Source organism: Bombus pascuorum, chromosome 7 (genome assembly GCF_905332965.1).
Source record: "Bombus pascuorum chromosome 7, iyBomPasc1.1, whole genome shotgun sequence".
NCBI classification, from domain to species: Eukaryota; Metazoa; Arthropoda; class Insecta; order Hymenoptera; family Apidae; genus Bombus; species Bombus pascuorum.
Genome location: NC_083494.1, coordinates 16,610,715 through 16,712,126, shown reverse-complemented (window position 1 = coordinate 16,712,126; position 101,412 = coordinate 16,610,715). Strand labels below are relative to the sequence as shown.

The following is a 101,412-nucleotide window of genomic DNA, read 5'->3' as shown; positions in this document are numbered from 1 at the left end:
ATATGCGCGTCTTTAGTATCTCACCCTATATGCTTCCTAACCTTGGCTGCCATCTGTTATCATTCTTGGGAATTGCTAAGTATCTCGAATCTCTTTGCTTTTATTGGATTTTTTATTTCTGAAAAACAAATTTCCGAGGATATTTCCAATGGAAAAAGAACGATGCCGGTAAAATGATGGAGCGTGTCGAACCTACGTAAGCTATAAATAAAACGCATTTGAACGTAGCCATCGTCGTATCATTTGTTCTATCCTCGTTTATTCGTCGAATACAGATACTCGTGCAGATTTTACAACTTCTTATTTACGTAATACATATTGAACGTATAAGACCATTCATAACTACAAAATTGTACATTCTTGGTACATTGGCAATCGCTTGGAACGGGTTCAATCGAAGAAATAAGAATTCAAGAGCGATCCTACGAGTCTTTTATATCGCAATTAATCGAACTCACGTTACATTCCGTCGACCACACCTTCGATTACTTCGAAGCACGCGGACGAACCTGCCCACGGTGTACAATGTAATATTTACATTTCGATTAGCCTAACGTCGCGCGTCGTCTTGGAAACGAGTAATCGTGATCAGTATTATCGAATCTTAAGAAAATCGAAAGTGCTTGCTCCCTCCACGGTCAAGGGCAAGAACGAGTGGTTTTCCGGGAGCAACTTGCCAAAATTTGTCCGCCTCCACGATTCCTGGCTGATCGACGATCACAGCTATACGTAAATTGTTCCTGAAATACACGACACATTGGGTGAGATTAGACGATCGTGGCCAATGGCGTTATTCAATCGTCTTGGACGTATTTGAATAAAATATTTGCAAAATGAGTATTCGATTAAACGTTATTTTGAGAAAATTATATGCCAGTTTATTTAAATAGAAGGATTTTTTCAAGTTATTTCATTATTTAACTATTAAATTATATTTCACTTTAATTGATATTTCGTATTTTTATTTCTCATTCTATTATACCATAATTGTCATTTATATTGCAAAGGCAGATGTGAAATAAAATCATTTTATCGTAACACAAAATAATATTACTTTCCCTTTGGTTACTAAAAAATTGAAGTTAAAACGAAAAGAATTAAAGCAGTTGAAATAATTCTGCCTCGTTTCTCGTTTTTATTTCAAATAAAATTTGCACATGCCTATTACTCGATGATCGTTACCTTTCTGTCTGCTTGTACGATTCATCGGCCCATCCTGTTGGCAGCGAGAAGGAAACGATAAAGGAAACAATAATCCATAAATTATCGAGATTGAACGAGGTTCGTGTTGTCGATGCAACGTTAGAATCAGCACGAAGGAATAAAAGAATCGCGAATATAATGAGCATCGTCCATGGCTCGCATCCAACAAACGGGACAGTTTAAACTCTAAACGATGCACTGTTATGTGTTGCATCGTTTGATACCAAGTTCGATAGGTACGACGCGACGATCGAATAGCTTGAATTTATGTAACTTCTTGGTTCTCAATCACTATATATGGTATATAAATTCGTAGTTTTTGATTCGTCCTTTTATTTACGGCCTCTTTAGTCCTCTTTGGATCACCTTAATACTGTTCGTGATATTTATCATGGATAGAGTGTGTTTCTTTATGGCGAGTCGTTCGGTGGAAATATTCTCAAAAACAGGGCATCAGCTTATATTTATATCGTAATTCTATGCGTTCAATATTTACGTACTCGTTCTCGGCATTGTGTAAAATAGATATAGATATTACATCTTGGAATATGATAAAACAATTTATTTCGAGTTATAGCAAGATCTAATCTATATTTCCCAATAGGCATGTTCAAAAAGTATTTCGTTCGTTGTTTCATCTTCCGTTCCGAGGAATATCAAATTCGTTTGATTCTTTGTATCGTGCTATGTTCCAGAAATCATTACGTTTCGAACAAAACTACCTCCACAGCCAAACGAACGTGTCTTGAATTAGAACAAGATCTACCCTATATTTCTCAGCAACCTCTTTTCAAATAATATTTCATTCGTCTCTATGGTATATATATTTCGTCTTTCTCTCAAAGTAACCAAATTCATTTGATTTTTCTGCAACATTTATCGCTCGTACACGATCTCTCCATCCTCGGATCAGTTTATTTTCATTTAAAGCAAGATCTACTCTATGTCTTTCAGTGGCTATCTTCAAAGAAATATCTCGTTTCATCCTCTTCTCAAAGTCCTGGAATTCATTTCAAAACATATTCTACCACCGTCGGTGTACGACCACTGATTGCAAATCGAGTATCACAACAAGAACACAACTTTCTCTGCTTCGAATCTCCGGCTGCGTAACCAGATACACGACGCATAAACCGTTGCCAAACCAGGACACGATGTACGGTATCACATCCCATCCGCAATCCCATCGATTCGACAGCCTCCACCCACCTCCGTGTCACGCGAAAGCGAAATCAAACATCGATCCTCAATTACTAGCGGATCTGTTGCCGCTCTCCATGGAACCTCGTCGTGTGTTGTCCGTCCTCAGGATCACTCCCTGGGCGATTCCATATTGTTCAAATGGATCCTTCCTATAGATCATCGTTTCCTCCTTGTGAATCTTATTTTTCGGAGGTGTAGACGTTCTCGCGGGAGTGGTAGTTGGACTATTTTTCGGTGTCAGGGTCTTACTCGGCGTGGAAGACGGACTGTTTTTCGGCGAGTTTCGCAAATTCGACGTGGAACCTGTCACGGTATTATTGTTGTCCCCCGCGGCGACTGCGTTGATCCCTTGTAACGCGTTGAAACTCTGCATGACCAAATGAGATGCAACAGACATAGTGAGAGGGTTGGCGGATTGCGACACAAGGGGAACCGGCCCAGATTTCTCGTTTCTGGCCGCTGTCAGATTACTCGATTGATTCTCCACTCGAGCCGCTGCCATAGGCAGCATTACCACCGGTGCATTCTCTACTCGAGACATTGATTGCGTCGGGGATCGATGCACCGCTCTCGGGGTCGAGCTCTCGCCCCGAGCCATCGACGATTGGCCGTTCGCTACCGGTACACTTGACCTCTCCACCGGTCGACCGATCGCCATGTTGGATCTGTCTGGCTGCGTCGAACCAGCCAATACAGTGGCCGATTGCGTTCTTCTCGCAGACTCTGCTTCGTTTCCGTTCGACACCGGCGAGGCCGGAAACGGGGCGGTTTGCGAACGATGCCTCCTAGCAGGGATCTGCGGGCTCCTCGGCAAACTTCCATCACCGAGGAGGTCTACCCGCGAGGTTCGATCCTGGAAATCTTGCGCGGACTTTACCAGTTCGGCAGTTCCCTCGGGTAAATTAGATTTGAACCCGTTGCCGCTCCTCGTTGCAACAGTCTCGTCTTGAGAAGCGTTCAAACTGCTCACTGGTGAATTATTAATTTGATCGTTCGCCAGTGGCTTCTGATCCTCCGTGTTGGGTTCGGTTTTCAGAGGTAACGCGAGAGGAAGCATCGCGTTGCCGTTTATTCCATTGGCATGGACCGCGAGGTTAGGATCGCCGTTGGGAAAACTGGCGAATCGGGCGACGGTTTCTCGTTCCTCGGCTACTTGAGGTGCAAACGGAATCTTCCTTTCGGTTGGCTGTCTTTTGATTGGCTGTCTCTTTCTGGCTGACGAAGCATGCGTTCTGTTTCTATGTTTCTTGGGTTCGTTCCTCACCACTGGACGAGTCTCCGGAAAGTGTCTGCCTTTCATCGAGCTCGGTTCTTCGTCTTCATCCTCGTAGATACGAATGTCCTCGTTTAGATCCGACTCATCTTCCTCGTACTCTTCGACTATAGCGCTCGCTTGAATCCATTCTCTGATTCGGTCCTTCTTCTTAGCTCTGTCCACCGTGGTCTCGATCCCGTACGTGGTCAGAGTGTGAAGCAGTTGATTCTTTTCCTCGAGAGAGCTGTGGAAGCTGTACATGGACGGGCAGAGCTCGTCCCTCTCGTCGGCGCCACCTGTACAAACGTCGAGTCAACGAGGTGAATAGGAAGAAAACGAGAGGAAGGGAAGGTCTTTAATTCGGATCGATCGTTACCGTTCATAGCCTTCTCCGCGCCGAGTTTCGCTAACCACCTGTCCTCCAGGTATTTGTTTATCTCCAACACGCTAACGGGACGCTTCTCGGCTTTAGGGTCCAGTAATCGCTTGAACATCCTTCGTAACAGTGAGAAGAATCGATGAAAAGAAATTAGGAGGTTGATAGGTGAGTAAAACGTTTGTACAAGTTTTAGAATAAAGTGACGAAGGTAGATCGGTGGACAAAAGAAAATTCGAAACTGGCACTTGTATTGTATATTATGAGCATTCTCGAGTATCGTGCAAGGACGAAAAGCAAGAGTCTAACTTCTGTGAGAATCGTTTTAATAGAATACATAACGAGTTCTGTAAATTCTATGGATCGTAATTTGGTCTACGAATAAGATTCCGTCATATTGCTACGTTTAATGATTCCGTTCACTCAGAGACAATAAACCATTTAACTCGGGGGTTGCTGGCTTGCTTTCAGTCGTACTCGTGCTTGTTTCGAAAACAAACCAAAGCTAAAATGGAAACATTTCTCGGTATTACTCTTTGCGCGACCTCAGAATATAATCTGTTGTACAGTGAATCCTTTTGCTTGTTTTAACGCGCTGAATCGATCCTGAAAACGCCACCCTTTTTATGAACTCTCCTCCCCACGTGTTTAACGAACGATTTCGGTATGCATCAATTTATACTTTTCTTTCTATACTCCCTGTAGTCGGGTTACCATATGCCGGATTGAACTTCCTGTTCGTTAAAATTGAAATTCTACCATGTAGATGTAAGTAGAATTTCTCCACGTACGAATCAGTCCTTATCGAACTAAAAAACTCGAAATTTCGATACTTTGAAGATTATTTCATGAAAATATAAATTTCAAAATTTCCCTTAATGTAAATAATTTCTTACGAAAGTAAAAGTTTATCAGTTCCATTATGTTATTACAATTGTTCGATTATTCGATTATTTAATTTAAATTATTTATTTACTTAATTTAACGTCTTGCGTTAATTTTTGACAGATATTAACAATTGTTATTACAATTGTTCGATTATTCGATTATTTAATTTAAATTATTTATTTACTTAATTAAGCGTCTTGCGTTGATTTTTGACAGATATTAACAATTGTTATTACAATTGTTCGATTATTCGATTATTTAATTTAAATTATTTATTTACTTAATTAAACGTCTTGCGTTGATTTTTGACAGATATTAAACGCTTGAAAGCGATCAAATTGTTAGATAAAAATCTGCAAATATGATTGAACGTATGCCGGCGCCTGGTTCTCTCGAAGAAACTGACCTTTGCGCTCGTGAGCTGATCAGCTGAAATAATTTCGGTTTCTTGGCTATGTTGAGCGTCGCGTTGTGCCAGTTTTGATATCTGGTGTAGCGCGGGTCGTCCAACGCCGCTTTCTGCCACGGTAAGCATCCGGTCAGACAGACAAATAGGACAATGCCGAACTGCCAGACATCGTGCGACGTGAGAGCTCTGAAAACGTCAAACGTAAATAAGCTGCACGCGTACGCGTGCATATTTTCTCATTCATGATCACGATTTTAACGAGCTCCAAACGATCAAACCTTTCCTTACTAAAATTCAATGCGAAACTATCCGATAGAACGTTTATAAATTTCTAATAAACCACATAAATCTCGCGAAAGATTAATGGCTGTAAATATTGGAAATTGTTATAAAATATTATACAAATATATTTTTGAATTAGGTTCGAAAGAGCTATAAATTTTGCCTTGTCAACGATGTAAAATGAATGAAACCTTGTCACTGATATCATAAAATATAACATACCTACGCGGTATAACGATTCATTCGTCATCTTCGCAAACAGTGAAAAGATATTGCAAAAAGGATAAAAGTTACATATAAAATACACTTTCTGCATTGTCGATCGATCAAACGTTTAAACGGAACAGAACAGATTACGTCAACAACGAGATCATGTTCTCCCGTATAAATGTTAACCCAAATATTTCTTCTGGCCACGATTCTCGAGTCAATTTCAATACGCTACTTCCCAAAAAGTGTTTATCGTTTGAGCACGTTGTTAAATCGAGAGTTTAACGTCGACTAGATTTAATATCTATTCGATCTTGTTTCTATCATAAATTCAATCCTTAATTGAATCCTGATTTAATTTGTCAATAGAAATTACGCTTATACTATCATGGGTATAATTTTATAACGGTATTCGGTTTCTATTCCATACGTGTTTCTGTTGTAAAAGTAAAACAATTATCGTTTGCATGGAAAATTTATGGTAATCCCAAAAATTAAAAATAACTGCGATAATTGCTAATAATGGTCAATCGTATAATTACTTGTACGTCTCGTCAGTGTCGATCTGCAATACCTCGGGTGGCGAGTATGGCAGCCACTCGTTGTGCCGACGCACCACCGTGTTCACCCTTCTGGTCTCGCCGAAGTCGCACAGTTTGATCCGCGAGAAATCGCTCCTGAACACGAGAATATTGTCGAGCTTGATGTCACGGTGCACCAACTCGCGACTGTGAATATGATGCACCGCTGCAGCCAATTGTCTGACTACCCTTTTTGCGTGAAGCTCGCCGAGCCCGGTCTCCGTTACGTTGGACGTTAAATCTCCTGAAATGATGGGTCGTATACGATGTAATATTGTAACTTTTATGAGAAATGTAGAAATATCAAGCTTTTTATCGTACAAAAATAGATGTTTCTTATTCGAGTATTTTAAATTTGTATGACTCGAAATATCTGAAAAACTTGAGGAAGGAGACTTATTTCGAAAATGAAGTCAAAGGAGAACGAAAACAAGAATCCTAAAAAAACAAAATATTGCTTGCAGAAAAACAATTTCCACAGCCACGTCTTTCTCCTGTGATTGGGGTTAGGTTGGGGTTAGATTGATTAGGGTTAGGTTGGGTTGGTTAAGTTTTATTGTAAAAAATTTATTAGGTTTTATTGTACAAAAGTAGATGTTCCTTATTCGAGTATTTTAAATTTGTATCATTCGAAATATCTGAAAAACTTGAGGAAGGAGGCTTATTTCGAAAATGAAGTCAAAGGAGAACGAAAACAAGAATCCTGAAAAAACAAAATACTGCTTGCAGCAAAACAATTTCCACGGCCACGTCTTTCTCCTATGATTGAGGTTAGGTTGTGTTGGTTAGGTTTTATTGTACAAAATTTATTAGGTTTTATTGTACAAAAGTTATTAGGTTTTATTGTACAAAAGTAGATGTTTCTTATTCGAGTATTTTAAATTTGTATCATTCGAAATATCTGAAAAACTTGAGGAAGGAGGCTTATTTCGAAAATGGAGTCAAAGGAGAACGAAAATAAGAATCCTGAAAAAACAAAATACTGCTTGCAGCAAAAACATTTCCACAACCACGTCTTTCTTCTATGATTGGGGTTAGGTTGGGGTTATATTGATTGGGGTTAGGTTTGGTTGATTAGGTTTTATTGTAGAAAATTTATTAGGTTTTATTGTACAAAAGTAGATGTTTCTTATTCGAGTATTTTAAATTTGTATCATTCGAAATATCTGAAAAACTTGAGGAAGGAGGCTTATTTCGAAAATGGAGTCAAAGGAGAACGAAAACAAGAATCCTGAAGAAACAAAATACTGCTTGCAGCAAAACAATTTCCACAGCCATGTCTTTCTCCTATGATTGGGGTTAGGTTGGGGTTAGATTGGTTAGGGTTAGGTTGGGTTGGTTAGGTTGGGTTGGTTAGGTTGATTGGCAGATAATTACAAATTTCTACAGAATATGGTAAACAATTTGCAGCCAGTATTAACGATAGAATTTCCATACTCTGTGCGGAATATAGTAGTATGCATCACCAGCGATTACTCAGCAAACAGCAAATTAAAATTTCAAAGAGCACCAATTTATCATCTCGACGTTTCTGCTGGCCTTTATTCCCTTTTTCCTGCATCTATCGAGATTCCTCCGCATCAAATATTCCATTATCCCACACATCTGAGCTCCCACAGCCCCCGAGAACAACATTTTTAAAGCGTTAATCATACATGCACGGCGCAATGGCCGTCCCACACCGTTATAAATCCACATTCGTAAAGTCGTCAAAAACTATTAGGTAGAAGCTATACGCGGTTATACATTTGATGCCATCCCTCGTTTAAGAGTTTTAATGGAAGAGTGACCCAAATTTATTTGTTCTACTCCAATTATACTTTGCATAAATGAATGTTGTTCTTGAAGGGTGGATCATTGTTATTACGAACATCGAATATTTTATTTTATGGCAGGAAATGGAGCAAAGAGCCGAGTGGAAAGGTGAACAAATTTTATTTCTCGTTGGATAATTAAATTTGCATAAGAAACGCATGGATGACACGTAGATTTTAATATATATATATATGAATCAGAATTGACCTAGCCTTCTTCGTCCAAGGATTTATAAGCGAATATTAAAAATATTTGCTCAGTGGAAAGAATTCATATCTGGAAGCATAAAAATTTTTCTCGTAAAATTTCTCACAATATTCTTCAAATTACACATTTCTTTTTTTTTTTTATTTTTTGCTGCTTTATTATTTTTATCATTTTTCCTCGAAATTCCTTAAGCGAAGAAAAATCTTGGAAAGCACGATGCAAGACGATCGATAAACGACATTCACGTGCATGGCATAAAAGGGACACTCACCAAGAGGAGCGTACTCCTGGCTGAAAACGTAGAAGCCAGCGGTCTCGAAGGCTACATCGTAGGTGGTGATGATGTTCCTGTGCGCGGCCAGGTGCAGTCCATAATGGAACTCGCGAAAGAAGTCCGAGATGCCGGTGTATGCCTTTGGCAGCGCTTTCAGTACCATTTCGGTCTGGGTGCTTCGGTGCTCGGTTAGCAGGATCTTGCCGAACCATCCTTCTCCAACAATTTGTAGAATATCAAATTCGTCGATCAAATTCACCTGTTCGGCAAAAATTTATCAAATTCAGGTGTTGTTGCTTCGAACGAGAGATAGGTGAATGATGAATTTTATGAAGACGCGAAACAGCTGTGCCGTTTGTGGTATAGGTGCTGCTAACGAAAATATTATCGATCAATGTTAAAATGCTATCCATAGCTCGATATGTCGAGTACATTGTTCAGATATCGTAACCTTGCCGTGATCCTTGAATTTCTATTTCAAGTTAGCTCTCGTCTTGGCAAATCTTTAACCAGATGTTTGATATAAGGTATAATTGATTTGATAATTAACTGGTAATTAATTGATTCATTGAAACACGAGATATTTGCAAGCAAAGAATTATCTTGTACAATAGGACATTTATTAATAATGGTTAGCAGCGTCTTTTCTATCTTTGCGTCGATTTTCTTCGAGTCGGTCGGAATTAAAGAGGAACGCGAGAGAAGTCTATTTCTATTTCGGAACGAGACTTGATTCTGCTATAAGATCGATGGATATCGTTTTCGAACGTCGGAAGATACCTCTTGGAAGTAGAGGATTCCTTTTACACTGACCAGAAACAGTTCGTGAATCCATGAAGTTGCATAATTTAGCGCGATGTGTTGTAAACGTCGAACTACGGGAAATCGTAATGCGGTCGTAAATTACTAAAACTAAAGTCACTGATAAGGATTGGATTGGATGAATGATTTCCTTTTCTTTATTTATTGCCAGTAATATTCCTGTAGGAAAAATTTCAACACCGATGTAGAATTTAGATCGTAGATTATGAAATCTATATTTCTTTTTTTTTTTTTTACTAAAACGATTGTTACATTTACAATTTCATTAAATAATTTTTCTTCGTACGTGTATTTTAGCGATTACTCGACATTTTTCAGTTTCGGAGGGAAAATAATAATATTTGAAGATTTTTATTCAGGCGTGTACCTGTCTGCATATACGTGTTATACACGCGTACATCCATGAAACATTTTCATTCGAAAGCCAGTCTTTGTTTGAAAATTATTTCTTTAAAACGAATACATCATCTGTCGTCGCCTACTATTTCCACGTTACAAAACCCGAGAAGCTACAAGAAACTGAGCTAACGTCGTAATTCTCGTGAACTCAAACTCCGTATAACTTACACGAAACGTGTTCCAAAAACCTAAAAAAGAAGTTGTCTCATTCACGGCGACACATATTCAGCCGGTAACTTTAGAGGCAAGCGCCAACAGAGTCATAGACTTCACCACGATGCAGTGTCGTCGATGTTTGGTGGATACTCCGATTTTCCAAAGTTAGAGAAAGACCCTGGCGGAAACACGATTTGCCGCAAACCTCGGTAACAATGAAAACGGTGTCGGTTTATTACTCTCGAGCAGCCGCAGACAGGCTGTTCGCAAGACTCGTCGAGGTGTTAAAGGTTACAATCGCGTCGCGCCCTGTCATAAAGTGGGCATTGAGCGAGAAAGTTGGTTTACTGCCAGAAAACGGATGAGTCCGCGTTTGCTTCGTTTCGAGGTTCACTACCTTGCATAAATATTTCGACAATAAATATTTCACGATTGAAGTTATCGCAGATGTTCAAACACAGTAATTGAACACCTAGTATGAATATATTATGAAACAGTTTACATAACGAAATTATTTATGAATATATTGCGTGTGTGTGTACGTGTGAGGTGTGTATGAAATATTTTGAAATTTCATTAAGACCTAAATTTCAATGAGTATAAATAAAAGAGCAAGAACGTCGAAGGTGAATGGACATTGGTTCTGCGGAGACATCTAACTCGAGTGACTTTAATTGTATCTGATCGATCTGTCTATCTTAGAAATGTGTCCTTCCAACTACATTCGAAAAGTTTCATAACGCGTAAATATCGAACTGTTGAGCGATGTGGCCATATATATTTTTTCTTATAGTTTAAATTTAACGGAACGTCTGGTCGCAGACGAGACAAGGAAAAAAGAATTCGCGGCAAAGAGACGTTCTTCCATCTTGGAAAATATATTAAAAGTTGCGCCAGGTGTCCAAATACTTTTACACGGTTGTATAAATGTTGCGCATGCAACTATTTCTGGATCTCGACAAACAATGAATGACTGGGAACGCGTGAGTTATGATTGTTAATGCCACTTAATCTCGACGATCTTTTTGACCGATCGAACGATTTGTTGGCGTTATTTGAGGTTATGATCGCAGCTGTTGTTTTGGAGCCTGTTCGTTCCATTCGTGACTCATCGGCAGGCGAAGATCGTGGCTAAGAATGTTCGCTTTTGTTTGATGTTCGGTTAAGGAAAAACGTCAAAGAACGTTCTTGCCTTGGTCCATAAGTAGAGCCGAATGCCAACTTCTTTATTTAGGTGTTTTATAGGAGAAATAAAAGTCAGACGAACGAAAGCTTTGTTGATGGATTGTATCGAGCTTTTTCTGCCTCTTATTTCCAGCCGCTATTGGGATATATCGAGTCGATGTGTTATAAAGAGCATTTGCGAATGTATGAAGTTTATTGATATTACGGAACATGTAGGAAGTATGCAGAATATATACGATCCATAACGTTTTTATCTTATTGAAAGTGCAACATTGAACTTGCCAAAAGCATCTGCGCGTTTTCGATAATTCTATAATAGTTCTAGCGTTTGAATACATCAGTCAGTTTCTTAATTAGATGTGAATTTTTAGTAGATATTCGAGAACTGAAGAATTTATCTCGAACATTGCGCGCAGAATTTCGAAGTGAGCAAAAGCACCTGCATCGAGTTGTAACGTACAATTTCATCGTATAAGTTGCCTCAAAATTCCCTCAGTTTGCATTCCTGAAAAATGTATTACCCTTGTAGGTTATTTTAAAACAGAGAGTTTTCCTTTTATATGTGATTTAAATTTTTTAACTTCAACGAATATGATTCGATTTCAATTTGAATGGAATATGCCGTATATTACAATCCAATAATAAAAGTAATTTCCGTAATCCCCGCGATAAATATTATAAAATCAGAGACAAGAGATTAATAATTAAATTCGATTGCAATATACGGGCAATCGGAGAAAAGTCGGTAAAAGCTCGAGTAATCTGTTCATCCATGGCACTCTAAATTTACGTTCGTCGTGTCCATCCTTCCCTTTCGATTAGACCAACAGCTTCGTTCAATCTGGTCGATCGAAAAATCATATTACCTGAAAAGAGTATCAAAAGGGCTCGTGGACCGATCGAAACGAACGCGCAAACGAAGGAAAGAGGGGAAAAGGGGGTAAAAAAAGGGGTTGCTCGTATCACGAGAAAGATTTGATTCGCCAATCGAGTTACCTTCTCCAGCTCGAACTCTCGTATCCTGTGAATGGAGCCGCCAATGGCCTTCTTCATTAAGCTCATTCTGACGGACGGTCGTCGATCGTGCGCCACGAACTCGAATTCGAGCCAAAAGTTGCGTTTAACTGTCCGCTGTGGTCGACGCAGATATCGCGAGGTTTACATTCTCTCGTCTCACGCTCGACGCTCCTTTTTGTCACATGTTGGTCTTGGCCTTTACGTCGATCAATCTTCGATCCTGTCGCGAAGTCGATGAATCTTACGACTGAAACGATTGAAATTGAAGGTTGTGTTGTTTATTTTGTAATGGATGGTTCTTTCGTTGTCGACGACTAGATTGATGGAAATTGTGGAATTCGAATGGTAGATATCGCGCTAATATTCAGATATACCTCTGACTTCAACGATAATTATTCTATTTAAATTTGTACAGGAATAATTAAATTATGAGTATAATTTATGCGCGTCAGGATGGCTCGGATTAATCTTACGCATCGTTCAATAGGAAAACGAGGAGGATCGCGTGGATACGAAGCATCGCTACTTCAACAACGCGATAAAAATCACGATGAATGGTTTTTACGAGCGTTGTGTTTTAAAACACTTGATGCAGTGGTTTGTTGCATACTTCACATTCGCTTTTTATTTTTTCCATCTTTTTAGCCGCAAGCTCTCAATCATGTCCAGTGATGGATGGGCGAGACGTGTATTGGTTACTTGAATTGTACCAGGGAGGATTGCGTTTTCACCTCGTATTGTGAACGTGTCTAGGCTGATTATGTATTGGAAAAGGGTCATCACAGCCGTAAATTCAAGCAAAAGTATAGATCTAACGGGAAGGGTGTATAACGTGAGAATAGAAAATTATGATATAGGGGATTCGTCGAAAGTGACTTAACATTTCGTTTACAAATTTTGTAGGAAAATTTTGTACGAGGTTTTGTTCAAATTATATCTTTACCAATATGCAGATACAAAGATATGCGTGTATATGTATATATACATATATTACGAGATTGTGATTATTACCTCTTCGTTATTTACTTGAAATTCCGTAAACCGCATATTATTCAAAGTATCTATAATACGAGTTTACACATTGCAATATGATTATTCCGCCGCATCGCCAATTGGCGTGGCCGCTCGTTAAAGCGTTAATTTAGAATTGTAAATGACGTCACATGATACTGTAACTATTCACATCGTTCGCAAATTTCTAAAAGAAAGTTGCAAATAGCCGAGACATCTATCACGTTGCCTTCGTCCTACAGCAAAGAAAATCGAGCAAACGAGATTACGATTCTCGTTTGCCATGATTGTTTAAAAAAGTTGCAATAATTTGTCCGATTAGCTCCCATTCTGCTTCGCGAACGTTACGCAAACGGCTTCGAATTAGAAGCTCCATACAGTCTAGCGGCATTTTGTAACAACAAGATCTTGTTGAGAATTAAAGCGTTGGCCAAAGTGCTGGCGAAGTGGTAGGGGAAAGTTTGCCAAAAGCCACTTAAACCGCGATCACGTGCTTCCGCGTAGCCGCAAAGCGAAAGCGCAAGTTTTAGATAATGCGCCCTTTGTGCGGCCGTGCAGGGTAACGACGCGTTTTCACGGAGTTACAAAGCTCGTAAGTGGCACGGCCTCCTCATGAATGAGAAGAGAAAGAGAAACGGCGATGCAGAAACAGAGAGGGAAAGAAAAATGCGGAGGGAGTAAAAAAAAGTTTGGTGAATGACGCCTTGCGTTGGGGAAGGTTCGCCTGCCACTTCGTCTCGAAGGAAAAAGATATGTACTTACTCTGAACGCGGGCGTATCGCGTTCAGAAATCGTGAAAAGAATCAAGCTCGCGTCGTTTGATGTTCAGCTACTTCCGATGGAGAACGCGTTTTCGCGATACAGGAGCGGCGTATTCAGACCATGAAACATTCATGCCGACGCGGAGATGAGAAAAAAAAAAAGGTATCGATGCGGCAGAGAAAAATAACGCGGGTCGAAGCAGAGCATCGAAGGACGTGAAAACGCGACTCGAAGGTAGACGATACCGCGCGAAGAGATATTAGAAACATCGAACTTGATTCCGGCTACCTTTCGCTGGGTCTAGCGACTTTTAGTGAAATTGGAAACATCGGGTAGCGTAGCGAAATTTGAAAAAGTTCGTAGGCGATGTGTTTTGAATCTTTCTGTCCACCAATTTCGGATTTTCTTCGTTGTTCGTCCGAATTTAACTAATCGTCTTTCAGTTTCGAAAGGAATACAAACTTTCTAATCAATTTAATATTTGGAAAAAATTGAACGACGATCAGCATAGTTTAGATGAGATCTTCACGTTGAAAGAAAAATTAGGGAAGGGAATAACAGCGGTGTTCGGAAAAGATCGTTGTTGGAGCAAAGTACACGTGCCTAGGACAGAAATAGCGTCTCAGATTCCAGGCTATAATTCATAGCTGTATATTATTCGCTCAAATAGGTTGTTCCTGTTTATAATTTCACGCAGGTAGGGGATATTTCTTCTCTTACGGAGGATTTAAAATCTCGTATTTCCGAGTCGTGATAATTGTTGCGCAAGTTGAAACACAACGAAACGCCGCAATCCTCCGATACACACGGGATCTCTCGTCTTCGGCCAAATTACATTAACTATATCGGCCGTATATTCATCGGATATAAAACTCTTTCATCTAGCATCTGCGTCGATTCTATTTCTTATTAAGTGTAAACAATCGTCAGTTAAAAATGACAATTGTATACGTATGTGGGGAGGAGATAAGTTTATGAGATTGGTTATCTTAATAAATGTCGGGACAAAGGAATTAGAGCAAGGAAGGAAACCATATTATTATCGTCTAAAATAACATTTACGAACAGCGAATAGTTGGCTTGTCAATGTAATTTATAACGAATTACAATTTTTATCTCAGATACGAAAGAGATTGATAATTCAATAATTTTCCTTAATTTTCTGATAATTTACTAATTTCTTATCTTTTAGTACGAACATAATCGTTTTTCATTAATATTAGAAATAGATTCAAATACTTAACCCCATACCTAAGAAATGCCAAGAGTTCCGGGTAGAGGAAAAACAGCAAAAAGTCCAGGTAGAAGAAAATACAAAAATGTTCAGGTAGAAGAAAATACCAAGAAGTAAGTCCAGATAGAAGAAAATATCAAAGGACGAGTAATCTTCGACAAAAGATCCAACTGGCGCCTAAGCAATCACTTCTCTGCCTCTTATCGCACTTTCCCTGAGCATAGTTCGGTTATCACTTTTCCCGACCGAATAATATGCTTCACCAAATGCTTCTTTCTCAACTTTCGACCACACTCTCGCCCTTATTCGCACTCATTCGTGCTCGTTCGCACTCATTCGCATTCATTCGCACTTTTGGCACTTCGTTCCAAGAATTCGCTCAGCCAACCCGGGCTACAATTAATCCGTGAAAATGTCACCAGCACCACTACCACGCACTTATTTCTTCACGATCAACTTCATAATGTGCTGAAATCTCATCGAAACAGCCCGGAAACTTTTGTCTCTTTCGAAACACGAAACTCGAGTTCGGTTCTTTCTGCTGCTCTAACCGTAAACGTGCCTGCCGGGATTCGTGATTTTACAGCGACTCCCGTGTACGCTGCACTCTTCGACTGTCTGCAGTATTTATAAAACACCGACCGGAAAGCACGACTGGCGAGCTGATTTTGGCGCCGAGCCGGCTTGGCCGTGCGCTAACGCCTCGACGCGGACGTCGTCTTCGTGGATCGCGATCTTCGTCGTCGAACGGCCGAAGAATCCTCAATTTTCAGCGAAATTTACTCGTGCACGCGATTTATTTCCAAATCGATCTACGACCGTTCACCGACAGCCGTTAATTTTCCCATCTTTGCGTGTAACCACGTGCTAGAGGTAGCTGAACGCATAATCGCAGTCCCGGGAAAATTGATGCGTCTGCGTCGCGGCACGTCGAGCTTTCTGCGAGCTTTATGGGAACGCTGACTAATTGGGCAGTTATTTCCACGTGTGGAAACACCTCCCTCGGGGAAAAGTGGAACAACGGTAGAGATGCTTCGCGAGGAATGTGCCAAACGTTGTTTCGAGTGAGATGAACGCGTTTGTTTCAATCGCATCGTTGCTTTTGCTAGAAAATTTCATTTCCATTGGGGGAGATTCGTTTTAGTCGAACGCTTAGCAGATCGCGTAGCATTCGCGGAATTTTATTAGACAGCTTTCAGAGAAAATGCACAGTCAGACGATTTGTCATTGAATAAGAATAATTTTCGGGTATATAAGAAACGCTAGCACATTGTATTCTGTAGTTTTGATTAAGTCGGAACGTTTGACACGCGGTCGAACAATGACTTCTGGAGACTGGAATAAAAAGTTCATCTTTATTATCAGGTAACTTTTTATCTAGCAGTTATGTAATTAATGTAATTAATAGCATAGATGCGATTAAAATTGTTTCGTAAATAATCGCGATATATGCCGTGGACACCTATCGGGATTTCGTCCAATTTTTCGCTTCTTCCGTGGAATACCTTTAGCTTGACTCGGTCGGTAAATGCCACTTTTCTACAGTATCAAATAATGATTATTTTAAATAAATTATGCGTTTATGTATGTATTCGTATTAATTAGCACAACTACTCAACTGTATATACCTCATTCGCAAAAATTATTTATTGCGTAATCATCGCATAAATATATTAATGATACTATCAATATACATATATTTCATGTACATACGCACATGTATATTTAATATACATATACGTTTTTTCAGTTAATTTAATCGCTGTCATATATTACGTTTGTTTAATTTTTTTATTACGGAATCATCAAAATTTGGAAGCATTTTCAATATACAAATGGAAGTCTTTTCTATTACTACGAAGGAAATATGGACACGAACATTTGAGGATTTCTTATAATTAATCATGGTATAATGCGTATAAATGAAGATTAGATATCTAACATACATACATACATACATATTTCTGCACATTTGTACGCTTTCAAACTTTCCACAAACGCGCAAACATTTACAAGTTAATCACATGCATGAACCATCGCGGCAAAGTTTGCCCGTTTCAAACATTGGCGCGGTTCAGTAGCGCGAGTAGTGTGCCACGTGCTCCAGCAGGTGGCGCCTGCATGAGCATGCGGACGCGAGAGAATCGTTGGTAGGCCGAATTCGGTGAGTACGTTTTCTCAGCTTTCCCGTGTCACGGTGTCGAGCGAGCGCGTCTGTCGTCGACGCTCGCCGAGTCCGTCGGTTTTTATCTAATCAGTGGAGGAAAATTCAGTTTCGCGAGAGTGTGAGTACCGGTGGTCGCGAGTGTTCAGTCGTGGCGTGCGTGGCGTGCACGAGATCGAAAGAGTCGCTCGAGGAACGAAGAGAAAGAAGAAGACGACGATTCGACGAGTCAGTCGACGGTGTGAGACGAGCCACGGGAACAGACAAAGAAAGAGAAACAGCGGGCTGAGGGGAAGGTAGGAGACACGACCGATAGAGGGAGAAAGATAGAGTACACGAAACGAAATGGTGGAAGTGGGAAGAAGCTAGAAGTGTGTCGGCCACACTATCTCGAGGAAGGAACAGGGAAATCTTGCTTTTCCTCTTCGTACGGTTGGATCGAAGGGGCAGAGGGTGGCTGGGTGGCGAAAAGAGAGAAACAGAGACGAGTCAGCTCGAGAAAGGAAGAGGTAAGCCAACCACGAAGGGTGTACGAGAGCCGTGTGTCTCTCGGCGAGGAAAGAGGTATTGTGTCGACAAACGAGAGTGCGAGAAAGAGACAGTGCAGTGTGCCGTGTGTAAACATACATCCTATTGCCGTGAGTGCGTGCGCGAGTGGCAATCAACGACGGCTTAACCATCGTCGTCGTCGTCGTCGTCGTCGTCGTCGTCGTCGTCGTCTTGGTCGTCTTCGTCGTCTTCGTTGTTGAACGTCGTCGTAATCGTCTAGATCGTGCAGAACTACGTGGTCGACGAGTCTCCTTGTAACAACAAGAAAAGAGGAGACGTTTAAACTCGTCGAGGCAAACGTACGAGAAATCGGGCAACAAACGGCCCCTAGGTACCGTGCGTGTATCAATCGTCGCGGTATTTGACACGCGTATGAAACTTCATCACAAATGACAGTCAATCGGATGAGAAGGGAAGTCGAGTGCTGGCTGGATTCGTCTGTCTAGCGGGCAAAGCGGTACGTGTAATTTTATTCAACGGTACATTTAGTGGACTCTTCTGTAAAAATGGCTCCTGACGCTTCTTCCTTCCGTATATACATCGTACACTCCCACTTTTCTCTTTTTCAACCGTGTTGAAACGTTCCGTGGAATTCGCGTGAAATTCTTATTACTTTATGATCAAAAACATCTACCAAATTGAATCTATTTTATCTTTGAACTCTATCGATTAAATTTTTTGATATTATAAAGCGAAGTTTAATCGTAACGGAGATAATTCCCAAGTTGGAGAATATTTTCCACGTTACGTGACGTTACATTCGGTATGCCAAAATTTCGATGCCGTGCAGCGAACAGGACTCGAGTATAAAGTCGATACGTGATTCGTTTATAAACATTCACGACCTATCCTGGACGATTTAGCGCGCAGCCTGCATGCGATAAACGTAATTAACAGCAGATAGTATCGTTACCGCTCGAACACCCGTTATGCTTTTTAAAAACCAGCTTTTTACATTACTTGTAAATGACATTCCGCCATATTTAGTTCTCGCGGGTACATAACCTGATACGACCTTGAAACGCTACTTATCGGACGAATAAAAAACGTCTAGTAAGTTGCGAATATTTTGTGCAAAATGCGTGTCACGTGTTTTATCCTATCTACCAAATACGAATTATCAATCATCGAACGCGTTACACAGTCGAACGTACTTACATTCGTATACTCTCGATGACATAGATTATGGAGGTTTCGTTATTTTCACTGTAACAGTATCTCTAGAAAAAAAAAAAAAAAAAAGAAGAAGAAAAAGCTGATATATCTCGAACACCTGCTTAGAATATTTGTGAAAGTATTTGCTGTATACTTGTGAGTAGGAAACTAGTGCAACGTTATCGTACGGAAACGCGGCAGAGCCACGTATATCCTATTTTCTAAATTCCGATTTAACAATGCAACGCGAACAATACGATGATTGATAGACGTTTCTTGATCGAATCTGAACTGGCTGGCTTGAAAAAAAGTGACCCAAAACGGGAATAAAGAGAAACGGGTGGTCCTCGATATTATCGGCAGGTTAACGAACCGGGAGCTCTGTGAAATGTTAATGTCTTATTACGTCACGTTCGTTTACCGTGGTCAGAGAAAGGGGTCAAAGAGACGAAAGGAAAGGGAGGAGGAAAAGAGTGTGAGACGACTAAAAATGGCGTGGCACGGTATACCATCGTCTCACGGATACAGATTACAGAGTCTCTACCGTAGTGCCACGTTAACCGGCCGGGATTTTGCTTTGTTAACTGACCATCGTTATCCCTTCTAATTCTCAAAACTAACACCGTGGAATGCGTTTCTAACGATAACTCGGGCATATCTAAGGTTAGTCGCAAAGAAATATAACGAAATATCTATACAATGAAATAAATGGCATGTAACATTTATTGGACATTTAAATGTATAAAGATGTACGTTACGCGCGTACATGTACAAAACATGTCTATCCAGATCCTGTTTCTTTAGTTAGATTCGAGTCGCTCGGAAGCAACGCCGATCGACTCTACGAATCGGAATTCGTAAAAGAATTATAGACGATTATAAACGTTAGTTTTTAAAATTTTCCTTGGAATTTGCGATTATTCGTGCTATTCCGTTATAAGAAATGAACGTACGAAGATTTCTTTTCTAACACGTTGAATACCGAATAAGTAGGCAGGTAATGGTGAAATTAATAACTTGATAAAAAAGTGGAGTGGATCGATTTGTCTCGCGAGATTTTGATTTATAAAAATTAGAATTTTCATAATCGTCCACCGTCTACTTTTAACTGAAATAAAGGAATATCCGTACTCTCGCTTGTATTCGATAGAGAAATACACCTCGCTCGATAACTGACCAGATAAAGTCCGGCAATTCGTGGTCAGTCAACAAAGCACCATTATTCCGCGATGGTTTATCTTCTTTCCGCTCAGTACCCATCTCGCTCTTTCCAACGTATAGCGTGGAACGCATGCACTTGGTCGCGTTGCAGCCGTGAAATTGTCTCGTTCTATAGCACTATAGTCGCGACAAGAGAAACGCTCTAAACGTTGCTAATTGTTCTCGGTTGGAGGACGGACGGCCAGACAATGGAAAAAGATATTGGTAACCGTTTTATAAGGCGAGAGATATTAGACGTTTCCGCTGGAGGCACAGCCGGCATCTTCCGCGTGTCAAAGACTCGAGGAATCTTGGTAACGGGACGCGAGCACTACCTGTTACGCAGCCGTGGTAGTGCGTTTACATCGCATATTACCATAGGTTATCGCCTCTTAAATCGTGAATTTTCGTGTAGGGACTCGTACGCGTGCAACGATCGCTGTTCTTCTCCTACTTTTTGCCTCGCCGTTGTGAAACATGGTTTTCACGAAAGATGGTTGCGCAATTGGCATTTTTGTCTCGCCTCTTTCCTTTCTTTCTTTCTTTCTTTCTTTCTTTCTTTCACTCACTTTTCTTTTCTTCGAAGCTATTCGACGTTGGAAAGCATGGTCACGTAGCGTTCGACGTACGACGATGGTGAAACGGTTCAAGGATCGCGAAAATCGTCAAGTCATGATAATGAAAAACATGGTCAGGAATAACTGTTCTTTGTTTACGTGAAATGCAAAATGTCTACGTAGCCAATTTATTTATATCTGGATAATAACGATCGCTATCGCTGATAACCTCTGATGTTAGAATGCACGTTATCTGAGATATGATGCAATCGAGAATCCGCGCGATAACGATGGAAATAAGGTAAAAGGAAATCGCGTTATTCGCATCTTTCACAAGTGTGTAAATTATATGTACAGTGTATATAGGCTTTTACGAGAAACCGAATCAGCGATTAATTCATTTCTATCGCATTAAAGCAGAAGTAGGCAGAGCTGTTGCTCGTTTTGCTTATTAACGGCACGTCGTGCGAATCGTTGGCATTTCACTCGTCCCAGAGACATCGATAGAGATGAAATTCATGGGAGAATCTCGCGAACGATGACGATGACCTTAGGCTCGACGATGGTCCCTCGTTGTCCCTCGTTGTCCCTCGTTGTCCCTCGTACGTGCATCATCGCGTTGATCTCTCCTGGCAGTGTTAACGAGCTTCATCGACGAAACTCGTTTCCCCTTCGAGAAATTGCAGGCTAATGAAATTTTTTACCTGACTTTCCAACGAATCGCCGTCATACCGTTTACTTGATTTCTAACTAACCGAGAAACCGAGAAATTAGATTAATCCGATCTTCTCTTGTTTAAATTGCAACGTTACGGCGAAACGTAGCATCGTTTTTAACCGATATCGTGACTGACGCAAGGTGATTCAGTGATCGTGGTATATTGGGAAAGAGGCAGGTGACTTTTCACGAATAAAATCAATTATTTAAAATATAATTTTATTATTCCGATTTTAAATAAACGCCGAGGTAAATTATCGAACAGGCCTACGTAAGGTAAACTGTATGGGTCGTTCGTTCGATAAAGCGATCCATCTATCGAATATGTAATTTATGAAATTAATTTACTAAATTATATAACAATGTATCAAATAATCAATTCAACGAGAAAGTAAATTATCAATCATTTTGCATATGTAAATGTGGATCGTATACGTAAAACTTTATAATTCATCTATTGAATATGTAATTTATCAAATTAAATTAACTAACAAATGTATCAAATTAAATAACGAAGTAAATTAGCGGACAATCTTATGTAGGATAATTGTGGCTAATACAAAGTTGAACGATTGAGCTACGGAACGTGTAACTGCAGGCTTTAAATTTACATATGAAAAAACACGGTGAGATAGTAGAACAACTGCGGTATTATTTTACAGATTTGTACAAGGGGGGCGTAAATAGCGCGTCCTTGCGGTGAAATTGACTACGAATTCTAATCGAATTACTTTGGATAATCCTGCGTGTGATTCTGCTGGCATGACCGGATTAAGCATCTCCGTTGCCACGTTTCCGAATCCAATTTACTCGTGTTTATGATTATCTGTTTTCGGTACGTGTCAGTATGTTGTAACAGTGGTTATCAACTTACTAAATCCACCGTCCAACTTATTTCCATTCAAAGAATCGTAACGACCAGATCGCAATTCGGATCGTTATTCACGAGCCAACATGGACTTTACTATGTTCCCACTACCTACGATGTCTAGTTTGAAACGTAATTTTCACGCCAAGCAGTAGCGAAATATTTTGCAGTTGTAGTTGCGTATGCTTGTCGAAGCATTCAGTAACTTGGAATATTTGAATAGAAAGCTAAAAGTAATAAATGAACTAGGAAATATAGAAATATACTTTTCAAACTTCATACGCTTTATCAGCAAGTATCTTGTTACTGTGCAAGAGAATTTGTAAATACTAGCGTGTCTCGTAACTTGTAAAATTCCAATAGTAATATCAATTCAATCGCGCCAGAAGAGATATTTTGCACTTTGTGTATGAAAGAACTGGATCTTGCAATGTTTGAGGCTACAAACAGCACGATCTGCCTTGTATCAAATCGTATAGCTCGTGACAATGTTGCGTTACGAGACAAAGGTCTTGTAATTATCGAGAAACGAATAAAACTCACGATTATTCTTTTCCATAATTTGCTCGAACGTGGAATACTCGGCGACTTTTTCTCCTCCGTGGTCGAATCATCGATACTCGGTTGTCCTCGAGATAAACTGGTCGCGTCGGTGATTCGCGGAAGAATGCAGCGACCCATGGTACACGAGTTTACACTTCCTCCAATGTTATGCAACGTTGGTGCGTCGATAACATAGTTTCCAAGTTGGGAGGGCTGATGTTGTTCCTCCATGGTGGATTCGAAGGGGGGGGGGATACGCCGTGAAAGTTTTATCTTCGTTTGATACGCGGCTCCGCGGCTCGTAATGCGCCGGTAGAACGGAACCAGGTCAACGGGCGACCGAGAGATACGCGTCGTGCGCAGGTGGATGATACCGGGGCGAACGTAAGGTTGTTATTGGGAAAATGTCAAGTCCAATCAGTCGTGGCTAGATATTTGGACGAATCGACGTATTGTACGTTTTTCACGCCTACTTTGGCGAAACGTTTCGTGCCTGGCTGCACACAGCATCGGTATGTATACGCACATGCACGTAGCACCGGTATATACCGTCTCGTCGGTTGGTTCGTCGTCGTTTGCCGTGTAACAAAGGTGGCACGAGTTGCTGAATATCGGCCGTTCGATAGATACAGGTAACCACTGATGAACGCGATAAAATTAATTAGGTACACGGTAATAGCGAGTTCCATAAGATACCCTCGAGTATTTCAAAGAGGAGAGGAGCGGAGATAGGCTTTTAAAGGGAGCACACGCTCCGACTGATCTTGTTTCGCTATTAGTGCACATTGCAGATATGATGTAATGACTCGTACAAGTTCTTCGAGTGTGAGACCTTTTTCACACTCTAATTGATATACGCTGTGTTCAATTATGTCTACGTTATTGTTATCCGTAATTGTTAAATCTAGAGAAAAAGGGACGACCTAATTTTATGCAGGAAATACGCTGGTACACTTGAATCTTTGGACTCGAATTTATACGTGGTCTGTTAATTACTTGGTAATCGCGTATCGATAAGCCAGGATAGTAGGTCAATTGGAACTATTTCCATTTTAATACGCAGATAAAGCGATCTAGTCTCCGCATCGATGTTAAATTTTTTACGTTCTTTAATTCTTTGGTCGATAAAAGGAGAAAAAGGTGTCGCGATTGATTTATTTCTACGGGAATCGGAAAAATCCGCTTGTTCGAAACGTAAAAATACCGAGGACGGAGGTTTTATTTCCTCTCTTATATCCGGCCATCGATAATGACGCACATCGCAGTACTAAACGATGCATCGAATCAATTAGGAGGCAGGGTCGATAGCAATCGTAAAACTACTTTCCGCATACCGTGCATTTTAATCGGGGCGAAACGTCTGCCTGGCCTGTTGTGTCGAGCAGGGTGGTAGAAATACGCGTCGTGACAACCCGACCAAAAATAATGGTCGACTAACTCTGTAACCTAGACTGGCCTCGAGAGTGGAGACCTAACTCAACACTTCATACTTCGCTTTTCTTAGAACCGGCACTTTTGTCTGTCTCTGCCTCTGCCTCTCAGAATGCCTGATCGGACAATACGAAGAAGTTTTCTGGCACACGTGTGCATGCACCAATATCCGGTCGTTCCAAGGAAAAATCGAAGGGATTGCGCTTACAAGGACTCGAGCTTGGCTTTCTGGAAATTTTACCAAGTCGAAAAGAAATCATTTTAAACAGCCGATCTTCCTTGCATCCTGCTATAAATCCGTATAATAGCATCGGTGGTAATAATCAATGAACATTAAATTTTTGTTTATTATTATTCAATTTTTACTTTACAATTCGTCCAGCTGGACATTTGGTAAATTTTTCTAATTTAATTGCTAAACAACACGTGGATGGCTACCCCCAGCGGGATACCATCTTCGAGTTTGACCATTTTATTTCTTTAGCGAGGTCAGGTATTTTCCTTTTAGCCTTCTTTCTATGAGAGTTTTGTTCTCTTCGCTAGCTGTCTTCCCTTGTATGTTCCGCGTACTTGCCGATTACTCTTTCGACCGTTGGTATTCTTAAGTTTGCGTATATCCTCGTTTCCGACATACCAAAGGACGTTGACTATTCTTTTTCTCAGTATCTTCGGTTCTAGCGACTTTAGTTTATTTGCGAGGCTCATTGCTGCTATTCTGTACGTCCAAACTGGTTTTATTACCGTTTTCTAAATTTTCAATTTATCTTCTAGGCTGAGTTTACAGTTTCGACTAGCGTTAAATTTGTATCTTTTCTTTCACTCTTTCACTTTCACTTTTGGAAAATATAATCGAAATGTTGGAAAGAACGAATAAATTCGTTATTAACACGATCGGTGGAAAATGTGAATCATATTCTTAGAAATCATAAAAGATATAACTTAGAAAAAAAACGAAGCTGGCACCCCGTTGGGGGTAGCCGCCCACGTGCTATATTATTTTTTTATTTATATTTTTTTTTTCTTCACCAACAAGATATAACACTTTACCAAATGTCCGCAAGGACAAATTGTAAAATAACCAAAATAAAATAAAAAAAAAGAATATTCTTAGAAATAATGGACGATCCTCAGATTCGATTTCTGTATTGTAATGTCGTCGGAATCACCTAGTGCCAAGTTATCTGGTTTCAGTCCATTGCAAAACCACATGCCACTTTATGTGGTTTTATAACGGATTATAACGTATATGATATCGTAATAACTTTACGATTTCTCGTCGTAGTTTGTTCCTTTCTCGCACCAAGCGAAACGTTACAATTTTCCCTACGAGTTGTACAAAATGGAGTTGTCTCTTCATTATCGCAATCCCTTTAATTCCTTCTTGATTCATCGCACATCATTGGTCGATAATATAAGCTCCGCGTGTCAAATCACCGCCCTCTCGTATTTCACAATATTATTAATCGTCAATTACGTAAACTCACCATCGTGTATCGCGTCTGGTACGTTTCTCGACCAACGGACAATTCTCTTTTACGTCATTTATTCAGCGAACGAGTAAACAAGCCTGTTAAATCTCGAATCGATGAAACGAATCGCTATGTTCGCAAGGAAGAATAAATTTACTTGTTACGCGTTATACGACTCGCTTACGTAAGATGGTGAACACGTTAAGGATTATGGAAACGTATCGTCGCGTTACGAAAGGCACCAGGGGTTCGTAATTGTTGTCGAATATTTTTGAGATCGGAAGAGACGACGCGGGGAGTGTCTTTGATCGTTGCTGCTGCTCGCGTAAATTCTCAACGTTGCGCGTTTAATTTTAAACCGGCGTACGAGAACGTGGGTGCCTACCCTGTACGCGTGTCTTTGTTCGTTCCTTTCATACTTCCGTGCACTTCAAAGAAAATGTATTTTTGCATCTATTTCGTTCATGAATCGACTCTATACAGTTGTTGTATACTGTGAAAGAGAGTCGTAGAACGTAGCTCCTCCTAGAGATATGTATCGTCTTCTGTTGACGTCGCGTATGCGAACGTAGTCCTGACGCAAATGTGTTTCGTAGCGTGATGCCACGAAAAGAAACCGGAACTGGCTTGACGCGAGCCTGACGGTCCAACGAATAATCGTGACTATCTGTACGCGATATCTTCCTTCTGACACTCTCCATCTTTTTCTGTTGCACGTTCTATTGCCAGTAACAGAGAATATTTATTGTTATCGGGTCAACTCTCTCTGAGATATGCTTGCAAGGAATTTATTTTATTAAGCGTATCTTTTTCATTCCACTCGTTCGTTCATCGAACATCCGCTTTTTCTACACACTCGATCTTTACCCTCCAACTCTGTATCTTTAGCTTCCTGTGATCGTAATTTTGTTAGCTCACGAAAGAGAAAGGTTGCGATTGATTATAGATTTTTTATTTTAGCTTATAATCGATATGCCGGTGATTTTGACGTAAAACGTTAAAGAGAAAATGGTACTATAAATTGCATTTCATCTAAAAGGTTGAATTAAGACTTTGCAAAGTTTCTTCATGGTAATTTTAAAACTGAAATTTTAAAAATATACGCTGAAACTTCATTGACATCTGTTTGATTCTATACACGTAAATGGTAGTTTTCTTAATCTTGTACATATTTTCGTCCCTACGGTAACGAGCAGAGAAACGTTATGTATTTCGAAGTTTGGTTTGAAATCTCTGGACCAAAAATTGCTAAATGGAAATTATGCAAAATATCTGACAATATTTTACACGTGAAACTATATCGCGGTGAATAGCTAGTACCGCTTTGTTATTATTAATTTGCAATTTGCGATCATTAGCTATCATAATCAATTAACTAATATTTGGCCAAGTGTATCATGGAAATGCACGGAATAAGTAATCAACCGTTCCGCACATAATTTTCAAAGGCTGAAATAATTAACACGTTTCGTGTAAAATTCCATGCATAGTAAACTACCTGATATTAAATTATAATGCAGCGGATAATAATTTTAAATAGACGCAAAGAGATTTTAATTTAGTAAAGTATATAATAAAACGACTTTTTATATCGACTTTTACAGATTATTTACGTATCACGTTTCATGTAAATTAGAATTCTATCAGAAAATTATGTACGTACGGAAGTCAATATGCCTGAAACCTCAGGATTAAGACCATCAAATAGTAAGATACAAAATATCAAATAATAGTAACTCCGCACTATAATAATAGTGATCTGACTGCAACAATAGTAAGTCAAAATAACTGCATCAAGAGTTCTAATCTTAAACAGTTTAGACGTACACGGGATGATAGCGTGATTCGTTAGAAGCAGATCATTTTAATATTATTCTCCTTATTTTTATTAGGGAACGTAGAATTTTTTGACGAATTTATATTTTTCTGGTACCGTTTGATCGAAAGAAGGGGACGGCGACTCATACGTCGTCCGAGTATGATTTTTAACGTTTGATTTATAAATGATTCTAGATTTATATATTACCACTGCGTTGGTATTTTTGATGTTACCTATTTTATTTATTCTGTGCAGACAGAGTGCACCCTCTATGCATTGCAGTGTGCATTATTCGCGGCTGATACTCATCGAGCTATTTTCCGTAGCAGCTGTGCATTATAGTAGTTTCGGGCTTAAGCGTTGCAACAGAATCATTATATAAATCTAGATTATTGTAATACTTAGTTATTTAACTCGCGCGCTCTCGATATCTGATCAGCGTTGCACACGCTCAAAAAATATATGGTTTCGCATTAAAAAAAAAAAGAAAAAAAAAAAAAGGAAACATCGTAGCACTAAATAAAGGTGGCAAATATATATCATAAAAATTTCATCCAAGGTCGTTCCGTCGATATTTCATCGTCGATCCCCTATCTATTTCGCACGCGCAGCAAGATAACATAACGATACGTCCTTTAGTTATCCGTGATACTATTTCATTCACTCGTGCATGAAACTTTGCGTTACCGATTTTTACGACAACGCGACGTCCGATTTATCAACGATTCAATTTCTTCGTAAACGTGGCCATTACGATTCGAGATCGGGACCGGTGCATTCAGATCGGCCCATAAATTATTCAAGACTCCTTTCGTCGACCGGGAACGACTGGTTCTCTCGACGTGCGTATATAGAGTAACGAACGATAAGAAAGCAATTTCACGTGCAGCTGAAACAATCGGGATCGCAAATTGCAATCGGAACGTGACCACTTTCAATGAAAGCTTTCGTCGATCTTGCGGAAATCTTTTCTTTTTCTTTTCTTTTTTTTTTCACCGATCGATCTGTTCCTCGTCGATCGAGGCTCGCTTAATTATTACTTCTTCCAACCTCTTCTAAAAATAATCACCGACCCTCTTTTCCCGATCCGCCAATCCCGTTGCAGTGGAAAACGGTCAACGAGAGAGTGGATCGATCGATTTTGCAACGAGCAAAGTCAAATGCCGTTTTCGGTGTTTCGGAAGGGACGCCGGAAACGAGACCCGTTTACCCTTACGTACGCGAACCAGAGCACCGCCGCCACTCCCATAGAGAAGAAGCAGCGCAAAAGTGAGAGTAACTATACACACGATTACCTTGAGCCTGATCCTCCGCGTTCAGTAGGCGTTGAAATTTATTTTCCATATAAAGCGGACAATCGAATCGTTTGTGTTGCTTACGGATGCGATGTTGGCGCGTACGAAACACGTGCACGTTGTTATTGCAGTCACGGTGCTCGAATTGTTTCGCCGGACAACGCGACGACCGCCTTCCGCGATTTGCCAGAGTGGACAAGCACCGTCTTGTAAACGGTGGGAACGTTTATTGCGTTTGTCTATGGAATTGTTTGAAATGGCGAAATAAATTTATTATGCTTACTTAGAGGCATATATGTAGTGTGCTTGAAGAATAGCTATGGAGGAGAGACGGAGTTCTAAATGTTACGTTGTTTATGGCAAAAATGATCACTTGTAGATTTCCAGTCCTTTAATTGGTCCCCCCCAAAATCCCACAACGCATAAAAGTAATACACCGAGGAGTCCTGTTTTGCGGCCAAGTTTCAGGACAAAATACAACACACACAAGAATACACAAAAATCACGCACCAATGCGACTTAAACCCAAAAAAACAAAAAAATAAACGCAAAAACCTAAAACCCACGACACATATTAGACCATGGCTACGTCGTACCGACGCGTATCGGTACTTTTGCCTAATCCACCCTACAACCGAAATTCATTGTTTATTGTGAATAACATACACATGTAATACTCATCTTCTTGGACAATAAACGTTATAAAAAAAAAAAAAAAAAAAAAAAAAAGTCCTTTAATTGGTACAGCTTGATTTTTAATAAAAGTTATTCAACGATGGGGGATGCAACGATTATTTGTACAGATTCATGTTTTTATTAATGCAACTAAACGTAGATGGAGACTTGTTTTATCCACTTGATGTGAATATATTACTTGGAATATTTTATATATCTCTGGACACGTAATTACGCAGTTTGTGTATATTTCTGCGATCTTTACGTTTCCTATAAATGCACAAACATTAGCAGCTTAGTTATTAAAGATTGTCTTTTTGCGTTCTAGTTTCAGCTGTTTTTGAGCTTCGAGCGTCTTTTTCGTAATTGCACGAGAATTCTTCTCTTAAAGGTCTCAACCATACTGATTTCTTATTAATGAAAAGATACGTAACCTTCGGTTTGAGTTTTTCACGGTTCTATTTCAAGTCATGAACCTTTAACATTAAAGAAAGAAATGGAACTTAAAAATAGTTGTGAAACGCATAGTGTGTATATATAGCAAAAAGGTCGCCACTTTTCAAGGATTTCAAAGATAGCATTATAATACTGAAATCTTCCTTTTTATTTAATATCGTAGACTTAAAACGCTTAGATTCAATATAGTCGAAACACCAATAACAATAACAGATCTTTATCTGTATAAATGTGTAATATTTATAGGAAATAACGTATTAATAGCGTGCTAGTAGGTTCGGTAACGCTATGATTTATTTCAATATCGTTCACGCCAACACAACATCAAGTATGATGCTCCGTCAATTTATATGCACGCAGTCATCATTCGTCACTAACTCGTCTCGTCACAACGGCTCTCTTTCACGCCGACCACGCTCCTTGACAACGCTGACAACACCAACCCCAACGCGGACGACATTCTCCGACCATGCTGACAGCACTAAAAGCTCGCTGGCAACAAAAAAAAAAAAAAAAAAAAAGACTCGCTAACGGTCACCTTTTATACCCTGGCTCCGGTATACCTGGCACGCCAATGTCCCATAGTCAAGTAGACCTTCTTAATTACTCAGGAGTTTTCCCCGATGGGGAAACTGAAAGATAACAAATGCTCTTTTACGATAAAAATTCCAAGAAACTGGAAAACTCGAATTCCGTTTGGAATCAATTTGAAAATGTTTCCTTTATTCGTTACTAAACCACGGATAAGTACGCGTGTTTATAGGAAATTCAAAGTTACGAAAATATATAATGTGCAAAAATGTATAAAATATCCAAAGTAACGGTACACGCCATATAGTATCCACTAGGAAAAACAATTCTCTACCTATGTTTCATATCTTTTAATCATTTTGGTAAATTTTTTCTTTTTTTTTTTTGCTGATGGGTTTTTTTTTATTTTGTTTTTTTTTTTTTACAATTTGTCCTGAAGGACATTTGGTAAAGTGTTATATCTTATTGGTGAAAAAAAAGTAAAATAAAAATAAATGTAGCATGTGGGTGGCTACCCCCAGCGGGGTGCCAGCTTCGTTTTTTCTATACCTTTTATGATTTTTGGTAAATATACAAATTTATATAAATGTTTGCACACAGTGGATCTGCACGCAACCATCCTCGACCAATCTATCCATCGGTATCGCACCTCGATAAACATTCCCAAACGGAACGAGTTTCACCGTGGTGCGATCAGATCGATCATTCACAGTTGTTCCTCGTTTCAGTGACACGAGATGCATCGAAGGGTGGGATACAGCAACTACGACGGCAAGATCGCCGGCCTGTACGATCTGGAGGAGACGCTTGGCCGCGGTCATTTCGCCGTTGTGAAGCTCGCCAGGCATGTTTTCACCGGCGAGAAGGTCGCAGTGAAGGTCATCGACAAGAGCAAACTCGACGAGGTCTCGAGAGCGCACCTCTTCCAGGAGGTGAGGACACAGACGATACGATGGCGTTCTTTTTTTTCTCCTCCCCGGCTCATTTTCGTCGCGTGTCTCGTCGACGGAAGCGACCGCGCATATCCTTCGTCCCTTTGTTCCTGTTCCCCCTATGCGTCGTGTAAATGGGAATGTGTCGAGCACAAAGCGGTCGCGAAGGAAATGGAAACGCGTACTAATCTCTCGCTTCTTTTCGTTGGTGTTCGCTCGATGGCCGTGCGCCGCGTATCGTGCTCCATAGCACCGAATTTTTACCGCAGACTCTCTAGTCTTTCAGGCCTTTGCTTCTTTCGTCCGACGATATTCCAGCGGATCTTTAGTTTTTTCGAATAGATTTTTGGTACAAGAGATATAGCGGTAACTTGGAGTTAATTGGCAACTCTGGGTAGTAGAGTCTTTGATCAACGCCAAAGGGCGTTTCGGTGAAAGTAGGCGCAAGTTCGAACGACTGGGCGAGGTTTTACTGGAAGGAACAGACGTCGAAGCACGCAGAAGCAGAAGGTTTACGGTGGAACTCCGTTTATCCGAGTTTTGTTTCTTTGGAATTTCAGTTTGTCGCTAATCAAACGACGTATCGAATCGATGAACTTCCATTACAGCCTCGTCCGTAAGTTTTCAATTTTCAAGCGACCCAACGTGGATACGTTCTTCGCTCGACGATATCAACCAGTAGTTCATCTTAACGACATAGATATCCAGAGGAATATGTAAGGAATATAGCGGTGGGAAAGGCGTTACGCGAATTCTTAGAGTTTTCTCCATGGCCACAACGTTTAAAAATAGAATTCGATAATGCGAGTAAATTGATCGAAGGAAGTTGGAAATGAAATATCGCGTTAACGCAACGTTGATCGTCCTTAATAATTTATCGAAAAAAAACACGGAATAAAGTTTCGTAACATAAAGATGTAAGAATCTCGATTTCGAAACCTTGAACCATCACCAAGGTCTATCCTGCTGAAACCATTGGCAATCCGTATCATAGAGGATCTCTATGATTCTTCACCTTTCTCGTTAAAGCGAACAAGCGAGATCTCGCAAACAGCTTCCTACGATCTCATGGTTTCGCGACATCTGTGTTAAATATTAACGACCGATTGCGTAAGATCCGCTCAACGGCCAGCATCGCGTAGGTAATATCTACGATCCGCTTCGAACTTGTAGATCTCGTTAAGGTCAACGAGATAATGGCGCAAGGGGGAAGGAGAAAGGGTCATTGACCAGCGTGGTTCGAGGGCAAACGTCGAACCACGCTGTTGCACCATGTCGACCATCCTCTTTATTTCTCCGTCTGCAGGTGAGATGCATGAAGTTGGTGCAACATCCTAACGTGGTCAGGCTTTACGAGGTGATCGACACTCAGACGAAGCTCTATTTGATCCTGGAGCTCGGCGATGGCGGCGACCTCTACGATTACATCATGCGACACGATAGCGGGCTCAGCGAGGAGGTATGTATACGATGGCTCGAGCGTATTGCACGTAATGATCTTGTTCTACCAGGGAAGAGCAAGAGTCATTTTACACGCGTTGACATCACGCGGCAGTTCTTGAGCTGTTTCTTCGCCACATTTTCTTTTGCCCATCTTGATGCTTCGGATGGACGCAAATGAATAGAATTAATCGAAGAAAGATTGATGCGTTAAGCGGTAAAAATTCTTTTCGCCGTAGCTTGATTACGTAATTCCGGAGATTTTTCCGTTGCCTTTCGAAGCATTTGATGAAAGATGCGCGCATGTTTTTAATGCGTTCTTCCATTGCAACGAAATCTTCGTTCGAGTGTCGCGATCGACGTTACGCTTAAGCAGATTTCTCGAATTATGAACGACGACTACTCGAGGTTATAGCGTGTAGAATGTCACTCGTACCCCAAAGGGTTAAAAGCATTGAGCGTTGCAATCCTTGAATCACGGCACAAACATCGTAAAAACCTTGAGGCGATTTTAATGCCTCGTTATTCTTTACTCATTGTCGGACAACAGCTCGCTGCATTCGCTCGAGACCAATCCTACATCTGTTAATACTCAACTAACTCCTAACTGTATCTTCAACTCTATTAATAACAATTCTATTATCGATTAAAGTCTAATTATCATGCGCCACTTATGAATCACAAACAAATGTGTGTGTTAGTCATCGTATTTTCAAATCGGAACAGTCCTTACTCATTGCCGGAAACGGAGAAAATTTATCAAGAATTCTTGCGCAACCTAACGATTCGTTGCACATTGATTCGGTTCGTTCGTTCGATTGTATTGGACGGAGAATATCATCCTCTGTTTGTTGTCTTTCGACGTGATTGGTAGAGTCCCAAGGCCGTAACATAATTCTCAAGGCCCGCGCTGATACACTTTTAATCGATCACAGGTGGCTAGGACGTACTTCCGGCAGATAGTCAGAGCCATATCGTATTGCCATCGACTACACGTGGTACACAGGGACCTGAAACCCGAGAACGTGGTGTTCTTCGAGAAACTCGGCACCGTGAAGCTTACCGACTTCGGATTTAGCAACAGATTCTGTCCTGGTCAGAAGCTGGAGACTTCCTGCGGGTCCCTCGCATATTCGGCACCGGAAATTCTACTTGGTGATAGTTACGACGCTCCTGCCGTTGGTGAGTATCATAAAATCAATTCGTTGTACTTTTATCGATGTTTTGAAACACTTGATGTAATTATAGTACAAGGTGTTGAACATCGACATTGACGGACTGATTCAAAGACACCGAGATTTTGTTTGTGTATCAATTTTATGTCGTTTCGTTGCAATGCCGTGTTGCAATCGATATCAAGATGAATTCAATAATATATAGCGTGGTATTATATGGTACTGCTATATACCGCCTATATTTAGATTTTTCTTCGTATTTATTTATTCATACATCGCTGACTCCTCGTCTCGTATTCACCGTCGAAATTGGGTTTTCAGATGTTTGGTCACTAGGCGTAATTTTGTACATGCTAGTGTGCGGTCAAGCGCCTTTCCAAGAGGCGAACGACAGCGAGACCTTGACGATGATCATGGATTGCAAGTACTCGATACCACCGCACGTATCCGAGGGCTGCAAGCGTCTGATAGCCAGGATGCTCGTTAGAGAGCCAGAAGGCAGAGCGACGCTGAAGGAAATAGCAGCTGATCCATGGCTGGCCATTGGACCCGACTCGGAGCCGTTGGAGGCGTTGCCTCTGGTCTCCAGGCAACAGGTGTCCGACGATCATCACAATCATATAGTTACCAAAATGGTCAACGGGAATATTGCCACCAAAGAAGAAATTTTGGAGTAAGCATGTTTATCAAATAATTAAGATATCAAAAAGAGTGTTGGGAAACTTATTCTACTTTTGTAAATCTGCTGTTGCATATCCCTGCAAAATTCTATGGTACCATGTGTGCGATTAATATTTCCAATATGAAAATTTATGCTGCATTATATTTTACTGTTACGTTATAGTTTTTTTCACGAATGGAAATTTAAAAAAGAATATAGATTTTATAATACGTCACTTATATTTCTTATTCTATGATAAATCAAGTTTCAGTATTGATTGGCTTCCGCAAGAATCTAGCTAATAGGATGAATCGTTTAATAAATATTCAATAATATCTGCTAAAATCATCGTTAATTAATTTAATTGTAGAGCCCTCGATAAGAATGAGTACAATCACATAACGGCGACGTACTTCCTGCTGGCAGAAAGGAAGTTACGGACTCATCGCCAGGAACAGGTACAGAAGACTCGACCAGAAATCCTCGAAGTCTCGGCTAGGTATATTATATTATACACTATATCGATACAACTTACTGAAAGAGACAGTCAAACGTATATCAATCACCTATACACCCAAGCATTGGTTATTTTCAGCCGGCAAGATGACGCGGCCACTAATATGCGTACCGACCAAAATTCATTGAGCACAGTCAACCAATCGTTGTTGAGCGTGCCACGGACGCCGGGTGACGTACCTCAAGTACGTATTCAACGATTAATTCCTCTAACGAACTGACATTCGTACTTAACGAACTAACGTAATAATTAAATTGCGAGTTTTGTGGATTTGTGCAAAATTTAAAGGTCCAAAAAGGATCTGTAGTATATATGCAAAAGTATATAAAATAGCTAAAGTAAAATTCCTGAAATAAATATTGTAATATTTTGTAGATAAAACACGTACATCGTTTCTTAGATTCCATTTCTATGATTGTGTTCATAAAAATACAAATTTGCGTGAAAATCCGGAGCACAGTAATAACGGCAGATATTTATTTGTCGATTTATTACGCAAACTTTCCAAAGGATGAAAAGAAATGTGTTTACGTTGCAGAATATTCGAACGCGGAAGTGCAGCATCGTGCAAGAGGAGGAAGACGAGGACGACGTGTCTTCGTGCTCGGGTCGCGACGAACGCGGTAGCAATTCCACGTTGAACTCGTTCAACCGTCGTGGATCTCGATCAGAGGGTAAACTGTCGCACATCCTGCAGGAGAGGTTGTCCCAGCTTCCGGAGAAACCGAGCCACAAACCAATGTCGTCGCAGCGAATTTCGCAGAAGGACATCAACGTGGTTATTGTGACTGCAGACGGTGATGAGCGACTGATGTCTAGTCCAATGAGTGGGAATATCAACGATTCCTCGTCGTCTGTCCAACAAAAGACAGTGGTCAGGCTTAAAACGGGCAACCAGCTCGTGGACAAAGTACCTGCAGCAACGATGTTCGACTCCACCAGCCAGGAGAACCTGAAGAACCGTTTGGACGATGGATCGTTGCCTGGCTGGTCGAGGAAAGGATCCTCGGAAAACAGGCCAAAGTCGGTGTCCGATTGCTTGAAGTCGATGGGACCTGTTCCAATGAATAAGTGGAGGATGGGATCGCAACATCGATCCTCTGCCTCTTCTTTGGATTTCTCGTCGACAATGGGTCCGTCGAAACCGTCCGAAACCAGCACGACGACTACCACGACCACTATTCTCACGGAGTCGTCCACGGTATCGATTCCTCTACGACCTTTGAGCGGTCTGAACGATAACCTATCGTTGACGCCTAAGTATAAGACCATGCCTTCGCCAGGCAGCGCTGGTTCCACGTCTACGCCTTTGAACGAAATCTTGGAGGACGGAGATGCGTTACCAGTATCTGGTAGCGAGAGTAGCGGCTCCAAGTGTCGGGTGGTTAGAAGAACCGGGTACGAACAGAGGAAAAGCAAGTTCCACAAGACACGCACAACCTCCTGCTCGAGTTCGGACGCTAGTGACGATGACAGTGAGAGTAGAAAGAAGAGGGCGCATAAATTGAGCACATCTTCGAGCAAGTCGATGTCTTCGAGACGCGATAGTCACGACGATTCTAGTGATTCGCAAGACCCAGGAGGGAGTGGTGGAGGTAGAGGTGGTGGCGGAGGTGAAGGTGGTGGAGGAGGTGGAGGTGGTGGAGGAGGTGTAGGTAACGGAGAACACACAACTGAAACACCGCCGAACGAAACAAGTCGAAAGGATAACGGAAACAGCACGAATACAACAACCACAACGACTACGACAACGGGGGGAAGGCATAGGTGTTCGGAGAACCAAGTTATATTCGGTAGAAGGCATCGCGCAGGTAGGAGAAGAGCCGGAGAAACCCGACTACGCGAGAGTCAATCTCTGAACCGTATCACAGAAGTGCAGGAAGCGGAAGGACCCTCGTCGTGTCACAGTCACTGTCACGTGTCCCGCAATTCTGCTGTTCTAGTAGTTCAAAGCATGTCCTCGTCTTCGTCTTCGGTATCTCAGAGCAGTACAGGCTCGCATGGAATTCCACAGACGTTATCTCAGGCGGCGGCGACTGTTCAAAAGGCCAAAGGTTTTGGAGCGAGGCTTTTGCAAAGTTGGTCCCTCAGCACCGGCAAGTCCTCGTTATCCCAATCGTCGAACAAACAGACCAACTGCAGTTCCAACGGCAGATGTAGCAAACAGGAGTCGCCGCGAGACGCGTGTCAAAGGATCGGGATGTGCGACGAAAGGGAATTGAATGGTTGCTCGGTTAATCAGGTACCGTCCAACGACAAGGAAAATAGGAACGCGTCGATGAATAGGAACGACTGCAAAAACAGGAAGATCCGGTTGCTTAGTCGATATTTCGCCGTGCATAAGAAACTCTGTGTTCCTTTACCAGGATTGTTCGGTAAAGGACGCCTCTATAAAGCGCGATCTTGCGGTAGCATTGCTCGAGATCGCGTCAGTCCACCGTCACCAAAGCCCATGTTATTCTGCACTACAGCGGATGACAAGTGGCGAGATCGTAAACAGTGGTGCGACGCGAAGCACCAGCATCGCGGCAGCGACGGGGATATTAATCAAAATTTGGGGCTGTCGCATTTGGTCCAGGAGAGCATCGTGGGAAAAGGCTGCAGCGCGTTACCTGCCGTCTGCCACATTCACTTGGGCGATGCGTCAAAGTGTTGCAGCCTCTGTTGATGAATCTGCACGACGAGCAGCTCGATGTACAAACGACGACGGAAGAAGACAGCATGGGTCGCGTAACTCTAACCCGAAGTCGTTGAAATCATGATCCATGCGACTATGAACCATGCTTCGTCGCTGTTTCGTCGCTGTTTCGTCGCTGTTTCGTCGCTGTTTCGTCGCCGTTTCGTCGCCGTTTCGTCGTTGTTTCGTCGTTGTTTCGTCGCTATTCCGCTGCTGGTGATCAGGAAGCGGTGAGGACTCGCGAAGAGGTGCAACGAGACGTAAGGAGACGGAATTATCACGAAGTGCAATCAATCTCATGATGACCGTTTCGCATGTAGAGGTGGAAAGCGAGGTAGAAGAGGAAGAGGAGAGGAGAGGAAAATGATGAAAGAGAAGGTACGCGAGACAACGCAGTGCGACGTGATTAAACGGAAGACGAAGAGGAGGATCTCCTATGCGCAACGCGTTGTGGTGTTCGTTAACAGCCGCGACCTCTCGGTAGATTACGCAGCACGCGTCACAATGGTCAATGTATTCAATCGATCACGTCACGTCCCCTCCATCAGACCGACGCTGCATCAGCAGGAAACCTGATCCTGTAACCTTTCGAACGCGATGCGTAGTCGAGAAAAAGACCAAAATAATATTAAGGGTCGTGTCGAAAGGGAGAGAGCGTTATCGATCGATCTTTCGCTCTGCGGGAAGTGTATCTAGTCCGTATGAACAAACTTATATTAAATATTACAGAGTTTATTACTATTATTAATATCATTATTAATATTATTATTCTTGATATTTTATTATTATGATTATTATGATTATTGACTCTAATTATTAATATTATCGTCATTCTTTCGTTTATTGTAACGCAGACATTGACCGAATCATGCGAGAGTCGCAAGAAGAAGGATCCAACGTCCAAGAATGGATTGACATTTTTTGCTATCTTGGAGGATCTTCTCCTTCGTTCCCTTCGTGTCCATTTGTTCCCTTTTGTTCTCCTTTATTTATCTATCTATTCCCTCGCCCTTTATCCTCCTCTTAAAATTCTGTTCCTTCCGCGAATCGCGACTATTGTACCGATTTTCCTACATATAAAGAATTAGCATGCGTTCTTGGGTCTCGCACAGTGGCTCTCCCAAGAGATGAACGGAATTCCTTCACGAGGAACAAAGCACACAAGCGAGACCGTATTTATATATGTAACACGCTAATCGATTAGGCTTACGCGTGTACCGTTTCGATCGAGGAACGTACTCTGTGGTGCTATACGCCAACATCTAACGTGACGAGGAAGAAACACCAAGAAAATGGAGGATATCGAACTTTTTTTTCTAACTGTTTTTTCCGACGTTCTGGGGGATAAATACCATAAGTTGAAATTGAAAGTAAAATAGTAAAGTGGAAATTCTAGAAAAAGAGGTGCACATAGACGAATAAAAATTGCTCGGAAGGAAAAAGTTCCGATACAAAGTGTTCGTAATCTAGACTCTTATTTATAGAATTTACGAGCGTGAGAAACAAAATGGATTCAGTGAAAGAACGATTGCTTCTGTAACTTCTGAGACAAGGAACAACGGAAGTCTGCAAGGTCTACGAAGTCCGGAGGAATTATGTCACCCTTTTATCGCAAGGGTACAAGAATCAGCGAGTTCTGCACATCAATCACTGTCAAATCTCTGAACAAGAGACCAAGGTTCAAAAAATTCAATATTCTCGTCCCTACGACGTTAAGGAATATCCGTTGTCGAAGAAAACCCGACGTTCAGATGCCAAAGCGACAATACGAAGTTTTGAAAAGCCTAACTGAATATCGAAATATTCGAAACTTATAAAATGGACCATCGAAAGAGAAACAGGATCCCCTAGGACAGTACTCTGTAATAGAACGATGTGCACGATGTTCTCTTCCCGTCGTACAATTCAAGAGACGATCCTCTTCGTCCTTTGAAGCAATTGGGAGCGAGTTTCAGCGCGCTTGCCGGCTGAGCGCGCGCTTCATTCTTCGCCGTATTCATCATCAATGTCATCGTCATCGTCGTTGCCGAATGCGCGCGTTCATTTCTTGGAGAACGCAGGACAAACAAACACATGTATGTTGCTGTGCGAAACGAAATATTTGGTAGAATAGAAGCTGTAGAATGCGAACCTGCGATCTATTATCCATGACAAAATACACTTTTTTCCTGCATCGATCGATGATGTTAAAAGTAGGTCGGAAGGAACTTGGTCGACTTTGTGAAACTCCGTAGATCGAACGCGAGCCATTCGGCAGAACTCTCGCTGAACCTGAGCGATGTACGTGCACGCGCTTTTCACCCACTTTCTTATATATCTGTCGCGATGATTGGGGTGCTATACTAATCGAAGATGTAAACTTGAAAAGTATTTATTTTCTTTTACTTTTCTTCAATTTTTCAAACTATTTTTAACGTTAGCTACTTTTTTTTTTTTTTTTTTTTTTTTTTGTAGTATTAGAGAAAGATTAAGCGTTCAAAAATTAAACGTTCCTTTATCGTAAAAATTGTCAAAGGGAAAGAGTCGAATGTTTCTGAAATATACATTTCTAAGATTTATTACGTGAGCGGTATTTTTTTAGAAAAAAATCATCTATATTTCTCTTACAGGACTATCGAACCCTGAAAGGATATTTTAAGCCAAGTAAATAACAGGTTTACATTAATAAAATCCAGATTTTAAGTCGCTCGAATTCAAGCAACTTGGCTAATCCGAACGAGGCTTAAAGATTGATACCGCTGATATGTCAATTCTTACTTGATCGATGTTCTCGTAAAAGGAATTAATAGGTAGTAACGCTGAATGAATAACTGTTTGCTCTAGTTGTGAGTCACTGTCTGTATCCTCGCCGTAGTATATATTGATTGGATCGCTTGTGACACTCAGAAGACATATCTATAACGTTACGTCTACGTTTTTTTGATACGTAGAGAATCCGAGGAATCGGCTTTGCTTTTCTGAAATTCGCTGCATACGGCGCATAACTGTCGTTCCTTGCCACGGGACAAAACTATTTCTAGATGCTCGTGAAGCTAGAATTGAAATTGAATATCACAACAGGGACCACACGTGATCGCAGTCCAGAATTCGTCGTCTTATCGTTAGAATATAGAAGAATTAGTGATAGAGACAATAGACAGTTGTACGTGATGTTCCTTTCTTCTTCGATTACTCTGCGAAACTTCCATTTTTACAATTTTCAAAATTAATGCCAGTAAAGTAAGAGTATCGATATCTGCTAGTATCGATGAGAATCCTGTAATGAAATAAACTATTCTTTTTTTTTTTTTCTTAAAAAATACTGCTTACATTTAGAGTTCTGCGACGATAGCAACGATACTGCAAGTACGTCATTCAGGGAAATATCAACTTTTCAATCTAATATCGTTCTTACGTTGCCCCAAGATGTCGCATTATAGTACGATGTATGGTACCGATCTGACAAAGGCAATATTCAAGTTGTATATTCATGCAAATTTGCAATTCGATTTTTGAAATCCTAATGGCAGCACCTGGTCGATCGCGACGTTCTATGTTTCCTGAGTAGGCCAAGAGCGTTTGTATGTACCTAAACTAAATCCGCGCATAAACTGTATGTACCGAGCCAGATATTTTTTAGCGTAATACAATTTATTTATTATACATCCTATAAAAAGAAGGAATGCAAGAGAGAGAGAGAGAGAGAGAGACGATCCTTTCCAATCGTCACTGCCGACGATCGTCGACCCGCTTTATTCCTCGTTGTAACACTTCTCTCATCCTCGCCTCGTGTCGTCGCCTCGGGAACGAGATCGTTTGCTTCCTCCACAAAGACTGAGCAAATTGTACAATAAATTTCCATAATCGCTTGGATGCCTTGTGTCGTACGATGACGATGACTCGACGAGACCAAAAAGGAAGAAAAGAAAATGAATCATACTCGAATAATGTCTCGAGAAATCACCGTTCTTCGGTCATGTTTCGTTGAAAGCGCGACGTTATCAAACGCGCACCTTACCACGGCTGAAGTGTTGGTTTTAAACAATAAATAAAAAAAAAATAATAGTAATATTAAAGAACAATAATAATAACGATAATTTACACTCAACGAATTTGTTCATCGTTCGTTTCGAGTCCCAACGAATCGCGACCAAGGTGTAAACGGGCATTAAGATTATTTCCGTTCAATGGAAATTTAAGAAGAAAAGAAAAGGGAAAGGAAGAAAAAGAGAAGAGAGTGTGTGTGCATGAGAGAGAGAGAGAGAGAGAGAAAGATAGAAGAAGAGAAAAAGAGAGAGCAGGGAAACCATGACGCGCGAATTTTGCTATTTAGCTAGAGCTACGCGGAACCAGAGTGACATGCTTCGTTGCCGGGCATTATGGGTCACGGTGGTGAATTCAAGCTTGACCAATTACACGTAGACATTCACACACGTATACACTCTTTCCCTTTGGAACAATCGTAGAATGTACGCCGTGTGTCCGTTCAGTTCGATCACTTTTTACGCGTTATTAGTGGTATCTTTGCCAAACACGAGAAAATTTGAGAAAAGAGTAAAAAAAAAAAGGAAAAAAAATATAATAATAAAATAAAATCGTTGAATGTATGCCTGCAGCTGCAAGTAACCTAGCGAAGCGTTGCGATTCTTGCATCGAGCTATCCGCTCGACCAAACTTCCTGCGCGACGCCATACTGTCCCAAGTGGATGCTCTATCTATGATAAATAAGAGGTATTTTTCGTGTTGTAAATGAATCCATTTAGCGATACAGCACGATTAGAGTGCGTTGTAAGAAACGACGAGAAAGAGAGAGAGAGAATGTGTGTGTGTGTGTGTGTAGAAGGAAGGAAAATAAAAATAAGAAAAAACGATCGAGATAACGAGGATTCGATCGAAAGTGGTGTTCTAGAAAATATCGCTTCGGTGTAAACTTTAACGAGGCGTCGTTTTCGCGTTAATTCTCGTTCGCTAGTCCAGTCGAAGTTGTCCCTGGACAACGCTACGCATAGAGTACAATTGTTCCCGTGATGATTTTTGTATAAGTGAACAAAGTATGTCCCCCTTTTTTCCACCGATGCTGTACACATTCATCAAGCCCCCCCCCCCCATCTCGGTTTTAAGCGAGAATGATAAACGAAGAAAAAAAAAAAGGAAAAATAATTAAAAAGAATATATACGTATATGTATATATAAGAAAAAGGTATATATATATATACATACAAGACAAGTGTCTGCTTAAATTTCGTAAACGTCGGCCCAACTTACTGCCAGTTGAGTGTAACAAACAGACAAAGAAACGAAAAAGAAAAAAGAAAAACAAAAAAATAAAGATCCATTCGCGTGCTCCGGTGACGAGGACCATGTGTCGTCGCGATATACCGGAATCGTATAAATCATTCATGCAATAAAATGTGTGCCCGAAACAGAATAAATGAGAAAAGAAAAAAATGAACCACGAGGAGCAAGTCTGCTGACACTGTGTCTTCAGTTTCTCCCACGATGACTCCCTCTCCTTAACATTCTTTTTCTCCTACTTTTCAAATCGCAGCAGGAGATGGTTGGAGTAGATTTAATAATAGTTACCATAGGTGGGAGCACAGATCGAAGTCCACCGAACCATCCTTCCCTAACTAGTTATCCTTTACGGTCGTTACTGTTCGTCGCCTTCTCTAGCCTTTGGAAGAAAGTGGAAGAGATTTTTGCCACGTTTACCGTACGTTAAATGGATCGTATTTAAAATAATATACAGCGGAGAGAATGGCCTTGGGTGGTCGATATTTTTAGGCCGGAATAAAGCTCGTTCGAATTAGTTCGGTGATTTAAAGTCGGAGAAATTTCAATTTTAAAAGAGCGTGAAAGAAATTTCGGTTTTTGAAAAGATGTTTATTTAGACTGTCTTTTTTTTATTTTTTTTTTATTTTTTTTTTGTCATTAACCTCTATCGTTAGTCTTGTTGAAAGAAGGAGAATAAATTTGTACGCGACACGTGGAGTAAAATCGAATCCTGCAGAGAAGCGTTATGAAACTGTAGTCGAACGTGGCACAAGTTCAGAAAACTTGATTTAGTTTAGAGAGTTGATATGAACGAGGACGGAAATAATAGTTTACCTGGCTACTGTTGTTTCGTTCGAGTCAGGGAATAGTTGCAAGAACCGCGGTCTTACTGGAAACTTTAAAGGATATTTCGAGTCAAGCAAAGTTAAAGATTCACTGCGATGAAATGTTTGCCGTTGCTCGGATCCAAGTGATTCGAACGATAAGCGTAAATAAAGAAATTTGAAAGAATATTTCAAATCATATAAATATTCAGATGGAGGTGTATTCGGATACTACCGATTGAATGCAAGCAACTCGACTAACCAAAGGAAGAAACGAATACGGATGCTGGAGGAGTGGAGAGAAAGAGCGTGTTTTGTAAAATTAGATAAATTGTGTGTTGGTCGCATGAGAACGTTCATAAAATACGAATTTTATTAAAATTATAATACTATAATGTTTCGGGGGAGGTAATCGTGTGACTTAAAGCTGCGACCACGTTTAAAAATAACGCTGTACTTGTTCATTGTGGACGATCGATCATCGAAAGGTGTGACGCTGGAGATGCGCGTATTATCGATGGGCGGTTTCGTTGCGTGAAAGAAAGGGAGTGGATATATATACATAGACACGCGATGGTCGATGCGACTGCAATTACTCAGATAGCGTTATCGTCGCTGCATCAAGTGCACTTCCGCTCGCGGTATCGCCTTTTCATAAATTATCAAATCGCTGGCATGCGTTCAAAAGACTCTTGGTAAACGCGCTACCAAGTTTCGAACGTGTTCCAAGACGACGCTTGTTTGGACCATTGACAATGTCGCAGCGATATCTCTTCGCAACTGTCCGATTATTATTTATACGCTAATATAATACAAACGAGATGTTTTACACGATAGAAGAGATATTCTACGCGATATATTATCGACGCGAGTAAATGCACACGAACGGTACGTCTACGTACGCTTGGAACGAGTCATGGAGAAGCGATCGATTGTTTGTATAAAAGAAATATTTCGTTCGATGTTTCTCGACGATCGTACGATCTCGTACGGACCGGAATGTTATCATATTTGTTGTTCATACACGTACAACAAGCTGCGCCGCTGCAAAAATCGCAGAATATAATACAACATAAATATAACGCTTTGGGTGGCTTACATTGCCACACGGACTTCTTTCATAAAGATGATTCGTGGCAATTCGTAACGTGAAAACAATAACGATAATTCCGTTCATCCTTGCGACTGGAAGAACGCGAACAGGTGTGCGTACACTGCATTTACGCGATTATATACAAATACAGCGTCACGTGAAAATTACGCGTTAAGATACAAACAGCTTCTTCATTGTACTCGTCGATCAGTCAGCATTCGAGTTACGTTTGTTGTTTGTTTAAAAGTCTGTTCAAGCTTATCTTTCTCATTCGTTATTATAAAAAATATAGATAATCTATTTATAGGATGTCTTCCTTTATAGTTACAGTAGTTGTAGTTGTAATTAAAATCTAGAACAGACAGTCAGCAGAGATCCGTGATCTAAATTACCTACCACTTACATTTTTCTACGTGATACTGTACTTGTACTTAGAAATAGAGGTAAAGAAACACGCGACGTGTTTTTGGAAAATTCGCAAAAAGGAACGTTCGAAGTTTAATGCAACGTTCATTCGCCAGGCATTTCCGCGTGTTTCGTGCCACGACGGTTTCCAAGACACGATCCGAAGCTTCTGGTATCTTCGAAATTCTGCGTAAGATTTTAACGAGCAATAAAACGTCATTACGAGTGATGATCCGCGTGTCGGAGAGCCTTCTTGCTGTTTTCAACGAATTCCTGAAACAAAGGCAGAAATTTCGATATAAAGCATTGTTCTATAATGCACGGCTAATTAGAAAGAGTTAATTACCATTAATCCACGGCTCATGAAATATGGCCTGTTGATGCCATCGTTCTTCGCGTAATCTTCGCAGAAACAGATGAATATCGTATCTATGATCATCTGTAACAAATATCAATTTCACAGTTACAGACGATGATCGATATTGTTTCATACGCCAAGATACAAATTTATTTCTAAAAATTGTTACAAAAGTTACCTCGTATATGGAAATGAAACAATGCGCGACCAACATAGCGAAACATCCGGCCAACGCAATCGGTACCCATGGATAATGGAGTCCTTCTTTTTTCTAAACAGATAAGAAGGTTAACGGATCTAAGTTTGGAAAAATTGACTTACGGATGGACGTTGATCCCGTACCTGTAGTAAGTAAATTCCCGAAACGACTGTCAACGTAACCACCGTCACTTTGCCTAAGAATAGAACAAAATCTCCGACACTGTTGATAGCTGCGACTCTTAACACGTTGCTGGCTAAAGCTTGAAAAGCTTTTTTGCCTCCCGTACAAAAATTACATCCGTATATCGCTACGCAAGTAAACAGATCGAAAGATTAAGATAACAAAATCGAGGGATGTAGCGAATATTTGCTAAAAAGGGGAGTAGTATATAATCATGTAGTACATACCTGTTTCGATGTAAGCATTCCTCGTGAGGAACCTCAAAGCGCACTCGAAACACCAGAAACAACAATGACAGCACCATAAGATTAATCGTACGCAATCATTGTCGTATTTCTTAAGGTGATTTTGCACGTAGGAAATTATGGCCCTTAACAGTCGAACTATACCAATAATCAGCGCGCCAAATGCTACAGTGCCTAAATGATATCGTATGAGATAACCAAAGCTTTTGACGACTGGCAGAGAGAGCTGCTTCTTGTCCCTGTTCGAAAGAATTTTTTTATTTTTTCTTACTATTAGACGAAACTCGTGATTTTTATGATTCCAAGCGTTTCCTTAGAAAATTAAATCTCGTTTTCTATTCTTATCTTTGGATTACTATTGTAAAGAATAATATTATTTTATTCAATGAAAATGCAGTCTACTAGTCGAGCAAAATAAAATGGAATAAAAACGGAATATGGAAATTTCCGTCGTATCTACGTGTGAATTACGATATCGATCAGTGTCACCTGGTGAAGAACCAACGTGCAACGGCGCCAGCGACGACTATGTGCTGGCAGCCCAAGAGGAATTCGCAGGTGACGAAGAAGAAGAACAGATTGTACCATCTAGTCGCCTGAAAAACGTTACATATTAGTCGTTTCTGCCTCTGTTAAATTTTGCGTTAGCATAATTCCATCACTTACGACTAGAACGCTATCCTTCCTGAAATGGATGTGATTTTTCCGGTTCTTGTAAATGTTCCCTGCGCTTTCGATCCAAAGCATGCAGTAAACCCAGCCGCACACGGTGAGACCGATCAGAAGATAAGTCTGAAACCGATGAGTGTACACGTTTAAAGCGTTCTTCGAGGTAAATTAATCGAAAACGGAAGCTTACAACGCGTTTGCTACAAAAAGTTGTTCGAGCTTTTGTTAACGAAAATAAGCACGATATAAAAAAATTAATATGACGTTATATCATAGAAAATAGTATGACAACGATTAAAAGATACAAATTTCAAAGTTTGTCCGGATTTTTATTCTCGAACCTTGTTCTTCCAAGTTCACTACACGTAAATCGTTTCTTCCGTCGTGTTATTCGACCGCAGCGTCATGCGATCTCCTATTTTTCTACCGTATATCACGCGACTTCAAAATAGGAAGAAAGGAATGCACATTGATAGGAAGATAAAGTAGCCCTCTCGCTTACATGGTGAGTGAGAAGAAACGTAACGATACATAAATATAAAGATTGGAAAATTCGATGTTCTTGAAACGAGGGTGAAGAGGAAAAAGCACGAAATCCGGAAGCAGCTTTAGATTATTCGATACTCTATGAGTTTGTTTATCGAAAAGAGGGAAAATTTCTGCGAGTGGACAGAAATGTTACCTCACTCTGTATACGTTAGTTTTATCAAATATTTACGTACATATACAGGCTGAAGGAGGAGCACTGGCATCGCGTATACAGCCTTTCCTGCCTCGTGGAACAGCTGCATCACCAGGGCGATTCTTTTTCTCATCACCAGAACGATCAGAAGGATGATGACCTGCAAATTATGTCCAATCGATAATCGATCGATGTATTTTGGTTATTTTTTTCAACAAATTTAGTGACTAAAACATTTACGAATAGACGACAAACAACATCTCTGATTTATATGGAAAAATCGTTCAACAGATGGTCTATGAAAATTCCTTAATTATATATCTGGTCGCTAACAAAGTTCTTAAAAAAAATGTCGACAAGTTCAGCGTGACAGGACAATGAGGAAGAATGTTCAAAATATCAACACTCATTACCGTAACAGTAGTCAGCATGATCGCGTAGACCATGTAAGCCTGCTCGCTCGAATCTTCCACGTCTATTTCATGCATTTGCACCGCTTTTTTCTCCATGTACCACGTTAGCCTGCGCAAACACAATGTCTCCGCTCAAAACTCACACGATGATACAACTTTTAACCATGAATCTTCTTCGTCAGAAGCAACGACGATCATCGATCTCCGTCTTAACAGCTAGAAGAGAATATTCTGGTTCTATACTTACAGAGTTGAAAAGATGACTCGTTAAATCCAATAGTACACGCCTTTCGAAAATAGCTGATAAATTTACCAAGTTTTGTAAAAAAAAAACCATGGTATAATGTTGTGACGATTAATATTTTTTATACACATACATATATCTAATACCAAAATCAAATAAAAAAAAAAAAAGAAATTTGAAAATTGTCCCACTGTAAAGGAAAAAATCGTGTGTTCTTCGGCCGTGATATTCATATTTAAACGAATCTATAAAAAAAAAAAAAAGAATATTAATCGAATCTTACCAAAGAAATGCCGAACCACCGATGGACGCCAAAATAACGGCTATTAAAACGATGTAAACAATCCATTGCACCATGTAGCGGAAAGCGATTAAAATGCCGAATGAAATAGCTGAGGATAAAGAACGAAGAAATGGATATTCAAAAAAATGTTCACGTGAAAGAAAGAAAATTTTGTAAGAAAAAGAAGACGTAGTACGTACCTAAAGCGATCAGTAATAAGTAAACCATCTCTCTCCAAGCAACGCCAAGATCCCTGGAGGCTTCCTGCAAAAGAAGGAATCTGTTTTGGAATACGTTTCAGAGAGTAAAATCAACCCGAGGCAAGAAAACGATAAAGTTCAAACTAGATATCTACGCTGTTCCTTTAAGTTTACATAAGTTGCTTAGTTTACACGCTACAAAGATCGTATTTACCTGTTGGTGACGATCTATACCGACAGAAAATGTCGTAAGATCACTATGATTTAACGTAGCAAAGGATATGGACTTGGTGAAACTTCGATTGACTGGTGTTTAATTGCTATTAAAAAAGAAATTTACCAACCTTGTAAAAATTATCGAGACCGAGTTTCCTGATCAAAGAAGTGATCGTCTCCATCGTTTCATTCTTCACGCAGCGATTTAAAAACACCGTATCCCTACGAGCAAAATGAAATATTAAAACGATCAAAATCATCCGGGAATAGAACATGGCGTGTCGAACATTGCACGAATTTATTTATGCCAGAACGTGTGACATTTTATACGATTATAACTGACATTTTGAAGGACAAATTTTTTAAGAGAAATATTTTTTTCCACCGCAGAACAATATATGACAGTGTTAACGCTACTGTTTAAATTTTAACGTTTTAAAAAGTCACTAACATAGATACAAGAACCGTATATTATAATATCGAAGCATTCATATTATTTCATATTTTCCTCAAATCTAAGAAATTCGTTGATACAGAGAAAAATTCGATTCGGTCGAAAGTGAACCAAACGATGCGGCGGAGTTAAGACGAGCTATCCGCGAAAGGATTTCACGTCGGTCGTATTTGTTGAAATCATGCTTGAATTAAAGAGAATAAAATACAAATACAAGTAATAGCAATTTTCGTGCAACGCAGACACCGTTCTTTGCGATCCCGCAACTGGAAGTGGCGTACAGGGTCCCTTGCGTCATGGTGATACTAACTGATTGCCGCATTTTTCCACACACGTGCGCGTTTTCACCCCTCGCGAGTCCACCGTGATCTGCAGGTACCTGAGGGAAATGAATAATGAATGAGTAACGGTGCTAATGAACGATTACGCGAAAAGTGTCGTCGGAAATTGGCAAGTTGCAGCGCGTTTTCCACCCGGGCCGGGTATCGAATTTACACGCAACATTCACACTAATTAACCGCATTATTTCACACGGCCCGGCTAAGTTCTCCATCGAAATTTCACGCATAGCATAAAGAATTAGAGATCAGGATAGGATGAAATAGACCGGTAGAAAGGCGAATCTTAATCGGAAGTCTACGCAAACGTATTCAGGATGATCAGGCTGTATAACGGTTTAGATGGCCAGAATTAATACTTTTAAAAACTAGAAATGAAGTGGAAAAATTTAGGGAAACGGTCAGTTCAGAATTCTGTTACTTTAGAAAATTTGTTGATAAAGAATAGCTTTGAGCGAGTAACGTTAATCTCAAATTAATAATAAAATCGTAATTAGGTCATGGAGAAGCGATTTCACGTTTTTAGATAGTTTAGTATGAATTTATACTTCTGTAGCTGGTAATGTCCAGAAGTAAGAGTCGGTTTACGTTTTCCTTCCAATTAAGAAAATTATGTCTACCAATTAAAAATCATTCGTTGCTGCACGAAGCCTCGACAAATTTTTAAAGATCAGAATAGGGAAATTCTTTCACTACTTTTCTATCTCTTTCAGCAATTCGGTTATTTGAGAAGAGAAACGCGAAGAAAACCTGTAACAGCGTGAACGTTCCTGTATAATTTGACGCAGTCGCGTATTCGCGCGCTCATCCACCATCGCGAACGCCTCGCTGTCTAGAAAATATTGATATCGTATAGCGAATCCCATTGTCGCCAACTTGTTTCATTCATTCAGTCACCGACGCGCGGAATATTGAATTCCGCGTTGTTGTCACGGCTATGAAGTTCGATGTTAATCCGTCGACGAATTATTAATCCTTCGGGAGCAGTGGCACCGTATTTGGCGAGGCTTGAATATCTACACGGTCACTGGGGGTGTTGCTTGCATGTACACACGTATGTATTTCGATAGATCGTTGCCATATAGATTATCATCGATGTTTATGGGGATAGAATAGATCGGAAGTCGGCAGGGAACAATTGCTATTAATTTCGATTATTAAAAAAACGTGTTTATGGAGGTTTTAAAGTTTCTTTTCACGAGCTTGTGTATGATTAAAGATTTAACCTTCTTAACTTGGGGCACTTAATTCAGAAAGATAAATTTCTCTGAGTGTACCTGACGAATATTCGAAATAGTCGGTAAAATTGAAACGATTCTAGTGGTCGAATGATTTATATACGATCAAATTTTGTTTTTCCAAATGACAAGGGTCTGTTAATAAATATAGAATAATTTTACCGTGAATTAAGATTAGAGTGATCTAGTAGCAGCATTATATTCATGAACAGCAGACAGGAAATTTTGAATCAAAATTTATCGTATTCTCTGTGATGATTAACTAATTTGATGGCGCGTGTGTGTGATTGTGGATAACGATATATATCAATTAACCCTCCGACATCTCCCATCGAGTTAAAATTGAACGGGGCGATGAAACGTGGAAACGCTCGTTCGAAAAGGAGCCAACGTAGTTTTAACGTTATTCGCATACACATCTCGTGTCATACTACATGCTTGAGTCAATGAACAGGTTATGCTTACCGGTCTTTCCTCATGTCTTTACCCTTGCATGCGAAATCGGAATTATTTGAACGTTCTCTCTCCGTGATACGACCGCAAACGTTTGCACAGTCATCGTAGCCATATATAACGCGGTAAATGTCTCCTTTCTGCTCGACGTTGATCAACAGGAAACCCTAAATCGGTAACAGGAAAACGTTTTGTACCTTCTACGTACGTTGTTTCAAAAGAGAAACGAAACAAAGTGAAAAGAGAGAGAGAGAGAGAGAGACAGAGATAGAGAGAATAGAAGATGTTGAACGTACGAAACCAATGACCAGACCGATCAGAACGATCAAACTCAGGATATCAGTGCACGATCGATTGGTAACGAAAAACTGGTCCGGCTGCCTCGTCGACATCCCCTCGTGATCCGGTGTCTGAAACGAAAAGTATGGGAAATCGTGACTGTTTTATCGAAATCGCGAGCGTGTCAAGCTTCACTTTTTTTTTCCACCGAATAAATATCGTCGGCGATATTTTGTTCGCAAACGAGCAAATGAAATTCGAGGTAAGATTCCGGTTTCCCTTCCAGTTCGGTATCCTCACTCGGACGAATAGACGAGTTGTTTTATTAAAAACGTTTGTTATTAGACGAATAATCGCGTATTTTTTAAACGAAACGTGTCTGAAAAGATGGTCGCGCGTTCGAGGGTTAAATTCTACATCTTCAGGTTGTTCGTTTTTCCATTTTATCGCGTAGACGAAAAATTTGTTTCGAATCGGAGAACAGAGAGTAGGCGAGCGAGAGAGAGAGAGAGAGAGAGAGAGAGAGAGAGAGAGATAGAGACGGAGTTGATCGGTCGAACGTGAACGTCTTTTCGTGTAACGATCGAATCTATTGGCCGCGGTCAGCATTCCGGTAAATTTTCAGCCCGATGAAATCGAGCGTAGCTAAACGCTTTCAACGAGAATCCGCGTCGTTTCGCCAGCAGAACGCAGTTGGTAACCCTGTTACGAGTCGAACGATCGTAGTAGACATCACCCTAAATTAATTAGGCTGTTCGACGGTGACCTTGCATTAGCGTGCCTCTCGTAATTAAATTCCGCTTTCTCTCTCTCTCTCTCTCTTGACTCGTCTTATTAAAGGCGTGCCATTACGTTTCATTGATAACATCATCGTGTCACGTTGTCAACGTTTATTTGCGTCTCGTTCTCGTTAAAGTCGCGTTTACATTAAGCAACTCTTGATCAAGTCGGAGTCGTCGTTAAAAATCGTCCTTGTAGAGCAAATTTTCAGTGAAATGGAAGTTGACCGTCTTCGGCCCTTTTGCAGCCTCTCAACCTAATTACCCGAGTCGTCTCGCACAATTGAGCGAATATTATTAACAAAATTTTACTTTCAGATGAAGAATAAACTTGGAAACTCTTTATTCTCGATTTTCACGGTGGAACGAACAACGGAACCGTGAAATTTATGCTATTCGTGTTTTGCAATGGATTACGAGGTTGGTTAAACGTTTTGATCGAGTTTGGCCAGAAAAGCGTTAAGGGAAGATATATCGAGATCATCTCAGACAGGTTTCGTTTGAAAATGCCTGTGTATCGTATACGAATGGTTATTGCAACCGTATAATTTGTTTGAAATTTAAAAAGAAATGGAACGCGTGTATTCGTTCGAGCATTTTATTTTTTCTGTTACTCTATTATCTCGTTTGTTTAAACTAATAAACAGTAATAAATAGAGTAGCATACGGTTGTAAATATTGCACATTTTTTATTATGAATTTAACGAAAAAAAAAAACAATATTCAGGCAGATGATTAATCAAATGGAACAAGTCTCTTCGTGTAATGATCGATGCGTTTATTTTGTTTTGGTAGCTGTCAAAGATTACGTTAACAAAATTACCCGATCTTATCGATCACACGATATCTAGTTAATTGTATTCTGTCAAGTAATTTAAAAAGAACATATTTTTCTATATGTAATAGCAAAAATTGAGATCTACTAGAACGTTGTGAAAAAGATGTGATTCCCATCTTTCTTTTTAAATATTTTAGTCGCTTTAAATTACTGTTTGAACGCTATCTCTGTAATTTCATCGAATTTAAAGGGAAAACCGTGAAATTTCAGAACGGAAGGAACTCTGTCTAAAGAACGGCGGTCTAGGAACTTGATCGATACTACCTAGATAGTACATGTTAATCTTTATCGTGAGAAATTAATACGCACGTTTTTGTGTGTAAGCTTTTCAAGCAAAATTAAAAGCTTCGTTAAGCCGTCCATTTTTTCGACACGTTCTCCTCGCACGAATGGAAATTTTGTTATTACATGGAGTAATATCGATCGCGTTATGATGCGTTAATATCATGAAAGCATGGCGCAACGAACGAGCGAATCTTGACAGTCTTAATATTAATAATAATACCTAATCGATGATCGAAAGGATAATTATTAATAACATTACAACGCTGTTTTACAGTAAGAAATTATTATTACCATATTATACTTGCGCAAATTGAACGTTTTATCGTCAAATTTGCTACGGTTATGCAGAACAATTAATCAGCACTGGTAACTTTTGTAACTGGAATCGTATAAAATTGTACTAATACAGTTCGATCGTGGTAGAGAGACCAACAGTCGCGTAGGAAAATTTCAGAAACGACGGAACAGCGACGAAGACGGTAGTCGTTGGACAGTGTCTCATTGTCAATTTACAACTTTGTAACTCGATTCGCCGCTAGTTTAATCGTTAATTACGAAACAGATAGAAAAGCCGGTAATTATTGCTTTCGTATTTCTCATTAGCGAAACAATGTAATCACAGAGACCGGCAATTACCAACTACTATAACGTTACCACTATTATTATCCCGTGATTATTTATTTCCACTCCATTAACATGTTGGAGCAACAAAAAAATATCCGTTTTATTCGCCTGGTTTCGTCCACGTTCGATAACGTTAAACGCGCGTGTGTGGTAATAACGATGATATTCGGATTTTCGCTCGAGTCTCTAGCGAAAATCAAATTTTAATCATCCCGTTATTTCTAAATCACCCTGTAGATCAACGCAACCATCGGTATATAACCGTACAATTAGAGGATACATATAAGCGCAAAAACAGCGGTTTCATCGCAGCGTGAATACACGGTTTCCATGCACGCTAGTGATCACCAGTTTAAGACCACCCCTTTCTCAATTACATTTTGGAATACGGAGAACAAACAGTTATAATTAAACCATTTATCTGCATTTATGGTCGTAAGAAAGTGCTATCCAACACGTTGCATACGATGCGTTATTTCTGGAACTCGCCACCTTGCGACTGCCACTTGGCGTTGTATTAAATTTAAGCTTTTTCCCTTGCTTTTTTCCAATCCTCGTTTTTCAAAACGGATCATCCATTCCAGAATTTTCTCTCTTTCTTTTTAAACTGTATATTCTCGATTGACGTCGTCTCGTTCGCTTTATCATTAGTAGTAAAATATCTGTTTATTGCACTATTTTGATCGAGCGTATTTCTGTCTTTCTACTTTCAAGCTTTTGAACGAAAATGACGAATTTTGGCGGCACGAGTTCTCCGTGCTAAATTTAACTTTGATGGGCTATATGTAAGCACCGTATTTAAAGCATTTAATTACCGTATTTTGGCATTTATTTATACATCTCAAACACGGATTTCCATAAACATTTATATTCGCTACGCATATTCTAATAATCGTTTATATCTTGTTTAGTAGACTTTGTAAACCAACTAAATCTACTTTCCACCGAATCTTATTTATGAAAAAATAATAGTTTTTAGTGAAATATTTGTTGCGCTCGTAATACTCGCGATAGAATTAAACGGTCTGAACGGCTTTAAAGTAAATGGCAAGACAGAGGTTGAAATGGTTTTCTAAAGAAAAAAGTCTTCGTGCGTTTGCCGATGAGAATAATTAAAACGAAAAGCTTTTCACCGGGCTATTTGTCGTTCGTTTCATCCACTTTCGATATTTAAAACTTTTTCTACAAATTTTTTGTTATTTCTGACGAAATTGCAAAGTTCGTTATACGGAACGCGAAATATTTCGTGAACTTTGACGTAATCCGTTAATGGCACTTAAGATTATCATTTTCAAACTAGTAGTATAATTGCTCTTAGTTGATGTAAAAGAATTTACATAACGAAGTAGGGAAAGGATGTCTCATTAGTGGAAGTTTATACACGTATTCGTAAAAATGTGATAAAAATTCGTAATAAGGACGTAATAACAAAAAGTACTAAAAAGTATAATTCAGAATTTCATAGTGTTCGCTGAGTATACGATTACTCCTGTAAGCGGATTTAGCGATATATGGATAAGATACATATTAAAAGACATCGTTTTTCGAACCAGATGAAACGTTTAACCCTCGTACGTATGTGTTTTTTAACGGTTTGAGGCTGTGGTCTTAATTGGTCAAAGGGTGGCCTTAAAATGGAAATTAACGCTTCATAACGTTACACACGCGCGTTAATTAGAAATAACAAATCCGCGTATCTTTATTTCTCTTATTGTATCATTTTATTTTATTACTATATTACGTAATTAACGATTCTTAATTTTGAAACGAAAGCGAGGAACTATAGAGAGCTCGGGTTCCTATTTTCACAACTGTCGAAAGCATAGAAACTTACATTCGCGAAAAGCTCAAGTATAAGTAATTCAAGGCACAGGTCACTGATATAGCTCGATTCAAAAACAAACTATATTGCGAATTCCACCTATCTTTCATTTTCGTTCGTATTACTATTACTAGCTACGCTTATCTACGTCTTTATCGCGTGAAAGCCGGGAAAAGAGAAAGAGAAATAGATACTCGTCGAGAAAATTTCATAAACAATTAGATCCAAAATGAAAACGTTCCACGTAAAAGTGCATCCGACGTAATCGCTAAACTAAACGCAAACTTTAGACGGAACAATCGCTAACCTATTTGGTTAAATATACTGGAACGTAATTTAGACACGGATACGATAATTAAAGCGCGTGTGCGAGGCCAATACGTTTCTCATGAATAATTATCGCTCTTCTCCGCCATTACGCGAAAAGAACTGCACCCCGTGCGCGAATCGCGCGCGAAATTTCAACGAAATCAGTGACCCGACCTGGCTTCTGTTCCTTTTTCCGCCATGGCGACGAGACCAGACCAGAAGTTTTTATATCGAAATACTCGAGCGGAAATTTCAACCAGGCGTAATCGTAAAGAATAATCCTTACCCCGGGCTCCACTTTGGACGATGGCTCGTCCGCGCAACAGCAACAGCTCATCCTCGAGGAACTGGGTAATCCTTGCTAACAGCCGGTGTATTGCCCCTCTTGATCCTTTCCTGGCTCCGCACTGTCCGATGTCACGGATGCGCTCGCTTCCGGGAATAAATTAAAACGGAAGTTGTTTAAAATGGCCGCAGCAACCGTCGCATCGAGGATTCTTGTGTAGTCGTGGCAACGTTTCGCGATAATAAGTATAGTGCGCGAGGAATACGCGATATCTTTAAATATCGATATAATATATAAGACGACTTAAGTATCGGCCGATAATACGGAGATAAGAAACTACTCGAGTTCCTCGATAATATCGGAAATGAACCAATTAATACTCGTGTAATAGGAGTATTTATAAGACTCTTTGCTGCGTCGGAATATCGCTGATCCACGGTACCTTTACGAGGAGAGTCGGAGTGCGAAAATCTGTTCTCTTTTTCTTAGATCCTCGAGCCTGCGTGTGTTATCTTCTGCGAGATTATTCGATAAACAACGGTACTAGTGACATTTTATAAACATTTGTAACGTTTGTTTTGTAAAACACAACACAACGGTGAGTGTACAGCGCAAGAGTTCACGAATCACTGCTACGTCGCGTGAAATGGCCTGTGCGACGTCCCTCGTGGTCTGGCCGCCAAGACCCACGTTTCGTTATACAGACCCTCGGTAAACCTAAGGAACCACCATACACAGGATCTTTTCAACTTAATCTGCAATCCTGCAAGTATTTTCGAGATTTTGCAAGATTTATGGATGGTCCTTGGAACGGTCAGTAGATTGTTTGCACGTTCTTACAAATTACGGAGAAAGCGGATATTCGTCTAACGGAAAAGCAAGCTTTTCCCATAAACGATGCCACCTACGAGCCACGTTGGCAGCAGACTTCCTCCTCCTATCTTCGTTTATTAACCAAGTTATTAACCAATGGACATTGCGGATCGTTACCCTCGCTTTCCCAACGAAAAGTGTGAACAACGAATCCCCGTTCTTAGTTGAAAAGGCACACTCGCACCGAGCTTTCCTCCGGAACAACAAGAGAACGGACTTCGCTGCTTCTACGACATTAGTTCGGTCAATGCTCCGGCACCAAGTCGAAAACTGCCAAGTTACCTACGGATCGGACAACATCTCGGACTGCTTCTGCTTACATTGCTATATTCAACTGCAAGGGACTCGTTATACTGCGACAGGACAGTCGGCATATCTACTCGGACTCGATCTCATTTATAGATCAGTCCGCGTCTCTACACTGATTCTCTAACCTGAGGACAGTCAACGTCTCTCTACCGGGTCAAACCTTCGTCTACGACACTTACATTTTACGCAACGGCGTAACTCTTTCTTGTACCAAGTTGTTGGAAACATAGATATTATAATCTGTTAACCGCAGAGTTATACCACGTCAACTACCCCTATTGTCCCAAAAGAAATAAGGGGATCGATCCGTTCGTGGTGTCGATTATTATAATCGTAACGAGAATTTACGACTCCCGTTGACGCGCTACCTCGAGATCGCGTCTCCCCGAGACGCAATTTTATTTATGAATGGCGGATTATCAAAATAAAATAGGAATGGCTATATCCGAAAGGAAAAATTAATTTGAATTAATTTTCACGTTCGATAGCTTTGAAAAGTCTACAAAAATCGTACGAGTATATTTCTACGGCGTGTAAAATCATAAATCATATTGATAACGTCACGGATTTAATTAACGTAACTCGTAAAATTTTAGGGATTGCCTTTACCATAGAAATCTGCAGTTCTACAACTTGTAACTTGTCGATCAACGTATTAGTTTTAAACTAATGCCGATGGATGTTTTCCTGTTTGCGAGAGCGCTCGGCTCGGTGTGAAACACAATATTTTCCAGGTTATCCGTTTCTGCACTTATAGCTGCCCTGTTGCATATTAGTTTTTGACGTGGACATTAATTATCGAATAACTTTTATGGATTTGAGCAGTGGCCAGCGGCAGCTACGAAACACTGTTTTAAAGTGGAATTTTATTACGCGACAAGTGAAGCAAATGTGAAACTAATCGTAATATAACGTCAACGAAAGTTGGACTCACTTGGGACGCTTTGACCTATATGCTCTACGTGCGGATTAAACCAATTCGGAACTGCGGATGCTGTCCAAACTGGCTCAACGCGATACTTGAAAACGAGTAATAAAAATGAGTAACTATGGACCGACTTCGAAAACTAGGTTACGAAATTGTTCGGATTAAAAACTACCACTGGATACGTCCACCATATTGCGTCACGGTGTTACTACTCTGATTTCTTGATTCGCGATTCACAGTTAAATACGTTTTTTCTCTCTGCGACTCTTTGCGAAGCTAACTCTACGTCAAAGTAAAAATTGCGTTCTATTTAAACGAACGTTGCTTAAAACCTACGAACCTCTCTTTGTGTGTTTACAGGCATAAACTGCGAAAAAGGAGAAACGACGGACAGTCGGAACGTAATATCAAATAATAACGATAAAATTGGGAAATAAATGGGCAGCTCTGTCCGACAACCCCACTAACGACGATCAAGATGGCTGATGATCGTCTACGTGAAAATGTACTCCGCCTTTTTTATGTTTTCCGCTTCGTCACATTAATATTTCCCGGAACATCCTCTTTCGACGCGAGTCACGTCACTTTCGATCGATTAATCGAGTAAGCCTACGCGAATAAGCAAAATAGCTGATACAGAAGACTACGGGATTGTTGGTTTGCCGTCTTTTTCGCCTGTTGGAACATTTTCTTCGGTCGTTCCGTCTACGATATCCTCTGATCGATGAAAAAATACCGAATTCTCGGAAATCTAATAACGCGGTCGGTGTGCAATCGTGTAATTTTGAAATTTCAACACGCACAAAAGCAGGTTAAAAGAGAGAAACGTCATAATATTTCGTTGCAAAGCGAAAGAGATGATGCAATTTCCGGGCAGACAGCCTATTAAAACTTTGTGTCCCGATTAATCATCAGGATTGTGGTTATGAAACAACAACATCGGTAATTGAAAAGCGAAAATGGAGCAAAGCGCACAGCGAGGTACGTTCTTTGTTAACCTTTTGTGCGAAATATCAATGCGTTGTTTGTCCATTTATTCGTTATGAACGCGTATTATGGTCGGTTAATCCTCTTGAATCGTTTTAAGCAGTTACGAAACGCGACAGAACGTGTACGATCTTCTCTGGAATTTACTAATTGCGATAGGAGGGAGAAAGAAAGTTCGTAGAGCAAACGTACAGAGTTCTTCCACGTTTGCTCAAGTTACATCTTTTATACATCGAATTGCCATTAAGGTCGACGTTAAATATTTTACATGGTGCGCGTTGAACTTTGAAACTTGTTATACAGTCATGAAAATTCTGATATATCTTTCTCAGTTTTGCCACCTGTCTTCTTTTTCGTATTCGAGGACCATACGCCGCTATAAATTATGCAATTGCTGCACTTTTGAACGTAATAAAGACACGTAGACGAACCTGCCTGAACGCTCCATTTTTGATGAACAGAAATTATAAAAACTTTCGTACACACTTTTTCACATGGAACGAGAAATAAAGCGCGAAGAATAGAAAAAAGAAAGTAGGAAGATAAACTAACGAAACGTCATTTGAGAAGCACGTAGAAATATTACTCATCTTCATCGATCTTCTCGATGGACAAGATCCGGCACAACTCGAGAGTCGTGTAAAATATGTAATCTAAAAATGAAAAAAAAAAATACGTGATCTTACGATCCGAGCAAATGCTTTTCTTGCAAAAGATTCCGTATAAACGCTTCGACAGCGATGTTTAACGATTCGGCATAAGGCTCGTCATAAATGGTAATTTAAAGGATGATAGATCGATACAAAAGCTATTGAATTATTTAACACATTCGAAATTACGATATATACGTTAATTCTGCTAATTACGGTAGAGTGGTGGAAACACGTGTTAACGTAATTTCAAAATATTTTAAATAACACACACCGATATACGTACACGTATACGAAGGTTTTCTATAGGTAAGCGCTCGAGCACTTTTGTAAATCACTCACTGTAAGTACAATCTCGTGTAACTTTTCATTATTCTGTGTCGCTAATAATCCATGCAAGCGATTTATGCGGCTATAAATAACGCTAAGGAAAAGAAAGACGAACGTGGAGAATATTTTTGCGATTCGCTATACATATATCACACTATAAAAAGTTAAGAACGAAAGTAGGGAAGAGAAAGAACGAAGCACACACCGCGAGTTTGCCAAGTTTGGTTAAGAAATATACCCTTGAACGTGTTTCGACGCATCCCGGCCAACTGCAATTCACGCGAGTAGGAGTCGATCAACACGGACTGCGATAAAAATCGAACATGTGCGCGGTTCGCTCGTAACCACTTCCATCTTCGCATTTCCTACTTCGGCCTGCTTATTTCCGAATACCACACCCCCGCTTTTTCAACGATGCATGAAAAATGTTGTCGCCACAAACGGAATTGGAGACCGTACGGTAAATTATCGCACAAAAATAAATTTGCACGGCGCGTGTTATAAAATACACTTGCGAAATAGCCGGCTCGCAAATTAAATTACAGATTCGCGGCATGTGGTTTTCAATTTGTAGAAACAATTCCCGCGTTGCGGAATAATTTTGTCTACGCGCCGCCGAGTTATGGCATGGCTTTACCTCGCGTGCCTTTTTAATTCGCAAGAAAACTATTTTTACCCGGTAACTTTACTCCTGTCTTTGTATTATTATTTCTTAGATGTACGCATCTTTCACCCAAGGACAGAATTATAAAAATGCGCGAAAGTCGCATGATCGCGACGTTATGCAACGGACAGAAATACGAAATCAAGTTCTACGATTAAAAAGAAAAAGGGGATGGTTTACCGTAATCTTCTATGGGTACTTTGACTTTTTCTCGAATTTTATAAAATTGTAGAATCCGGATAAAAGCAGAAGTAACGATAAAAATATACGTAGGAAATCCTTAAAATTCTCTTCCGTAATTAGAATATTAAAAAAATGTTGGGTAACGTGACGTTGGCTCCTAGCGCATTCGTTTGCAGCCAGACTATTTTCGCGGAATAATTTCTCGCGTTTTAAGATGATTTCACATAGCATATCTCCTTAATTTGTGGTAGAACTATTTTTACGGAATAATTTCGCCTGTATGCTTTCGAGTTGTGGCGTTCGCGTGTCCGTCGGGGATGGCTTTAATCTACTGGCAAACTATCTTTGCGAAATAATTTTTAAAACAAGTATAAAATACAATTTTACTTGCAAATTCATGTTAAAATTCGAACGTTCGGTTAACATTTTACAATTATACGATAAATCCCATATTTCTAGACGTTCCTATTTAGAAATTTATTCAACTGCACGATATAACAGATTTTATTTTCAGAATCAAGTTGAAGTTTCATACTTGCCAGTTAAATTCACTCGTTTCTTGTTTACCACTTGTACCGCTGTCTTAATCACCATAGGCTCGAACGGAGCAAAAGACGACAAAGAAGAAGACGAGAAGCAAAGGAGGCTTCTTGGATGAATCGATCGTACACAGAGAGAGCATTTCGGAGGTCGAAAAACGATTCGTTGGACGAATTTCGCCGGAGTTGCTTTTTCCCCTCGTAGTAGGTCGATAAGCTCGACGCAAACCAGCCAACCAGCCAGGAACAATACAACTTATCGAGCGACACACATACCTCGTTATTGGGTACGTCAGATAAGAGGCGAAGAGAACGAAAGGATGGCGAAGGAAAAAGAGAGGTAAGAAAAAGAAAATGGTCGGCCGGGGTTTGCAGAGGAATACGGAGGTACGGTTAATCTCGTTCGAAACCACAGCGAGACCGTGTCACCTGGAATTAAACAGCGGCACGATATTTCCTTGATAACGAATGGAATGCGTCGGGCACGCGAATATCGTGTATCTTGATCGAATTTCGCGAAATTAGGGAACTTCACGGAGCCCGTACCACGGGGAACGAATGTCCCAATTAACGGGCTAGTTCGTTTTTTAGAAGTAGCTTGATTAAGTGGTTTGATAGGTTAAACGTTCTCGTTTTACCATGACGATAATGAGATTTCAAGATTTAGAAACTTTGTTTCTTGCGGGCTTGTTTCTTTTCCCATGGAATTAACCGCTTGAAATTTAATCAACGATCGTGATCCGTTTGCGACTATTTAGTTTCGCGATATTTAGTCGAGGATAGCCTTCGATGAAGTAGAATCGGATTTTACGTTGCGCGCAGTAAAGGAAAATAAATCGTAATGATCATTTAATTCGTGCGGATTAAAATGGATTTAAACTAATAAAGTTTGTCGCTATATAACACGTATACGGTACCATTTATAATTACTCGAACGATGGACATTTTATGTTTCTACTATAAAATCTTATTAACGGTTTCTTGCTATTGTTAACACGTTTCATTCTTTATTGGGACAATGAATGCTGTTTCTATTGTATTATCGACAAGAAATTACACGAGTAATAAAGGTGTTTTAAAATATTCAAGAGCCGTCTATCGACTGTTGTTGGAATAATTACCCGAGGCGCTATAGATATATATCGAGATTATGTACAAATAAATTTCGGATACGAAAAGATCGATAATACTATATTAACGATTAATTTTCCTTTTTATCGATTTTTCGAGGAATTGCTTTTCTTGTTAATTAATGCTACAAGTCTAAAGACTATCTTGCGTACATCCAGCAGGTTACGTCATCTTGCGAACATCTTCGATCGTCGAACATCGATAAGATCTTCTATCGCGTAAGGAAGTTGGGAAGAATTTTGTTAAATTTGTTACGCTTATTCCTTCTTTTCTCTCTTCTTGATTTCTTCTCGAGTTTTACCTGTACGTTATTTAAACGTTGCGACGTACGAGCTCTCTTGGAATGTATTTCAAATAATAAGGGATGAAATAAAAAGCGTCGTTTACGCAGGTGTTTACTTCGCAGAGGAGGAGCTGGTGTTTCCACGGGTTCTCCATACGGAAACTAATATTATACTTTACGAAAATTCCGCGACATCGATCCTCTCGCGAATACCAGGTCAAATTCCCCTTTTTCCACGGCAATAATTTCAAAGTTCCTAACCCATTTATGTATACACGTTACGAAAAAGAAAGTATTAGGAAACGCTTCGTTCCAAGCCAACGCTTTTATGCGAAATAAAAGTCTTCCCTCGGCTAATCCATTGAATATCAAACAGCAAAAGTTGAGTGAATGTAATTTTGTCGAGAAATGAGGTAAAAATAAAACGAGGTAACTCATATACCGAGTAGTTATCAGAGTAACTAAAACTGGGTTACCGAAGATTGTTTAAAACTGTGCGGTGAAAAGATTTCGAAAACCTCGTTTCATATAACTCGCAGTATCTTTTTCCGCTGCGTCCTAATCGTGCGTCATAAAAGATATAACTTAGAAAAAACCAAGGAGGCACCCCGTTGGGGGTAGCCACCCACGTGCTATATTTATTTTTATTTTATTTTTTTTTCACCAATAAGATATAACACTTTACCAAACGTCCGTAAGGACAAATTGTAAAAAACCAAAATAAAATAAAAAAAAAAAAAAATTCTAATCGTGCTACGAGATCCTATAGAAGTAGACATCTTTCTCCGTAATAAATTGACCGATTCAGAGTGTACTGCAGCTTTAGCGCGTATTTCCACTTGTTCGAACTTGGCCGAATTAGAGTTTGAATAAAATTAACAGTTGTCGAAGCGTTCACCGCTTCTAAGAAAACTCCTCTACATCTGGCCTTTTTAGTTTTCTCAAGCACCGAAGCCATCGACAGCGTATAGACGAAAGACTGGGACGAAGGCAGACCATAAACGGTAGACAGGCGACGATGGCTTCGGGGCTTTCAGTCATAGGGTAACACTGTTAGTGTCGCGCGTTCAAGAAGACCACCCGCTCGGTAATCACGTAGACGAAACATCCTGCATACCATAGCTATCGAAACAATAACGAAAAAGCCTCCTCTGATGTACACCCGATAGCGCTCCTCACGTTATTCCGTTGTAACAGACCGTCGCTCCGTTGGATTTATATAATAAATTCCATTATCGTACACAAAGTTCAATTTCTTCGCCTTATTCGTGAAACGTTCGATCGACGCGAGAAGATTACCGGCGATCTATCGATTTCGCGATTTCTCGTGTCTCCGACGTGACGCTAGCGTGCGGATCTGGACCAGCTCGAATTATATTTCTATTTGTATTTACACTTCTGTATTAAAATATATTTTCTACCTTACAATTTATCCACGCGTTGCTTCGTTCGCTCATCTAATAGCCTCAACGACAGTGGCAAGACTGTATCGTGAATTTTGGTCATTTCGATAATTCCAGTAATTCTAACGATAATACGGTAAATTAATTAAAAGTCGAAACAGCGCGTTATCACGAAACTAGCGTTCAATCGTTTAATCGGTGATATTTAGTCGTCGATTATCGGTTGAAGAATACGTCGTTGACGCGTGCACGCTATGATCAATATCTGCTAGATTCATCGACGATCGTGGACAGTTGTCCACCCAGAATATTTTATCTATGCCCATAGTGGGATTGAAAATCGTTGAATCGAACGATCAAATATTCCACAGGCAAATGACACAGTCGGCGAACGGTAAATTTCGCATTATTTGCAAATCGGTACACGACTGTACGGCTGTGATTCAACGCAACTATTATCGATTCGCATTATTCCCTATTCTTGATTCGAAGCCGGTTACCGATTTCCGCACACGCTACTAAACCCTGGAACGCGTTGACGACCGGCTCGCCATTTTTATACCGATCCATGCACGCTCTACGGTTACCTAGGATTTGTTTTATCGTAATTGCACGTATAGGTCCCCGGCCACGATTATTTCGTCGTTTTAACGACGATCGTTAAAACGAAGCCGAGAGGACATCGTTTACGCCGCGTCCTGAACGCGTCGCTCTCTTATCGAACACGTTGGCAAACATTTGTCCGATGGTGTTCTTATAGAAAATCGCCCGTTTGTTTATCATCGCGTAAAAGCGCTCGACGTATAAAGAGGAGGATTAATTGTGGCATCGTGATTGCGGAACGTGATAACCATTTAATTCTTTGTATCGGGAAAATTGATTTTGGACAGAGAACGATGAAAATGTGTGAAAAGGTGCAGATTATTGCTTAGAATCGCGGGTGTTAGCCATTGATGGTTTTCTGCTTTCCAGGTAAATAATCTCAGATTTTAACTAACTATTTGAAACTATAGAAGTCGAAGAAACAAGGAAGTCGAGAAAGTGATAATTATTTCGTAGTCTTTTATCGAAGATGTGTAATATTTGATTTGGTACACGGATGAAAATCGACGAAAACAAATTATTCAGAAACTTGATTTCGAATAGAAAATTACTATTTGCTTGATCGTTTGCTTCGTTGTTTCGAATCGCGGATGTTAGCTGTTCGCGAAATCTAGATGAGCAAATCGTTTTAGAATTCAGTTAAAATCTGTATTGGAAGGCTATTTGTGTAAATCTTGGAGATTGGAACGTAGGAGTAGTTAACGTAGATAGGAGGATAATTATAATTATCGATTTTCTAATTATAAAACTTGTGTAAGTCGATCGAATATATTATCGTTGATTCAGACCGGCAGCTAAGCGACACGCGAAGGAAGAGGAATGTACAACGGCTGCAGAGGCTGTGGGTGGAATTAATGGTGATGACAGGATGAAAGAACAGCTCCGGAGAACAATGGTACGATAGAAATTTATTAACAGAGAAATGATAAATCGCAGCGTTCGTCTCATCGATTATTCCGAAAATCCTATTCCGCCCTTGATATCAACGATTTTATTTTCGCTCAAAAATATTCATCCCTTGTACCACGCGTCAAATTATATCACCGTAATCGACGGGAATAGAATCGAGAAGAAATTGTTAAAAAAGAAAAAAAAAAAATTGTTGTGAAAATAGAAGAATCTTGAGAAAATGGCCATGTGGAAAGAAGCCGTTAAAACTTTTGTAAGAGAGAAAAGGAAGAGCGATAATTTCTACAGGACGGAAAAGAGAGAAGTTCTTTCAGCCGTGGCTTTATCAAAATTTTAATTGGAACAAACATCGTGACAAAATCCAGTTGCTGTCATAACGCGCGAGATTCGGATCGCTTAACTTTTCAAGTCATTACCACCGCGCTCCAAATGATCTTGCGAAACTTGCGAAACTTTTAAGACGCTTCTGCCCGGATTTCAAGGATCTATGGACTTTTAAAGTTTCATACTGTAATCCATCTCGCTAACGCTAAGTACCGCCAATTGTTAGAAAGAATGGAGCATAGATTTTCAAAAAGTTGAGTCCCCGAGTGATTCGATGTAACTTTATTGTCTCGGAATTATTAATATAATACCGTGATAATTCTGAAAAGCCTGCGATATCTTCCATAATTTTCCATTTAAACAATTAAACCTCGTGCTCTACGAAGGAACGTTTATACTTTGATGAAACTTTATTTCACTTATTTTCCGTCGGAGTATAGTAATATGGAATAGGGTACTGCTCTCCGTGCAAAAATAGACGACATAAAAGATATAACTTAGAAAAAACGAAGCTGGCACCCCGCTGGGGGTAGCCACCCACATGCTATATTTATTTTTATTTTATTTTTTTTTCCACCAATAAGATATAACACTTTACCAAATGTCCATAAGGACAAATTGTAAAAAACCAAAATAAAAAAAAAAAAAAAAAAAAATAGACGACGTATAAAGAATACAATTTATCGAAGGAATTTAATTCGAAAATGCAGCAAGTTCTCGTGCACGTAATTCTTATGTATAATAATAACTGGATCGCCCCTGAAATATATCTCTTCCTCTTCCTGTCCGTTATAAAAATAACGATGTTTGTATCCACGAAACACGATATTCACCTTGCAGTTTACCGCTATTGTCCGGTTTGCTATGGATACGAATTATCAGTGATTATCAACTTATTATCTTTGGTTTATCCATGTCAGAGCCAGGTACGTGTACAAAATCGATTAATGTTTGCTGCATAAGATCCATTTTCTCAACGAAGTATTATCTTACAAAATTGTACTCTCTATTTTTGTACTCTCTATATATTTATTTTTATGGAAAATCATGTCGTATACGAGAGAATTACGTCTCGCGTGATCTCCCGTGTGTTACACAAAAATGTCCTTCACTTTTTTTTCATATAAAAATACAAAGCGAATCTAAGAAGCATTGTGATTCATCGAGATAATCACGCGTCATTCATTAGCTCGGGAGTAAAGTGGCTTTCGATTGCCGCGTACGGTCATTAACGATTATTCTCGATATTAACAATCGAGGCTATTGCGGATTTATTATCGGGATATATTTGTAACGCGAAATAGATTAGCATGATTAGGATTAGCTACTGGAAATGTCAGCGATAACGTTTCGCGGTAATCGAACGGCGATTGCTAATTTGTATTTGTCCGAACTCGATATAAATGATGACTCATAGTGATTAGAATTGTTAGGCTACGAACATGATACGATTCGTGTCGAGTGGTTACTGGAATACAAGGGAAAACTTTTAAAGTCAAGTGCTTTGTTTGAAATCTTTACCGTTAATAAGCTTTTGTGGCTTTTGTTAAAAATCGAAACAAAAGAAGAAATTAAACGCGAAAGCGTCGAAAGAGCGCGAAATAAATCTCTGTAATTTAGTTTTCGCGTTATTTTTAAATGCAATGTCGTAGGAAAATTTTATAAATTGACTTGATATGTTTATCGTAATTATTTAACGTTAACGTTAAAAATATATTGTAATAAAATTGAAGTACTAGGAGAACGGTATTTCCAAAGAGTGGAAATTATAAATTGTAATAAGTCTCTGGTAATATATACATACTCCCAGTGTATCTTTCAGTCAGATGCTCCAATCGTTATATAATTTTTGCTCATTCTGAATTTACATATTAAATGTAGGAAAGAAAAAGTAAAAAAGTAAGTATGAAAATAACAAAGTCTTTCAAGAGCCATTGCAACTGTCGATTCAAAGGTAGATATCACGAAATTCGAATTAAAAATTTCTCCCTTCGCTCGGCGAATGCGGGTTAACCGTTTCCTCTTATGGATTCTTGTTTCAAAAGTCTCCTCAATTTTTGATAAACTAGAAGAAAGAACGGTCTTCGCAAAAGTGACGCGAGAATCTATATCCTAGAATTATTAAACTTCGCATAGAAAAGGATTCTTCTATTCATAAAAAGTTCTGTTGCCATTCGTTAAGATTCTTAGGAGTCGTTTGAACGAATAAAGAGCAGGCAGCTATTTATAATCAACTGTTTCACCAACCGGTATCTTATTATCGAGAAGAAAGATCGTCTTTCGCGACTCGAGATCTTCAACGTCGTGAATTTTTCGTTATTCTACGATAACAATTCTATAAATTATCGCCAGCGAATCGAAACGATAAGATTACGATCTGCCACTAGTTTTATTTGCAACGTGTAGCTGTTTCGTTAACATCGTTAATCAATAAGAATCGAATTTCTGTCGATCGGTTCGGAGAAGATTCACGGACTTGCGATAAGTGAAATTTTAACGCGATATCTATAGAAAATATATGAAATTAGAGAATGTACATTATGTAATACGACAGCGATTTAATATCTTTGAAATCAATTAGACGAATTGCTAATCAATTTGGATATTTCCAGCCATAACCGTTATTTACGGACACGATGGAATTATTGCATCGATTTATTCGCCACTCACATTCGGTTAATAACAAAGAGGCAATTTAGTTTTGTCACTAGGAAATTTTGTATAATTGTTATCGCTACCGCGAGGCAGCATTAGTCAACGTTGGTAAAAGATATTTAACGTTATTTATAAGGATCCGGTGCCTGTTATTAATGCCATTTAAATCTGAAACAGTAAATCGTGGCGAACAGTTTGAACAAAGAGTTGGATGTTTAATTTGCGATTGAACATTTTTTATAACCTTTGGACAATAATTTCGTGGTTAAGAATGAAATTATAAAGTCCGAAGCGTGTTATTTGAAAGCGTAAGAGGCTACTTATTATATAATACACGCCATTTGCATTTTTAACGCTTTATTCGGTAAAAATTTCAATGAAAATTAGTTGCGAAGATATTGAACGTTGCCCTCGAAAATTATAATCTCTTTTAAAGTTTGCCAATTTTGTTTCAATAAGAAAGAAACGCGAACGATAAATCATACAAGGAACGTAATGCGTCGGTTGATAAAAAGCTAAAAATGTAAAAGTTAAGGAGATATAATAGAAAGTCAGAGGTCGGTGGAAAGATTCGAAAAAGTCGTAAAAAATGAGGAGAGACCTGAAAAACCTACAAGGAGGAAGCAAAGAAGTCACAGATCGATGAATATAGATTCTAAGAAATCGTAAGAAGGGTCGCGAGGGGAAATATATAATTAATAAGGAGGATAAAAGATTTATTCAAGATTATGTAGACTGTAGATGCTTACGCAAGCTTATATTTTTATGAATACACGAGAAGAAATGAAAATTTGTTCCACTCTTTGACAAGCTCCGATAAGTACTTTGACGAAGGATATTTTAACGAAAACTTTGAGCATGTTTTATATATTTTGGCATATTTACATCTTCTATAAATATTTAATCTAATCGTTGCCTTACTTTGGATACCGTTGTATACAACATTTCCATTCGTTATGTATATTCCGCAGATCGTTGCATTCTCATATTTGGTATAAAAACATCGATTTATTCTAAACTTCCGAAAACTACAACTTTGAATTTCCTTCAAAATGTGTACGAACGTTTTATTCCACTTATTTATAGAAAATTAGCGACCATCAAATTTTCCCTGCAATTGAAAGTAACTGAGAAATGGGTATTTGTATAATAATCTGCATATGTAGAACCGTGTTATATCGGAGGCGACGATACGAGACGAGAGGAGACGAGACGAGACGAGACGCGGGCGTGGAACGCCTCGAGTCGAACCGAGACAATGGCGAGGACGATGTCGAAACGGGGCACGAAATTACCGTGAACTCGTTGCAAACGTACGCGAGAGGAATTAACCAGAATCGTGACTCACTCGCCGATTGCCACCGCGACTCGGTAACGAGAAATCTTCGCCGTGACACCATTGTCGGATGCCCGCGACTTCCGGCAGCCTCGTGCAGCGACCTCGGCGCTTACCAACGAGCAGAGGTCGCGCCTATCGTCGAAATCATCGCGGAAATCCCGCGAGAATACCAGCTGCGCCAGGATATTTCCAAATAACGAGCCCTCGCTCGAATTCTCGATTGCCAATTCGCTCTAGTTGCAGCTCTGTACTCTCCGTCAGCCATCGTTTCTCGGACCTTTCCTTACTTTTCCTCGAGAGTTGCTCGTTAATTCTTTCCTCGCCTCCTCCTTTATCTTCTTCTTTTATCCAAGGTGGAAAGTTTATCGTTTCGTTCCGGATATTTTGTACGTCGAGATTCGGATGACCGTTACAGCGAATATTTCTGGCATCGTCGGATGCTTGCGGCCACCGCGTTATATCCGACAACAGTAAAATTAATTGCATTTTAAGAGTAACGGCTCTTCGTTAACCTTTTTCGTTGTTCTTCCCTTTATATTCTTTCCTTTTACCGAAGATGAAAGTTTCTCTGACCTTTCGCTACCTACATCTTGCGTATTATGACTTTGCTTACAATCAGAGACCACTGTACAGACGTTTGGTCTTGTTGAACGCTCGCAAGTGCTATCATTGCATTGGAAAATATTTTTCTCTAAATAGTTTTCATCGTCGTATCGATTACGCAAAGACGGCTGTTCGAGACGATGGTACGACGGAGATGTAAGAGCGACGTTAGATTAGTTTTCTCGAGTTCCTGTTTAATTCTATCGCTGCTTTTTTCTCTCCGTTTTACCGTCACCCCGAGGTGCAGGATTCCTTCGTGATTTTTTTTAATACGTCGTGAATATTAATCTAAACAGTTGAACTGTACGATGGTCAGATGTAATTGATGTCAGGTCCATTTCCTCGAGTTGCTGCTCGTTAATTTTATCGCTGTTCTTTGCTTTATCTCCCTCTATTCCCGAGAACATCGTGTGTATTAATCCGAGCAGATGGACTCTAGGATTATTAAAGTAATGGAGGTGTAAGTGATGTCAGATGTGACGAAGAAAGAGGATCTTGATGATACGTCGCCCTCTTTACACGATGTTCTAGGATTCGTTTGTTCGAAAGCGAAGAACTCGTGACATTTTAGATACCTTCCACGTTTTCTTCATAGCCTAACACTAATTAACGTTTACACAACGTAAGTTGCAAGAAAAATCAAAAGAGACATTTCAGAAGAGTATTCGTAACATCGTCGCTTCGCTCCTCGTACTTTCCACTTTACGGTCAATCGACATTGTTCTTAACAAATTTATGGATCGCGCGTTTCGTCATCACCGAAAGAAAACAACACAAATATATATATATTACAATTTAATATGTTCACCTTAGACAAGTAGATACAACGATTCGTTTCTGATTTTAGAGCGAAACGAGCGTTTTTCTCACGTTTTGTTTGAAGTAACAAGAGATTACCTGGCAGCGATAATTTCCAAAATACACAAGGAAAGATGCTGGAGGGAAATAGGAAAAAAAGTGGGAATTCTGGTACATGCGGGGCTAAACGAAGAAGATACGTAGAAGCAGATACACGGTACAATTGCGAATAACGAGGGCTCAGACGTATTCTTAATTGCTAATTGACTTTAATAGCAGTGTGCCGAAGCGTACGCGTTTGATGATCAAACGCACAGAATAATTGGTAGAACTAATTAAACGATGCTATCACGGAGGAACGTGACTCCTTAATTATTTCGAGCAGTCGCGATGGCATATTAATCACGGTGTAATGTAAATTATGTGCGTTATCACGGCTAGTAGAATACGTGTACATTGAAGCGTCGAATAAACGTCTTGTCAGCTTGGATGCAAATGACAAGTATTTTGGGATAGTATGAAAGAGATTGAGTGGCTACTTGGGATGCGGGAATCTGTTTCAACGGAGAACGCGTGTCTGGACGAATTCGAGGAATGCGGGAGGAATTCTAGCCGAGGGAGAAACGAACGATATGAATACAGCTCCTGTTTCGCGAACGTGCTGGAATCTAAACACGCGAATTCAGCTGTTGATTTAGGATAAAACGAAACAGGCTCGACGAAGGATTTGCTTGTTTTGCCGAAAAACACAGAGAGTTACGAACGACGAGAACGTTGAAAAATTTAATCGAACGTCGAAAAACTAGCCGATCCCCTATCCGATTAAAAGACGTATACTACGCGTGTCTCATTTGAAAAGTTCGATGAAAGTTCTGGGAATTTGAGAAGCGCGGTTCAATTAGAATTCGGAGGTAAGAAAAATAGAGGGGAGAAATAATTGTATCTGCTCGGAATCGGGGATTTAACGAATCTAATTAGAATTAATAGCGGAGAAGTTCCATTTAATAAGAGTCTCGGAGTCTCGGAACAAAGGAAAATCAGAATGCCGAAGGGCACAAAGCGAAATCGCTGTGAAAGGGTTAAGTGGTGCAGTTAAGGGTTAAAGGGTCAAGGTAGAGCGGCAAGTGAGAGAACTTTAAGATTAGCATCGTAATAGATTCAACTTGATATACTGGGTGTTTATCCTCATACACTGGCCATAATCTGGAAAAAAATATTCCGAATAACGTTAGCCTGAAATACCGAATCGACGAAAGGCCGGAAGATCGTGAAAAGAATACTTCTCCGATAAGAGATCGATATTATCTATAGTTTTTCAAACGGTGCTATAGAATTTTTTCACCGCAAGTACGTCCTATTGATATTCATCGTCGCTCGTTACTTTCTATTTACAAATATACAGGCTATTATCAGAGAAATAACGTTATCGTTAACGTTATCGTGGCTGAAACTTCCTCCCAATACGATCTTCCTTTTATTTTCGTTCGAAAAATCTACAAAGTCGAACAAATGCGGTCGAAAATCTTTTTTTTTTCTTTTCTTTTTTTACTGTTTAAGATGAAAATCTAGATAGATGGCTACAAATGCACGTGGTATCAGGGAATTATAAATAACAGAAGAAGTCTAAAAATCGTGGCAAACGCTGAGACGAACACCCTGTATATCATCTTTATTCGTACCTCTCGCTTATTCATTCGGATCGACCTCGCTTTCCGCAGCATCGCCTCTTCCTACATCATGAATAATACACCAGAAAATTATGTTCTTGCACTTGGTACGGTAGCTGGCGATGAACCGTTTGCGAACGAAGCGTGCATCGAGCTCGGTCTTAACCGACTGCATGGTCAATATTTCCTCTGGTCTTATACAGCCTTTGAAACGATTCATTGCGCGTCGAAGAAAATAGACGGGGCAAACAAACTTGGTAAAAAACGTATTACTCGATATCCCTCTTGTTCATAACCTATTTGTTGCCGGTAGAATGTCGAGAAACTTATTAGAACTCGAATAGACGATCGTTAAAATCTCATTAGAGACTGTTATAGAAAAACGCTTAGGAATTTAAAGTCGTTCTTAAGAAATCAAAAAGAGGAAAAACAGGATTCTTAATGACACTGGCCTTTCTTCCGTTTAACACAAAAAGATATAACAAACGAACCATAATGAAATACAAAAGTTATTTACGCAAGATGGCCATCTCAAACTCAACCTCCTTGGGCTTTTCAATTTCTGCGCTTCGTTCCCTTTATTATTATCAACTTTCGACGGTAATCCGTTTATCGTAAATCCGGTTAAACTATTTTCAGCTACCGCGTAACTTACTATCGGTAACGTTTAATTAAATCCGAAAATCCAAACTTAGTCTGGCAGACGTTCGAATGTTAAAAAAGGAAAGAATCGCGTCGAAACGATACTATCAATATCGTATAACGTACCGACATCGGTCTTGGAATAATCGTTTCGATGTACTATCGCGCGCAAGCTGTTTGCACGTTCGGTATAATTCGATCGAAAGTTTATTATTCTCGCTATGTTTCCAACGTCACGGTAGAAGAACGTTTGGAAACGTTCTACACATCGTGTCTAGACGCATTCTAAAAATGTCGAACTCTCCAAGATTCCAACATCCAACGGATGACGCATAAAAGTCACTTAACTCGTACCACCCCGCAAAACTAATTTCCATTCATTTTTATTCGATAATAATCCCTGTGCTTGGCGGTGGCATCGCTAAATCTTTAATATCGAACATCCTCGCAAACCCTATATCGTATACAAATACAAATATCTCTCTCTCTCTATATATATATATACACATATACATACTGTACACACATATATATAAATATTGTATATACGTGCGTATACAGGTTTGCCATCTTCATTTCCCCGCGGGATTCGTTGGCACGAAATTTGTATCGGAATCCGCGATCTCTCGTCCCGCAAGGGACCAAAAGAACGCAAACTTCATTTAATTAAACTGCTAATTAACGGGGGAGGAGGTGGGGAGAGAGAGGGAAGAAGAGAGTGATCGCCCGAAGCAACGCAACGTTAAAAAGAAACGTATGACTCTGTTTACCATCCCTCCAACCCCGGAGAGTAAACAGGCCGCGCGTAATTGAAAGGTGGAGCGAAGTGGATGTCGATGTCGAGCGATTTTCTCGAACGATCCTGGTCTCTCACCCCCTTCCGCCCTCTCCATCTCGTTGTAACAATGGCTGGGCGTGACTAAACAAGAAGCCGGGATTTACGCAACGTTTAATACCGTGAAAAACGTCTACGTTTACCGTCGTACGTCGCCGTTTCAATCGGTTCGACGAGTTTTTACTACCCCTGTGTGCCCTGGCAAACCCTATTTCGAAGACCTTCGCGATCGCCTTCGATCGATATACGCGCAATTAATAATAAATTCATCTCCTTTTACGCTACTCTCGCTGTTTCACGGCACTCCTTTTATGTTTATGTTACGTCGCATCGATCGCCATCGGCTCGGTTATTAGCAGCGATTGGTATGGAAACGGGCGATTCGTTGCGACGATTAGAAGCTACGTGTCTCGTGTCACGTAAAATTAATAATACGAAAAAGGAGTAACTTAACTTGACCGTGCTTTTCTAATTTTGTAGGCTTTTATTCGCGAAAATCATTGAGTATAATATTACAATGAAGCAGCAAAGTTGAAATCACGGCCAAACTGTACACAAGACTCGAGACTCGAGACTGAAGACCAAAGACTAAAAACTAGACTCGTGGTCGAATGCTCGCACTTATTATACGTTGCGTTTGTAAGTTTTGAGAGGCAAAGGCATGATCCTGATTGCCCTACGTAATGGGCAAAGTGTAATGTCGGGCCATGTGCAAAGGTCGAGTCAAAATCTAACGGTTCGCTGTCAGATAGCATGGAACGACGTGGATTTGGGTATGGTCGTTACAATGAAATCGATACAATACGAATTTTAATAGCTTTTACGTATCGAAGATGTTTACCGTATTAGCAACGGTCGTCTGTTCCGTGGTATATTTGTTCGTTGGTCTTATTAAACGTAAATCCACTTTACAAAGATATATTTTTTTTCTAGTTTATTTTTGTTTTTTTCTTACAATTTGTCCAGCAGGACATTTGGTAAGGTATTATATCTTAGTGATTAGGAAAAAAAAAAATAAAAATAAAAATATAGTATGTGGGTGGCTACCCCCCACATGGCGGGGTGCCATCTTCGTGTTTGCTAGGTTATATCTTTTACGCAAAGATATATAGCGGCTTATTTATTCGACTGATTCATTTAGAAACAGGAAACTGTGATTTTTTAACTCGGAGCTGTTTCTTAACGTAGTAACGTAATACAACTAAAACAACTAAATCGGTATAACTGGACAACTTCTGAGTGACAAGCGACTCATGACCTACTCCAACTTACTCACTCACGACTAACTAAACTAACTTTCTCCACCGAAACATCCTTTTATACCAGTTTCAGTACTCCTGTCAGGTACACGTTTTACAGCTGTCGATGACTCAAGATGATGACGAACGCCTTTTTCACGTACCTGTGGTTCTAAAAGTCAACGAGCAGATTGCTGAGCCACATGGCGCATTAGGATTTTCCATCCTCTACGGCCCGACAGCATTTTCGCTTTTTCTTGCACCGTTGTTCATCGGGCTTTTCCTAAATGATTTTCCCACGATACTACCTTTACGGTGTCTTTTCATATTTCTCATCGTATAACTCTTTCTTGTTATATATAGCGAATAACGAATCTGTATATCGAGTTATGAAAGTATTTGGACATCTACCGTGGAAAATTTGTACGGATGAATTAGGAAGTTTCATAAGCGCTATAATAAAACTAGAATGATTTTCTCGCGTGGGAAGACGAAGACCGCTCAGTGGCGGGACTATACTTGTTACAAGTGGTTGCAGTAATAAAATTGTTTTCTAACCGCCTGAACACATATACTCTACTTTTATTTCGTTTTCATGGAAGGAGTACACAGTTCCGCGAGTATCGTAGTACTAACAAGTTTCGCGTATAGGTGCGGTATTGTTGTTGAAGAATATCGAATACTATAACCATTTGTGTGACCAGCCGGCGAGTTGATTTAGCTTCGTTCGCGGTACGCTGTGTGTTGCGAAAAAGCTGGAAATGGCAAAACAATTGGGAGAGAACAGGGCGGTTAAATTGTACGTTTAAACATTGTAATTGTAATTTTCGTTCTTTCCGGTAAAAGATTCGTTATTACTTTTTCTTGCGTTACAACGAAGTAGGTAGACGATAATTCATTTTCGAGTTGATGGTGCTTTTTTATTCTTAACAAATTTCTGAAATCTCAGAATATCTGGCAAACGAAACGTTAAACCAAAGCGGCGTTTGTTGAAACGTTAAAAGTGTTTTTCGTTTGTTGAAACAAGAGGGTAGATCGAGATATAAAAATTTCAGAAACCATAGCGGTAGGATTAAGTGGAGAGGCTATAGATTTTTACGATTGATCGATTGAAATCTTGTCGATCGAATGAAGGATCGAGACTTGCAAATGTTGCAGCGTTTTACATTAACCGTTAAACTTCTGCTTTTTCTCGAAAGTAACATTAATCGATTGGAAATTCGGTAGATTCGACGAAAGTGTTGAAATCGTATCTTTGGCCGTTTTAACGAATCATGTTTCTATGCGAAAAGGATTAAAAGAAAATTCAATCAGCGCAATCGAAAAGGAATACGAGAAACGAGTGGAAAATGCATGGCGAATGGCACAAAGGCTCTTTTTGCAATAGCAAAGAGAAGCGTATAACTGATATCGACGAAAGTGGCTGATATTTTACAACGTAAAGATTACATTATCGAAGAATAACTCGCCACTTTTATCTATAGCTTGAGGATTTTTCAACGTGCTCTGGGAATTTTATCGAATTAATAAAAAAAGATAGCGCCGCGCGCGGCAGACTTTATTAATGAAAGATTCATCGATTAAATTAGAGCCACAGCAATCCAGCGGAATTGGAACGCAGAAATCCAATTCCATTCCATCTATTTTCTTTCTCTTACACAATTCAACGACCATTCGGTAGTTGTCATTTTAATTTCCCAAAACAATATCTTTGGAAAACTAATCGAGCAACACGACATAAAGGAAGAAAAAGAAACACCTTTTAAATATTTCAATATGCATATTTCGTGGCAAGCTTTATAAAAATCAGCATTCCCTGCTCAAAGCGGAGGACGTGCGGGTTTAGAGTAATGTTGTTTGGCGGGGAATTTCAATGCTCGGTCGTTTTCAAAAGATAGGTAGCATGACGGCGCGTCGCACGAACTGGCAAAGTGAGAAAGGAGACAACTAACGTTATCTTGTCACGCGGACCTCCCCGTGTGATTAAAGTTCCATTTGAAATATTCATCGGACTGGCGTATTAAAAACGAGCACTCACGCTTTTACGGCAGCGTCGCTTCGTATTCAACGGCCGAGAACAACGGTTGCACTCTCGACGTGTTCGTTCGCGCCGATTTGTGCAAAAATATTCCAAGTACGGCGTACTTTGTACGCGAAACGATCGTCTTATGATCTATTCCTCATCCTGGGCGCTCTATATCGCGTAAAAATGGTACTCGCGATATCGACGCTCGATCGACTGACGTAGCTGGCTTTCTTCGAATCAGAAATAATCGTAAAATTCGAAATAAAACTCGAATTAAATCGCTGTAGATAGCTCGATCGATAATCCGCTAGAATCGTGAATATTTTACGTAGTTGGAAAAATATTAGTCGCTGTAAAATATCTACAGCGTAGAAACTTTATCGATCTAGACGCGTCGTTGACGGTATTTTCCCTCGATTAGCTGACAATCGCCCTTTATTTTCTAAATTAGATACGAAGGAAAACTCGAAAAAGCACTTTCACCGTGCGTTCTTTCTTTCTATGGAAGAACGATACTGCAAATGCCTACCAAACTCTTGGAAATCGTTGCTCGACTTTTCGAACAAAACACCTTCCAAATATTCATTCGCAGATTGTCACGCACATATCGCATTTACATTTTTAAATTCATATTTAAACCGAATACAGACCTGTTATACTTTTACTTTTATTACCTTTTTCGTTACACGTTCTTCCTATTCGAATATGCATTTCTCTCGTTTCTTTGACAGTTCTACGAACTTGAACGAATGTACGGTATATATTTCTTTTGAAAAATATCATTTAATCATTTTCTTTGTAGTCGTTCACTGCATAATAAATACTTTGTAGATCCGTTGTGATATCGGTTCCGACGATAAAAAAACGTACGAGTATCGGTGCACTCCTCCAACGTCTCGTACATAGACGCACATTCGCGTGTCATTTTTTCAAATTATCGAAATTTGCGTGCACGACGTCGTACGATAGTCGACTAACCGCTGCGTGTCTGATACAGATACGATTATAAATAGATAACGAAGCTCGCTGCTCGCTCGATACGTATTAATTTAGGTAGCCTTAGCAATTTCCTCGATTAATCAATTACGTTATATCACAGAGTCACACCGATGCCACGAATTACAGTACCGATTCAATAAAGAGAGGTCGTATCCGTAACAAAGTTCAGCCTGAACTCCGACTCGACTTGCATCTTCTTCGTCGTTTAATTGTAAACGCGTAATACCATCGACTACGACTGTCGCGTTTTTCTCGATCGAAATTAGCTACGAGCACGGGGCAAGTAACGGACGACGCGCGTTTGATCAAACGCTCGAAGCAAAGAAATTTCTGACAAGAGCAAAACTGTAAAGTATTCGTAGTGACAGGGTGAATGCGTGAAAGCGGGTTAAAAAAACTGTTAACCCAGACACGACACTGTGGAGAATCGATTCTAACGTACCTGACAGAGGCGAAGCATCGAGGTCCCCAGCGACGCGACACTGTATCACTATAAAACAATAATTCCGATGGAATGTACGTGTGGAACGACACGACCACGAGGAAGCAGAGCGAGACACGAACGTTCCGCGCGACGGTGCGCTGGCAGACGCTCCCGCAGGTAAACTGCACGCTAGTTGCGAGTTGAACGAACGCACCTGCTTGCTCTCCAGGTTAAACGAACCCTCCCCGCGCCCCTACTCTTTCAACATAGGCCGGCTAAAGGGCCTAGAAGAGATTCTAGGCTCCATAGAATGGAACCGTGGGATGACGCACGACAGCCTGCTGGCACGACCGTTCTCGCATTCTAGTTGCATTCTTCCCACGTTCGAATCGACCATGAAAGAGTCACGAATGCAGGCATCGATCGTCTTCTTTGAAAAATGGATCAACCTTCGCTGTACCAAAGTATTTCGACGTTCTTCCTCCGCCAAGGATTTTTAAACGATCGTTTAAAATCGTTTTTATCGTTACGTCGGTTCGGTATCGTTGCATCTTTGCATGCAACCGTTTGTCTGCCCACAGAGATTGAGACGTTAAAAATTACGCGCGATAGAAAATCAAGCAGGATTACGTAATCGTTGCGAGATACGTTGATACGTACGGTTAACGGTTTTGCTAAAGAAGAATTATGCTCGGAGCTTTGTAACCTACACGAGGTAGCCTTATGGAAAACAGCAGATGCACTGAGAGTCCTGAAAGAGGGCGTAGATCACCCTCTGTCTCGTTATTTGCGACAGCAGAAATTGTCGGTAAAATGAAATTCGTGATATTACGATTTGCATCGTAAACGGCAATGAAGTAAAATTCGAGGGTTTCGTTAAAAAATGCGACGTCTTTTACAAGCGTCTCTCGCGAGTCTTTTAAATAGCTTTCATTCGGACCTCATCCATCGCTGCAAAGCTTTATCGAAAAATTCCAGTAATATTTATATCTCTACATCCCTGTTCGCGCGTATTACAATTTTCCAACTATTAAAACGATTAATGTTTCGATAGTGTTAAGATTATTCAGTGGATGGAATTAAATAAATGCGTGAGCAAACTGCAAGGTATTGAAAGTGTATATATGTATTGTGACTAGTAAATTACAAAATATGTGGTACTATGTGAGCCTATCCAGATCCTCTCTCTAGCAGCGTTACCCTTAGACTAAAGACAACTGCCTCAACCAACGTCGGACGTGTACCGCTTATGGCCTTTCCTAAACGCATTCTTTTGTCTATGCGCCTTCGAAGACCTTAGGCGGTTGAGAAACCGAAGACCAGATGTTGAGTTTACTCAGAAGTGACGATCACTTCAACAGATAGTAATGATACGGTAAGATGTTACGATAATCTCGAACCTCGTAAACTTAGCTATTAATAAACGATCAATAACGTTAATTATCCACTGCGATTAATGCGAGTAACGTTTCTCCGTAACTCGTCTTAAAATGTACAAGAATCGGGCGAACTTATTAAGAATTTATTCGACGATTGTTAGTCAAATGCTGCGAATGCTTTTACGTAAACTCCTCGTAAAATCGATACGTTCAATAACCATTGACGAAAGAATGTAGGGACCAGAAACGGCGCATAAAGACTCCAATAAATAACGTAATATGAAGTTCTATAAAATGAAAAGGAGTTTACGCTGCCTTTGATACGTTTCCAAACAGTTTTCCAATTTAAAGGTTGAATTTCGTTCAAAACTGCTATGCGATCCCGCTAAATTGCTATCGTTCCTCGCGCAGATTTTCAATAAAACGTACTGGCAAAATACACTGTTGGAAGTTGAAGTCACTTGCCGTTTTTTTCCCTTTTTTTTTTTTTTTTTTTTTTTTTTTTTACCATCCGCGGGGAACGTAAAAACCCAGGCCGCGAAACGGGGACGTCCGCGCGTAACAAATGTTTCATAATAACATCCTTGTCACGTATGATCCACAGACAACGAGTTCGTCGCAAGATAGAAACACCGGAGGATTTTGTGTCGCGGTGCAACGGAGATGGTCGCACGTTGTGCAACTGACTTTACGTTATCTGTCAACTACAGTGGCCATCAACTGCTCGATTCTTCGATTTTCCTAGATCAGGTTGACGATACTGCGCGAGAAATTTCGGTCAATTTCGATCGAGGATTTGGTCGAGGGGAATTTTTACGAAACAACGCTGTCTCGTTAGTTTGGTTTTCAAGATGCCTCATTATGCATGGAAAAGCGACTTATTCTGTTCTTCTCGAAAGAGGTAGATTATATTCGTCGGAGAACAACAAACAGCCGAGCGTACGATAAAACGAAATCTTATCGATAACATTTATGCGATTAAACGTTTGATTTTGCATAAGTGCCTCTAATCAGGTTTTGCGTAATCAGAATTGAAAACCGTAGGCTGATTTCGCAGTTATGACACGCGTTACGAAACGGGGTACCGATGTAATTTTATTTTCGATCGGAACAAGTAATTGTTACTGTTGAAGTGGTCGCTACTTCTAAGAAAACTCCACATCTGATTTTTAGTTTTCTCAAGCACCGAAGCCATCGACAGCGCATAGACTGCGTCGAAGGCTTCAGGCTTTTTCAGTCATAGGGTAACGCTGCTAGCGTGCGGATCTGAATCGGCTCATATCGTATTTTAAACTTTGTACTTGTACCTTAATATTCAAAATATGTATGTATGTAAACTCCCTAGAGTTCACGTGGGATAGGGATTTTTTTTGTTTTACGGGTAGTACGACTTTCTTTGTTTCACGGACAGAACGACCCTCTTACGTTTTACGGACGACCATTTTTGAGAGACACTCGTTTCCCAAACGGACGGACAAAGAGCAACATCGGAGACAGTCAAGATCACAGAACAATTATTTAAAATTTTTGAAGCCTGACGGAGAAAGATCGGTAGCTCGGGACGTTGAAAATCGATTCTCTTGTTATTTCCCGTTTATGTAATTTATTGTTATTTATCGTTATAGACGGATATCAATCGTTGTTTATTTTTGTATTTTATCTAATTACTTTCACAGTAAAACTCGATTTTCAGAATTCAGAATCGATCACCCGAATTATCCCAAGATTTACGATCTTACGTATATATTTTCTACCTTACAATTTATCCACGCGTTCCTTTGTATTCGCATACATGCAATAACCTCAACAGTTACGAATTGTTAGAAATTTTTAAATTGTCGATATTACATAAATATTCTCATCTAGTTGACCACCGCTGTATGTGCAACTACATCTACTAATAAACGCTCCATATCACCACCTTGGATTAGCTTTATCACAAAATGACAAAACACTCGTCGTTCGAGCTGTCCCTATCTGTGGATAGAAACTTAAAAAGAGAAGAGGCTTGGGTGGAAAGGCCGATGATCGATTCTCTAATCGAATGAAGCGACGTGAATTATTTCGAGTGGTTCGTTACGACTGCGTTATCGGGAAACGCGAGATTGGAAATGACTTAATTTTACGCGATCGACGTGCATCCTTTTGCAACACATTCGATCACGGAAGATGAAAGAATGTGGCGTCGATTTTAATTACACGGGAGCGTAATTGGTCGTCTTTCGCGCGTTCTTCCTTCTAAGATTTCGAGGAGACTTCGAAGAGAATCGAAACTGCAATTTTTGCGCACGAGGACGACGTCTCTTGACGCGTCTGTTTCGCCTTTCTTTTTTCATAAAACAGCTTCGCGCTGTGCTCCCGTGGAACTTTAATAATCTCCGCCCACGTTTTACGCGTAGGTGCGAAGCAATTGCAGCTTTGTATCGCGCTACGACCTCGCCTCTTCCCAGAAAATTATTTGCTTAATCTCTATTTTGTCTGGCTATTGATTTACGTAGCAGAGTCCTTGTACTCGGTTCGAGTGGAACGTTCGAACAAGTAATATTAAAGTACATTTCTTGTCGAGAACTTCGAGGGAATTCATCGTCGAAGAAACGTTTCGCACGACCGAAGTTGCGCCATTAATGAAATTTTATAAATCTTAAGTTATCAGTTTGGACGCTGGAACTAGCAAACTAGTCGAGCCATTGTCGAAGCTTTTTCCGTGAATCTGTTACTCTGCACAAGCATCGGAATATTTAAATTCAACGTTTAGCAACGTAGGAAATTATCGCAGTCTCGTTGGCAAATTCTTCGTAGCGAATTATCGAATGTCCATTAATCGCGAACGAAAGACTACGTGGGTACGGATGGATCATTTGAAAGCATTAAAAAGTCGCTAAAAAATTGCTGTTTACATCGATTCTGTAGCAAAAACGTTTGCGCGATTACCGATCACGTGTAACCGTAACGAGAAATTGTCTGCGTCTACGAAACAAACGTATCCACGATATTCGATTAACTATACGATTGATTCTTTGTAAAAATTGCTCTCGTTATCGAAGAAAATTAATATCCCGCATTTGTAAGCTCCGTAAGAGCACAGCAATCGGAGGAGGAAAGCAAGATGGAAAATATCGATTTTACGTATCGGGCTATTATTGACAGTTTGTAAAAACAGTTTACGCAATTAAGGTATCGGCCCGATATTGCGATTTCAGCCGCAATAAGAAGAAAGAACACGGCAAACAGAAGTTATCTACATCGGTAGCTCAAGTGCGATCAAAAATACACGGGAAAAGCGAAATTGGTAGGAATAAATTCTCTTCGTGATAAAGTAAAATTACCGGCGAAATGTTGACAATTCTGAAAGACAAACCGGGATGAAATATGAATAAAAAAGATATAGCTGCGATGACAAACGAACCGGACGAATTTATCCCGCGTATTTATCATAGTTATCAGGATTCACGCGTGCGTCCGACCAACGGTATAAACCACGAAGCGACTACGTATAGCTTTGGAAAATTCGATCTTTCGGGCGAATAAAATGAAAGAACGGCCGAGAAACTGACCCGAATTGGCGGAAACAGGAAACCGTTTCTATTTCTAGTTTACGAGAGCAACGATACTTAACACGAAATTCTACCGGTATCTCGAATATCCCGAGCGGCAGGAAAATCGGTCGAGACACTCGCGCACGGGGTGTGAAAAATGCGTAGCCTGCGTGAACGCCAGGCGACGAAAGAAAAATCTAGGTCGTTGCTGGATTTCTCGCGATAATATTAAAACCGCTTTACCGCTTTCGGAATAACGCGATGGCGGTTTATTCGCGAATCCAAGCAGAAGCTGAATTTTCCACCGTTATTTATCCCGAGAACCGTTGCTGGTCCGTTCTCAGCCGCAGAACCTTTGCAATTTCTTCGGCCGAGATCGTTGCGCGAATCTCCACCAACTACTTTTGTACGCGTACGTAGCAACGCGTAACGCGATCGCTTGTAATTCTACACGAGCAGAACCCACGGAAGGGGATCATTCATGCGCCACGGATTACTCGTCGGAGTTGAAAACGCATCGTGATTGCGTTCCCTTAATCTTTTGTGCTCCATGAAGAGGTGTATTCTGATTCTTTGATGTCGCTTTGAGTTTTCAATAGCGTCCACATACACGTATAACAATAAAGATTCGTCATGTTGGTGCTTTGTCGGATCAAGAGAATTTGTCGTTACGTAGGATAAGATTGTTTGGAATAATCGTTGGATAAGATAATTATTATTTATCTGTGTTAATTGTAACGTCTTGATTGTAAGAAAAAAATAAGAAGAAAAAATGATATTCCGCTTCGATATAAACAATAACATAGATGATAGGTAAGATTTCTTGCTTTAGATTTAATATTCCAGCGAATGTTATCGAACGTTGATTGTTGAATAATAAATACAAGGCTGGCGTTGACCTTGGCATTATGTAAGACGAGTTGGACCAATCTTACGTTGAACAGATAAAATTCATCGCTTTAAACCGTGCAATCATATAATTATCAAATCGTTCATGTCATTAAGTGGCATTTTTTGCCAACATAGTGATGTGAAGGAATAAGTATATTAGTATAGTGTAGTAGAACATTTATTAGGTTAAATGGAGCTTTTTTTTATCATCCTACTTTCGAGCTGCACTGTTTCTTGAATTTTTAACAAAATTTATTTTCCACGCTATCCACCTTACTATTTTAATAAAACGATCGGCGTCATACTGACAGATCAGGATTGAAAGTATTTGTGTTTGACGCAGAACCACGGAATTACACCTAATGCGATAGCTGACATTTACCTACGTCAATAAATTATAAGATTAAAAATTACGAGCGCTGGAAATACAAAGCGAAATCCATATTTGGTGTTGTAAGTTTCTTTCGATATATCGTCCCGATCTTTTTCATTCTCAGTTCTATAACGTTTAATTATTGCACGGATGGAAATTCAAACAGCAGGATATCCGATACTCTGATATTTCCGAGAGAAATATCATACATTATAGCTATATTTGCGGTAATACGGAAGAAAATAAAACGAAGAAGAAGAATGAATAAAAAGAGAAAATTGGAATATTTTCTAACGTAACATCATTTTATTAAAATACCACTCGAATATAGATTTCTCCTAAATCAAAACGATCCAATATGTGAAGGAGAATGTACAGTTTGTAATTCCACGAGTCAATTTTCCATAGCCGAGCCGAATTATCAGGATACGATCGAAAGGATCTATCAGTAAACAGAAAATATTACGTAATACGTATAGTTCAAAAATTTTCCATATTTTTGCATAATTCCATAAATTGATAAATACCTGATTCAAACATATGCATATTTTAACCAATATATTCAAAGTATACGTTGAGGTAAGTGACGTGATATTTCTAGAAAAAGATACATGATATATCTGTTGGTGAAAATTTGACGAATAAAATGTTCGACGATAAAGTACATGCACCTGAAACGCTACGTTAACATGTATATTTTAAACATCGAAACGAAAGCTGTAAAATGGTTGTGTAGCAGTGGCGGGGAAATTATCCGTTGTTACAAATTGTATCGATAAATTGTCTTATAGCAAAGCGTGCCTCGGCCGTTGAATTTTGTAAGAGTTGCCGGTAATAAAATTTGCAACGGTGGCAACTTTCACAGGCTTTCTTAGAAGATTGCTAACTCGTTTGGATCTTTATGAAATCTTTTCGACGGGGAAAACGTTGAAGCTGTGCAGCGGCACGACGAAATATTTTAATAACAAAAATGAACAATTCCACGGGGAATAAATGAATCGCCAGGTAACGGTGAATCTTATATCGGGGGTTAATTAATATATCAAAACGATCGATCTCTTTTTTCACGGAGAACAAAAATGACAGAACAAAAACTTTCCAATCAACCAAATAATACACAATGATACGTTTAACTTTATAGTCCTTGAACTTTTCACGTTTCAATATCGTTCTCGTTTCAACAAACACAAGTACCTTTAATGTTTGAAACATTTTTTCAGTATGAGATTAAAAGGGAAAATCGCACGGATTAATAGTAATAATTGCTTTGTATTTCCTTGAAATACAAGAAACATGCGCAACGAATACACGATTTAAAAGATCAAAAAAAGACGTGTTTATCGATGTTTCTCTGTATTGCGATCTTCGTATTGAAACAGGATACAACGATCTGTATTACATTAACTCGGCAAACTTTTCATCTTACATGGTTTTCCATCGTCGCGTCGCTAACGCGCTGTATAGTTTAATAATTCAGCCCATCGTTTACCAAGCACTCTACCCTGCAGAAGTTAAAACGGTTCCGCTGTCGATGTAATCTATAAAAAATAACTTTATCCATCGCGATCGCGTGTACACGTTCGCTCGCGAATGCAAAAGAAAACGAAGCAAAAGAGAAGAAGTAACAGGATCGGTAAAACAATACTTTTTCCGTCGTTAAACGTCGTCCCGTCAAATTGAAGCATCCGTCGCGTCAGGTAATGCTGTTTACGAGGTCATTTGATTGCACGCAATCGATCGTAAACGGAACTACCCTGAAGTCGTTTGGTCTCTATCGCGGGAAAGAGAAGGATGCAACGGAAACAATCGACTTCGCGAAAAGCTGGGAATAACGCGTTACGAGTTACGAGGAAGAATACAACGAGGAAAACGTCGAGGAACGACCAGAAAGAGCGAAAAACGAAGAATGACGGACGGACAGTTGGACGAAAAAGAGAAAAGGCAGCGGACTGTGTGTAGCGCGCGGATCGTTCCTTTGTGTTCGTGCAAGTGGACGATTCGTTGACCCGCGGCTGCAATTTCTCCTCTTGGCTTTTATGTCAGCTCAATTGGCCGGCAAAAGTTGTCGACGCACCAGAAACAGCGCGCCCTTCCTGCACAGCACAGTCCGCTTTCTTCCTATTTCGTAGGTAATATCGATAAAACTGGACGCGGGTTCATCGGAGACAGTGCGGGTCCTGCGCGGTTCGCGATTCGCCAAGCGAAACGCGAATTTCGATCGGCCGACGTATGTATATCGTAGTCGTAAGTGGATTATTTCCTGATCGAAGCGGTGAATTAGATATTTGCCGATGGAAATCTTTCAATGAAATCCGAAACTCGAAAACTACGAGTGAGACGAGAGTAAGACACGGAAGAGTTCTCGCTTTGTAATCGTGTATCGTTATCGCTTGGAATAAATAAAAGAAGAAAATTCTACGCGGAACGATATTACGCGCCGTTGATAACGTTACACTTTTATTCGTTGGAAAATATACAAGAAGTGGATATGAATTTTACAGCGGCAAACTATTGACACAACAACTATTGGAACGAGATAAGTTTCGAAATTCTTTTCTGACAAGTAGAAAAATGAAATTTCTCTATTTCCAGAAATAAAATCGTTCGTACCATACGGAAATAAAGCGACGCGTAGCTCGCTCAGCTTTGCCATATTTATCGTACGTGTCGAATTGACACAAGGAGCGAACGAAGCTAAAGAAGCAGACAACGATCATCCGCGAAGGTTTTCCGGTGACGTCGATCGATAAATCGTTCGTTCTTCTTAGAATCTTGTTTCATCGCGCGTTACTTGGAGGGAATCTCTACGAGGAAACATCGCGCGGCAATTACACAAGATGCAAATTAGGTTAGTAGGAGCAAAGTTGCAACTGTGACACGTTGGATTTAGTACCGAATACCTAATTACAGCGTACGTACGTGGAGCGAGTATTTTTATCGTTGAAAATTCCTGTCAAAGCAAAGCTCGAACGGTGTCGCGAGGGATTAGCGATTTCTATGCAGTTGATGCGAGTCAGTGTTCGCGAGCGAAACCACAAAGAGGCCAGACACAGTAAAAACAAGCGTCATGAGTCACCAACACGGCGTGTCAACGTTCTTATACCAGATCGAGGCTGCTATACCGCGTGATGATCCTCGTAGAGTGCCGCTGAACCGAGCTCCGACAATCGTAAATCCCGTCGCGATAATAATTCGTAGCTTCCTTCGTTCAAGGACATCGCCGGTGCACCGACGAGGCCACGTTCTACCGGGTAACCGAACGATATTCACGAGTAAACGGTTTAAGCCGAGTTTTCACGAAAGAATAGAGATCTAGTAGCGTGTATTCGCAATCGATCGATGGAATTCAGCGGAGAATCGCACGTGTGCGAAAGCACGTGTGAACTTTTCTCGCCGATAAACAACGTCGATCGAGATAGCAAGCTGTATCCGGCACAAACAAAGGAGCGCGGAAATCCAGCATGCCTGTCGATATTCTTCGCAAAGTGGTTTATCGTCTACGAAGATCGCGCAGTTCAATTTGAAGATAACACCTGGGTCTCACCGAGAAAAAGGTAGAAAAAAACGAAAAGAAGAAAAAAAAGAACGGTGCAAGAACCAGAGGCAGCGCGTGATCTGTCAATAAACTCGTACACGGAGAAACTTGTGTCGAAGGAAATTACCGAAAGAGAGGCAGCTAGCACGAAGTTGGTGCTCGGGGTCTGCGATAAAAGAAAATCGACGACTTTCGTTGAACTCGATCCGGATAACCGTGGAACGAGACGACCGCGCGAGATACCGCTTTTACTCGTCCTGACGATCGAGAAAACAGCTTGCAACGAACGTGCAAACATCGCCGGACCCGTGTCGCGGTGTCTCTCAGTCGCGCGTTACTTCGTATCGTCGCGATTAGCATTGTAGCGCCGAGAAACTTTGCCAACTCGCGGCAGACTCGAAGATTCTCTTAGCCGACGCGGACGGAAACTCGTCGGTAACGAGTTCGCTGGAAACTCCGCCGAACACGACGTACCTTTCTTCTGTTACACCTAGATTCCTGTCGATCAACGGGGCCGATCCACGGATCCCCTCCTCCTTCTCTCTCACGTTGCGCGCAACACGCTCTTTACGCCTTTCGTTCGAAACGCTACGTTAGCCTGTACTCGGTCGCTCCGATAGACCAGCCACACGGAACACAGAAATAGAAACACCGGTATCCGATGTCAGTGTGCACGCCGTGACTCTTTGAACCGTTCCATGTAGGTTTTCCCGGTCGCGACGATCGACGTCCAACGATTCGTACGATTCGCGGAACGCGAGGACGCGACTTGCGTGTCGACCGAGTTCGCTCGCGATACTAACTCGTGCCTCGCCGCTTTTGCACGCTGGAGAACGTAATCTTGTGTATACCGGTTAACGATACTCTGTGCGGGTATCCCTCCTTTTCTGCTCGACCGTTCGCTGTATTCGTCGTCACGTACACCGTACACGAACTCGCTCTTCGTTTCTCTGCTTGCCGTCGCGCTGCTTTTCCTTCGTTACTCCGGCCTATGTTCGTGCATCTTCTATCTTCTACCTTCAGTGGGTTCGCCAACGCGTAATTATTAGGCCAATCTCCCGTAAGACATTGCAACGGAAGACGCATTTTCCTTGCGTTTTCTTTTCGGAGAAATTGACTATCCGCGCTTGTGCGTTCCGTAGGATGGTTGCGACACGGTGAATGATTTTAGAATGATAAATCGTTGGAAACGATATAGGTATTACGTATCGATAAATAAATTTACCAAGTTGTTGGGTCTGCGGTTAAGGTACAGCAACGTGGCGAATAATTCGAGAGTCGGATAAGCTTGTTTCAAGTACGATATTATATTTCTGGTATATTTACAGTGGCGAGTGTATAAATAGGAATATTCAATAGTTAGTATCGTACAATATACGAATTTTCGAAAATATTTCGATGAATTTTGTGTTGGAATCGAGAACATGGATTTCCATGAGTTTTCTAAAAATTGGATAGATAGATTTAAAAAATCGACGAGTGGCAGAGCGACAAGATCGATGAAAAAACGATATTGGTCGCTGTGCTATTGTTTCGTGGTAGTGTTGTTGATAATCAGACAGAGTGTAACTTCTTCCGATAAAGGTGTTTGCGCCGACGATATATCGCGTGAAATTTATAGAATATCGCGCGATTTCGAAAGAAGTACGTACGTACGTAGTCGATCAGCGGAGACGCCCCGGTGCAATTTTTCCAACTATATACTATAGATAGTTGCTTGATATCAAATAACAACGATAATAAACACGGAATGAAATAAGAATGGTTTGCACGGGAAATAAACACGCTGGAAATAACTGTCTTCGCGTGAAATACTTTCACTGGCATTAGTATGTCGTGTAATAAGGATTGCATAGCAGCATTGCATCGCAGCCACCGTGGCACGCCACGAACTGCGTAGATTATATCTAGAAAGGGGAAACACATTCGCTCCGGCACAAATTGATATAAATATGTTTCGCTATTTTGGTGCAGCGTAAAAAAAAGAGACTATCTGCCGGCAAAAATATGTAACCGGAATTTTTGTTCGGTTCACGCTCTGTTAAACATTTGTCTGTATTACGCTCTTTCGTTTCAATTTACGATCGTTTCTTTGTAGCCTGTTAATTAAGAAAGCAGCGGTGTTTCGTATCGCCGAATCCGCTTTCGCGTAATTTATACATTCGAACCGTGAAATAATGCATTAAAGAGAAGTTTGCCGCTGTCTGGTCGAAAGCGAGTGGGAGTCGGAGTTATCTCGTAAAAATAACTCGTTAAAAATTCTGCTTTGTTCGAGGCACGGTCTATTTTAATTATACAACCGCTGGACGAAGGAACTTTTAAAAAATCGCATGGATGACGCGCGGGTGCACTTTAGCCGACCCGTGTCTGCGAAATAGACACGGTCCCAAGAAAAACTTATAGCCAGGGGACGAACGCCAGGCGAATAACGTCTAGCCTATATAATTCGGTACCACTTCATCCTCGAGAGGCGATAGAACAAGCTCAGCGTTTCGCCAAATTGAAAAAGATGCTTCACCGACGAGATATCTCTGCATCTTGCTTCCGAAGAAATTAATGATGTCTTTCTACGACCCTCCAGGTTTTCTTCGTTTTCAATCCCTCCTTTTCATTCCACTTGCATTGAATTAATTCCACAGCGATCCCAGACACCGTTGTTCTCCATCGCCATTGTGTTTGTCGTTGCAAACTGCGGCTGAGAAATTCGTCGATTCGACGAGTGCCGTTATTAGGTAATGTACCTGCTGTGGGCTTTCGACGGGCTTCCTCTTGTTATTCTTCAAACCAGGTATTCAAACTCGAACTATTCTCTTTTTCCATCGAGTATCCGATAGATCATGCTTTTCTCTCTATATATGCGTGTATATCCGTTTAATAATTAAGGAGATCGAGCGTTGTTGGAGCAGGGGAAATTCTCGGAAATACGAACGCCGAATAGCTCTCTCTTGAACATTTTTCGGCAAGATATTTCCTGGAACGATGACGGGGCGCGTTATATATTGTTTCCAATTTGAACGTAAAAATATGTCGCCTATATTTTATTTAACGCCAGAGTGATCTAGCGACAAAGTTTATGGGAACGGAAACTGGAGTGCGATTTAGTTTGCTCTCTCATAATGCTCTTTTTCCGATGTATAAATATCTCGTTCAATTAAAACTAACCTGTCACGGTGTACACGAGAAAATGCATAATGTGGTAATATAATACTTCAAACGTACACGGAACACGATTGTTTTAATTAATCAAATACGACGTTGTATTTACAAAGATATTACGCTTCGCGTACACTACCGCTCGAACGCATCGAGATATATTTGCTTATTTTCGATAATATATAATTTGATTACAGAGTCGCAAGTAAAAACTGTGCGTCGATAAGTAGAGTCGGTTAATGTTTAAACAAATGTCTAGAGTTTATTATTCGATGCCTTTATGAAGCGATAAATATTGCTTTTAGCCATTAGCTTTTCATTAATTTATATCTTCTACTGACATTTATATGCTGCTACAAATCGACCAAAGTATCCAGATAGTTCGTCGGTGCTGGTGTATGTGTGTATATATATATATATATATATGTAATGTCGTAAATCTCGGGGTAATTCAGGTGATCGATTCTAAAGTCTGAAAATCGAGAATCGATTTTCAACGTTCTGAGCTACCGATCTTTCTCCGTCGATCTTCAACGTTTTAAATAATTATTCCATGATCTTATCTATCTCTGATGTTGCTCTGTGTCCGTCCGTTACGATTGTCCGTCCAAACGAGTATCTGTCAAAATGGTTGTCCGTAAAACGAAAGAAAGTTCGCTCTGTTCGTGAAACAAAGAAAGTCACGCTGTCCGTAAACAGAGAAAGTCCCTATAACACGTGAACTCTAGGGAGTTTACATATATATATATATATATATCGTAAAATAATTGGTTTCTCTTACGTCTTCGAATGCTTCGGTATCTTTCATGTTCCGTCGGTATCTTTGCAACGAAGAAATTACACGCTATCAGGAAACTTATTGATTTCTGACGAGTGTCTTGTTTACAGGAATCAGTTAAGCACCGAACGATCTTCACGCGTTGAATTCTTTATTCATGGACAGGGCACACTGTTACGCACGCAATGTCGGAGGGACTGTGTCGTCGATCAACTGAACGCTATCGTCCTATCCACGCTTCCTTCATGCGTGACGAATTATATAAGATTATGCAACCGAACGTCTATAACAAGATTTCGCTAAAACGGAAGAGATATTTCTCCGAACGCAACCATATTGCGTGCACGTGGCCGTATAGCATAATTATCCGCATCGATTTTACACGAAAGAAGCCTTACGTACGTTACTACTTGTTGATATTGGCGTTGGTTTTACGAATTTTTGTCGATGACTCGCGTCGGAACATGAATCTCGATGAACGAACAAGTCGAAACGTATGTATTTTTCACCGCGAAATAGTATCGTGGCGTGCGGAGTAAGTAATTAATCCGATGACACAGTTTGCGAAACAAAAATTTGTAATCTAATTTTCAAGCTAAATATAAATTTTCGATTAAACCGCGACTCGCCCGCACGTATCCTGGCCAGTAGCCAGACGATCTGCGAGAATTATGTCGAGCAAATAGAGAAGTTACTTGTCACGAAAAAATATCATTCCGTAGGGAAATTTAGCTCTCGGTATTAGGACTGTAACATGGCGGTGTTTCTGGTAACACGCACTCGTCAACCGTAACGTACCGATCTTACGCGTATCGCGATAGAAATAGGAAACGGAAACAGGAAGTTTTCTTAGCGCCGTTGCGAGACGCCACTATCACTATCAAATTTGCTAAGTCTCGAACGAACGTTCGATCTCCTCGAAGTATTGTACGAGCTTCTTTTCTTCCCCCCAAAAAAAGGAAAAAGAAAAAAAAAACTGGAAAGGAAATACGTACGAGCATATTCGGATACAAAGATCTTGCTGGCTGAACGTAGACCACGAATCTGGTAATTTATTTTCGCGATAGCAATCGATCCAACCGATTCTTCTCGTACGCGGACGAATCTGTCTCGCTATAGAGTTAATTTCAAAGGTGTTTTGCATACCGCGCATAATATATCCATAAGAAACGTTCCAGTGCTTTGTCGTATCTTTTCTTTTATCTGGGAAGCGAGATGTACGAAAGTTTTAAATCTGAAACGTCGTTCGTCGTCCTTGCTACCGAGAGCACGCGTCATTTCTATGCGGCATCGCAGGCAAATACGCGTGTATTCGAACAGGCATGTAGGAATAGTCACAGTGAATCCAGCGACCTCCGGCGTACGAAACGGGAACACCGATAGTTGGTCGTTACATCGACAGTCCGTGACATTGGAACAGCGATACGGAATACATAATGCAATGGTTCCTTGGGCGATGGAAATGGATATAACCAGAAAATATAACATATGGGAGGATTTGATACGCATTATAAATATTCGCGAAAGTAAACATGGCGGTGGAGTTAAAATTAGAATGATAAATCCATCGGGTCCGGTTTACGAAGGGGACTCGTCCCGTGGAATAACAATGCGAAGCTCACGGCAAGGCTGGTGGACGTTTGAAAAATTGAACACGAACCAGCCAGACGCATTTATCGATTCACCTTTTTATCTGCTCTCTAGTATCTACATACGCGATATACTCGCGTATACCTCACGCTTTCGCTCGACTACGCGAATTATCCGTTTCGACAAAGATTACCGATACGTCAGAAAAGTTATCGACTACGTATACGAGAACGGTGCATGTTCCGTTACGATACACGTAACAACAAACCATGAAAATAGAGCACGAACGTTTTGTCAGCATGTGTGTTTGACGGGACTGAATCGATAATGAGGCGGGGTCAATATTTCACGATAACAAGCGACAGATTATTTTTGAATCGTTCCCCCGACGAATTATTCGATACGTGGAAATATCTCGCGCATGGTATCGGAGGCGCATAATGCACGATAACGTTTTTAAGCAAAGTAAGCAATGTGTAGCGCGGCTGTGTGCTGCTACGTTGGCAGGAGCGTCACACGCCTCGGCAGTCTACGAGACTGCTACTCAAGTTTATACATCGGTGGTGCCATCCATTGACATGTAGTCTCATTACGTATTTCTGCTTGGATAGTTTGCAAGTGTTAGCGTTACCAGCCGCGCAAGCCATGTCTTCCAAGTTTACGTATAACGAAATTTCTACGCTTCAAGTTGAAAGATTCGATATTGCCAACGAAAGTTGTACGAAATTATACAACGTAAATTTTTGATGGAGAATTTTTATATTCCTTTTCCCTGTTACTTCGTGATCGCCGGTTACGCGTAAATATTTAACGCGACAGTGAAAAGCGTCTGTGTCTACGATATATAGGTTTTCTAAAAATTGACACGTACCGACAAAAATGGTCGGATCTCTTTCATCGGAATTTTGACTTTTCATCGATATCGTCTCCATGATTGTTAGGCAACGGTTCAAAAATCTTGTACGCAAATTTTCGAGTCCATGTGCGTCGCCAATAATATACGCCGTGTCACCGATTTGACTGGACCACGGCCAAATTGTTTTGTGGTCGTTTATGCGCATCTACTTGGAAAGCTATACTTTTTCACCGCATCTAATCATGCATGCGATTTTTTCCACGGACGGTGAAACGATCTGTACGTGAAAATGTAAAATACAAACGCCTCCTAATATAATCGATATCGGTCAGATAATAATAATAATCGTCGAAATTTACGAACCAATGAAAACGCTTGAACGTAACTTCATCCGTAACAAAGCGTTATTATTCGAAAAGATCACAATTTGAATACGATTTCGATCAACTGGCATCAAGTGGAAATCGAACCATCGAACAAATGATAACGGCGCGTGGCCAACAATTTTCGTCGCGAATGATAAGTTTCATTGGGATAAAAATTTTACTTTTACATGCCATTCCGAGGCATCGTAAAGCAGCGGCGTTGTACGTTGTAGGAGGACAAGGTTAAATAATTATCGAGAATAATCCCGTATCCTGAACGCGGTCGACACACGGTTGCAATATGCAGCCCCGCGTTATGATAATATCAATAATAAATGCTACAATCATAATTACGAAAGGAACTAGCCCGCATTACGGAGAAATTGACGACAAACCTGGTGTATCGTAACGGACTATACTGCGTAACCGTAGATAAGCACGTATGCAGATAATGATACACTGACTCACGAAAGTATTTGAATACTAAGCGTACAAAACTTTTATAACCATATCGCACGTGTCGTATAAAACATCCTGATATTTCATTTAGCGTCGTAATGACACACGACCATCGCGATTACATCGCTACAACTTGAAACGAATCTAAAAACCTGCCTACGTACGAGTTACGAGCAATTTGGTACGAGTACATATTTCGTAGAAGACACGAGACTGTTTAAACGGTCGATTGTTCGTTCTATTAATAAAACGTATTCGATACTCGTTATACGCTCGTAATAATATATTCGTAAAAGATATGTACGAGCGTTGGAAAATACTTGCATGAGTCTGGATATTCGAAGGTAGCGAGGATAAAACGAAGCGAAAAAGGAAGTAGAAATAAAAGTACGAGAGATGAACAAGGAAGCAATGAGCGAAACGCGTTTCGCAGTGACTACTACACAGCTGTTGCAGATGAGACACAGCAGACACAGCTCACCCGAAATTGTCCACGTGACGCGTGCAAATAAAAAAGAAGCATATCCGATACGGCCAGTCACGGCTATCGTTTGCACGACAAAAATCGCCACCAATTCTCCGACAAGTCCACGAGCACCTGCCTCACGAGTCTGTCATAAATACCACCGCCAATTAGACCTCTATTCGATCGCCTATACGTTACGAAGAAAATTTAACTCACGACGCGGTACGTTGCCAATCGCTCTACGTGTACATCGATACACGTCGTTGAACGATTTGCGTGGATTCGACGCGAAAATTCGCGAATACGCAGAGGTTATGACGCACTACACGGTTCGATCGGAAGAAGAACGCATCGCCGCTCGTATATCGCCGGCTGTATCATTCTTGACGAGCGTTAGAGAACAAAAGAGATACGAAACACGGAATCTCGATAAATATCGCGTTGTTAATCATCGAGGCACGATGAAAACTTCCTGCGCGTAATCCGCGTGCCGCCCAAATGGAACCATGACTGTAGCCCAATTTCTGTCTTTCGCCGTGCTCCTCCGCCCTCCGTGTTTCCCGTCTCCAGGCAACCGAAGCTTGCTTCTATCCGTGTGTATATGCGTTCGTGTTTCTCTCTACATACAAATAGTCTCCGGTTTGCTTGTCGGCGGCGATAGTGCACACGCGCCTCGCCTCTACCTATAACGTCACGTATACAGAGAAATAGCATCGATTGCCCTTTAGGCAACGGGCTCATGGACCTGTATTATGTGCTCGCAAATTCCTATCGACTCGCACGCGTTTGACGATATGTTCCATTAACGGTTAATTTGATTGTAAAATCGGAACGTCCGGCGGAACAACTAAAAATACGTTTGATTAGTTGCGTGCCGTGGCCAAACGATTAGGATATTATCTTCGCTTCGGTCGCGGATACATCGACCAAGCGGAAATAGAGTTTAATCGAACGAGATGAGTGGATTTATATCTTGGAACTCGAATGTCTGGGGAATTTCAGCTACGGGTATACGTTATTTACATATCTTTATTTTTCGTTTAAGCTTTTCTTTCTTTTTTTTTTTATCAGATCTTACATTTTATTGTCACAGTATGGAACATTTCTATTCGTACGAAAGTATGAATAAACGATATGAAAAATATAACTGGTCCGGATTAATTAGCGTATCGATGTTACGATAAATACAATGCTGTGCAAATAATCTCTGTGGTCACTCTATGGTGTATCGTTTTGTGGTCGAACGAGAGGAAACGGAGAATTCGAAAGAGACGAGAAGATGATATATGTCGTTCCGATTGGAAGTTTGTTTTCTTGATATTCTCGGTTTTATACGGTTTTCAATGGTTTTCAAGTTACAGAATGTTTCGAGTACTCGGAGATTCGTGACTATTTCTCTTTCTTTTAAGCGAAATATCGAAATCTTTTAATGTTCGAGTTAGAGTTACTGGTCGACGAATTTGTATTTATAAAATATATATCGAGGAAACGTCGTTATCGTTTTTTATTTGCTGAATGTAGCGAAATATAAACGTCTGGATCTTTTATCGGACCGAACGGCAGGTGGTTTCGCATTGATGTTTTATAAATTGGAATCTATAAACTGCTTAAATATATTTCGCACAATTTCTTTCCGCGAATTAAGCAGGAAAACGATTTAACGTTGATTTAATGAAAGAGAGCCATACATATCTTTCAAAGCATAGAGATGTTAACACTTTTCTTTATCGATCTTTCGAATGGCACAGCAGATACGTTAGTAAACGAACAAATGTAATCCCCGAGAAAATGGGAAAATTGACGTTGTCGAAGATAGATATCCAGAATGCATTTTTATTTCAAAACAAATACCGTGCATATTACAATACATCCCGATAGCAATTATCGAATCGATTTTGTGTTACAGCTACTGAACGAGAAACTTTGAATACCGTTTATTCATCCATTGATTGCTACATATGTAGTTTCAAACGCATGCCACAATATCACACGATCGTTTATTGCAAATTCAAATGTAGAGTAGTGGCGATTACGGCCATCAAGAAATGCTAATTGGAATCAAGATAAAGTCGACCGTATCGATGGGTTTCGATGGTTAAAAAAATGCCAAAAATTTTACTTTTTACTAAAAATTAATTTGTATTCCTCCGAATAGTATGTAAATGTTCGTTTCGTCTTTTGCATTACGTTCAAATGTTACAGGATCCTCTCGTTGAAATTAGACGAACGGTAATGACGCAGGAGATGTCTAATTCGTTTCCTTTTTTTTTAAGTTATCAGCAGTTTTTATCATTAAAAAGTTGTTTATCGTTGGGAAAGTTCCGCAAAGTGAGACAATATTCGTCTTACGTAACTTCTACGAGTCAATACGATACCAAAAACAAAAGTTGAAATATCTTTGGTTTCATCGAACTAAATACACGGCGATATTTACCTCGGTGGTGGGTGAACTTCTTGAAACTGTAAACATCAGAATCAATAGGAAATTCGTACTTTGTGGAAACTCGATCGGAAAACAACAGAAAAATGCTTAAAGTTTCCGAGGCAATTGTTAATAATTCAAAACAGGATATTTTATTTATCGAAAGGATCGACACTTGTCGCGTTAGCTTTCTACGTTTGAAATTAATTTCATTTTAAAAGACCGAAACTCGTTTCGATATCGACGGTTTCGTATCTCGACTTTGAAACGCGTTAAGCATTTTAGACCGAATTAATCCGTGTGACGTTAAGATTTAGGATAATACGTCGGATAATACGTAGGATCAGAGGAACGGATAGATCATGCGTGCGAATCAAAGCGAATCATTAAATACGCAAGATATCTAACAGGTGGCGCCGGTATTCTAAATAAGTATGCAAATTTCCGCGTAGATTCCGTTTCTTTGATTCTACTCGTAAAGAGAAAGATAAAAATCCGCGATCTGATGACAATCGCTCATTTTCTCCATTTTTCAAAAAAAAAGAAGAAACCAAAAAAAAAAAAAAAAAAAAAAAAGAAAGATACGAATCCTCCGGTAGGCAGAACAAATATCACCCAGCGCTGGTTTTTTTAGGGAGGCGGACGATCGAAAAAAAAAAAAAAAAAAAAAAAAAAAAAAAAAAAAACAAAAGTACAAAACACAACAAGCGTTTAAGCCTCTCGTGTAAGTAAAAGCGTGACGCGGCAGAGCGTGGCCTTTCGAACGAGATATCGGATTTCGGATTTAAAAGAATAAACGGATTAGTCGGTGGTGAATAGCGCATCTTCGAAGATTAATAGGGGTGAAAGTTAGGAGTAGAGCGAGGCCGTGTTGCACGCGCACCGCCATGATGATCGTATCGCATGCAAAACGGGTAATTGAATTATTTCATCAGCATTATTGCCTGTGACGCGGAAACAAATGGAGTAATAATGCCAGCGAAACACGATTCAATCGGCGAGCGTTTGATAAAATAATGTTTGTTAACCGACGGCGTTCGGATCGACTTTGGTGAAAAATCGGCTGATTCGTTAAGGGGTTGTTTTAATGGCAGGAACACGGATATCGTTGATGAACAAAACAAAAAAGAAAAAAATCGCTTCTCGAAATTGCCTCTTATCCGTACTAATACGTA

The 101,412-nt window shown here is 40.1% G+C and overlaps 3 protein-coding genes across 8 annotated transcripts; 1 reads left to right on the top strand and 2 right to left on the bottom strand.

Moving 5' to 3' along the window:
* Positions 1 to 241: 241 nt before the first annotated feature.
* LOC132908642 (uncharacterized) lies at positions 242 to 15,927 on the bottom strand. Of its 3 annotated transcripts, XR_009658389.1 has the most exons (8): positions 15,307 to 15,927; positions 12,262 to 12,529; positions 8,701 to 8,962; positions 6,369 to 6,651; positions 5,332 to 5,520; positions 4,038 to 4,156; positions 1,183 to 3,957; positions 242 to 740 (listed from the first exon to the last, which is right to left on the bottom strand). XR_009658389.1 is itself a non-coding variant. In XM_060962824.1 (7 exons), exons 2-7 carry the CDS (start codon positions 12,325 to 12,327, stop codon positions 2,450 to 2,452), a joined length of 2,427 nt encoding a protein of 808 aa, XP_060818807.1. In that variant the 5' UTR covers positions 12,328 to 12,529; positions 15,307 to 15,927; the 3' UTR covers positions 1,113 to 2,449. The 3 variants fall into 3 exon arrangements, 1 of the variants encoding a protein (XP_060818807.1); XR_009658390.1 differs by lacking the exon at positions 12,262 to 12,529; XM_060962824.1 differs by lacking the exon at positions 242 to 740 and having other exon boundaries at positions 1,113 to 3,957.
* A 1,520-nt stretch (positions 15,928 to 17,447) lies between these two features.
* Positions 17,448 to 43,428, top strand: LOC132908636 (SNF-related serine/threonine-protein kinase). Its single transcript, XM_060962805.1, has 8 exons — positions 17,448 to 18,459; positions 31,447 to 31,650; positions 32,957 to 33,109; positions 34,026 to 34,272; positions 34,587 to 34,938; positions 35,297 to 35,425; positions 35,522 to 35,627; positions 35,982 to 43,428. Exons 2-8 carry the CDS (start codon positions 31,456 to 31,458, stop codon positions 38,109 to 38,111), a joined length of 3,312 nt encoding a protein of 1,103 aa, XP_060818788.1. The 5' UTR covers positions 17,448 to 18,459; positions 31,447 to 31,455; the 3' UTR covers positions 38,112 to 43,428.
* A 1,123-nt stretch (positions 43,429 to 44,551) lies between these two features.
* On the bottom strand, positions 44,552 to 98,413 carry LOC132908650 (choline transporter-like protein 1). 4 transcript variants are annotated; one of them, XM_060962845.1, is made up of 17 exons: positions 97,831 to 98,413; positions 57,093 to 57,238; positions 52,167 to 52,280; positions 51,883 to 52,037; positions 50,152 to 50,220; positions 49,516 to 49,609; positions 49,172 to 49,235; positions 48,972 to 49,080; positions 48,445 to 48,553; positions 48,072 to 48,191; positions 47,347 to 47,472; positions 47,170 to 47,276; positions 46,663 to 46,919; positions 46,396 to 46,562; positions 46,232 to 46,324; positions 46,042 to 46,134; positions 44,552 to 45,968 (listed from the first exon to the last, which is right to left on the bottom strand). In XM_060962845.1, exons 2-17 carry the CDS (start codon positions 57,141 to 57,143, stop codon positions 45,915 to 45,917), a joined length of 1,782 nt encoding a protein of 593 aa, XP_060818828.1. In that variant the 5' UTR covers positions 57,144 to 57,238; positions 97,831 to 98,413; the 3' UTR covers positions 44,552 to 45,914. The 4 variants fall into 4 exon arrangements, with proteins under 4 accessions (XP_060818828.1, XP_060818826.1, XP_060818829.1 ...); XM_060962843.1 differs by lacking the exon at positions 97,831 to 98,413 and adding an exon at positions 90,623 to 91,281; XM_060962846.1 differs by lacking the exon at positions 97,831 to 98,413 and adding an exon at positions 80,453 to 80,669.
* Positions 98,414 to 101,412: the final 2,999 nt, after the last annotated feature.

Excerpts from the sequence above, each read along its gene's own strand:
- LOC132908642 (XM_060962824.1), bottom strand. The coding sequence starts at position 12,327 with ATGAGCTTAATGAAGAAGGCCATTGGCGGCTCCATTCACAGGATACGA. Across the intron at positions 8,963-12,261 it reads GAGAGTTCGAGCTGGAGAAG|GTGAATTTGATCGACGAATT; the intron begins GTAACTCGATTG and ends TTTGCCGAACAG. Across the intron at positions 6,652-8,700 it reads CCAGGAGTACGCTCCTCTTG|GAGATTTAACGTCCAACGTA; the intron begins GTGAGTGTCCCT and ends CCATCATTTCAG.
- LOC132908636 (XM_060962805.1), top strand. The coding sequence starts at position 31,456 with ATGCATCGAAGGGTGGGATACAGCAACTACGACGGCAAGATCGCCGGC. Across the intron at positions 33,110-34,025 it reads ATAGCGGGCTCAGCGAGGAG|GTGGCTAGGACGTACTTCCG; the intron begins GTATGTATACGA and ends AATCGATCACAG. Across the intron at positions 35,628-35,981 it reads CGCCGGGTGACGTACCTCAA|AATATTCGAACGCGGAAGTG; the intron begins GTACGTATTCAA and ends TTTACGTTGCAG.
- LOC132908650 (XM_060962845.1), bottom strand. The coding sequence starts at position 57,143 with ATGAGCTGTTGCTGTTGCGCGGACGAGCCATCGTCCAAAGTGGAGCCC. Across the intron at positions 49,610-50,151 it reads GTGGAAAAATGCGGCAATCA|GGATACGGTGTTTTTAAATC; the intron begins GTTAGTATCACC and ends TTTTGCTCGTAG. Across the intron at positions 46,920-47,169 it reads GCACGTTGGTTCTTCACCAG|GGACAAGAAGCAGCTCTCTC; the intron begins GTGACACTGATC and ends TCTTTCGAACAG.